The 130,916-nt window shown below is 36.3% G+C and overlaps 2 protein-coding genes across 4 annotated transcripts; one reads left to right on the top strand and one right to left on the bottom strand.

Annotated features, from left to right (window-relative positions):
- Positions 1–6,307: 6,307 nt before the first annotated feature.
- Positions 6,308–80,883, top strand: LOC588762 (serine/threonine-protein kinase 10). Its single transcript, XM_030986422.1, has 18 exons — positions 6,308–6,511; positions 25,957–26,121; positions 27,541–27,739; positions 32,894–32,966; positions 35,939–36,133; positions 55,569–55,678; positions 57,064–57,206; positions 58,114–58,227; positions 60,096–60,848; positions 67,655–67,785; positions 68,516–68,639; positions 69,099–69,227; positions 69,982–70,237; positions 71,018–71,142; positions 72,022–72,213; positions 73,155–73,280; positions 73,637–73,750; positions 75,401–80,883. Exons 1-18 carry the CDS (start codon positions 6,371–6,373, stop codon positions 75,521–75,523), a joined length of 3,213 nt encoding a protein of 1,070 aa, XP_030842282.1. The 5' UTR covers positions 6,308–6,370; the 3' UTR covers positions 75,524–80,883.
- Positions 80,884–84,179: 3,296 nt separating this feature from the next.
- LOC105445360 lies at positions 84,180–113,749 on the bottom strand. Of its 3 annotated transcripts, XM_030985434.1 has the most exons (5): positions 113,581–113,748; positions 99,797–99,894; positions 97,467–98,231; positions 88,025–96,836; positions 84,180–87,318 (listed from the first exon to the last, which is right to left on the bottom strand). In XM_030985434.1, exons 3-5 carry the CDS (start codon positions 98,163–98,165, stop codon positions 87,308–87,310), a joined length of 9,522 nt encoding a protein of 3,173 aa, XP_030841294.1. In that variant the 5' UTR covers positions 98,166–98,231; positions 99,797–99,894; positions 113,581–113,748; the 3' UTR covers positions 84,180–87,307. The 3 variants fall into 3 exon arrangements, with proteins under 3 accessions (XP_030841294.1, XP_030841291.1, XP_030841292.1); XM_030985431.1 differs by having other exon boundaries at positions 84,180–96,836; positions 113,581–113,749; XM_030985432.1 differs by lacking the exon at positions 113,581–113,748 and adding an exon at positions 113,220–113,387 and having other exon boundaries at positions 84,180–96,836.
- Between the last annotated feature and the right edge of the window lie 17,167 nt (positions 113,750–130,916).

Raw genomic sequence — 130,916 nt, forward strand, 5'->3', positions numbered from 1 at the left:
GTTGAAATCAAGTCTAGAGTTATGAAATTGGAAATAATAAACTCTTTATGTTGTATAGCTCCCTCTCAAGGTCAAGATATTAATTAAGCTATAAAACAATGTTTCTTGACTAAAATCGACCGATTAGCTATTCCCTTTGGAAATTATATATCACAACTACATATTCTGAGATTTTCATGGTCGCAGCTGCCATTGTACGGCCGTAGGCGCTATTTGAAATTTATAAAAATTTACCGGGAGCACCGGTAAATTTTTATATTCAATTTTTCTCGAAAGCAGAAGTGTTTTAAGGGCTAAATTTTCTAGTGCTTATAATACATCCACAGGGTCATCCAAATATATCAAAATTGTAAAGAATCCCTATCCACCCAATTTTCAAAATTTCCCAAAACTTTGTATTACCTTTAAGACACACTTCTGCAAATATTCCCCCCCCCCCCCCCCCAAAAAAAAAAAAAAAATGTGTATGAAGACAAATATTGGTAAAAGAATACATAAATTAGGTTTTCTGTAGTTGTATTATGCAGGAAACCTAAATTTGTGTAGTCTTTCATCAATATTCGACTTCAAACACATCTGTTGTGAAAATCCTTGCAGAAATGTGTCTTAAACTAAGAAAAAACAAAAGAAATCAAACATAAATTACGGTACTGGAATGCGTTTTGAGAGAAATCCGAATTGTTAGTTTGGTAGTTTGAGCAGCAAAAATATAAACCAAACCAATGATCATCATAGAAATCGCATTTGCTGAATGAAAAACTGTCACTTTAACATAATGAGCATCTGTTCTGCATTTATAAATATTCTTGTCTGCTTCATTCGAAGTTTGAAGAATTTATTTTCTATCATTTCCAACACTTCACATTACCTTTGATACACCAAGGGTCTGGGGACATAAAAAAACATTATCATTAAAAGGTCATATCTTCGAAATTGAGAAACCCCATTGTTAGGCTAGTGTTAGGCACAGGCCAGTAGCCACGGGGGGGGGGGGGGGGGGGGGGGGGGGCACATGCCCCCAATTTTTTTTCTTCAAGATCGGTTTAACTTTTTTAGCCCCTCTCCAGGACGTCGATCATTTTATGTGCCCCCCCCCCCCCCCAAAAAAAAAAAAAAAAAAAACATCAAACTCTGGCTACGGCCCTGGTTCCTTGCTTTTTGATCTATGAACAGCTGAAACGGGTCACCCCAATCGACAGTCCAAACGCCATTTATTAACATGGCTTTAAATCTGAACTTGAAAAGTATTGGTATCACCATCCTTTCAAATATACCCCTTATCAACCTATATAGTGATGTGATTGTCAAGATGGGCTCATAAGCTGAAGGCTTCAAGCCATAACAACCAAGTAAACCAAGTAAGTAAACTAATTAGTGGGTGGTAGTTCAATCTTCATAAACGTTAAACATGATGATTAATTAGTATAACATTATTCAAGGGGATAATGATAAGAATAATAATACATGAGATGTATACAGCGTCATTATCCATTTTAATTAAATGCTCAAGGCGCTATAATAACATAAATAAGTATTCATACTTTATAGTAATCCCTCCACTTTATTTGATTTTATAACTTTTTACACTTTTATTTCATGTTTTATGGAAATAAATTTAATTCAATTCAATGCTTGTCTCGGGTAAATTTCCGAGAACAGGTTGCTTGGTGAAGAGTGAGGAAAGGAATGGTCCAAATGCACCAATGAAAAGTGATTATTACATTGGATTTGAGGTTCTTCCGACAATTTAAAAACAACGCTGAAATTTTAGATTGCCATTTCCAGAATACGCCATAATGTTTAATTTTAATGCAGGCCTTTCAAGAACGATTTGAACCAATAACCAAAACAGTTTTTCTGATGACATAACAATGCTTGATACATAGTGTCCATTTAGGAAGATGTTTTCAACAAAAATAGATGATTGCATATTGGGATTGTTTGCCACGTGAGGTTCTCAGACAAAAGACGTTTTAATATTAAACGCGATCGCAACTATTTTCGAGAAAAAAAAATCAACTCATGGGCAATTTCAATACATCCAATATATATAAGGCGGTGTCACACACAATTTTCCCGATCCATCTTGAATTATCGAGATAGTAGTACCGTTATCTAAATAATTCCCTTACGTAGGTGACAGACAGCCTACGAATTATCTAGATAACTACTATATAGATAATTGGCCTTTTTCTGACACCGCCATTATGTTCGCGCATTTTAAAAGTTGACACACAATGCTACTGAAATTGCTTTTGGTTGATTTTTTAAAATTAAAGTAGTTAAGAATGCAATCGTGTTACCCCCCCTCGATCCCCCCTCCTTGATTTTACTTTCCTGACTATCTGTATAACTTTGTGTTCACAACTTTAGACATCTTTGATGGCAAATCCAGAATTTCTTTCTTCTCCTCCTGACCTTCTTTCTCTTCCTCTTCTTCTTCTCCTTCTCTCCATCCTCTTCCTTTTTCTTTTTCTTGTTCCTCTTCTTCATCGTGGATATGGGGTAACGTACTATTATCGAGAATAAATTGTCAACAACAACCACACACAATGGAAGGGAATTAAAACGCCCACAACTGTTTCACGATTTTCAACAATCTATTCACAGTAATCATGTTATACCGCTGTAAACATGCATTAAAAAGTTCAAAGCAAGTTCAAGTTCATTTATTTTTCACAACAATGAAAGCACATAAAAAGTACAAATGACCTCATCAGTACGTGAACAAAATTAATAAGAGAAAGTACAAATAAAAAATGCTGTTTAGCAGTACTGAAAGCAAAATAAAGCAGAAATAAATTGAGTAAAATGATTAAAAATATGGCGATATTACTCAATACTTTTGTTAATTACTATGGTGACATTGACTATGAAGGCGAAGAGAAGCAGGCTAGAAATGTTATGAAACAAATTATTAATGTAGATGGACCCAATTAACAAGAAATAAATAATGGAAATCTCTATCATCTTTTTTCGAATTAGATTATAATACAAAATGATAGAATGCTCTCAATAGAAAGTGTTCAACATAAAATCGCTTTCTGATATGTTCTTTATTCATGGTCCGATTTTTCTCTAAATTTCACATATTATTTTGTGAAGACCACCTCTGCAGAGTGAGATAGCGACACACCCGTCTTTTTGGTTTAGAATGAGTGCTAATAATGGGCCTACTAATACAAAGTAAACAATCAGATAGTCTACTATATCGATGCATGATTGAGACAACATGAGTTTTCAAAGCTTTCCAGTCATTTAGATCGGTCAATAGTACAACCAAAATCTCCAAGTAGACCCGGTAATTTCGTAATAAAGGTTACCAAAAAAAACAAAAAAAAACCTATAGATTGACAGACGAGCAGACATGCTGATCATGAAATTAAAATGAAATGTTAGAGCGCCATCTTTTGTCTCGAAACAATAGTTAGATTTTTCGTATATTCTTACTTCAAGTCTGTTGCCACTTTTTGATAAACCCTTAAAAAACAAAACAATTAAGACACAATTAACGACTTGAGACATACTTACAAATGACAATGAAATGACAAAAGCCATTAGATTGAGGATGAGTCGATCACTGTTAACTGATTTCAAAGGCAAATTGACACCTGACCAGCTCCGAAAGACTCTAACAAACTGAGAGGCCAAATGACTTGGCTCTATAATTTTATATTCCCGATTTAGAGGAAGAGATAGAAATTAGATGAGTTTTGGAAGGGGAAAGTTGAGCATCAGAGGAAGAAAACCAAAGTCTGATAAAATGAAGACTGTGTGCCTAATAGTAGGCCTATGTCTACTAATAGAGGATGCCTGAAGAGAGAGCCTCGCAAAAGATTTGGGTGCATGAGGAGAAGCCTAGAAGAACTTGGAGGAAATAGGGAGAGGGAAATGAAGGAAAATAAAACGGAAAAGATTGAAAAAGGGTGGAGCTGAAAATTTTAAATAACAGTTGTGGAATTGGAAATCCCAGATGCAAAAATAGTGGAAATCATGTCACCAAGTTCGATCCACTGAGTCCAAATAATCGTTACATGATTCTGCCAAAACAACTCTCTTCGAATAGGTATGGGTTTAGAGGCTTCAGCCCCCCCCCCACCCTCCCCTCCCGTCCAAACCAAACCTGAGTATCCCACCGAGCGGGTTCTGCCACGCCCCTACCCGACATTTCACTTTCTATGCCTAAATGTGAAAAATAGCCCCACCCCACCCCCGGTGCGCTTGCCCAGACTACGGATTCAAATAAATAAATAAAGTATTAAACTAGGCCAGCTAGGGTAGAAGGGATAGGGAGAGTGTTCTATTTTGGCAGGGGGCAGGGAGTACATGGAAAATTATAGAATTATTTTAACTTTATGCCTACCAAGGTATGACATGATATTTTTCCCGACTTAATGATAAACAATTTTTCCAAAACGTATCGGATGCAGGCTAGACATATTTTTACATTACCCTCAATGGCGTAAAAATTACGGAAGGCATACCAGTACTAGCGGTTTCAAGTGTGGCATCATCATTTACAAATATTGAGTGGATTAATTTGTTTGTCATATGCAGAGAGCGGTCTCATTCATGGATATAAATCGGATGTTATCGTCGCTCCATCTTGGATCTGACTTCCAGAGGATTTTAATCTCGTAAAGATAACATAGTTTGCCGAGTTTGTTTGACCGCTAGATAATCGTCGTCGTCGTACCGGTAGACGTGGCCGAGCTACAGCTGAGCAGCCTGTGGAGTTTGCACCCCCGACGCAGCGGTAGGAAAGTGCCCGCAACATCATCACTCCGTTCCGCTCAGGCGGTGCGGCGCAAGTTGAATTATGATAAAGTGAAAGGCTAACTGTTTCATGTACGATGTTCTACCAGTCATTATTGATATTTAGCCTTATGAAATCGTAAAAGACATTTGGAAGACATTTTCATTGTCATTCAATCCTACCAACTAAAACAATTTGTGCCCCAAAACTGACTCAAAATGTTTAAGAACGTGAGCAAGTTTTTCGCGCGAAAGCGAAAGGAGGACAAGTTTTTGAACATCATACGAGACAGAGACCCCAATGAAACTTGGGAAATATTATCTGAGCTTGGGGATGGAGCATTTGGAAAAGTATACAAGGTGAGTTGGATAATAAAATTGATATGAAAATGAAACAAAACCATGAAAACCAGGATATCGTAATCATGATAATATAATTTTCTTACTTTTGTGTTAATGTTTTACTGTAGGCCTAATGATTAATGTAAACGTTTATGAAGTGAAAGGATTTATCATTGTTGTCATACAGTCTAACTTAGCTCTAGTCTACATTTGGCAAATCGAGTCTGATGTTAGAGCTCTAACTTAGATCTAACTAATTTGATACGTTTTTTTTGCAGTCGGACTCCAGATGAAAAAGTGTTGGTCACCTGACCTTGTGTGCACTTTTTTGTTGTTTATCTCTTTAAAAAAAAACCCACATAATCCTGCCCAGATTTTCAAGAACGAGGAGTAGATTATCTACATGTACACGTAGATCTCATATTTGGTGGCTTTACACTTCATGTACATGTACATGTACATGTACAATCCAACTGGCTGGATTGACATGTAATATGCTCATGAAAATCAAGTTTTCGTACTAGATCTAGGCTACTGTGTAGTCTATTTATATTTTTCAAAGTCTTTCCAAATAAATCTGGATGCATGTCTGCATAGTACAACTTCACCTGGTACGTCACATTTTCAAGAATATGCGCTCATGTCATGCTCTAAAAAGGCATAACATTGTGCCAAGAATATCTTCATTTACACACATGTACATGTACATACATGTACATATATCTCTTGTACATTTCCCAAGGAATATTTTACATCAAAGGGCAGGAATACATGTCATGTACATCTCATTTTCCAGAATACCTGTGACACATATTCTTTAGGGTGAAGCTTCCTTTAAGTTACATGATAGATGAGACACCATGTTTTTGCAATTACCGGTAATGAAATGTAGACCATTATATGAATTTATGTATATTCAAAATTATTCAAATGTTACATGTATGCAAAGTGTGATAAAAAAATAAAAATGACAATGCATGGTTCTTACATGTGCTTTTAAATTGTTCAACCATGATAGACCAATTATTATGTAATATGTCAACATGCCTTTTGGCCTCTGTTTACTGACGCTTCATCTTGGACCATCTCTTTGGTACCTCTTACAGTACTATCTTTTGGCCAGGGTCAATGTCCAAATTTTAAGAGCGACCCACCAGTATTAAACCTCTGCACCTCTGTGCAATAAAAATGCGCTCACACTATAGGACAAGCCTTGGTTGGATACGGAGGGCGATATTGTTTCTGTGTTGGATCTACCCTGTAAGACTTCAGCATGAGCAAGTTTTTCAGGCGAATTAGCCGAAAGACGATAAAGAAGGACAAGTTCTTGTACATTATTCGAGACAGAGACCCCAACGAAACATGGGAATTATTATCGGAGCTTGGGGATGGTTCTTTTGGTAAAGTTTACAAGGTACGTATTAGATGAATTGCCATTGCATAATGATAGCCTGTAACATGTCCGACATCATGTGTGCATGTAGACCTCCATTTGTTTCTTTTGTGCTTCTTTTTTAACACTTTAAATTGTTAGTGACCATTCAAGTTATTTCAAACACTTCTACAAAAATGTGGCTAGTGTCTAGCAAAATGCAATTTAGTGAAATCTCTTAACTGGATAAAATGTCAAATTCAATACAATTTCTATAACATGTAACAGAAGTATCGGGTAACTGTCCATATCTTCATCTCATTAGATGAGTTCATTGTCCAGAGCAAACACCAGCCTTTATCTCACCAAACTTCATGAAACAATACATACAGTGTACCAGTACTGTACACCACAAGATAAGGAGACTAGGAGAATACAATTGATACTTTGAGTACACAGTGCACCAAGCATGGTGTAGGCCTCCTTTGATGCAAGTCTGCAACTGTTGGTTTTATGTTGTACAGTTTTAATATGATTTCCTAAGACATGACCAATGACTTGGAAATAATGAAAATTTGAATAGATCTGTGTCATGTAAAATATGTATTTCTTCATCAAGATTATAAGACTGAACTATTAAAGATAAACTCCAGTTCTGGTAAAAAAAAAAAAAAAAAAAAAAAATCTCACAGAATCAAACGAAGAAGAAAATGTATACTGGCTGAGTAATGAGCATAGAAAGACAAGGAAATCAAGGTAGTACTAGCCCCGACACCATGTGTGTTGTCCCATATATAGCTTTCTGTGTGCAGTGCTTGTTACTTTACCAAGACTCTGCCAAATTTATTATGATTTTGATGACTCCAGAACCTTGCAGTGCACACCAATACTAACATGCTACATGTACATGATCAACTGTTTCTGATCCATTCCACACCTTTTCTTTCACAATGCAATCGCATTACCAGAACTCACCTTTATCTTAAAACCTACAGTAATTCAGTAAATTGGTCCTATACACACATGAACATGTGCTGTTTTACATGTAATACCAATTCCCAATTTTCATCATAAAATCCAGCTGTAGGGCTTCTTATACCGGTAATACAAAGGAGGAAGGGTATTAACACTAGACTAGCATTTAAAGTATTACTAAAAAAACAAAAACTCAAATAAAAAACATGTACATGTAGATACAATAGATCTTCAAATATTATTACTGGTAGTACATGTACTGTACATTCTAATTTCTAAACCCAAATAAATGTACAATGTACATGTACATGTACATGTAGTACTGTACATATCGTCGGTGGGGTGACAAAACCTCGTATCTCAAAAATCATGAATTTTCAGGAGAGCAAAAAAACTTTCCTGTCTCAACAAATTTAGTGCTGTGACACCGTCCTTTCTTCTTAAAACTGGAATATTTATATAATTTTTAATGTCATTGTTGAAATACAGTAAAATAATTGTTTTTATATTAGAAAGTGAGTTACGAGGTTTTTGCGTTTATCTACATTGAGATACGAGTTTTTACTTTTTATTCAAATTGAGATACGAGTTCTTACTTTCAATTCTGAATGAGTTACAAGGATTTGGTTGAATAAGTTACGAGGATTTGAATTCACTAACTTTGGAACTGTTAGGCTGTGTGTGAGTTACGAGGAAAAGGAATTACGTATCTTATGTTACGAGGTTTTGTCAGTGCAGCTTCAAAGGGGGTTAAAGTTACGAGGTTTAGTTTAAGGGTGTTTGTAGAATTTGTGAAAAAATCGAGGAGGCGTTCCATGGATTTATCAGGTGGTATTATGCACAAAAATCAAAATCTCAAAAAATTGAGATACAAGGTTTTGTCACCCCACCGACGATATGTACATGTACAGTATACATGTACACTGTAGACCTACAATTGTACAGTAGGCTATACAGTATGTAGCAAAAGGGCATGGCTAGAATGCTGTCTGAAGAGGGGCGAACATGTACATACAGTCTGTACAGTAGTATGGTAATGAGAAGCGATTAAATAAAAATCATAGAAAAGAAGAATATGGTGTAGTACATGTACTGTAGCTCTAGGTTCAAGGACTACCAACCATTGATGGCTTCCTCTAGTTCATGTACATAAAGTGGCATTTGAGGAATAAGTTTTTACAGCTTACAGGCTAATATACAGCTGTACATACTGTGTATAATTAACGCCCCATTTGACTGCACTGTAGCCTGTAGCCTAGGCCTACTCATGTACAGTATCCATGTACAGTACATGTATACATGTATGTACAGGTGTAGATATCTTTCAGTGTATGGGTACACTACAGCACAGTGAGAAATCCACAGGAGCGGCTAGCGGTACGTGAGCAATTTAGCTCTCGAAAGCTCCAAAAGAGCTCAAGTATACTGAAAGAGAGCTCTGGTAGAAAAACACTAATATACATGTAATTACGGTAAATATCAATATGTTAAAGTCACACTCTTTAAAATTTGTATATTTATGTCGCACTTACAACACCAATTTCTATTTATAGTATACGAGCCCCTATAAACAGAAAGTATTTTTTTTTACACTGGTACAGGGGCTTACATTGTACCTACTGTACATTAAGGCTGTGCACAACAGTGTAATGAGGTACCCGAGTACACTCCCATGCTTACAAGCGAATACTCGAGTATTCGGACGCCATGTTTTGTTTTTTTTTTTTAAATTTTTTTTTAAATTAAAATTTTTTTTTTTTTTTTTTTTTTTTTTGCGTATGTGTAATTTGTACATACCGGTACTGTATGAAAACCTGTCTGGGGGGTGTTTCACAAAGATCCTAAGTAGAACTTAATTCTAAGTTGGACTTAAAAATTATGGACAGCCATTAGCATCTTTGAAAATATTTGGTAAAAATATTTTTGAAAGGCATAAAATGTTTATTCAAATCATTCATATTTTCTATCATTAAGGAGATTTCATATTCTTGTTGTGGAATTTATAAAATGTCTAAAATACTTGAATTTCTGCTTTTGAGTATATTTCATTTTAAGGCTCCAATGGCTGTCCATAATTTTTAAGTCAAACTTAGTGTTAAGTTATACTTAGGATCTTTGTGAAACACCCCCCTGGTCTAAATTACATTGACAATTGAACTTCTTCACTTTTCAGCATCTAAGGTACATGTAGGCCTGTTCCTGTTTGTACATTGAAAGGATACATGTACATGTACTGTATGTCGCATTTACATGTACATGTAGGCCTATCTTTTTTTACCCCTTTTTCCTTAAATTTAAAGTTGACCACACCACATCTATTTTGTTCTTTATTTGGTGGTACAACAAACAAAGTAAGAAGTAGCAACATACTGCAAGCTCCATAAAACAGACAATTGTCTAAAATGTCAACAATATGTGGCCCCTGTTTATGACCCACTATCCTTGTACATTGGACCATCTCTTTCACAGATCTTGGTCAATATAGTCCTGCTCCATAATATAGTCTGCAACTCTGCATGAAGTACTGTACATGTACAATTGTACCTTGTCCAGTTTACACGTACAGGGTCCAATGTGCAAATCGGTAATTGCTCAGAGAACGCCCTGCTAAATATGTAGAGCACTGCTGCCCATTTTGAACAAACTTCCCTAATATCTCAGTGGGGAAAAAGAGAAATATTGTTTCTGTGTACTCAAAGAATCACAGAATGTATGCTCCCAATAGTCCCATTGTGTTGTTTATTTTGTTCGAAGTGCATCTACATGTAGTGATTTATTGGGCTTAATGTACATGTACATGTACACTTACTTAAATTCACATACTTAAATTCACATACTTGTAGTGTACATGTACTTGCTGCGTGTACTTTACATACACTGTAGTAAAATGTACAAATGTCCATTCATAATTCATAATTACATGTACATGTACGTGTATGTACAAGTTGGGCTTGTTGGTTAAACTTGAAATTGAGATTTAGTCTTGCAAGTACAGTTGTACAGTTCTCTAATACCAGCACATTTAGCATACAACCTGCCAACCTGTTTATCAAAATGATCAAATTTCATGCTTTTATACTAGCAAGTACATGTGCGTGTATGTATTACCAAATATGTTTTTCTGGTGGGCTACTGCATAAACTCCTCAGCTGGGATGTAACATGTTTTGTTTCCTTCTGTGATGACATGGAATTTTAACTGCTGAATTTAAGCTAGCATTTACATTCATAAGTCTTGTATGACAACTGTAAAGTAAAAAGCCTACATGTACATTACATACACTGTGACTGTACATGAAAGTTTACTTGTACTGTTTACATTTTAAAACAATTTTTTTTTTACAGTTAGCATGTACAGTGTACTGTACAATTTACATGTACATATACATATGTATACCCACATTAACATTAATAGCAGATACAGTGTATACTCTAAGGGCTGGGCATCATTGTTCATTTACACCCATTAGTCACTGTGGTCCCACATATTGTGTTCAATAAATTTGCGGGTATTCCCGGTTGGTTGTCGGTTATTAATCAATTCTGAGAAGGTCAATTATCCAAGGGTTAGCCTGCATGTGTGTGCAGTTTATTGCTTCTTTCTTTATTCGGTCACTTGTATGAAAAGTAGATTCAAACAAATGCTTGGGATTACCTTTGCTTCAGATGCTTTTACAAATTACCATTGTGTAATTTTTAACATACTTGTATATGCCATTAAGAATTTAAAACGAAGGCTTAAATTCCTTGTCTAAAATCTACATGTATGTGTCATTATTATTCATACTGTAATAATTGTTCCTCTTAATATTAGCCTGCCGGTATACTTTTCCTTTAGTGTGGACAATTTTGAACACCAATTTTGTTTAAGGTAAAGATCAGTTTTTGAAACGCCCCCCTCTCTAAAGATGAATTGGAAGCTCTTATTACCAGTCATGTTTTGACTAATACGTGATGATACAAATGTTGCTGAGAAACCGCCTACTAATTGATATATTTGGTAAATTTAATTAAATTATTATATTTATTTGGACCTGATAGATATCGCACACGTGTCGTGTAGTCCCATATACTGTACATCTTTCTGTGTACAGTGCTTGTAAATTTTACCAAGACTGGGCCAATTTTTTTTTATCATTTTGATGATTCCAGAACCTTGCAGTACACACCAATACTTATATGCTAAATGTAGATCTATGATAAACCTTTTCTGATCGATTCCACAACGTTTCTTTTACAATGCAATCGCATGACCATAACTGGTCTTTATTTTTAATGTATTGTAACTGTACATGTACATGTAAATGGCAAATTGGCTTTTCATCTCTTAACAATAAATTTCAATTGCAGAGGGTAACATCCTCTTTGTTTTATCATGTCCCAAATTGATTTAATTTCCTCTAATGTTGCATTATGAGAGAAGTAAGAGTTTATCAGTTCAAAGTTTGTAAGTCACAGTACAATGATCCTGCACAATGTACTAAAAATGTACATGTACATGTACTGTAGCTGATAAATGTATGAACCCTTATTAAGTTCTATAAATATCAAAATTACATTTAAAGACTAAAAGTTCTTCCAAATAGTCTTTTTATAAGCTTCCAAATTTCCAATGATATACAACAGATGTTTCCCAAGCAGCCCAAAGCCCCAATTTGTTTTCTTCTTTTGCATTCATAAATGTTTATCCCACCATACATGCACATTTACATGTTTGAATTTAAATTTAAATTTATTAACACATCACAATAATGACAGTATTACATGTATGATCAATCATACAATGCAAAAAATAATACATAAGAGTAATGTCGATTGAACAGTAATGGTTTTAAAACAATATTTAGACATACTATTAAATGTACAAAAGATATATATACGTAAATATGTGTATTACTATAGGTAAACATGTACATGTAGATACTGTATATTAATAACACTTGGAATTAAAGCTTGCGTGTATGAATGGCAAACTAAGATGATTATCATCAATATTGATTGATAATTGATATCCTTGTTTCATACCGGTACGCACATTTATACATGTAGCTGGGGATTGATAAAATCATGAAATGTCACAAAAGGGTAAATGCTCATATCTTCCCCGGAAACCTAATTTGTACATGACTACACGTACAACTGTACATCTAGGCAGGCCTGTATTCATTCTTTGCACCACTGCACACTACTGAACAAAGAATTACTTTGGCAAACAAATAGCTTTGCGAGTATTTGCTACGACATAAATGTCTGCCTAAATCTAATGTCACCTCTGTTTACCATTCATAACATCGCTAACAATGATACTACTAATGATAACAAATAAAAAAAAGACCCTGAATAAGTTCATAGAAAATGTGTGGGAGTGGAAGAATAAGTTTTAAATCTATGACGTCAATGGCTCAGTTGCATGCTGATTATAATGTCAAATATATTAAATGCTTTCACAAATTTAAGCAAACACTTTGAAATCCCCAGTTTAGCAGATTTTGCTCAACAAGGAAGTCAAAAGGCCAGAGCAGTTCTTCTGTTGTTGCGCACTGCTTCAATGAAGTGTCTATTGATAGATCTACCGGGTACCTGCCCTTTTGGAGAAAAAAAATAGTACGGATAACTGCAGTACCGTCGGTACTGCAGTTATACACATACAGTATTGCCTATATTTATAAGTTGCACATAATGCATACATAAGAGACAAGAGAGGGAAAATATGACTAAATGTTCTATTAAATGTGAATCATTTATGTCAACAAAATTTGGATCAGTTTAGAAACATGTACATTTGCATTTTGCCATCGCGTAAAATCTACAATTTTGGTTATATACCAGTAATGAATGCAATTGCAAGGCTGCCTCTATTACTTTGCAGGAATTCCTGCACTAACTAGAACTTCGACCCTGGACCCAACGCTGCTATCCCTAACCCTAACCCCTAACCCTAAACCCCTAACCCCTAAACCCCTAACCCCTCACCCCTAAACCCCTAACCCCTAAACCCCTAACCCCTAAACCCCTAACCCCTAAACCTCTAACCCCTAAACCCCTCACCCCTAACCCCCTCACCCCTAACCCCTCACCCCTAACCCCTCACCCCTAACCCCTCACCCCTAAACCCCTAACCCCTCACCCCTAACCCCTCACCCCTAACCCCTAACCCCTAAACCCCTAACCCCTCACCCCTAAACCCCTAACCCCTAAACCCCTAACCCCTAAACCCCTAACCCCTAAACCCTAACCCCTAAACCCCTAACCCCTAAACCCCTCACCCCTAAACCCCTCACCCCTAACCCCTCACCCCTAACCCCTAACCCCTAAACCCCTAACCCCTAACCCCTCACCCCTAACCCCAACCCCTAACCTAAAATCCAATTGCAACCCTTAACCTATTATTTTGAGTTGAAATGCTGCCCAGACACAGGCCAGACATGTTGTTGCTGTAGTAACAAATCTTGGATCAATTTTGTTGAATCTTTAATGTACAGTATACTTGTAGTAATGGGAGTTCCTGTCATTTATATCTTCTTCAAAGTATTCCCACAGGGCTGTACAAGTACATGATAGAAAATTAATTCTCACAGAATCCAACAAAACTTACACTGAATGTTCAAGATTACAAATAAATGATACATGTATGTGCCAACTTCTGTAGAAAATGTATAGGGGCTGAGTAATGCGCATAGAAAGATATTAGGAAATCAAAGTAATTAGGCCCACCACCATAGGCCTGTCTTCATCAACATACAATGCCCATACCAGAGCTCAAGATAAGCTTTTAAGTTAAAGACCAGTTTTGGTCATGCGATTGCATTATGGAAGAAATGTTGTGGAATTGATCAGAAAAGGTTGATCATCTACTAGTGTATTGGTGTGTACTGCAAGGTTCTGGAATCATCAAAATGATAAGAAATTTGGCCCTTACAGTCTTGGTAAGATTACAAGCATTGTACACAGAAAGATGTATATGGGACTACGCGACACGTGCGCGACACATGCTCGATATCTATCAGGTCCAAATAGATAAAATAATTTACCAAATATATCAATTAGTAGGCGGTTTCCTGGCAAAATTTTGTATTATCACGTATTAGTCAAAACATACTCTTTCACATGATTGGTAATGAGAGCTTCCATTTCATTTTTTGAGAGGGTGGCGTTTCCAAAACTGGTCTTTACCTTCAAATGAAACCAAACCACCGCTCCACATCATGAGGCTAACCAATAGAGGAAAAGAAGAAAGCATGACCGGAGCAAGGGTGCTTAAAGACTGAAGATCATCTCTCTCTCGCAGAGTTCAATGAAACCGGTGTGTGAGATTTGCCACTGTTATGTCTAGTAGGAAATCTCATTAGGAAGTAGTTAATCAGACGACCCAGATAGATCCCGGCTGCGGAGCTAAGAAGAACCCAGGAGAGCTGCATCCATGTTTAGAGAACTTTCACATGTATCTATCTGGGTGATAATGAAGTTTGACAGGATAGGGTTCTTAGATTGGTCACTGGTTCATAACCTTTTGCCCTCATCTACATGTACATGTATCGTTAAGATCCCAATATTCTTGGTCAATTTCAAGTGTGACCCCAGAAAAAGATATTGGCTTCAATAATCTTGAATCTTGGAAACATGTATGCTAATGCATTTTGTAAAGTCACTGGGGTGACTGGATTTTCTATCCAGCCAGCATTGCAGGCATAAGAGAAATTTGCTTTTGCTTAATTGTACACACACATGCCTGCCTATAATGTACAGGTATTTACTGTTAAAATAACATTTTCTCTAATATTTATTTGTAAAATCAAAAGTGCATGCATGTAAATACATGTACATGTACATGTATACCTGTACATGTATGTGTAGGCCTTCAGCATACATGTAATAGTGAGCACACGTTTATTACACAACAGACGTTCATTACACTGAAGAAAAAAAATTGAATTTCTCTGGAATCTACAGAGAAAGGAGAGAAAGGAATTCTTTACACAATATGAACAAATTATAATGATCTCAAGGAAATTTCTGTCTGAAAATGGTGAGATCATCAGAGCGTTGCCTCCTCCTGTTGGGTCCAAGCTACTGTAGACTCCACGTCTTGGTTTTTACTTGCACGTCCACCGTTTTATTGTAAATAATAGACATCATTCACTGTTTTGAATTACTTCATGCACTGTCACTATGCCAGCACGTTGCACGGACATCCCAGTTTAGCTGTATGATAGCTGCCATCGGGATTATCTCTACAAGTAACAAGTAACATGTTAGTTTTGAAAAGCAAAGTGCATAAACCATGCCCAGAATACATTTCGCTCTATCTGTGATTAATGGGAATAAATGTAGATATATTAGTCACACCTACAGTAGTACATGTACAGTAGCTGTCACTTCATCTTGTCCACAAATAAGATGAGTTTTTTACCAAGTGCATAGTTTGTGATTGTTTGTTTCCTGCGGTGAGTAGAATGTCCACATAGTGAAACCAATCGTATATCAGGAAGCAACGTTGGGCTACTCCCATACATGTACACATTTAATGTAAATACACATGGTGGGTAATCCAGTTATGTCTATTTGTCATGGATCGCTATTAACTGTCACCAGTACCAAGACATTGCAGCATATGTACTGGTATGTGTGGCCCGACATCTCTGATGAATTCAAGATAGACGTACTGTAGTGACTTACAATAGGCGCATTTTCATCATCTTGAGATTGCCAAATAGCCCGCTATTTCTGATTTGGGAAATAATTCTGAAGTTACAAATCGCGTCTTCATCAGCTCGAGATTCGACCTCAAAACTTGAAACTTGAAACTCGACCTTGAGAAATTAGCTCAAGATATTTTGCTGTGCGTTCGCGCATAGTGCGAGTCTTCGGTCTGGTGAAGACACACCGGACAAATAGCTGGATATTTTGCCAAATAGTGGGATATTTTGCAAACTACTGTATCCCAAGATATCTTGGGATGACAATCCCGACCAAATATCCCGCTAATTGCAACTTTGGGCTGATGAAGATGCAAATTAGCTGGATAGTTTGCGATCGGGATAGTTCAAACTAGCGGGATATATGGCAATCTCGAGCTAGTGAAGACAGGCCTTAAGTAGCTGCTATTGGTCTAAATATTATCAGATTTATTAGTTGTGTATACCGGTATAAGCTAACAATAACATTATGTATTGCAGTGAAACTGACAGTAGGTCACTGGGTACATGTACACTGTACAGTATATATTCTAAATTATTACTGATAATTAATGATACTAGTTTACCTTTTCAAGATCTATTTTTAACTGAACAAGGAGGTCCTACAGTATGTACAGAACATACAGCCACACTGTACTAGACTGTAGGCTGTACACGTGTTCGTACTGTAAAGTGTAAATAACACAATGCATTCCCCAGTTGGGTGGAGAGCTCTCAAGTGCAGAAGAGTAATTGAATCTGGACAGTGACTAGGGTAATGATCCTGCAAGCACTTTAGTCAGTTACTTTTACATGTATATGTATGTACAACTAGTAAGGTTAAGGTATTGTTATCAAAGTAGTAATACCAATACGAAGTCCTAGATAACTTGTGCTGGGGTCTGTAGTATCTGTGTATCTACAGGTACATGTACAGATCTGTGGATGACAAATTTGTCTCGACCACCAAGACCCCCGACCTGTACTTATGCTGCATGCAGATTGCAGAACTCTCTTATACATGTAAGTTCTGGTAATGCCACATCAACCACTCCGGGCTTTATTTCATCAAAGGTTTCTAGGGTTAGGGTTGGGGCTTATGGTTGCAATGTACAGTTTTCGCTTTTTGCTTCAAATGAAATAATCCTGAAATCTGCCGGACCTGATTGCTAAAAAAATCTATAATATATTTGAAATTATTGTTTAGGATTTATTTCGAATTCTAGATTTTATCTACATGCATACACGAGTGTATATACAGTGTACATATTGTACATGTATATGTACTGTACATTGTAGGCGTACCAAAATAACTGTACATCATACATGTACATGTAGGATACAACCTGAAAACTGGAGATTCTTTTCTTGATCGCATACCGGTAGTGTGAAAAGAAAATGTTTACATCAATTTGTATTAATTTGCATAGTTGGGAGGGTTTTGGGTGAAGGTAGGGTAGGCCTATAGAATCCAACAAATACAAATATTACCTGTGGGTCCAGTAATGACAGTGAATCATCGGTAGCTGCCTTATAAAGTTCATTTGTTTAGTGGGCAATACATACTTGGGCAAGAGGGTGTGTGCTCTGAATTGAACTGTGTGTGCAGTCATGCCTGTCACTGCGAAGAACACCTCCGTATTGTTATGAAAAGAGAGATCTACAATGCATATGAATACCTGTGCTGTATGGTGCGTTGAATAAAGTTTGGTAGGTACACAATATACTGAAGGGTCTTCATGTATGATGTGCATGCCTACATGTAGATCTACATTGTACAGTTTGTACTAGCTGGCTGGCCTATTCAGCCTACATGGTGTACATCGTACATGTTAGAAGAACCTGTTTATGTACAGTAGGCCTACAGGTACATGTAATGATAACAACTTTTATACCCCTTGTAAATTAGATGTTTTTGTATTTTTCATATAAACTCAAGAATGAAAGGTGGACTGGTTGACTCAGGGCCTCTGTTGAATACTTCTAGATGTAAGCTTTAATATATCACATTATCAAGACTTCAAGAGACATCGGGATAAATAGATTTTCTTATACTTTAAATATTACTAAACTTGGTAAGGGAATTACTAATGTAGTTGTTAAACCTATATTGGAGGACTGCCATAGAATGAGTTCTGATGATGATGATTATTTGAGAGCCCTTGTTAATACTAATATGCCTGCATACACGTGTGTAAACACTTTTACAAAGTTAAAGGGGAAGTCCACCCTGATAATTAGCTGGTATTAATAAACGGGAGGGGAGGGGGGAATTCCCCCTGAGACTATACATGTATACATGTACAATACAATACATGTGCACATGTATCAGTTTGCTTCCAATACATGTCTACAGTACATTTGTTGCTGTGTTGTTGTTGTTGTTGTTGTTGTTATTTATTTATTTATTTTTTTTTTGGGGGGGGGAGGGGGGTTGGTGGCACAAGTAAATGTATTACATGTCTTTGATCTGAAAATGAATGGGGGGAAAAAAGTGTTCAAATAGATTTTGGTCACCCCCCCCCCCCCCTATCCCAATGCCCCCTGATGCCTCCTGGTTTTAAGACTCCACTCATGAGCTTGTATAAAATAAATTAAGGAAACAGTCTTCATAATTTGTATACTGGATGCCAGCTATGGCTGATGAAATCTGGGCATCGCCCAATAGGACGTGCGTAAAGTTGTAAATATACAATGTATGACTCATACGAGTCTGCCCCTGTGGGGAGATCAATAAGTCAAGAACGGAGCAAAAAAAAGCTGCAGTTCCCATGACGCCTAGTTCCCAGAATGAACCCAAATATATCTAGACAAGACACCCCTGCTGTACCCAATCAAAGACCCATTCAACAATTATTCATTTCCATGCGTGTCTACATGATATTACTGCCGTACTCTAATCTTACATGAGTGGACAATTTATGTGAGACAAATGCCGATGAATCATTGATTATTAAAGTATGTCAGTCATGCACATGTACAATGTACATGTAGGAGCTACAGTACGGATGTGGTTTCCAATCTTCATTACCGGGAATACATCAGAGTACAAATTATTGGATTTGTAATTGTGCTCAGTGCACAATATCTAATGTACCTGATGAGAGAATTGCATCTGAAAATGTGACACCAGTCTCCATGCAAAATGTACACGTAGCTTGTAGGAATTTCATATATAATTCTATTTTATACTCAACTTAAGATATTTACAAAATGTACATGTATGTAAATGAACATCAGACAAATTGATGTATGACCAGAGTTGTGATAAATGTAATTGATACATCATACAGTGTACATATAATATTTAAGAACAATTCTTTGTTCACTTTCATAATTAGCAAAACAGACTTTACAGTATGTACTTGTATTTTCAATTGAGAATTTGAATTAAAGGCTTTGCACAATCTATTGAGGAAATATATACAATTAAAACATAAAAAAAAAATTAGTATGTTAGATAATGATGAGAATGATCAGAGTTCTTTCATACAATTAAACAACAAAAAATTAGTCAAACCCTTAGGTCAAACAGGTCTGCCTGTACTACACATGAGCTGTAGGCATACATGTACATGTACATGTACGTTTACTGTTCAATTTCATAAGCCATGTATCGAGACTAAGCCAGTGTCTGGAGTAGTGGAAGATATATTATTACCAGAATGGCAATAAAGGAATTATTGATCTTCATCGCTGATCTAGCAGCTGAACTTCAGTCAAGACTGATGCAAATTTAATTAGCAGGAGCATACAATATATGCTCTGTAATGAATCATGGGCATTTAATCCATTCAGTGCAGCAGCAGTACGACAGGTGTGTTGAAGTGCGCTGTACTTTTCTTGTAAACTACAGAAATACTAAATTGCTTGCATTGGTAGCAGAAATTAACATTTCTACAAGTACAAGCAAACATGCAGAGTGCATGCAGGATACTGTTATTTATTTGGTTTTATATTTTTTCATATTAATTAAACATGATTGAATATATTTAAAGATATTAAATCAATTATGAAAAAAATTGTCAATGTGCACGTACATACGGTATTTACGTACATGTACAGTACATGAGAATTTTAAAATAAATTGATATCTTATGTGCAGGGGGTGGGTGGGATAGGATGTTGCTTTATTTAAATTTGGTGGGTTTTCTGTATTTTTGTCATCAAGTTGGTCTGGTCGAGTGGCTTGAGCCACACCCCTGCCTGCAGTGTATACAGTTGTATGTACATACATGTACATACCGGTATAGAAAGTAAACATGTACATGTACATGTATTTGTAAGCCAGATAATATATTTTTTGGTGCAGATATTTGTAGTCCTACTGTCCTACATTCTTATTCACTATTGCTGCACATTTATGATTGATACATTATATTGGCACATACATGTACATGTATTACAGTAGGTTATTGATGCTCTTTGAACTGGTGTTAAGAGTAAAACCTGTAGCCCACTAGCCCTATAGAGCAGATACTTTAGAGGACACACTATTATTCATAGGACATTATAAGATCAATAAAAAACCACTACTTGTATATCGACTATTAATTCATTAACACGTGCGGTATAGAATACTGCTTACACTCATATCGCACACAGTCATCCAAATTATTCAGTTGCTGTTCTGAGGTTGCTTAAATACACTAACCATAATTATCCTGTATTACCGAGCTAATTTAAAAGTAATCAATCGCTTGTTGATTACACTTTAAAGGTCCTGCTCAACCTTTTTTTGGCCAAGGCAAAATATCTATTTTGCAAAGTGTTTGTAATATCAAGATATCCAATACTATGAACTTGGTGTGATAGTATCTTAAACTATGATTTTATTATGGAGTGAAATTATTAAATCATCTCAGAATAAATGCATCTTTTGAATTTGCACAATTGTTGATGATTTTAAATTCATTAACTCATCATCTACATGTACTTGAACTAGAAGGGTAGTATGCAACTCTTAGCAGTCTCTTACAAAGATACATTTAACATATTTTTGCATTCACTAGATGACTCTGTTTACTTCATCTGCAAAATATGGTAAATTCATTTGTATGCATGTACAATTGTTGATCAACTATTGTTGAAACATAGCCAAGTATGCATTTCATCTCTTAAATGTACTCATAAGCTTTGTAACTTTTGATATGAGGAAGCATTTTTTTAGCAACAGAGTCATGGTTTTGTCGAACAGTCCAGATTCCTGAATATATTATCACAGTAACTTCTGTAAACTTTTTTAAGAATAGACTAGACGAATACTGGTCTAAAAACCATGGTCTTGTTTATGAGCCTGTAGAGAGCTATTATTTCAAGCTTGCACACATTTTTGTCCTTCCCCACTTACATGTATTTGATTTGTAATTATGACAAGGATAACATATTGAACCACTGAAAGAGACATATCTACGATCAGGCATAGCATCTCTGGGTTAAAGTAAAGTAAAGTAGAGTAAAGTAAAGTAAAGTAAAGTAACTTGGTGTTTTTAGATTGAAACTCATTACCCTCTACCCACCAAGGTTCATTTGAGATCACTGTCTCACCGATCATGCGGTCTTACTATTATGTTAAAATAATGTATTAAAAGTCATACATCCCCTTCCTCATCACAATGTGCCTCTGGCCACAATTTCACAGTCTAATTGTCATTCCTTTTGTCATCTCAAATTTTAATCCATTCCATATCCGTCCGACATTCATCATTACTCTGAAGTTTGTGAAGAAATCTACCATCACACACCCATGATCTAAAGTAAAACATATGCTTGAATGAGCTTTTTGGGTCGTCTTCTTTGCTATAATACGAAGAAATATTGTGCAATCCTTTGTACCTGTTAAAATGCAAATACATGTAGGTGGCCTATTATACCTGTCATGTAGAATTGAATCCAGCTATTTGATATACATACTGTACGTACTGTATGGGTTGTAGAGAACACATTTATGTTCATAAAATACATGTTGTCACATATAGTGGCAAGGGACATCAATTGTACAGGATATCTACAAGTAAACCAACTATCAAAATAATGTTTGGATTAGTAATTTAAGTAATCTTTTTGTGCTGCAAGTTTCCTTCATTTTTGTGATTTAAAAATATTAAAAAATCCACCAGAGCTCATTTGAAGTAAATATTCAGAATTTAATATACCAGTAGAACTTAATATTGCTGACCAGTTCTCAATTTTAACCTACATGTACATGTACAGTGTACCTGTATTTTGGTCCATGAAATCATTGCTGTGATTGTTCCAAATCCTTCAGTTTAAAGGTACTATGTCCCATTTGCAGGCCAAAAAAATGAAAAGGTGAAATTCCAACGGCATTTGAAAGATAATACTAATTTAGAACTTCCCTAAAAAAGTTGGGGCTTGAAAATGTCTTCAAGTGGGAAAATAATGACTGTTGGTTGTCAAAATGAATTAGGAGCTATAGAGCCAATAAGAAATAGTTTCGATTTTCAGACCATCGTACCGAATAGTCATGCGTTTTATGCTGCGCAAAGATTCAATCAGTTTAATTTTGGCCATCACAAGAAGTGGGTTATTGATGTAGACAAATGCTCATGTACCCTCTACAGCTCATTATATTATGTTATTACCAAAGAAGAAAAAAAGCCAGTCAGTCACTCAATAGTGTCTAACAGTGAAGTCTAGCAAGTAAACAGGTTTTCTAGCATAATTTGAATATTAGGACACTGCTACGTTTAAATTTCACAGATAGGACACACATGACATATTCATAATTCCTGCAAAGTTCTACAGAATTTGATGTTGGCTGCAAAAGGGACATAGTACCTTTAAGGAGATGCATTCATGTAATTATAAATCAACTTTTTTTTCTTTCATTTCCAATTGAAATAATAGAGATGTTACATACTACAATACATACATGTACATTGTACATGAATCATATCTTTGAGGAAGGTCTTTCCCCCTATAAACCTATACTGCATGTCTTTTTTTTCCTCCAAGCCAAATAAGAATGACATTGATTCATTCAATATTTCTCTGCTGATTCAGCAACTAGTCATCACTCATATAATACAATTTGGTGATTCTCATCAATTTTCATTTTGGTAAGCACCTATTGTGACATTTATACCATGAAATGCATTCCTTGCATATTGTTGATGTGGACATAATGTGAATATCATTCATACAGTGTATGTATATTACATTTGTATCGCAGCTCATGTTTGTGTAATGCACACAATGAAAAAATTTATGAAATGATTTCAGTCTGTTCCTTCAAATTAACATGTAAAATTGAACTTTGGGTAGTTTAATGGTACAATGTACAAAGTGCATGGGTGTATTACACCAAAAATAATTGAAAGCAAATATTTGCAGACTTTCTTTAATTGCATGTACCTGCATGTACATATACGGTATTAGATGTTATGGATTTTAACAAAAAGACGATTTCATGGCAAGAAACCACCACAAATCACCACAAAATGCAAAAGAGAAGGAAGAAGAAGTAAGAAAAAATCTGGTGACTCATTTGTCTGTTTTTCTGGATATTACAGTCTCAGCAACCCTGGATAGTTTTCAAATGAAGAAGTCCATTCTAAATTTTTAATTTTTTTTTTATTGGGCGCTTTAAAGGAGACCAATCTCCCAAAATTGTATTTGTTTTGTTTGTAGCTGTTATGATTATTATTAATATTTTTTAATATAAGTCACTTTTACTGTCATTTAGAGGGTATTTAAACTTCTTGCACAATTTCTCTGTGCAGTAGAAATATCTGATCTTCAATTACATTTCTTTTATTTTCAAGAGAAAATGAACTTTAGGTCATTGGTCCGGGTGGTCCCCCTTAGACTTTATGGTCAAAAAGCTTGAGGAAGATGTATACAAATAATGTTTGTTGTTTGAAAGGAGGATGAAACGGTCTGTTATATTACTTGGATCTGTTGAGAGACTGCCAAAACCACAACAATCAGAGTCCAAAACAAGGAACTGGATATGATTTTGTAACGACCCATTGAAAGGACTATAGTTGAGGTCAATCATACTGCCATTGGAAGTAGTTGTGGTTAGGAATGAATGTGATACTGTACAGTATGCATACAGACTACATGGAAGTCTTTTAAAAGATTGTATGTTTACATTGTATGCTTCTTGTGCTTACAGTAGGTCTAATCAATGCTTCTTTAACTTCTTTAAATTATATTGATTATTGCTGTTTAGTGTTTATATCTTTTTCATAGTGAGAAAACTGTAGATATGTGTTTAGCCCTTGCAAAATCACTTTTTCATGATGGCAGTCAGTGGAAGCTACATGTAAATTATGTAATACGCAAATTTTGAAGACGCTTACATGTAGTAGTGGTAGTGGGCTATCATGGGGAATTTGACACCATTCAGGTGTTCACCCAATAATAACAGGTGTTGTCAATCACCAGGATTAGCCTTCATTTTTTTGACAGACCTTATGTTCTCTGCATTTTCCATGCATCCCCCCATATGGAAAATGGCACATGGAAAATGGAGACCCTCTCCCTTTAACTTTGAAAAAAGTAGGGGAAAATATCCAAAGTAAACTTTTTTTTAATGTACATGTACATATACATGTAGGTTTCTTTATAGAATACACATTATATTTATAAGCGGTAAACTTTAACATATTTTTGTGTTTCAGCTTTCCGAAGCAAGAGAATACAGGAGTTTTTGTGATCCCTACAAGCAGCTGGTCCCATATCACTGATAATGATAACATTAATGATACCAGTAAAAAATGACAATAACTCTATAAAATCAGTGTGCTGGTGTTCATGTACTGAAGGTTTCTGATCCGTCAGTGCAGAAGGCTCATTATTAAAGAGAGTGACCAACTCTGACATCCAATATACCTTTACCACATTAATATCAAGGAGATTGATAGCCTGCCTGTACAGTCTATAGTGTACATGTAGGGAATGGAACTGGTTTGACGAAATGTTGTATATTCAAAAGAATCTTCATGTAGCGTACATGTAAGGGGCATACAGACTAGAACATCATATAAAGAAACTAGTTTTAAAGCGTATCTGCCATAGTTTACAGGAGGGATTAGACTGCCCTGCAAGGTCACTGGACAGGTGGTTATCTCATCAACTCAGCTCTCAGTTAACATAAGAAAAAGAGGATCATGGGGGACCAATGGTCACCGATTAGGCATGGTTTGTTATATAGAGGGCGCAAGTAGCTACAAGTAGTGTAGTGGGCCTTTAAAGAGGTCAATTGACATACTGTAACACCCGGCCAGTCATCAGTACGCACTCACGATAAGCTCCGCCCAGTTATACAATTTTCATACGACACAATGTTCAGACTACAAAGTTTTTCATTCAAAACAAAGCTCAAACATGCGTTTCACTATTCAATTCAATTAGCTAAATTCAATTCAATTCAAAGTTTATTCAACACTCTTCATAAAAACATTTAAAACATACAAATACAGAATGAAATGATAACAAAAAAAAAGAACAAGAAAGTAACAAAATTACAATGTCAATTTTAGCTATGCACTGTTTTGTTGTGTGATGTTTCTCTGTGTGATGTTTCTTTGTATACGATGAAGTAAGTTTGTCTCAACTCTCAATGCATGATTATTTTGTAGTTATTGTTATTAGTATGTTAATATGGGATCAGCCCTTTTTAAAAAAGATTATGTAATGGCTTTCAAACTTTCAAAAGTGCTGATCATGTTACAAAGTTATTTAAGCATTTTACACAGTTTAAGCAGACAGTATCTCTGCAACACAATTCTTACAGTATACCATGCCAAATTTATTTCAACAAATCATTATAATATTTGTCCTTTTTATCTTCCTATCTCTCGTCCAGGCAAGAAATAAACATAATGGAGTCACAGTAGCAGCAAAGATCATTGAAATCAAAGAACACGATGACCTAAATGATTTCCGGGTGGAGATCGACATCCTGACAGAATGCAAGCATCCAAATATTGTCGGTCTGGAGGAGACGTTTCTCCATCAGTCCAAATTATGGGTAAGTTATTGGTTTTGATGGTCTTTGAGAAAGAATGAAAACAGAAAAAGGGGTTTAAAAACATGGGGAGGGGGAGTGGTGGTTGGGGGGGGGGGGCACTTGACCTCCTCCTACATGTATATACCCTCCCCCAATGATTTGAGACTGGAGATTGACTTTCTGATGGAATTCAAGTATCCAAATATTATCGTTCTGGAGGAGATGTTTCTCCATCAGTTAAAATTATGGATAAAGTGGTTTTGATCTTGGAGAAAAATGAAGGTTCTTTCAGAAGAGGAGCCAACTTGCATCAAGTTGGCTTGACTAGTTTAAATAATGATAGAATTAGAAATAGATAACCAAAAGCTTTGAAACAAATGTGATGTATTAGCGATCAGGGAGTGATAAAGTTTCAAAGTAGCGATTGATCAAACACAAACCTGCGATTATGAGTCGGGTACTATTTTTCTTACCCTGTGTCTCTACACACAACAAATTCACAGTTTTTGGATAGCCATATGATGAAATTGTGTGTGTGTATGGCGCTTAAGAATACTTAACAATGAAGTACCAGATATTCTGTCTACTAAAGTCATTTTGAAAGAAAGTAATTATAACCTTAGAAACAGGGAATGTACTTAATAAACATACCTAAACCTAACACTGATTTTCTAAGAAGCAGTACTCTTTATATCCCATCTCGGCTATTCAATCACCTACCCCATTGCACCAGAAAAGAAACTCAGCTTTCAAACTTTATAAAGGCTATCGTTAGTATTTTTCCCCCTACGTTCTAATTGTTATTGTCTATCTTTTTCTCTGTCTCTCTCCCTCTTTCTCTCTCTCTCTTTCTCTCTCTCTCTCTCTCTCTCTTTCCCTCTCTCCATCTCTTGCTTGCTCGTTTACTCAATCTACCTCTGATGATTTTTTTTATAAGGAGCTTGTGATTTGACTGAATTGTATTTTTTCCTCATAATTTCTGATATTTAAAATACTAAGTGTGATTGTTATCAAGAGTTATTTACACACTTGTATTCTTGTTATCTTAATTTGTATCATGAATCATATTTGTTTTGTTCATATATATTGTGAGTTTATTGTGTGAATATTTTTAAGGGACTTGTTGAAAAAGAAATAAATTGACATCAATAGACTTTTGAATATAAAATAAATGGCAGAAGGCTAACTAGATAAATCACAGAGTTTGGGAAATTGTTCAACTTTCAAATTTCTCATAACTTTTGTTTTCCATTTTCTTCCTGAGTATAAAAAAAACAGTATGATCTGCAAGTGTTCAGGCATATTGAAATCTTTGAGATTAAGAAAATCCACTTCTGGAGGCTGTAACATTGAACTCATTAAGCTAGAGCCTGATGCTGTAGTATACATATATATGATAAAGATTGATGTATGTTGTTGTTGTTGATCTTGCACCTGTAGATGATGCTGGAGTTCTGCGAGGGTGGTGCCCTGGACGATATAGTCCTGGAGGTGGAGAAGCCGTTGACGGAGGCACAGATCAAAGTCGTTTGCAGGCAAACACTGGAAGCTCTTGTATACCTCCATGAACATAACATCATACACAGAGATCTCAAGGCGGGAAACATTCTACTCAAAATGGATGGCAATGTCAGATTAGGTAAGATAGTTAATTTAATTTAATTTAATTTAATTAAGGAACTTTACATAACTATCTTGATCTAAGGAGACACGAACGAACGAGGTAAGATAGTTGCATCAGGGGGGTGTTTCACAAAGATCCTAAGTTGAACTTATCTCAAACTTGGACTTAAACATTATGGAGAGCCATTTGTAGCCCTAAAATAAAGTATATTCAAATGTGAATATTCAAGTATTTTAGACTTTTTATAAATTCCTCATCAAGAACATGAAATCTCCTTGATAAAAGAAAATAAGAATGATTTTAATCAACATTTTATGCCTTTTAAAATAACTTTTATAATATTTTTTCAAAGATGCTAACAGCTCTCCATAACTGTTAAGTCCAACTTAGAGATAAGTTCAACTTACGATCTTTATGAAACACCCCCAGGTGTCTTTGTTCTCGTCATCTGCTTCATGGTTAACCTCCCTGTCCTGTGGTTCTTCATCAATTCTATACTTTCTAATCTTCTGTCATTAGATCGTAAGTATTCTTATCCTCATATTCCCCATCGTTATCATCATCATCATCATCATCATCATCATCAACCTTAAAAGTATAGACCAGTTTTGGAAACGCCCCCCTTTCAAAAAATGAAATGGAAACTCTTATTAACAATCATGTGAAAAAATATATTCATCTGCATCCCTCCCTTTTGCATCACACAATAACCATTCATTTTTCTGTTGATCACTATCATCTTGATCATGATCTTTATAATTACCACCAATACCCTTGTCAATCATTACCATTTTCATCATCATCAACCCCATCATCATCGTTGTCATCACCATCGCCATCATCCCCATCATCATCTTCATCATTGTCATCATTAACATTAGCATCATTAACCTTGATATTGTCATTGACCATATCATTGATAGCTTCATTATCAGTAATAATATTATTAGTATCATCACAAACATCACCATTGGCGTTGTTGTTGTAGCCGTTGTCGTCGTCTTCGTCGTCATCATCATCATCTTCTTCACCATCCCCATTTTTACCACAATATTTCTTAATCATTATTTTCATCTGGAAGAACATGATTACCCAGTATTTTCTTTAGCCCTTTTTACACTTAGGAAAATTTAAGTTTCCCTGCTACAATGTACACTCCATGTCTATCAGTTCAGATCATTTACCCCCATGTTGTCATAAGGACTGAAATATTTGATGGAACATCTTTTTAACATCTTTTCATACATATAGATCTGCTAATCATACGATTAATATCAACTACAGGTTAATCAAGTTCAGCACCCTACGGCTTCCTCTAATGCACTTTTTGTCATGTATTGTACTGTGAATCCAAATATGTACATGCATGCAATTGTCCTGTATGGACTTGATTATTGCTTCCCACCCCATTTTTTAATGAAAATTAGGGCTCGGTCTATTTCCCTGCTATTCCTTTGTGCCCAGTTTTAATAAGGACCAGCATCGATGGGTCTTAATAATGGTCTTTTGATGAAGTGGAGTCTTGGTGTTTGGGTACACACACACAACAGGTGAATGACATACTGGTCCTGCCATTATCATAGCCAAATATGGGTATTTTTATAGCAGATCACCATGGTATGGTACATTGCTTTGGAACATGGACCAAACAAAAGGTCCATGTTTGGAACATGTCGTCATCTCTTTTCCAAACAGAAATTGAATCAGCACTTCATATTGCCTTGATACCCTTAGGTGCAACAACAAATTTGTAGCTAATTAGGACAACCTGCAATGCAATGTGTAAGGAGAGTTTAACGAAGCAAGAAAGAAAGTAAATATGATCAGAGATAATGAAAATGTTCAAGGGGATTTTTCTTGTTGTTGTGGTCCTGGATCATTGTCTGCTTGGAGGAGAAAAAAGGCCTGTCTCCATCAGCTCGAGTTTGCCAAATAACCCGCTATTTTCAGACTAGGGATGTTTTCCCAAAGCTCGAAATTGTGTCTTTACCAGACGCTCATCACAAACTAGCTCAGATGGGCGCAAATCAGCCTGCTATTTCCCAAATAGCGGGATATTTTGGAAACAAGCCCCGGATTTCTCGGGAAATTTTCTCGACCAAATATCCCACTATTTGCATCTGCGCAAATTAACTGGCTGATTTGCGATCGGGATAGTTAAAATAGCGGGTCATTTGGCAAACTTGAGCTGATGAGGACTGGCCTATAGATAATTGCTGTGCCCTAAATGTGTGGTCAGTTTGGGACTTGGTTTTTGTCTCCAATTTATCATAATCATGCTGCTCCACTCTATAGAAAGTGCAATCTATCCCCCCCCCCCCTGCCCCCACACAAGCAATTAAGATAAAAGGAATCACCTGTTTGGGGCCAGAGGGGTGTTAACTCTTATACCCTTCTGGCTCTGAACAAACTAATTATAATGAGCAAATATTTCTTCATGGGTAACGATCACAATGTAAAGAAACAGAATATAACTGATAAAGGTGCTTTCAAAATTCATTACTAAATGGATTGATACCGCATACATGTTTTGATGAAATAATGCAAAAATCTGTTGCAGACAAAGAAATGTTGTGGAAACACGTTTCTGATGTTTGCTTTTGTCTTTAAATTTGCATCATGACTAATTTACTATCTTGGAATTGCTGTTTGAAACTTGAAAATATGAAGTTCTATGAAAGACAAGTAGAGTTTCATGTACCGTATTAATCATGCGCATATACACATATCTTTGATTAATACAGTCCTTGAAATGCTTGTCTCCATAATAGGCAGACAAGCTTAAAGCCCAACTGAACTACTTGTAGCTACTTGCTCCCTCTATATAGAAAACAATGCATAATTTGTGACCATTGGTCCCCCATGATCCTCTTTTTCTTATGTTACTTGAGAGCTGAGTTGATGAGACATGTCAGTGACCACCCTGGGTGGTCTAATACCTCTTAGTCAATCTAGTACAGACAGCCTTTAAAGAAGCCACCAGTACGCTAGTACAAGGCTGTGAGAGTGCTCAAAGGTGCAATATGTCACTTATTGTGTATTAATGTCTTTAGGCTTATTCAGAACTTTTAATTTATATCAGTGATGTGATACTCTTCACCTTGTTGATAGAGATCCTTTCTCAAGTCTCATTCACACTGAGGCTATGTGTTTTTAAAGTACCCCATGACATATATCTGTAATTAATTTGTTATATCTGTCTCGACTCATGACAGAATGTCATCTTTCATGTGCCACTTGTCTTGATTTGTATCTACATGTAGTTGTATATGATACTTCAGAAGAAGAAAGAAAGAAAGAAAAAAATTGCTCTATTGCCTTGACTTGAGCTGCACAAATTTAGAACAATCTGCATGATATGTGCAAGGAGAGTTAAATGAAATGGAGAAAAAAAAGTTACAAGAAAAATAGATGGATTCAGATTTCAGAATGCTCGAATTTATTTCCTCTCTTCAAATGTTGGATAGTGTTAGTTTACGTTTATATTCTACCATTGTATTAAAACAGAGAAATTATGACAAAACAAAAAATGTAATCATTATGCTGCACTTTAAGACAATAAACAAATCACTTCAGCATGCTATTGCATGTACATGATTGATAGTTTCTTTCAAAGATAAATGTAAAGCTTGGAAGTTTCACTTTTGTAGTACTCTGAGAAGGACATGAAGTTTCTATGACGTGCTAAATTGCTTATGGAACCCAGCAAACTGCAATTTGCATTTGCCTACAATATACTGTGCACAAGTTGTGGTATCAAGATCTCAAAGAAGTCTAAAAACTCTAATTTTAATCATTTTAAGAGCCAGGAAGAGGGGAGTTTCGATTCTGCAGCCTCTTTTGTTCTATGGCCTTTGGAAACTACAGTTTTCTCTGTATGGTAATTATAATATACTACACGAGTATGTTCTAAGAGGTTATTCTCAAACTCTAAGCAAACTAGTAATTTGATGTTTTGCTGCTGCTTCAGCTGATGTAATTGATGCGCTTTCTAATTCCCTTTAGATTCAGTTCATGTACATGTTATTTATAAGTTAGATATTCTGAAGTGATGAAACAAGTTCATGAAGCTGATTATTATAAGAATTAAATAAAAATGGAAGAATTCATTGTTGGTTCATGACCTGATAATGATAATAATCATATTCTTTGAAAGCTATTTGTTCAGCAGATGTGACACAGGACATGTAAGATACTCCTATCACATACAACAATACTAAACTTTATCTCTTATAACAGACAAAGGCTATTCTTTACATGAAAAACTCTGTATGGACAGAATTACAGAGTCTGATACTTTCCACCATGAGTGTACATTATGTTTCAATATACACCTTTATTGCAATATCAAATCATTTTGTTGTTATCCATAAGATCTCTTTGTCTAGTTAACTTTATGTACACACACGCTTGTGAAAAGTATGAAGTGTACTTACTGTACTAGGCCTGAGTCGGTACAGTCGGTCACACCAATCCCGACCGTCGCCATCGGGTCCCGGTTTTGTTTTTTGGAAACCGACGCTCCGATAAAAACAATGAAATATTTTTACAACAGAAAACTGTCTTCTCTAGCGAAAAGATCTAAAATAACTTACATGCATGTATGTAGCCTCCTGGAAATGTTCTGCATGTTTTTTATTTCTTTAACATAACTTGATTTATATACAACTGTCATGATGATTTATAGAAATTAACATCTGTTTCCCCTTCTTCTGATCCCGCACTTCATCACTTTATGGAATATGAGGCAAATAAATGATTTTTGGTTGCAGTTTGAATGCATCTAATATCAGTTTTGTTTGTTTGAAGTCTTGAAGATGTCCATGATCAAAACTTGAAATAGCACATCACATGATGTAGACACAAACCCTCACATGCACAAGTGGTTACTTTTAAAGATATTGCACATCCACCAAGTGCATTCACATGTCTTGATATACTGCATCCGATGCTCTTCTGAAAGTTTGAGATACCATACTGGACCCGGCAGTATCTTCATCTCGACTGGGGTGATGGTAATAAGGGAGAAGCAGTCCAATATGATTTTTGATAAGATTTTGTCATTCATTTGTATTTCATCTGTAGTAATCCAATAGTTGTCTAATTATGCTTTTGATGTTCATCTTAATGAAGTAATAAGTTTTATTCTTTTCTTTTCTTATTTTTCAGCTGACTTTGGAGTTTCTGCCAAGAATACATCTCCCCTGCAGAGAAGGGATTCTTTCATCGGTACACCCTATTGGTAAGAGTCTTAAAATTAAGTACAGTCAAACCTGTTTATAGTGACCGCCCACGGGAAACACAAAAAGTGGTCTTTGTAGACAAGTTCCTTTAGTTCACGTTTCAATGAGGAACCATTTTCAAGGGAAACAAAAAATGTGGTCGTTGTAGACAGGTGGTAACTACAGCAGGTTTGACTGTAGTATTGTTTTCATATTGTATGTTGGGGTTATTGAGCAAGTCTGCAGCGAATGCTACTGACTTGGAACTGCACGTTCTGTAAAACTTTTGGGAATTATTAACCCTTTTGAGACGACCATTCCACATTTTGGGTTTGACTGGATACATTTTTATTCTAGGGCACTGAAAATATGCCACAAGCATGGGTAGAAAAGGCAAAAATGTCTGCACTCACTGCATCCATTTTTGTCACATGACTATATTGCATTTGATGTCAGGAATTTTAAAAAGGAAAATAGCTACAAAATCCTTAAGTTGGCAACATGTTGAGAGATTCAAAATTATTGTTTTCAATCAATTTGGCAATTAAAAAAAAAAAATGACCCCATTTTTGCTCATTTATGTTGTTTTCAGAGACATTACATTTTATTTCAACAATGTAGCAAAACTACTAATTAAAGAAAACTTTTTTTGTTGCCAATTTGAAGAACAATATGTGATAAATTCATCTCTAAAATAAATTCTGATCTGAAAGGGTCAAGGATGGCTGTTTTTATATTTCCTCTCAGTTGTGATTCCTGAATCTTAACCACCCGCACAATTATGGAATGTTTTATGCTCGTGGAAGTTGTTGGTTTTGCAGTACAAGAAAGAAAGCGTGTGTATATGACGATCAGTATAGAAATGAAATATATAATTGCATGTCAGCCTTTAATCTTCCGATACTTTATTTCCTTTATAATTTCATAGAAGCTTGAAAAATCTGAACACCATGAAGACTGAAAAAAGAAAAGAAAATCCCCTCTCACTTTCAATTTCAGTGTTTGTGGTTGTGGCCGTTGATTCAGTGAAAAAAAAACTGTTTTTCGCATAGAAATGAATAGGTTATTTAATACTGCACCTCATGTCTAGTCAAACAAAATTAATTGAACAGCAATCCGTAAAAACGTTTATTTATATAGTTATTTAAAAAAAGATTAGTCTGAATGTTGATGAAAAATGCTTGTTTGAGCATTATTTTTTATTATAGGACAATTCTTATTTTCTTTACACATTGTTTCTATCCAGTTTGAATACCTCTTTCACAATACAATGATTCTTTAAAGTTTAAATGTTCTTTATACGATACGTTCGTGTTAGTCTGAACAGGCCATAAAAGACCACAGGATAATATGCATTAGAGCCTTCCTATGGTCTGGCTTACAAACCACTGAGAGAGTTTGATTTATTGGTCAAGGGAATGGGAACCCCATTCTTTTTCGTTTGGGGGGGGGGGGGGCACTAGCTCTTCATATTTTCAACACACAATTTTACTGTGAAGAAGGAGAATTTAGGGATTTGGAGGCAGGTCAAATTTTTTCAGTTTTAATTGGGTTCAACTACTTTGCATGTACCCTTGTTTGAGCAAAGAGAACTTTTTAGTTAAAAAGTTGTAGTTTATAGTTGATGAAAGATTGCAAGAGAAATTCATGGACATTTACATGTATGTTCACTATTCCTAATATCTGTATGACCAAAGAAATTGCAAGGATGTTTAAATTATATGTACCGGTACATGTTTTTCAACATTTCTAATTATGCCAAATTCGTAAAGCTGAATTGGAACTCGGTTTATCAACAGAAAGCGATCTGCTTGTGATGTTTTTGTGGGGAACCATCTGGCATTAGCATCTAGTAAATTAAATGGACCACTGTTTATCACCCAAAAGTGAGAAAGTGAACTGTTTATCAAAGTTTGCAAGCTTTCTATGATGACTAACATGTAGTGTTGGCAATCGGAGGGTTAATCGTAGCACAGTTTATCAACAGAAAGTGATCTGCTCGTAAGTGTCCAACTTATGCAGAGGACCGTAACCCGGGCTCCTGTAATCAGTATAAGCATCATTGTCGCCATAGCAACCCCCTAATTTATGCCCCTCTCGTTGAGGATGGTGTTTCATTGTCTGGATTTAGTGGAATCGGACTCCTCGATCCTCTCTTACTGCAGACTATTTTTCTCTCTTTCCTTTTAAGGAGATGATTAGTTTGGCTAGCGTCGGAGAGGCGTTCACATGATATGATTGGTCAACGGCGTATCAGGATTATTGTGAAAAGGGGAGGGGAGGGGGGAGGGGCACATGTCTTAAGGTCTGATAGTCCCATCCCCGACCATTCTCCCCAAATTTTGTTTTTTCCCTCTTTGTAGTTTAGCTATGCCAAATATAGTTTTGCTAGGGTAAAGGCCCAAAGGGCCCTCCCCCACCTTTCTCCAAGTTGGTTTCGCAAGAGTAAGGAACCCATCCCTGCCCCAAGATAAACATTTGCTTTCTTCTGTAATGTGCTATGCCAAGTTGGGTTTCACTAAGAGATGCTAAGAGATTGGGCTAAATATCTCCCATGACCCCCCTCGCCTAACACTACGCAAGCTTGTATTTTTTTTTTTAAACTGATGGTAGTACCGAGCACTGGGCTCTCAATGCTGAAATAACTTTGAATGTTTGAAAAAATGTGTTTGTATGATAATACTTCTACTTCCACTTCTACTACTGTCATGTATAATGTCACTTCTTTTATTTCTGTTATACATGTTATACATCCACATCCACATCCACTGCTTCTACTTATTTTGCTATTACTTACTTTGATTAAGATAATCACTACTATTCTAATTTTTGCTCCTTTCATACTAATTCTACTTCTCCTGTCTTCTGAAGTCAATATCGATGAGATTCTAAGAGACAACCTGTAAGCCATTTACGAAGATACACCCTGTACATCACCATTTACATGTACATTTTGTTTTATTTGGTCTGCTCTTTTTTACACTTCATACAGGATGGCCCCTGAAGTCGTCATATGCGAGACGCTAAAGGACAACCCCTATGACTACAAGGCAGATATATGGTCCCTGGGTATCACATTAATAGAGCTGGCTGAGATGGAGCCGCCCTACCACGACCTCAACCCTATGAGGGTACTCATCAAGATCCCCAAGGCCCCACCCCCAAGGCTGCAACAAAAGAAAAGATGGTAAGAAATGGAAACAATCATTAAAGGCATCGTTTAACAATGTTAAAGCTGAGATGCATGGCCCTACGTGTTATCAGTGTCTGTGAAATGATGTAATATTGAAGCAAAAAAAAAATGGCGCTTCAAAATGATCCTGAAGTGCCTTAAAAAAGTAAAAAAATCTTTGAGTGACCAGTTTTGCCATACCGTAAATCTCCGTGTATAAGGCGCACTGTTTTGCCGCCAAAAAAAATTGAAATTGAAAAAAATATAGGAACATCTGCTATCATGGCTTCAAAAAGTCATGACACCCAGGTTGCGGGATGTTTTTTAGTTTCGATTTATGGCGCTATGCCTTGCAATGTCTCCCAGCTCAGTAATCGATGTGTTGACTCACCACTCAGAAACTAGAACAACACTCAAATTTGTCTGTCATCTTGGTTTGAAAGTAATCTTTCTAATAGATCTCAAAATGTAGTTTATAATAATAATTCCTCCAATTTTGCTTTGGCGTACCACAAGGTTTTATCCTAGGTACTCTACTGATTTTAATTTACATTAATGATCTTACACATTCCTTCAACTGCACCTAGATGTTAAATGAAAAATAGGGGTGTGCCTCATACACAGGTGCGCCTTATACATGGAGATTTACGGTACTCATTTTCCCCAGTAGACTGTAGTGTTATAAAAACTGTTATCAAAACAAAAAATGAATTTTTCGATTTCCGATCATAAATATCTTGATAATGAGACAGGCGATCGGCTTGTAAAAGTCATGAAATTCCTGACTGACTTGAAGGTTTATAATTATGATAGCATGAGGTAAATCCAGGATTTTGTTTCAGAATCTGAGACAATGTTACCCAATCCCTTTAAGGTTCATTCACATATGAAGCAGGTATCCACCAAAGTTTTACTACAGTGTTTTTTACTAATTTTTTTACTTTTATGAAATGAATGGTAACCGGAGATGCAAGAGAGGTATCTGCGTGCAACAAAGCTCCTTCATTATACTCACAATATATATATGTGTTATAAGATTTTAAAATGTGAAGCATGAAATACTCGTCTCATTTTGAAGAAGAAAACAAAAAAATGCTGCAGTTTATAGAGTCATTTGTGAACAAGCCTTCTAACACTTTTACATAATTTTCTGAAATTTTTAAAATACTGGGAATTTTTGCCAGTACTACCAGCAACTATGGGATCAGCCCTTGAATCTAACTACATCCTTTGTTATAATTACCATTGGTTAATTTCTTATTTCACATTATTTTTTAAACTTATGATTCATTACTCACAAGTTATACAAATTTGTGTTTCATTGGTGAAATTGTAAAAAATTGTATCCGTTCATGGGTGTGTAATAATATGTCTGTTGACATTTATTCATTCTAGATTTAAGAAATCCATTCTCCCACAAATTCCAGAGATTTATGGTGGTTAATATCAAATTAAACGCCCATCATTCAACAATAAATAATGTCTCTTTTGATAACCCGAACAATAAAACCATTCCAGGACATTTGTAGTGTTAGAAAACAGGAAATAGATTTACCCAATAATTCAGACAGCAATTGTCAACCCACTTTTAAAAAGGCTGGCAGTTGTTAACCACAAGGGGGCGCTACACCTGAATCCATAGATAGAACAATACCAAAATGGAGAGAGAATGCTGGCATGATTTCGATCGTACGCGTTGTCAGAGCATGTCCTTCATATTGTGAAGCAGAACTTGTCTGCTGAGAGCCAGAAGGGTATTAAAGGTATAGACTAGTTTTGAAACGCCCCTCTCTCAAAAAATGAAACGGAAGCTCTTATTACCAATCGTGTGAAAGAATATGTTTTGACTAAGAAGAGATGATACACATTTTGCCGGGAAGCTGCCTACTAATTGATATATTTGGTTAATTAATATATCTATCCGGACTGGATAGATATAGGGTAGTCCCATATACATCTTTCTGTGTACAGTGCTTGTAACTTTACCAAGGCTGGGCCAAATTTCTTATCATTTTGATGATTCCAGAACCTTACAGTACACACCAATACTTATATGCTACATGATCAACCTTTTGTGATCAATGTTTCTTTCACAATGCAATCGCATGACCAGAACTGGTCTTTATCTTAAACTCATAAACTCAACCTTTTTTGGTCTAAATATAGAGCCAAATCCCTTCTTTATACTCTCAACAGACAAAACGCTCAAAGGGCTTTGATTCGTACCCAGCCGGGATACCCATTATTGTCCAATTCTTTACTGCATGAGGAATTTCCAGGCACTATTGTCCCTATTAGGGCAAATTTGTGTATTTCTAAAGTCTCTCGTGTGTGTTTTTTCACCCTTATTTTGGATATGTTAACATGATTGAAGAAATACAGGTGAATTTTTCACTTGATGGGGCATGCAAACAAAATAATTTTTGTCAGGAATTTTAGGAATTCATGTTCATTGAAACCAACAAAGATTAATCCTGAATCCCTTTCATAGATCATAGTGAATATGAGTGAAAACAACCTACATGTAGAGGTTTAAAGGTAAAGACCAGTATTGGAAACGCCCCAATTTCAAAAAATGAAATGGAAGCTCTATTACCAATCATGTGAAAGAATATGTTTCGACTAATACATGATAAAAATTTTGCCGGGAAACCGCCTACTAATTGATATATTTGGTAAATTAGTTTAGCTACATGGTCTGTGAGAGATAAACGCACGTGTCGTGCACGTGTGCGTAGTCCCATATACATCTTTCTGTGTACAGTGCTTGTAACTTTACGAAGACTGGGCCAAATTTCTTATCATTTTGATGATTCCAGAACCTTGCAGTTCACACCAATACTTATATGCTAGATGATCAACCGTTTCTTTCACAATGCAATCGCATGACCATAACTGGTCTTTACCTTTAATATGAAATTCGTAAAGTTCATGATTTCCATGTCACAAATGGTTCAGGTCAATTTGAGGTTTGTGATAAACAATTATTTGTGATGTCATCAACATATTTTCTCCCTTCTACATATGTCATCAACTCTCTTTTTTACTCTCAAACATTTACCAGGAGATAGGTATACACTTACAGTAGTTGTAGGTCAAATTTCCTCTTTATCTAAATGAAGTAAAATCTGTACTCCTAGTTTTTCCTACCATGGTCATATCGCTTCAAACAAAATTTCATGATCAACTTCAAAACTGTTACTTGGTACCAGAACTTCCACCTATTTTTTGTTCTTCATTTACAGTATTTTAGAACTCTTTTTTGTCAGGTAACAAAAAACAATGTTTATCTCTTCATACATGTAGGATAATCATCAAATGTTAGAAGTGAGCGTTAGATGTCTGGGACTCTAAGGTCTTTTGCCCCTGGATAGCTGATTAACATATGTCATTGTCTGTTTGAGCCAGAAGGGCATAACTCTGTATTAATGTGTATGAGTTAACACTTTCCTCTCTCCAAACATACAAAATATGAAATTTAGAGGCAGTCTATAGACTTTGTGCAAACTTAATGTATTTAATGCTGTCTTCATTCGATATGGGACGTTGCATGAGCAATACGAGAGAGATAATCTACTAGACCAAAACATATCTTTCGTTTGGAGGGTCCAGTACATGTACGCTTGGAACAACCATTCTTTGACAAATACTGAATTATGCATAGAGAGTACTGTGTGTTTGCGTCTTGCGTTGACTGATCCCAAATGACCTTTATTGCAATGTTTATCCCCAGCTTTCATCCCTGTTTGAATTGACTTGGCAAACTTTGTTTCATGCACCAAGTGCAGCTGATGTCATTCTAGTGCTTCAATCAACACTCTCTCCCTCTCTCATACTCTCCCTCTCTCATACCCTCCCTCTCTCTTACCCTCCCTCTCTCTTCCCCTCTCTCTCTCTCTTCCCTCTCTCTTCTCTCTTCCCTCTCTCCCTCCCACTCTCTCTTTTTGAAAGCCAATCTCTCTCTCTTTCTTTTAAATACTCAGCTGCCATTTATATTTCGCTCTGTTTCTTTCTCTTTCTCTCACCCTATCTCTTTCTCGGTATATCTTGTCCTTACAGTCTGTCTGTCTGTTTGTACGTCTGCCCCCCCCCCCATGTACATGTATATGCTTATTACAATCCCTAAACTCCTTTTCCATGTATCATGGTCCTCTTCTAATTACAGTATGTCGCTGTCTCTACTCGGTTTGCGTTTCTCTCTCTTCTGTTGATTCTGTCACGATCCTTTTCGCCTCTTCCCCCTGTCTCTCCCTCTGGGTGGAACAATGCCACATTTGATTTGTGTGGACACCCCATATTTGTGAGGTAGTGCTCCCTCTCTAGATGACTTATTGCACGAATCGTAGATTAGAATAGTGAGAAAGTTAGACAAGTTTCTTGACAGATTAGTTAAATGAAGAAATGGCAGAGGGGAGAGAGGCAACAGCAGATATAATTCTGTACTTTTAATTATTATTATTGTTTATTTTTTTATTTCTTTTTGTATTTGATGAATAATGTGCTATTCCATATATATATATATATATATATATATATATATATATATAATAATAATAATACATAAGATTTATAAGGCGCCAAATCCACTTGACAGTCAAATGCTCAAGGCGCAGCTTGTGCAAGAGATGAAATACATACCTGATACATTTATTCAAAGTGCGATAGGAAAGGTACAGACATGAAAGGTTATGGTAATTAATTATAAGCTAAATTAAACAGATATTTCTTCAGATTGTTTTTTAACACTTCAGCAGAACTGCTATTTTTAATCCATTGAGGGAGAGTATTCCATAACGAAGGCCCAGCATGAGCGAAGGTTCGCTCCCCCCACTTTTTTTTAACCCTAGGAGTAACAAGTAAGCCAGAGTTTTGAGAACGTAGCTGTCTAGAAGGAAAGTAATGCTTAATCAAGCCGATGTTTTAATTTTAATTATTATTATTGTTTATTTTTTTATTAGGTGGTCTGTTGAAAACAGATCACCTATTGTTTTCGTCAGAATTTTCTTTCTTTATTATTTATTATTTATTTATTTATTTTTATTTCTCCGCACTTTTTTGTTAACAGGATAACTCAAGATCAGTTCAATCAATTTCGTTCAATTTTGGCACAGTCATAGGTCATTGTCATGAGACGTGACAGTAACATTTTCAAGGTCATCAAATCTTCATGACGTCATCCAGGCGCCATTTTGTGTTTTTTTTGGTACTTTCAACTCATGATCATATCTTCATAACGGAAAGGCATTTCTTATTCATATTTATCATGATTTAGGTCAATATCCGTCCGGTCAATTTCCGGTCAAAAAACGCGCGCGCATGCGTACGTCCGCGCGTAAGCGCGCGCAAAAAATTTCAAAATGCTCTAAATCGTCTAAAATTCATTTTGCATACGTTTCAGGCCATTTTAAGCATTTCGCAAAAAAAGCGCACACGCACATGCGTGCGCGTTTCCGCGCGTAATAGCATTTTTCAACATAGAATCGCTTAATTTTTTCTGTCATCATATTTGACATATTTTTCCAAGCATTTTGATACCTTGTTCACCTTTTTCTGACCAGTAATACCGGAATGAGCGTCCGTTTAAGATAATGTCCGTGCGTGCGAGCTCTCGTAATACATAGCATACATGGGCAAAAACATGCCTATACAAAATCCATTGTAGCGCTTTAGGATACAAGGTGACCCCAATTTCGTTTTCATATTTTGATAGAGTATGAATTGGAGATATGATTTCATGTCTCATTTGACCCTCAATTAACTCATGACGTCATGATAATGGCCTCCGAACTCAAAATTTTAATTTGCATATTATGACGTCAGCATATTTTTTGAAAATTGATTGCATCTCTGTAAATATTGATTGATTTTCTTTCAAATTTTGATATGTTCTACCTGAGAATATTTTCTACAAATGCAGTTGACACAATATTTCATTTTGACAATGGCATCATGGCGTATTTTTGCGATTAAAGGAGGCATGTCAATTTGTCACATTTTGCGTGTATTCTCTATGAGACATGACTTTTTCTCAAAACTGGATTCTACATTCTCGTCTTTCGCGAGCAATATCTCCGTCGTTTTATCTTTGTTTACGCTGAGCTTTGAGTATGTTGTAGCTGAGACAATAAGCTATCACAAATGTGCCATTTATTTCTCGATCAGATGCCGGGATCATGCTCATATTTCACTTGCAAAGTGGGATTTGAGAATTCCATTTCCCGTTTACGTGTAATCGCTATGGGAAATGTTTTGGTATATCGGTAACGCACTTGACTTCCGACCTCGAGGTCCCTGGTTCGAGTCCGGGCGTCTCCAACAATTTTTTTTCTTCACTTTTTTTTCTTTTTGACCTTTCACTCTACCATCTCCTTTGAATATTAAAACACGTAGAATCGCAAATAATGTAATAAACAACCATATTTACTTTATTATTACCCTATTATCACTTGATCCATTACTTTTTGCGTGTAATCCTTATGGAAGATGACTTTTTCTCAAATCTGGATTCTACATTCTTGTCTTTTGCGAGCAATATCGCCGTTATTTCCGCTTGTTTTTTGTTGATTTTTGAGTATAATGTAGCTGAAACTATATGCAATCTACATCTCCCTCATTTTTTCAATCAGATGTCAGCATGATCATCATCATCATCAATATCATCATGATCATGATCATGATCATCAACATTATCATCGTCATCATCAACATTATCATTATCATCGTCATCATCGTCATCACCATTACTATCAAGATCATCATCATCATCATTGTTTACATGTCTATATAACTTCTCCCATTCTCAAATCTATCATAAGACTTAGACAGACCACCTTATTCGTCTTCGTGACGAATTCAAGTCTAGTTTTTTTTTGTATTTGATGAATAATGTGCTATTCCATATATACAGTTTTTCCTAGTCGTCATGGTCGTCATGGTCACAATATTGCCTGGCATATTTTTACCCTTAATAATTTAATCTCTTGTTTTTGTTTTGAATGCTTTTCCATATACAGATTTTCATGTGGGATGAAAAAGTGCAATTGGAATATAGTTTTCACGGTCGTCATGGTCAAAATATTGCCTGGCATATTTTTATTCTTAATCATTTCAAAATGATGTCATAATAAACGTAATAACTTTTGTGTTTTTTCTCAACATGTGGTTTTGTAGCTATCTATAGTACATGTAGGCGTAGACTTTGGTTGTCACCACAGCTGTGTAGGAATTGATTAAGCATGACATGACGTTTAAAAGGGTTTTGTTTTTGCCTTTTCGGCATGCTGTTTCACTCCCTTTATGTCAATACATGTTTAAGGTTCAGACATATAAACTCTGGTTTCTAGTTTCTACCATATTATTAATAATAACAAAACAAAACAAAACAATCTTTTCATCTGATTTTTGTTCATTTTAGTGAAATAAATAGCAAGATACTGATACTGTACAGTTTTAACCTATTCAGTTGGAAATTAAAGATGAAGTTGAGTTCTGGTCATACGATTGCATTGTGAAAGAAACGGCGTGGAATCAACCAGAAAAGGTTGATCATCTAGCATATAAGAATTTGTGTGTATTGCGAGGTTCTGGAATCATCAAAATGATAAGAAATTTGGCCAAGTCTTGGTAAAGTTACAAACACTTTACGCAGACAGATGTATATGGGACTACACGAACATGTGGCGATGTTACATGACATATTTAGATGTTACATGACATATTTAGAATATGAAGGCATTTGAAGAGCCATGCTTTTCAGGGAACATGTCTTATCTGATGTTCTTCCACACTAGCATAATAAGAATGATAATGCTCACAAATTATTTTTCACCTCTTCCAAGAACTCAACCTTCTCTTTAAACATATGAGACAAAGATAAGTAATTTGTATCCCAGGCCTGGATTTAAATTCCTATGTGCTACAGGCACGTGTAAAAGAAATGGACAGCTTTTTAAACACCAATTTGCCTAAACCTGTGTGAGAGTGGTGGATGCTGAGATTCCAAGCAGACAGCAATGATGGCTATTTTGAAATCGTTAAGAGAAATGTTTAATACTAAAGCACTTTTTTTCTAATTTTTTCCATTCCCTTTATCCGAAATCATAGACTTACCAACAAAATATTTGTAATTTGTGATGTACACAGTGCATATGAGGACGTATTTAAAGGTAAAGACCAGTTTTGGAAATGCCCCCCTCTCAAAAAATGAAATGGAAGCTCTTATTACCAATCATGTGAATGAATATGTTTTAACGAATTTGACCACTAATTGATATATTTGGTAAATTAGTTTATCTATTGGGACCAAATAGATAATATGCATGTGCCGTGCACGTGTGCGTAGTCCCAAATACATCTTTCTGTTTACAGTGCTTTTAACTTTACCAAGACTGGGCCAAACTTCTTATCATTTTGATGATTCCAGAACCTTACAGTACAAACCAATACTTATATGCTAGATGATCAACCTTTTCTGATCGATTCCACATTTTTTTTTCTTTCACAATGCAATCGTACGACCAGAACTGGTCTATATCTTTAACCATTTTTATTCCATTTCCATGTGCTAAATATTTAGTTCAAGGTAATGATACCATACCTGAAATATTTTATACGTACAATAGGTCGTTCTAGTGAGGTTTTACAGTATGATAGGATTAATTGTATTTACATGAATTTCCCTGGTGATATGTAAACAATACAATCATGGGTAGCCAAGTGAAACGGTGACGTTATTATCACCCCAAAGGGAACCATTAGGCCATATTGATGCGCTTGACAAGCATTGCCATACTCTGATGTCAATTTTAGAAGAGGGAGTTCAGCTAAATGGTTAAAAAATTGAATAGAACGGTAGCACACTTTTTTCAAAATTGAGAGTTTATCTGCATAAATGATGAGTTGCCAAGCATAGTGGTGTAGTGTTATTTCCCACAAGGGAATAATTAAGCCATACTGATGCACTTGACATGAGCTGCTATGCTTTTCCATGTCGTGTTTAGGAAAGGGAATTTTATTATCAAATTGATTGGAACAGTGGGCACATTTTTTTATTAAAGCATTGTATATTGTATAAATTTATTTGAGGAGGAGTCTTCTCTTTGCATGAAACTGCCAATTTTCTCCCAATACATTAATAGATTGTTTCCAAGCAGGGAATGCCCATGACACTACACATGTAGGCAGTCATGGTACCGTAAACCCTATCACAAATTGTAAATGCGAAAGATGTTGTATACATGTATAAATGATCATGCTATAATATCAATCCTAGCAAATGTGCACTTTGCCTTCACCGCAGATGGGATCATGTGGAGTTCATGTTGCATTTAACAAAGCAAATGTTTTTTTCAACCATATTTTAAATGAGCATGTCATAGTCTCGAAGCTTAAAGAGATTGGGGATTTGAGACATACATGTAGACAAGATCATGTTCTTCGTTACTGGCAATCTCAAAGATTCATTTTGGCTTTACTCCGCACAAAACAAAATTAATGAGGAATTGTTGGTGCAATTTAAACAGACAGTGTTTTCTTTGGACCAAGAAAATGCTTTGAAATTTGTAAGATATGACCTCTAGCTTTTGAGCTTTTTTATCATACAGATTCTAAAGATTCACAATATCATACATGCTCTTTGTTACCTCTAGACCTACTTCACAAAGAATAACAATGAGGAGTTTTTGTTACATTTAAAGGAAACCAAAACCTTCATACTAAGTTACTTTTATTGTAAAGTTTAAAAGATTTGAATAAAATCAGTGAAAATTTGAACAAAATCGGGCAAGGAATAAGAAAGTTAGAGCATTTTGAAATGACTAGTCACTAGAGGGTGGTATTCAATTTGATGACATCATCTGTGAACAACTCTCCATGCCTTTTGTACATAAAATTTCACAATTTTTTTGTTTTCTTCGTATTTATTTGTGTTCTTGATCCGACTTCATAACATGTGAAGTAGAATGTCATTTTGCATTCTATATCTTGCTTTCACGGGAGTACATTATCTCAATCACAAGAAAGAAGGAAAAACATGAATTTTGATGTACAAAAGGCATGAAGAGTTGTTCACAGATGATGTCATCAAATTGAATACCGCCCTCTAGTGACTAGTCATTTCAAAAAGCTCTTACTTCCTTATTCCTTGCCCGATTTTGTTCAAATTTTCACTGATATTTTTCAAATATCTTAAACTTTACAATAAAAGTAACTTAGTTTGAAGGTTTTGGTTTCCTTTAACCCAGCCAATGTTGTCCCCCCCCCCCCCGAAAATGTTTTGAAATTAGCATGACATCACCTTTAGAGGGTAAACATTAAAGATTCAAGAACATACTCTTATTAGTGTTACTTCACACAGAGAACAGAACAGAAGGGGCATATCATGGACGCAGGCATTGCGGGAGAGAATGGTGTCAAGAGGGGGGGGGGGCACCTGAAATATCAGGTGGATGAATTGCGAGAGAGCAAGGCAATAGAGTGAGGGGTACTGGGGGAGGGTGGAGGGTGTGGGAACATGTCTTTTTATCCTCTTTACATTTTGACTTTACCATTTTCCCTTTCATGTTCTCTGTTACTCTTTTTTTTGTTGGCCATTGATTGAGATGGCAGGGGCATGTACCCCCTCCCCCCGCCCCCTTTTGCAGCTATGCCTCTAGTGAGGAGTTCACAATGCAATTGACGCCTCTCTTCATTTTTGACAATGATGAACAATATGTAATGTAAACAGGGTATGACCCATCGCTTTCTTCCCCTGACCTTGCGGCCCTGCATTACCTGCCTAGCGGGGGAACTACCTGTATACATGCAACCCTGTCATAAGATGAAAATGGAGCATGATCTTCCCCGAAAGGAATGTGATGAAATGAGGTCTTGTTTGGACCTCAACAAAATTGGCTGAGGTGGAGATTTGAAAGTACGAAGTGATTAGATTTTGTGGATTTTTTGTTATTGTGTTAGTAGTCTGTAGATTCATCACTGTTATTCAGTGAATCATTTTGGAAGGGGCGGGGGAGGAGCGAAGTGACAGTCGAGAAATTGGGTTTATGATTGATATCAAATAGCATATCAATAAATCATGACTTGAATGTCCTTGAGGATAAATGAGGATTAATTAAGAGATATGTAGCAAGTGAAAAGGCTGAGTAAACTTGACAGCTAGGTTTTCTGTCCCACCCACATATTTTTCTGTCTTTTCCACTTGATTTATCATGTGATATTTCCCCCTTTCTTTTTGATCATATACGTTGTATTTGCTATCCAAACTTATACATGTAGGCAGAGCTTTGCTTTGCTTCTGTAGCACTTTGATGATTTCTTGCGAATGTGAAAGTAGAGTGAACTTGAAGATGAGAATAGCAGAGAAGATGCTATCAAAGAAGATAACAAAAGAACATGTTACAAACACATTGGATCTGTTAATATACATTTATAAGATAAGAAAGATAGATTGAGATAGATAGACAGAGAAAGAGAAAGAGAGATAAACAGACAATGAAAGAGACAAACAGACAGTGAGAGAAAGAGAGAGGCAGAGAGACAGACTAGAGACAGTGACAGATGGAGAGAGAGAGAGAGAGATGGACAGTGAGAGAGAGAGAGAGAGAGAGAGAGAGAGAGAGACAAGGAGACAAGAGACAGTGAAAGATGGAAAGAGAGAGAGGGGGACAGACAGAGTTGGAGAGAGAGAAAGAGTGAGAGATAGAGAGAGGGAGGGTGGGAGTGGGAGTGAAAAAAGTGAGGCAAGGAGAGAGAATGATGGAGATGGAGAAAGAAATGCAATAGAGCAAGATCAAGATGAACTAGCTTATACCACTGACTCCCTGTCGTGACCAGAAAGTTTCTCCCATAACAACTCAATTTGAAATCTGATTCCAAATATAGCCGCGGGCGTCATACTGATGTTGATGGACCACTATTTTGTTCCTTGCCTTTCTTTTCTTTCCGTTTTCTTTGAGAAAGTTATTTGTGCATGATTTGTAGGTCTCCGCAGTCGAGATTTGTTCCCACCCATCTCAGCCTCAGCACTATCAGGTGGTGGTGTGTTGGTAGATCCAAGAGTGGTGTACTAGCTGCACTCCTATGTGTCATAAATCACAGCAGTGCCTATAAGTGTGCGTGTTCCAAGGAGGAAATTTGCTTATCAGTCTTCATTATTAGTTGGACGGATCTCAAGGAGAAATCTATATTGTGAATTAATCATTTATCATGTGTGTTTGAATAAAGATATTGGATAAACTATGACTTGTCCATCTTGGATTTGAACAATTTGTGGGAAGCTCATCTTTTGAAGTTTCCTCAACAAGTTAACATAGCCCCGGATGTTGTCGGATGTTGTCGCCATGGAAGCGCTAGCTCCAGTGAGCTCACTGATGCAGTCATGCAGATGATGTTGGATTGGCAAATGCGATAACCACCAGTCATTGGCTAATGTTGCTTCGCTGCTAATGTGCTTTGGTGATGGATGCAAATGAACGCCAGAGGCATCTGGTAACGACGATGATGATGCTCGAACCAAATGGACGAGGGATCGTTAATGCCATGGCCTCGGACCATATTAATTCAATCATGGCGCCGTTTCTAATTTAGTCAATGGATTATCCTGCATAAACCAAAGACATTCATGATGATGATTGCTTTTTTTCAGGCTTCAAAAGAAAATATATTATACAATGTTTACCTGAAGCTAATTATATGATGAACTACGGCCGTTGTATGAAGAAGGATTTAGCTGATTGATAACAGAACCAAAATAATGCTGCTCCTGCATGTGATGTCCTTTTGTACAACAAAATGCAAAGCGTCTTTACTTGCATTATAACCATAGTCTGGATGCATGATTAATACAGCTTTTATGCAAATGGAACAATTTAAATATATAGGAGTACAATACAAAGTAGAAACCCTGCTGTAAGAAGAAAGACATTAATGAAGCAACAACATATTTATCATGGTTTTCAAAACTTTTGAAAAGTGTAATTTTGTCCGACAAACAAAATTTAGATATAAGATACCTCATGTCCAGTGAGTATAGGGCCTAGGCCTACGGCTATTTAAAACGAATGGCTGTTGTAAAAAGCTGGAAGAAGCTGGAAGAACAACAAATCATGTTGGAGGAAGGGAACGACAAAAGACCTGAATGGTCAGAGGAGGAGGAGGATGAAGAAGAGGAGGATGGGGTTTCGAGAGAGATCCAGGGAACGGTCCGCAATTTTGCGTTTCTCGTTCTGGAAATTGTACGGTGAGTAACGTATTCAAATTGGAGGACTGCACATGAGTCATCTCTTCATTTGAACAATCTGTTCAAGTATTATGATGAAGATGTATTTGCTCAATGTCATGTACTTGGAACATGTCAGTCATGTAACTACAGGGCTTTAAATATCTTGTGGCTGATATTTAACCACCCCTCCCCCGAAGAAATTTTTTTTTTTGTAGAGAGTAAAGTGTAGTAGATGAAATAGAGGACTGAAAAGGAGATTAAAAAGGAGGATTTAAAAAGGGGGGATGAGGTGAGAAATAAGGAGACCGAGGAGCAGGGGAAGAGGTGAATGGAAGAGAGAGGGAGAGATGGGGTGGAAGGGGGGGGGGGGCAAGAGAGAGAGCAGTATATATATTTAAAAAATAATATATATACATACATGTATACATATATAGAGAGAGAGGGGGGGGGGGGGGGAGGGAGTAGGAGGGAGTAGGAGGGAAAGGAACAGGCTGTGTATATTGATCTGTTATTTCTGTCTATACCCAAACACTCTACAGAACATTAAGTCTGTTGAGAGCCAGAATTAAATGTGAGTCTGTCTCCAAACAGATGTTTTGACTTTTGAGAATTGACTTAGTATTCAAGCTCATTGTTCAATAGGGATCCTCTCATGTGGTGGTTACACCCAACTTTTCCATTCTACAAATTATTTGACTTATTAATACTATCTGTGAAAATGTTGTGCTAACTTAATGGAAACACCCTTTCTCTTCCCAACTGTTGCTGTCCTTTCTTGTACCCCCACCCTGATCCAGCCAGGCAAGGAGTTGATTAATCGCCCCCCCCCCTCTTGATACTGTCACACCCATGGTAACATCACCATTAGAGTTAAGCCTGTTCAATCCAGCGATGGCATTGGGTGTTGGCCGTGAACCCCTGTTGCTGGTCTGGCTTTTTAAATTGAGTGATTCAATTCTCAACTGTTGGTCATCATAATCATCATCATGATCTAACAGAGAGTATTTTAGTACTCCTGAGTCCTGGTACTGCTGGCAGACTAGAGCATTATGTGTGATTAAAAGCCCACGACAAGATAACTCTTAATTGGTTTTAATGGGCCTATCAGTCTGCGGACAACAGTTGTTAACGGCCTTTGAAAAGTCAAATCGCACACTCTAATTCTTTGTACTGTATTTTTAAAGTGTACCATTAGTTTACCGTTAGAATGTATATAATCAACCTCATGTTTTGAAAATGATTCTTCAAACAATGTATTTATTGACTATGAAAATTTTGAGACAAAAATCAATATAAAAAAATTACACGAGCATAACAAAAAAATCATAACATAAAAGTATTCTGATGTACCTTCAGCACAGTATCCAATAGGTTAAACAACTTAGGATTCAGTAAACAGTTATAATATCTTACTAAAGGTTGACAAATTTTGTCACATTTGGCAATATGAAACAGATTTCAAAATAGTTTTGGGTTGGTACGTGACTTTTCCAGGGAAATCTACTTTTAATGGAAATAGAAAACAAATACATTGACCAAATTGCCAATTTTCATAGATTTAGTGATCTAGTATTTCAAACATTCATAACCTTTCATGGTTCAGTTTCTCTTGTTTTCTACTTATTTCAAAGATTGGATTGCCCTTTAATCTTGCAAAGATGTAATTGACAATTTTAACCATAATATTTTTGAGCAGGTATTTTCCCCTTAAAATTTGTTGAATTACGTACTCTGTTTATACTTAAGTACAACTTGATAGCCCAAAACCCTTCAGAGCATTTTCAAAGTTCTAATAAACCACATGTTTGCCGATTTGATGATCCGTGGAAGTATGATATCGTTGTTGGCTTCCATACATCATCACCAGGGGCACGTTTCAGAAAGCCTTTTTTAATGACAAATTACAAAAATTATGGACAAATCTGCTGATAACCGATCAGAAGTAAGGATTTCAGTAGCTTAAATAACAAAAACTGTCAATTGTCACTGATGACAAGTTTTGTGAAATGCACCCCAGAACATCATCCAGAAGCTTTATGAATAGAGCTGAGGTGTTTAACACCTTCAACAACCCTGATACAACTGCAATGATAACACCTACCCAAACCCTAAGCCTGAGGATAACCCCTGGTATTATTAAACTCCCACCTGTCCCGAAGAGCATCATTACTCACCTGTCCGAAATCTAGGTAGGAAGTAGCTTATTTTGGCTGCTCTGCCTCCCTCTATTGGTCCACACATGACTTAGGCTCGGAGACAGTGTAGATACCACAGGATGACTTTTGATAACCCCCTAGGGAGGTTTTGATTTCCAGAATTTGTTTTCTTGAAGGTCAGTTTTGACAGGTAAAATTGATATGAATGACTAACAAAGGTTGAAGACATTTAGTACTGTGAGTGTTTGGACTATTTATAAGTTGTGAAACAGTTTCCGGGATTTGTTTTCAAGAAAGAAACTTTGTCTTGGTTAATGGACTTTAATATCCACCTACAGGTGGGAGGAAATGAGAAAACTGTATTTGGGACATGATGTTAGTGATTTTTTGACTTATTCTTATTTTACTTAAAATGGTATCAGATGTGTGGTTTCCAACTTTCACAACAGCAATGATGCTCTGTACAAAAGGAAATATTATGAATGAAAGGGAATACTGGTGAGATTGTTGTGCATGGTATCGATAGAATACATGTCTCTTTGAGAAGAATAATAATCAGGATTTATAAAGCGCTTAAATACAAAATACTGTCTCTAAGCGTTTTACAGATATTATCACCCCAGTCATTGGATTCAGTCTTGCACAATCTGCATCATCTCCACTCCCTGGAGAGTAATCCTACCATTTGGTTATCTTGAAGACATGGTAATTACTAACACAAAGTGTTTCGTCATCCTGCCAGGACCCCATTTCTCTCCTGGGTATGGAGTGGCAAATGTAGATGAAATGCCTTACCAAAGGACATTAGTACCTTGTCTGGGATCTAACCCAAGATCTTTGCATTCCAAGTCGAGTGTTTAAACGACTTGACTACGACACCTCTAGTTGTGTCCTACATCCGTTCCTTGATAACATGTAGATAATCCTTGACTTGTAAGTCTCTCGTTTCATCTGATTCCCTGAGATAACCTGAAAGGCATCCGTTCGTGATATCCTCAAAGAGGTACAGGTGATCAATTCTGTATCATTAACTGGCAGTCAGACAAATCTTTATCTTCCCTGATATTGATAATGTAGGTCATACCCAGCTATCACTAAATGTTTAGATTAAGGTTAGAGGTACATTGTAATGATGTCAAGAGATTGATAGCAAGAGGTATGGTGTCTTCTTCTGTGTTGTATTTTCTCTTTTCCTTAGAGCCATAAGGGCATTACTTGATTTAATCATATGTATAAGTATATGAGGTAATGCCCTTATGGTTCTCAGCAGTGTGTCAACTCTGTTTTTGTCTGAGAGGCGTACCGGTACCTAGGTTTTTATGCCTCCGTTACGAAGTAGCCGGAGGCATTATGTTTTCGGGTTGTCCGTCCGTCCGTCTGTACGTACGTCTGTACGTACGTACGTACGTCCCGTTCTCGTGATCGCGTTATCTGAAGAACCGATTGATGGATTCCTGCCAAACTTTGGTCATGTATGTATCTTGCAGAGCCGATGAACTGATTAGATTTTGGGGTTACGATGTCAAAGGTCAAAGGTCACAGGGCTCATTATGTATGCAAAAACAGCTCGTGATCGCGTTATCTGAAGAACCGATTGATGGATTCCTGCCAAACTTTGGTCATGTATGTATCTTGCAGAGTCAAAGAACTGATTAGATTTTGGGGTCATGAGGTTAAAGGTCAAAGGTCACAGGGCTCATTATGTATGCAAAAACAGCTCGTGATCGCGTTATCTCAAGAACCGAGTAATGGATTGCTGCCAAACTTAGGTCATGTATGTTACTTGCAGAACCGATGAAGTGATTAGATTTTGGGGTCACGAGGTCAAAGGTCAAAGGCTACAGCGCACATTATGTATGCAAAAACAGCTCGTGATTGCGTTATCTCAAGAACCGATTGATGGATTGCTGCTAAACTTAGGTCATGTATGTTACTTGCAGAGCAGATGAACTGATTAGATTTTGGGGTCATGAGGTCAAAGGTCAAAGGCCACAACGCACATTATGTATGCAAAAACAGCTCGTGATCGCGTTCTCAAGAACCGATTGATGGATTCCTGCCAAAATTAGGTCATGTATGTTACTTGCAGAGCCAATGAACTGAGTAGATTTTTGGTTCATAAGATCAAAGGTCAAAGGTCATGGGCTCATTATGTATGCAAAAATAGCTTGTGAACACATTCTCATTAGAACTGACAGATGGATTACTATTTAACTCAGGACATCTTGCAGAGCCAATGAACTGAGTAGATTTTAGGGTCATGAGGTCAAAGATCAAAGGGTCATATATGTATATGAGAAATTGCTTGTAATCACGATATTCTGAGAACCTGTTAATGGATTACAATTGAACTTGAATTCGAAAAATGTCTTCTGTTTTGGTTTGTAAAATTGCTCTATGACGGAGGCATCATTTTCGACTGCGCGCAGTCGAATTCCATCTAGTTGTCCATACCTCATGATTGGGAAGAAGGATAATTGACCAAAGATCCTTGTCTAGCAGACCCTGCCCACCTCACCATTGAACATTAATACCAAAGGAGGAAAGGGAAATTGAATCATGATGATGTTCAATAAACTTTCCCTCTCACCTGTCCTGGCTGGGCCATAACACCTCACCAGGGAAGCAGGGAAGATTCCTCCGAAGCGCAAGCCGCGTTGGCACCCCACGCCAATCAAGCGCCCACTTCCTCCTATTCAGGGTAGTCCTGAGTCAATGTTGTCCCCGCCCCGCACGCCCCGCACAGCCCCGCACAGCCCCGCACAGACTCAGGATGATTGTCTCACTTTCGTTGTTGTCGCCATTGACTCTGTGTCGTTGCTCTGAGGTTTGCGAGGGAAGGCTTCACCCTCTCTTCCTGCATCATCTCACTACGCAGGGCTTGTTAATCACCAAGAGATGACAGGACGTTGGATGCTGTAGCTCTGAAAGGGGACTTGTTAACAAGCATAAATTTGTGTAGTTTCCTTTAGGAATACTTCTCATACTTGCTATCTTGGATGTTTAATAGAGGATGAAGCTCTCAAAGTGAACATTTTGTGCTAGCGTCAGAAAGGAAACTTGCTCTTTTGATGCCTAGCCAGATTCAAAATTAAGTTCTTCTTTTCTCTAAGCTGGATTCGAGAACATTTTGTGATTATTCTATCTGGATTAAAGACATTCCTTGGTTGTTTTAAGTGTACCGGTATTTGAAAACATCCTTTGACTCTTCTACCTGGATTAAATCAGTAAAGAACATTGCCTGGATATTTCGTTTGATATGAGTACACATCTTACCCAAGAACAGATTCTAATGGTTGTAATTGGATGGAAGAGCATCTCGTTCTAGATGCATTTTAAAAGATCTTGAGCTTGTACACACTGAAAGGACAGCTTTCCACTTTTAAGGAGGATGCAACAACTATTGTGATCATACATTGTCTGTAGTCTTCTGTGGATGCTGTTGTTCCAAAAAGATAAGATGGAGGATATAATGTTATACTTTCCACCTCCTGCACCAATGCTGTTCAGGTTGGAATCTGTAGATCTAGTTGGATGGTTAGTACCAACAATAAATAAACAAACAAACACACAAACAAACACACAAACAAACAAACAAACTATTGTATCATGTACCAGTGTTGGTTAGATGACTGAGCAATTATCATTTGTTGTATGATCGGGTTTTATAGACAAGAATTATTCATGTTCTAATAATGTGAATTAGGATGGCACTCATTTTCCTCCTTTTTTAAAAAATCTTTCAATACCTTCTGCAACTCCACACATACAGTGCTCTACTCCACTTGGGAGTATAATATATGCCAGCTAAATGCTATTTATAAAAATATAGGCGCAAACATGCTAGTCAGACATTCACATCCTAACAATGCCCCACGTGCACACCTGGGTGGAGAGAAGCAATGTTGGTAAAATACCTTGCTTTAGGATATTGGTGCCATGTCAGGGATCAACTCCCATTTCCAGAGAAGTGCTTAATAAACCTCTTCATTATTTTATGACACCTCTGCAGAAAGCTTAAAATTCTTCTTTCACCTTAATGATGAATTTGTCTTATTTTTTCTGTTGATGTTTTCAGGTCAAGGGAATTCAACGACTTCTTAGAAAAATGCCTTGAGAAGAACCCGGAGAAGAGACCTTCTGCAGTCGACCTACTCAAGGTATGTTACTTAACTCTTTGCTTGCCAGGTACAATACCTACAACAGCCTTTCACAATACTGTCATAAGTACAAGTTCGCTGACAACCCGTTGAAATGCATGTATTGAATTTACCCTGCGTTTCTATAGGATGTTGGTGAACTTGTACGTATGTCAGTTTTGTGAAACGATGCATTAATTTCTATATTGCTAGATGTATACTGTTTCAGAGACACTGTACACTGTATGTGTGACAAAAGTCAACTAAAGCATCCCCTGGTATGTTCTTGATATCAAACAAATTGATTAACATGTTTGATAATGACCTTCTTGTACTAAAAAAAGTGATTTGCATTCATAATACAAAGTAATAATGTGCTTCTCATGTTGAGAAATTAATGGCCTTTGGAGGGTTACCAGTAATTTGGCATTTTAAAATGTAGTTTCATCTTCAATGAAACATTACCAAGAAACTCCATTAAATTTAATGTTTCCTTGAGAGTAGTTTTTATGTGTTGGTCTATGTATTTGTGTCATTACAATTTTTGATAAATGCTGTTCTTTCCTCGTAAGCAGCCACAAGTCAAAGACATTACAGACACAACTCTCATCAAAGTTTCGATTTCAGAAGCAAGCAAGCAATTAAGCCTCCTACTTGAAGATCATCTGTCTACAATGTCAATTCAATTTTTCTCTTGGAGCACTCTTTCTGTGTTGCTCTATGTTAGTGCTGTAGTCAAACGTTTAACCGTCCGGTATCCAACCGCCCATGGCGGATTCCGTTTTCAATTGGACGGTTTCGTTTTCCCGTTTTTTTTTTTTTTTTTTTTTTTTTTAAATATTTTTTTTTTTTTTTAATATATATATTTTTTTTTAAATATTTTTTTTTTTTTTTAAATATTTTTTTTTTAAGTTTCGATTTATGCCCCTCCACCTGGCACTATGCCTGGCAATGTCTCCCAGCTCAGTAATCGGTGTGATGACTTACCACTTGGAAACTAGAACAACACTCCAATTTGTCTGTCATCTTGGTTTGAAAGTAATCTTTGTAATAGATCTCAATATATATTCATCCAAGTTTAACACATGGTGTACCACAAGGTTCTATCCTAGGTCCTCTTCTGTTTTTAATTTACTTTAATGATCTTACACATTATTCTAAAACAACATTGTTACTATTATTTGTGACTAGTTCACAAGCACAAATGGGCGCCTTCAGTTAAATCACCTTCCTGCTTTTTCACACGGCCAAAAAAAAAAAAAAAAAAAAAAAAAAAAACTTTTTTTTTTAAATTTATTTTTTATTTTTTAATTTATTTATTTATTTTTATAAATAAATCGTTTAACCGAAAACCGTCCGGTTTTGACAGGGGGTTAAACGGAATTGGAGATATCCGTGATGTTACAGCACTACTCTATGTATTATTGCCATTAGAACTTAGACTGATAAATATTGTTCTCTTCTCCTCACAGCATCCCTGGGTGTGTGATGTTACAGACACAAAGCCTATCAAGAACTTGCTTGCGGAAGCCAAAGCCGACGTCATTGAAGAACTTCACGACTTGCCTGAAGATAACGTGAGTCTTCGATTTCCTAGAATTCAAATAGAACCGACAGGTTCCTCTCTTTTTTAAAAAATAAATGTAATGCTTCCTGGGAGAAATTCAATAGTTTGAACATATTTGTGGCTTACAAAGCAGGTTCAAATCCCGCCGGTTCCAGGATTTTTTCTGACTTGTTTTTCAATTACAGTTCGATCAATCAATCTTATTTACTGGGTGTAAGCCACACATATGTTCAAACTAGGTTCCTCTCTGTCGTGCAGTAGGGATATTGTTCATTGTAGAAATGCTTTCCTCTTTGTCAATATCAAAGACATCCTAGTAGATCGATTGTCATATGTTGAGAAAAAAAATCATGTGTAGAAATTGGAGAGATAATGATTTGTCCTGAAAAATAACCTGATAGTGGTTTAGCATTGTATGATCAGTGATTTATTTTTGTTTTTATGTTTCTGTGAAGAGATACAAATTCGTTAAAAGGTGGGAGATATAGTGTAGTATTTCAACACTTGTTGGACTAAGGTTTGTTAAAACTAGGCCTGATAATTTCCTGATTTAAACCGGTTTCCCGGTTTTTAATTTTTGTCCTGATTTTTTGTTATTGATTTTTTTTCCTCAAGAAATGGGCAGTCCGTGAGATCAATGTAAAATTGTAAATCCGTTTTAAAATTAGAGGGGTGAGGTGCCGTTTTTGCACTCGGCACCTCGCTTTCCTCAGATTTCTAAAACTCTTTTTTTTAAACTCTCACTAAAATCCTTTTTTTTTAAACTCTCACTATTACCCCTGGTTGCTACATTGAACCCTACCTGTACATTTCAGTTATGATCAACCCAAGCAATGAAATTCATTAATTTTGTATCTGTCTTGCTCATCCTTTTCTGGCATTATTCTAAGAATGTTTTCCCCTTTGTTGGATTGTAGCTTTCCTTCAAGGATACCATTGATACGACCAGTCAAGGAAGCCAGGATACGTCCTACACAGCTCCTTCCACACCCTCCACGCCCCCTACAAGCATCACGACGGAAGCACACAAGGTATTAACTATCTCTTCCATTTAATACAAAATAACTGGATTCTTATTAGAAGAAGGTTGAATTCTGGGAAGAGGTGAAAATAATTTGTGAGCATTATCATTGTTATTATATGCAAGTGTGGAAGAACATCAGATGTAAAATGTTCCCTGAAAAGCATGGCTCTTCAAATGCCTTAATATTCTAAATATGGCATGTAACAGCATAAAAATTGGGACAGATTTTTATGCCACATGTTCGTGTAGTCCCATATACATATTTCTGTGTACAGTGCTTGTAGCTTTACCAAGATTCTGCCAAATTTCTTATCATTTTGATGATTCCAGAACCTTGCAGTACACACTAATACTTATATGCTAGATGATCAACCTTTTCTGATCGATTCCACAATGCTTCTTTCACAATGCAATCGCATGACCAGAACTCAACTTTATCTTGAAACTCGACTTCAGCCTAAACTTAAAACCTAGCACATAGGATGTACATGGTAGAATATGGGCTATAGTTATCATGCTGCTGTGACAAAGAATCACCCATGTACTGGGGCTGGGGTCAAAGGTTGCAATTAAACTGTTACATAATGTCTTGCAAAGAGGCATTATTGCTACAGCATGGATTTGAACCTACGACTTGTCAGTCTATAATCCAATGTCCTGTCTACTAGGTCACATTATCTTTTTGATTAAGAACACTAATCCATGTGTCCATTTTAGATAGATAGATAGATAGATAGATAATGGTTTTATTGAGAATAAAAGAACAACAATGCATCGCGGCCTACAAGGCCGAATTGGGCAATGTTTTACAAATGTAAAGTGCAGTATATAAGAACTTTCATATCAAATAACCTCAAATTAATGAACTAAACTTAAATGAGTAGATTGTTAAAACAATAAAAATAACTTTAAAATGCTTATTATTTGATCTCCCTAACTTATTTTATATATTTAAAGGAGATAAAGAGAAGTGAAGAAGAATATGATGTATCATTTTCAAATACAGCTTTATACAAAACCTCTGGCTTATGCATTCTAACCACTTATTGCATAAATACATGTAGGTGTCATAATGGATAAAAATGGCAGAAATTATATCAATTACAAATTTCATGGATTGCAGAGCGGCTATTGTGCCCTAATGACGAGTGCAGCCCCTAAAATGGAAAACTACTCACCTAGCAATAGATAGCGCATATGATAAGGATATTATTACCATGGCAACGTGGAACGGTATCAGCTTATCATTTAACACAATTTCCACATGTTCTGAACCAAACCAGGCCTCGGAGCAATGTATTTGACATCTGTTAGCAATTTACCAAGTTGTTGTTCTTTCCTATAGGATGTGTTCACCCAAATGTATTTGCAGAAAGAGGGTTATGATTCTACATCATCCATCCAGTTGTGCCAAGCTAGAAATCTTTAGCGTCAAATGTTTAGTTTTGTTTGATGTTTAAAATACATTGTAGTCGATTGGGTATTTCGAAATATTTGTTAATCCAACACAAGCTTCCAATAACGGTATCTGTAAAGCGCCTAGAGACAGTATTTCGTATTAAAAGCTATATAAATCCAGATTATTATTAGTTATCTGTAAAAAATTAAAGGACATGCAATGTGCAGAACGAACAGTGAATTAATACTGGCTAGTTTTTTTTATTAGTTTTTATTCCTACCCCATGACTGTGTTTATAGTTGAAAGCTAAATCTTAGGGCTGGGGGGGGGGGGGGGGGGGGAGATTCATAGTTCCGGCTTGTCTGTGTTGTGTTCTAATATTTATCATCTCCTCTTGAGAAAACAAATTGGCTGGAAGAGTAACTCTGAAACTTGCAAATCTTCTTCACTTTGTTCCCTTTTTTCCCCTCTTGTAGTTGGTCAAGGAGCTTCACGATGTGAATCAGAACGGGGACAAGGATGTAACCGCTAATGGAAGTAGCCTCCAGCAAGACACCAGCAACCACAGTGGTGGTACTCCTAATGGCAGGAGAAACAGCGAGAAACCTGAAATGGTACGTGATGACACTCCCCCTCCTATCCACAACGATGAAGACAACCAAAGAGTGTTTGATAATGATAAAGATAGAGAGATAGAAATACATGTAGAGACAGGGGAAGGGGATGTCAGGAAAGGGGAAGAGAAGGAAATGAACAATGACAAAAGGGAGGAAGAGAAGGAGATGAACGGAGAGGTTAAAGATGGGGAGAAGGAAGAGAGTAGAGAAGAGGGTTATGATTCAAATCATATCGGGGAAGGAGATAATCAGTTAAAGGAGAATGAAACCAAAGAGATTGAAAGGGAAGGGGATCGGGTTGGGAAGATAGAGGAAGGGGGACAAGTTGATGAAGGTGTGTTCGGGGAGACAGAAGAAAGCGAAGCTCCATTGCCTCTGAAAGAAACAATGATGAACGGCGACGTGACCGAGGTAAAAAAGCAGCGCCCGCCCTCTCTTGAGCTCAACAATGGAAAGATCCTCGTTCCATTGGTGACGTCGTCGGGCAAGGATTCGGTGGTCAGCCGAAAAAGCATGGACCGGTGCTCGGACGCGGGCAGCGTGATGACCATCGACAGCGTGGAGAGCGTGGACCCGACCCAGACCCCCACCGAGGGCAAGAAGAACCATGAGGTACCCACCATACCACCACCACCACCACACCCCACACCACTTCCATCTTGCTCACATTTTTCATCAACCTTCCCTTTGATAGTTGCATGGTTACATTGCTTTGCCCACTTGCCTGCCTGCCTGCCTGTCACACATTGCCTTGTTGTGTAGTCTTAGTTTTCAGACAGTTGTTCACTTTGTGTGTTTTACATTGCACTTGGAGTTTTTGGACCTGGGCCAGTCTTACAAAGATTTGCAACGATCCAAAACGATCGCAACTAAACATGAGGGGTATATCAATCGCAGTAAAATGAATAATAGATGAACCCCTTTGAAGACCAGCTTTTAGCTGAAAAGGGTGATCCTTCCCATATGTGGAAAATAAATTATAAAAAAATAGATTATGGTAAGTTTCTGATTGACTTGCAATCAATTAGGATCAGTTGCAACTCTTTATATGACTGTGCCCTGTAGTGCATTGCCATTGCATAGTCTTTGACCAGCGTTTTCTCCTAGGTATCTTTAGCTTGCACATCGAAACTTTAAATTTCTCTTTACAACCAACGATTGCCGTTTTTAGTCGAGATTTTTTGCTGTCTGTTATAATTTTTGTTTTGAGTTTGATGATTTAGTTGAGATTCTGCTGTTATAGACTTTGTTTATAACTTTATATTATTTCAATTAAAAGTGTAATGATTCGTCCCTTGTCCCATTTTTCGCTCTAAATATGGAGTGGATTAGATAGGGTCCCTTATTCACCAGACCAAATATGAAGAAAAAGCCATGGATATTTGTATTATTTTTTTAAAATCGAATAATGCTCTTAAAGGTATTACAAAGTTTTGGTGTGGGGTCATGAATTTGATTCAAATGAACAAAATTGGAAGCATATGCGAACCTTCAATATTCAGTGATCGTTGTCGCGGGTGAAATCGAGTTTAAAGTTATGAAATTGTAAATAATAAACTCTTTATGTTGTATAGCTCCCTCTCAAGGTCAAGATATTAATCAAGCTATAAAACAATGTTTCTTGACTAAAATCGACATTTAGATATATTCGTTTGAAAATTATATATCATAACTACATATTCTAAGATTTTCATGGTCCCAGCTACCATTGTACGGCCGTAGGCGCTATTTGAAATTGATCAACATTTACCGGGAGCACCGGTAAAATTTTATATTCAATTTTGAATTTTATAATACATTCACAGGGGCATCTAAATATAACAAAATTATAAAGAATCACTTTCCACCCATTTTTCAAAATTTCCCAAAACTTTGTATTACATGTACCTTTAATTCACAGAGATTCATGAAGATAATGCTGCTTGCATGTATTATTTTGCTGAAACTGAAAAACAGTTAATTATGCTCATAATCTTTCAGCCAATAGGTCAACCTAGACACAATTCTTGCTCAAATATTGATAATATCTTGTCTCGCGATGTTCGCATTAATTTCAAACTTCAAAGGGGAATTACCATTAGAAATAGTCCCTTTTTGATGATGCAGAAGCAATTTCTTAATTGTTGTAATAAGATATGCATTAAGAATACCAATGGGCAAAGAGTTATATTGTGCCTTGATCATCTAAGTATTTTATGAGCGTCAGTTAATGCCATGACTTTGCCATTTATCATTCCATGATTTGACAAACTTTTCATATTGGTAATGGGAGAATAGAAGTTGAAAAAGAGAAAAGAGTGACAAATTTTAATCCCAAGGAAAGGTAGAGAGAAACATATAAAGATGTAGAAAAATTATTATGGAAAGAAGGTAGACATATATAGAAATACTCTTTTCAATTCCATATATTCTTAATTCTAATTGCAATATTTTCAAGAGGTTAGACCTATGGCATTGACAATGTCCTGCAAAATAAATGTATGCATGCATACATACATGTAGCTCCATTGAGCCTTGTCTGTAATACACGAGCCTACCTAGATGACCTACGAGCCTACCTATGACCTACTTGTAATATCTTTGTTTTTCTGCTTCATCAAAACAAAGCTTATACAGGGTGTATCAACCAAAACCTCTGTAACATCATGCTGTTTATTCAAAACCATAAGCTTATTTTCCTGATGGAAAAATGTAGAAACACCATCAATTCATTCAAAATTTGTCATTTTAATATTGGAGGATCCCTGTAAGGATGGAAATTTGTCATATATTGGATGATTTTGTCAGATGAACATTCACTCACTGTCAAATTAAAATATTGTAAGGAAATAAATTCACTCCAATTTGAAATTTAGTGCACCTTGATTTTAGGAAGTCATCCATAACAAGAAGATAGCAATTCATTTATAATACCAAGAGATGATTAATACTACAGAATTGAAGAATAACTTTTTTATAAAGACATACCAGTACTGCAGCTTCTTTCATTTTTGTTGCTTTCATCAGATGCTTGCCTTTCACTTTTTAATGATGTACAGTTTAATAGACAAAAAGCTTCAGTGTGTCTGAATTCAAAGATATACTTCAATTAAATTAGATGATATAGCTTTTAAATACTCAAGATTGGCTTTACGTCATATACCGGTACATTATTTAACCCTTCCTCCATTCTTACCTCAATTGCAATTTCTCTCACCCACATGAGCCCATGGATGCTTTCATATTCTTACAGTCTTTTGTCGTCTGCTTTTCACAATCCACATGTAAGCATCAGACCCAAACAAATGCGTAAATTTGCGTCAACGGAAGACGCCGTCATGATTGTTGTGATATACAGAGGAAAGCAGATAGTCTGCCAAACATCCTTGCATTTTTATAAAGGTTCCTGCATGTATTTAGTCTTATCAGATAGGGATTATGTGATTTCTGTGTTTTGATAGTTATCCCCCAGTCTTGCATAAGATGCAATGATGTATCAAGGTCTAGGCAGTAGTCCAAAGGGACGTACAAGAGGAAATAATGAACAGCTAGAAGCACAATCAGCTTTTTTAGTCGGTGCCTTGAATTTTTCCTGCTCCTGCGTCGCGTTCATGAAATATATAATGATTCGTAATGCTTGAGGATAAATGAGTTAGATATACAATGAAAAGAAAATACACAGGAACAGAATAAACAGATAATTCTTCTGCTCTGGAAATTTCACAAAGACTTTTAAAAAACTCTTCAAAAAACATTAAAAAAACATTGCCCTAATGAATTATCTCGTTTATGTTATTAGCAGTAAATAAAAACAAAGAAGCAATATCAGATCATCAGTGACAGTATGTGTTCACTTTCCTGATTTTAACCCCAAGGATTTTGAAAATACATGAAATATACATGGGTCATCTATCATATTACAAATTTATTACAAGTTTACATAGACATGTATCATATATTTTTATCAGTGCTAAAATTTCTCCACTTGTTTTGATTTAGGGTTCGATGGGGAAAACACTAATTTGTTTCCACTCTAATAATACCCAATGTCATCAAACAATATTTGATGTCCATGGCAGCTGTTAGAAACTCTACTGGAGGGAGGTTGCGTGATCAAACAACAGATAGGAAGTCCTCCCGGGGGAGAAATTGAGTTGTCCTTGTTGCAAATATCAGAACTGTTTCCCTTAAAGGGATTGGGTATCTTTGCCTCAGATTCTGAAACAAAATCCTGGATTTAGCTCATGCTGCAATCATAATTATAAACCTTTAGGTCAGTCAGGAATCCAATGACGTTTACAAGCCCATGACGTTTACAGGCCGATCAACTGTCTGATTATCAAGATATTTATGATTTGATTTCAAAATTTCAGAAACCGTTTTCTTAACAGTTTTTATAACACTACAGTCTATTGGGGGAAATGAGTATGGTAAAACCGGTCACTCAAAGATTTTTACTTTTTTGAGGCACTTCATGATCATTTTGAAGCGAAATTTTATAGGGCTTTGATATTACACCATATCACAGACACTGATATTAAACACGTAGGGCCATGCATCTCATCTCAGATTTAACATTGTTAAACGATGCCTTTAACCCATACAAATTCAGTTTGGCTGTTTTGTGATATTTTTTAGTTATCTCTTGATCCAGAATGCAATGAATTAGGCATAATGCATGAGCAGATCAAAGATTCAAATTCACAAATAATTTAAAAGTCCATGTCTTGCAGTACAGTGTGCCTTTCATGAGTAAAAAATATTTGATTTAATTAATTGAAAATAAGCATTACTTGAAAGTAAGCTCTACATTTGCATTTTTGAAAGGAATTTATACTCTTTTAATTCTCTTAAGATTTTTTGTTGTTGAATATTTGTTATTTTTCTTACTTTTTTTCTTTTTCAATTTTCATTGACACAAGTTCATTTGACATCACACTGACTTGTCTTGAAGAATATAACAGTGAAATATACAAATAATTGGTGCCAATTTAAAGAGGTAAAGCTGATTCATTTCAATATACACGTACAAATGCCTGACGTGCTATGCCTATGGGTTAAATTCATCCGATTCCAGCCCCCAATGTGTACTTCCTGACATCACTGCCAAGGCTAAAATTCAACAGGAAACAATCACCATCTAGAATTAAATGAATTACCAATTGTTGATATCACTTCCTATGAATTTGCCAGAGATTAGAAGGGATAAACATGGTAAACACCCAGTACTTTGATGCTTTTGTGTTTAAGCCCCAACTATGCCAAGGGCTGCAAAAAGTCAACTTTATTGTTCACATAAATTCTATCGCAAGTATATAGTTTGGTCTACAAAGAGTTATAATTTTGTTTACTATTCAACAATAGTAAATTTAACAAAACAAGAAATTGATATCTTAAATGTTCCCAGTAGCTGAGTGCAGGTAGTGTCTTCCCCATTTCCCATAACTGTTTAATGATACAAAGAAAATGATACAGTTTTAGTTGGTATACATGCACCTGACTGTCCTGACATTAAGTAGATTTGATGATGTGATTTTTTAGTGTTTTTGTGATTTGTAACATCCAAATGACATGATTGATTATAGGTACGGTATGTCAAGCATTGTTCAATTTTACACCACCTGTTGAATAATGTAATGTAAAGATTTACTTTTGTTAGTTCTCTCTTTAATTTGTTGGTAAGTATGTAGTTTTGTTGCTAATTTGTTGGATTTATACGCATTGTTGATATGACTGTGTAAATGCCCCCCCCCCTCATGTTAAAGGATAACCAAGGTTAAATTTGGAAGTTGTTTTGTATACCCTGGTGTTGTATTTGATACAATTATTTGTCCCTTAATTATTTCATCAGGTGTTTGTTGACAGGATATTATTTACGAAATGCTTAAACCAGTGATAAAATTGTGCTCTTGTTACATATGCAAAGAGTCCGACTCATAATGTTGTTGCTATGCTAGACAACACTTTGACGAACCTTAGAATCAGTTGTTAGAAGAAGTTACCACTGCATTATTAGAAAGGATATAATAATGCAAAATGTATAATTTGTTGTGATCACATTTTTTTGTCTTGATCAGTAACTATGTGAAATAAAATTTGTTATACAATGATAAATTTCACCTCAAATACATCTGTAGATTTAAAAAAAAAATCTGTTAGTTACTGGGTTCAAAATAATCATTCATTCATTCATAAATGTAAGGGTTTTGTATACCGGTAATGTGTATGAGATTACATGCAGTGAGGGAATGGTATTTTGTTTTGAGTTCAATTCAAGTGTTTTTTGGTACCCCTTTGACATGCTTGTATGAATCATGTTTTATTTTCATAATTTTTGAGTTTGTTGAACATTTGTTGTTTCATGTCAATGTTTACATCATGTTGTTAAACATGTGTGTTCAATTTCCCCAGTGAACTCATGCTGTTCCTCTTTAATTTTATAGTTTGTTTATTTTGAACTTGTTCTCCTTCAAATTTGAATGATGTAAATCTTGATTTATAAGCTGTTAAGTTTTTAATTTAAAAGTGCTTTATGGAATGAATTTTATTTTTTATTCACAAGGGGCCTTTTGCATATATATTTTGATGAAACAAATATATGAAACATATGAAACATATATATATATATACTTGATTCTTAATGGTTGAAATAAAGTATCGTTTGATATTTGGAGTTAGATTTCATTGCAAATTCGTTTATACAAAAGGCCCCTACAGCATCTTGCACTCAATTTGTTTTTAATTTGAAGAATTATTTTGTAATTTTAAAATGAGTTATTTGAAAAATCATTTAAATGCTCCTATATCATACAATTTAGATCATTCTGAATGTCACAGCTTTAATTGCGCTACACAATACCTGCACATTCTTGCCGATTTAAAAGAATTGCATGCAAAAAAAAAAAATTACAAAATAAATGAAATAGAAAGTACTAATATAATAGTTTTATTTGTTAAAGGAAGTTACAGGGGTAAGTTTTATAGCATCATCACATTTTTAGTTTAGGAGATTTGCATGAACATTTAGACAGAGGAAAGAATGCAATCTCTCTGCAAAAGAATTCTAAATGAATCATCCTGTCTTCTAGTTTCATTCATTGAAAAAAAGGTATATCATTTGAATAAGTCCATGCCCATTTCTGCAGCATAAGAAATTTACAAAAATTTATATTCAACTGTGACATACCACATACATTTTTGCTTTATGTTTTCAACCAATTACATATATGTTTTGGAATTAATGTTCATATATCTTATATGAATATGCAAACGTTCATTGTGATTTATCCTTAAATAATTCACCTTTCAAAATGAAAATAATATGATATTTATGTCAAGTTGAATACGTGTATCTTTGTAGGATTAGATTTTATTTGAAGTCATCCGAATTCTTATTTTGACATGGAATTTATATGACCTCTGAACTTTGACCCTCACAGGCTCAGATCCATTACAAGACCTTGAAGAAAACCAGGAAGTTTGTCCTGGATGGAAAGGTCGTGACCCTGACGACCTCTAAGGTCGTGAAGGAAGGTCAAGAGGACAAGGCTAAGAAACTCCATGCCTTCAGGTAGGATCTTGTTACTTTCGGTATAAACTTTTAAAAAAAAAAGGATCTGTAATTCAAGTTCAAGGGTTGACAACCCTTGTTAAAGTTTAGACCCTACCTATCATCACTGAATTTTCTATTGTTAAAGAGCCTGTCTATTCCACTTACATTATTGTCATTTGATCAATTTTATTTGAATTTCAATGTCGATTGCCTACACTTTTTTAATAGTTATTGTATAATTGCTTTTATCATGTATATACATTGTAAACTGTTGTAACCATTGCAATTCAGTCTTTAGACTGCACGAAAGGATAATTATCAAAAAAATCCTTCAATCAATCAATATCATTGAATGTGCAGTATGACTGCTCATGGGAATATAGGGCCAATTAGAAGTGAAATTTTGCAAGATGAATTTTTTTCGTTTGTTTGGAGGATGAAACATTAATGAAGTGCAATGTTGTTTTCACCTTTGGTGTGGAATATGAAATGTGTTTCAATCGACCGATGGTGAGATTATTATGATTCCAATTTTCAACCCATGCAGAAAGAACGACCTTTGAGAGATCCGTCTTATGAGGAAAGGGCTTGTAATAAGCTTAAGTTTCTGTAAGGGATACATGAATACTAATAGTGCATGAAACATCAATAAAGTCCAATGTTGTTTTCATCTTTTGTTTGGAATATAAAATGTGTTTCAATCGACCGATGGTGAGATTATTATGATTCCAATTTTCGACCCATACAGAAAGAACGAGCTTCGAGAGATCCGTCTCATGAGGAAAGGAGAGCTGAAAGAAGTTAATAATCTAGCTTCCAAGATCCTACAACAGAAGGATCAACTGATCAAGAGACAGGATGCTGAGAAAGCAGTAAGATTATTCACTTTTCTTTGGACGAGTGGATATGTCGCCGTACTGTGGATCACAAGGTCTGCGGCTCAAGTCCCGCCACAGCTGTAATGTCCTTTGGCAAGACATTGATCTAGATTTGCCACTCTCCACCCAGGTGTTAAATGGGTACCCGATAGGATGTGAATGTTAGTGTGGTAATGAGCAAGTGTGCGCTTGTCAAAATGACAAAATGAGAAAACGAACAAACTATTATTATTACCATCAATAGAGAATTTAGAATACAATGAAGCCACTTTCTTCTAAAATGCATTGATTGGAACTCAATATGTGATCGAATGCTAGTCTACACTCCTATCATTTCTGAATTCATCATTGTCAGAATGCAATGATTGATCTTAAAGGCATACCATCTTGACGGCTATACCATTCTTACATTTGTATCAAGATAGCAATGTGTTTCTCTCCTTCATTTTTCAGATGGCGGTAAAGAAGTTTGATTTGGAGATCGAGCATCTAACCGGGCAACAGAAGCAGAATGTAGAGAAGCTAGAGCTAGCCCAGGAAGCAGAACTGAGGACGTTCAAGAAGAAAATCAAATCAGATCAGGTAAGTCTTGAAGCTGTGTGTTCTTCTTCTTCTCTGACATGCACAAGTTCTCTTATCCCTGCAGGGTACGTGTAGGATTATGTCTTCCATATGAATCATATCCCCCCATCTCTCTATCTTGTTTTTATCTTTTCTGTTTGTATTATATCTCTTCATTTTAAAAATATTTTATCTCATTTTATCTGTCTGCATGTCCATTTATGTCTCTTTTCTACTTTTTTGTTATCAAAATTATGTTCCTTTCTCATTCTTTCTCTCTCTTCTTCTCTCCCTCTCTCTCTCTCCTCTCCCTGCTCTCTTTAATTTGACCTCTCTTCCCTTTTTCTGTTTCACTTGCCCGATCACTCCCTGTTCTCTCTTTGTTCTCTCTTTGTTCTCTCTTTGTTCTTTCTCTCTCTATTTAAAAAAAAATAATATTCTCACTTCTGACACTCTCTTTGTCTCTGGTGAAATGTTGAAAATTATCTAAGAGAACAAGAAGGCCTGTAGGAGAAATCGAACACTGTACTTAAAGCCCCCTGCACTACTTATAGCAGGGGGGTTAGACCTTACTGCATGGTGCACTGACAGGTGGTTATCTCATCAAACCAGCTCTCAATAAACATAAGAAAAAGGGGACCTTGGGGGACCAATGGTCACCGATTAGGCATTGTTTGCTATATAGAGGGCGCAAGTAGCTTTAAGTAGTGCAGTTTAGCTTTGAAATAAAAATATGTGATAAATGCAAAATATTTTCTGTGACCGCCCTCTCCAGGACAAAGATATGAAAGTGTTCCGAGACGGGAAGAAGAAGGCGGCCAAGGAGCTCAAGAATGCCAAGGGAGACCGGGACGCGCTGAGGAAACGAAGAGAGGAGTTTGAGGTCAAGCAGAGTGAGGAAGAGAGGGAGTTCCTCTCCCGGCAGAAGAGGACGCTCGAGGCGGACATGGCCAAGATTAATCAAGGTCATAGGCAGCAGGTCGCGACCCTCGAACACAAGTATCTGATGGAGAAGCACAATAAGAAGAGAGGTATACTATGAACATCATCTTTCTACTGCCATTAATATGTGGTACAATAATGATATATGTATTGTATGACTCCACACTTATAAGGTCAGAAGGGACCTGGGCCTGTATTCAATTCAATACTTAAGAACAACATTTAAGCTTTATACTTAGTATTTGGCTTTGAAAATACTTAGCCAATTTAGGTATTCAATTCAAACTTTTGGCAAGTATTTCCCCCTAAATCTAAGACAGCTCCCTACCAGACTTAAGCCAATTATTTGGAAGCCTTGATTGGCAGGCATATGGTTTTCTTACGCAGTATCATGACCTGAGCACAATTATATTAGCGCGCATTTATTGCGACGCGTTGATTGCGCATTACTTTTGATTGACCGTGTGATGTCACAATGCTTATCAGAAAGTATTTTACTTGTACTTTGTCTCGGGTAAGTAAAGTCTAAAATGCGATTTGAATTCAAGATAAGTAAATTTCTTAGCTTAGCCATTTACCTAGTAAATTTCTTACTTAGTCTCCAAAAGTCACAATAACCCCTTTGCTGAAATAGTGGTCTTTATAGACAGGTTTCACTGCATATTGTTATAGGTTGTATGTTCTTTTTGATAACATGCATAACCCTACAGAAGAAAAGTCCTTGGGCTAAGGTAGGCCCCCACATGCTTAAATTTAAAAAAAAAATGAATAAATGAATGAATGAAGATTCTCTTTCCATTTAAAAAGTTGCAGTTAACCCTGAGCTCTCTGTCTCTCTCTCTCTCTCTCTCTCTCTCTTTTAACTATAGCGAGGGAATCGGCAGTTTGGGAGATGGAGGAGAAGCACCTCAAAGAGATGCATCAAATCAAGAAGAATCAACTCAAGGATATGTTCTTCCTGCAGAGACATCATCTGGTCCTCGGACAAGAGAAGGCAAGTTCCGCCCTTCTTCTGTTTTTATTCTTATAATTCTGTCGTTATTCTTGTAATTCTGTCCATATCTGTCCAATCGCATGACTAGTTCTGGTCATGCGATTGCATTGTGAAAGAAACGTTGTGGAATCGATCAGAAAAGGTTGATCATCTAGCATATTAGTATTGGTGTGTACCGCAAGGTTCTGGAATGATCAAAATGATAAGAAATTTAGCCCAGTCTTGATAAAGTTACAAGCACTGTACACAGAATGATGTACATGGGATAACGCGACATGTGCGTTATATCTGTCAGGTCCAAATAGATATAATGATTTACCAAATATATCAATTAGTAGGCAGTTTCTCGGCAAAATTTGTATGATCACGTATTAGTTAAAACATATTCTTTCACATGAGTGGTAATAAGAGCTTCCATCTCATTTCTTGTGAGGGGGGTATTTCCAAAACTGGTCTTTACCTTTAATTTTGTTGTTTTTCTTATAATTCCACTGTGATTGCTTTGTTTTGGAAATTTCTATAATTTGAGGATAAGTAGATTGTGATTTTCCTACACCCATGTAAAACCAACTTCCAAACCTATCTCGGTGGCCCCCAAAGACTGGTGTCGGACACCCTTTTATTTTGGTGTAACCACTCTAAACCTGCTCGAGATCGCTTTCTATCGACTCCATCTTGGACCACCTCCCTATTCTTCGGGCACTAGTTATGGTATTTTCATTCATTAAAGTTTGTTTATTTGATATCAAACATGAAGTTAGATTGCATCTTTTGTGTATGGAAAACTGAGAAGATTGTTGATTTGGGTTGATCCAGTTGGCATTGTCGTAATATGGCAACATAACTAAATGTTTTTGTGTGTACTTAATGGTACAACAGGAGGTGCAGCAGCTCAAGAACTATTTTGATCGCGAAGAGGAGGAGCTGAACCAGAAGCACGTGTTAGATCAGAGGCAGTTACCACGGCGACTACGCAATGAGAAGCAAGCCAGGCTTTCCATGTTTAAGAAGAGTCTGCAGATCCATAAACCAGGCTATACAGCGGAGCAGGAAAGAGAGAAAATCAAAGAGGTACGTCTAGTTATCTGGGATTTTGCGATGGAGTCTCAGAAACATGAGTTGTTCCTTGCTGCGTAACTCAGGCCTGATAATTACCCGATTTAAATCGGTTTCCTGATTTAAAAAAAAAAAAATCCTGATATTTTTATTAATTTTTCATGATTTTTTTTCTCTATATTTTCCTAATGTTCTTACTCAAAAGGGGGAAATGGTGTTTGATGCCATTTTTTTCTTCCCAAATCCTTTTTTTTTTTTTATAGTTCTCACTATCACCCCTGATAACTACAGAGGGCACAACTCAAGAGAACGCACTTGGATAACACTCTTCTTGTGTGGTTTTATAAGTCGATCATCCAGTCAATTCTCTTTTTAATTTAATTTGTATTTATGGCAAAACATCTGACAGTGAGAAAGCGCTCGACAGAGCAAGGAAAATTGCTCAAAGAATGATTGGTATTGCACTGCCCAATGTGGACAAGTTGTATGGTCATGGTTCACTAGCTAAGGACAGTGTATTAGAGAAGAGAAAGGAAGATGGCCATGTTTTTTCTATTTCTTGAAATTTGTTTATGTGTGTTTGGATGCATTTCATCCATTTTAGTCACCTTATGATAAAAGTGCCCCCTTAACTTTAAATGTTGATGTATGACCATGCTCAAGCAGAACAAGCAAAGTTCCAGGTCAACGCAAGTCATTTTGTATATCATTGTGGAGTGGGGCGTTCTTTATAGAAAAGCAAGCCGTAAATCTTCACCATGGCAACACGTAATGCAAGGCAAAATTAGTGTCATACCATACAAGCCACTTCTGCTGCATTATGTAATATAACATTTGTATAAATGCATATTCTCCTGTCAGTTACATGATGGACTTATTTAACAAAATTTCCTGGAAAAACGAATGTCTTCCTGAGTTTATCTTGTTCTCAAATGATCACCACATTTTCTCTGCAGTTCCAAGACAACGAGACTGCTCGCTTCAAAGCTGAGATTGCCCACCAGAAGGCTAAACAAGAGAAAAAACTACATAATGAAAGACAGAACAGCGAAGCCATCATGCAAGAACTTCTCAGTGATCATGTAAGTAGACCGAAGCTAAGTAAGAATGAGGGAGGTGATGATGATTTGATAGTTTGAAGGTTTATTTTACCCAATTGCTATAAACAAAGCATGTGTATGCTTGTAAGTAAGCACCCAAGGGGACCGACGGTTCAAAGTCCTCTCTGAGGGACTTGGTTAATGAGGATTAATGCCTTACCAAAGGGCGCTAGCGAAGCTGGGAAAGGAAATGACTTAATGTGGGAAATAAAAGTAATGTATGAAATACAAAAGGAGTGTATTTGGTGAAGGAATCATACTAGCTGAAGAGGAAGGCTGACGACTGAGACTATTGCGTTTTAACCCATCGACTTTCATTTGTTGTTTCATCTTTCTAGAACGAGAAGCGTAAGGTGCTAATGGAACAAGAGACGGTCAAGGTCAAAAGTATCGAGGAAACTCATGCAGAAGAGGTCAAGAAATGGAGAGAGCAACTCAGACCGCGCAAGAGGGTAAGTACACAAAATAGCTGTCCTCCTAGAGAGTTGCTTTAAAGCCCCACTGCACTACTTATAGCTACTTGCGCACTTTATATAGCAAACAATGCCTAAGCGGTGACCATTGGTCCCCCATGATCCCCTTTTTCTTATGTTAATTGAGAACTGATTTGATGAGTTAACCACATGTATGTGACCATGCAGTAAGGCTGCGACGGGTAGTCGAATGCTCGAGTACCCGCACGGTTGACAACTACTCGGGTACGATTTCTTGTACCCGAATATTCGGCCGCAAAAAAAAAAAAATGTCCAGGCCCACGCTTACCCGTGCCAGGGAGAGCAGCATCCGCTGGCATGGTACCGTCGGTAAAAATGTTTCCAAACTCAAGCACTGTCAAACTCACCATTCAGAAACTGGGACCAAATGTCCAGATTTCTGTTTGGACTTGGAGGAAAATGGATTATTCTGCCATCTTTGGTTTTTAAAACAGCATTGTTTACTGTTATTATTCTTATTAAATCGGCGCCTTCAACTGCAACTCAAAGTAAAGTTGCATGCGTTTTCAGAGAGCTGCGCGAGGGACCTGAGAAACTGCCGAGTGGTATGGTAGTGGCAAAAAATGAAAAAAAAGGGGAAAAATCCAAAAATCCAAAAAATAAAAAAAAATCAAAAAAAATCAAAAAAATTCAAAAAAATTCAAAAAAATAAAAAAAAATTATAAAAAAACATGGCGTCCGAATACTCGAGTATTCGCCTGTGAGCCTGGGAGTGTACTCGGGTACCTCATTACACTGTTGTGCACAGCCCTACCATGCAGGGAGGTCTAATCCCTCCTGGCCAAACTAGTGCAGACAGGTTTTAATGTATTGTGTGTCCAGTACCAATATAATCCTGAAAATATCTGTCTAATAGTAAGAGGTATGTGATAAGTCATGTGGTAATGTCTGCAATAACACTATAAAACACTCTGCATAGAGGTGAAAAGGTAAACTTGTAGTTTTGGGGTGATATCTGGGCTAGCACAAATAACTGTTTATTATGTGGGATTTAAACATTTTATGACAGTTAATAACCCACTCAGTAACATAGAAGGAAACATAGTTTTCAGAGTACTGCCCCTATTGTCATTTGAAATATATAAGAAGCTGATTCAGTCAAACTGATGCATGCGACCAGCCTTGATTTTTTTTTTTTTTTTTTATTAGAATGATAAAAGAAATAATAATGTAGTTGTACATATGTATAAGGTATCAAGCTAAATTTTCTGCAACAGTCTTCAGTAGACAGTTAACCTAATGAATTACATCTCTTTTTCTCTCTCTTTTTCTCTCTCTCTTTTCTTCTTTCACATTTCCCTCTCCTCCTTCTTTCTATTCTGGCTCCATGTCTTTTTCCATTTTCTTTCTCCATCTCTCTCCCCTGCCCCTCTCTTCATCTTCCTTTCTTTTCATCTCTCTCTATCTCTCCTTTCTTCTCATCTCATTTATTCTCATCTTCATCTCTCTCTCTCTCTTTCTGTCTCTTTCTCTCCCTCTCCATCTGTCTCTCTCACTCCCCCTTTTCCTCTCTGACTGTCTTTGTCTCTTCCTCCCCCTCCCCCTTCTCTCTCTCTCTCTCTCTCTCTCTATCCCTCTCTATCTCTTCTCTACTTTCCCCCTCTCCAGGAATTGGAGGAGACATTCCAAAGAGAGCTCGAAAAGCAGGGAGAGTTCTACTCCGACAACAACACAGAAACCCCATCATCAGATTCCATGAAATACAAGAGGAACAGTCTAAGTGTACTCTGAATCACCCCCAGCTTCATCGATTCCCTTCCTCGTGTTATTCAACAACCATAGTTAGTTGATGTAGACATGGTTGCGACAGTGGAAGTCACTTCCGATTTGTCAGCCATTTCATCGGCTCCAGATAGTTCCTTCTCCTAGACATTCCATGTGCAAGGGAGGTATTTGGAGCTCCGTGATCTAACCTATGACAGCACTCGTGCACTCGTATATACGCGTGTCACAACTATCTCTCTCAGTATGCTTCGCTAACAACGTCTCCACACCCTCAATGGTTGGAAGTGATGTAATACTTTTGTTGTCAGAAGTTGTATCCTATAATCATTCACCATAGACCAGACCACTGTATTTGAATTTGTGGATGTCTCTACCCGGAAACCCTATTAACTTCTACTTTACTCATCAGCAAGCTACAACAGTATCCCGTGGATGGATCCACATTGCGTACATTGTTGCCATGTTGAGCTAGCCTTGGGCAAGGATAGTGGTTATGAAGAGCAAATTGTTTTTAGAAAAAAATTGAAATATATATATAACATTTGAATGGGTTGGTAAACTGAGTCATTCTTTCCACATTCTCTAAAATGTGCCCCATTTTGTTTGGAGCAGATGTGTATTATGCGGTTCTTATGCGGCAGCTTCAATTGATTATTTGGCTTAAAAGGCTGGGTTATACTTGACAAAATTTAATTTCAAACATCTTGTGATGTTCCCTAACTTTTAATACGTGTTTTCCCTGAGTCTTTATCATCTTTTCATTCATCGTGAGTGCAGACATATTTAGAATATCCACGAAACAATCTAGTATTCAAATAGTTACCTGGCAGGAACTTTTGATGACTTATAGGGAACATTTTTATATTTCATTATTAATCCTATAGATGCAAGGTTGTGAATATTGATGCTAAGCGTAGGCTGTTGGAATATTCAAAATTGATGTCTTGCTTATCCAAAATGTGAAACATAGTTTATTTGTTCTTGACAGATAAGTGTTTGAATATTGGAATTTTCTATCCCTTTTTTGCCAAGTTTAACTGTAAGGCATGTACTCTATCTGTTCCTGGCATCCCTTATGTTCTCAATGTGTTTTTGTTGTTGACATGTCATCATCAATGTCACTCAGAAAGATGGTTATTTTTTTTTAGTTTTTTAGAAAAACATTGTTATGTTGGCAGGATTTTTCCGTCATTGTAATTGCATGTAGGATCAAATCATGCACAGTGAAAGGTATATAATATTCAAGAAAATTAATGTTGTTTGAGCATATGTGTTCTGGCAGTGTCCCCACAGAACTGTCAACTTTCCCCTGACGGCATCCATATACAAAGCCCAGGATAACTTGGACTGGAGAGCGTGGTAAATATGTTTTCTACCAAAATCGAATCGTATCCATCCGGTTAATATTGTTCATTTCGCCTTGCTGTATTCATTGATTAGGCCATAGACAGTTCATAGGAGTAAACCAAATGTGCGACTTCTTCGCCGAGAAGACATATCGAGGCCTTGTCCTTCTACACATATGTGCCACTTAATAATATCGAGCAACAATTTGCCATCCGTAATGACAAAGGGTACTCGTGTGTGTTGCATCTACTTATTGCCAAACTTTTGTAAAAAAACCTTCCTTTCTAATACCAAAAGCAAACCTCCAAAAATGTGTCTTTGACCAATTTTTGCGAAGATTAACATAAGAGACATCAATGAGTATGCAGAGAGGGGGAAACAAAGAAGTGGAAGATTTATTTCGGATGTTGCTTATGAGGTTTTTGTATTAAAGCACTTTCTATGTATGTTTTTTCGTATTTGGCAACATAATGGCGAGGTTTGTTCTGTGTTATTGTCTTCCTGGTTTGAATAAAAGTGCAAGAAGTAGGAGAGATGGAGAACAGAAGTGTACTGGTTTCATTTTTTTTAAATGTTTAGTGCTTTCTCCCATAGCAGCACTTCATAATGCCTCAGGTCTCTTGTTTTTCATATTAGTTTTTAAAGTATTTGTATTGCTATGCGTTCTTGTATCGGTTTATATTCGTCTGTATCCGACTAATATTTTTAATCATGATATTCCTGTATCCCCGTTTACTGGATATGAAAAATCATGCCAATTTTCCTGCAGATTTCCCTTGTACCATAAATGTAAATTGCTTTGCAAAACCGACATTGTTGTACTGGTAAATCACAATTCTGTGCAAATCTTTTAAAGTAAATTTCAATTAAATACCGGTAAGTCAGGATTTTGAAAGTAAGTGTAAGAAAAAAAGTGTGTATCAAATTCAGTCTGAAGTAAAAGAATGTGCAGTTTGTCTCAATTTTCTGACATTAAATTTCACTTCAATAGTCAGAAGTCTTTACCTACCAAAAGAATGCCTATTGGCTTAAAAATAATGAATGAGAGTCTGAAAACAAGCCTCTGTATAGCTTGTATGTTGTACCTTTTGAATATCTATTCTTGCATATTATATGAATAAGTTATGTTTAACATGGCTTTGTCTAAATCGACTTATTGTCAAAAAGAAAAACATAAATTACAGGGTTTTTTCTTTTTAGTGAGTAACAGGAATGAAAATTATAGAAAAGAAAATTTAGGGATGTATTTTGAAGAGTTTTTCTGATTCCCTGATAGTAAGAAGGATATGATCAGGAATTACACTAACATTTACACGGCTGTATACATTATATCCTCAGTTTATTATTTTCAACTGTTTCATCAATGGCTATGAGAAGGGATTGGTTTATGACTTGAAAATTGTATTTCCCTGTTTAATCAAGAATATTTTATAGTGAGAGTTATCATATAGACAAAGAAGTAATTTATACATATACAATGTACTTGCGGGCTGTATATTACTCATTTTATATTTGGATGCGGGCGGGATGATATTCCATTCTGATCATCCGAGAGACAGAAGGACGTTCACTAACAAAGTTTACAAGTTAAATCCCTTCTGGTTTCCATCACACACGATATGATTTACATTATGTTCAAGAGAAGACGGATTTTTTTAACTTGGCTATTTTTTTTTCAGAATTAAAAGGGGAATGAAACCTCCTGACTTCACTAGTTTAATCAAAATGGCAGCTCCCATGGGAAATAGCTTGAAAGAAAATTGTAAACTTTGCTAAGTTATTGCATTGTAGATTTTCAAGATATTCTGAACTAGCTTACAATTTTTTTACTAGGGCTGTCAGCTAAAGTTTGTTGAGTTTCATTTTCCTTTAATGACATCAAACGTCATTTACATTGACATTTACATTGCTAGTCATATTTCATTTCATGATGGGATGCTATTATTTGTATTTTTATGTTTATTCCTCTTTAATGTTAGTGTAGTGGAAACCTTAGGGTATTCATCAGTATATTGACAATAGGCTATGAATTAGTACAGGAGTACCAGTTTTGTTTATCTTGTCTTGTTTAAAATAAGGACGATTACTTTCAGTTTCATTCAAGAGAAGATAGGAAAGATGGGAGGGTTGAAAATATGAAATAAGATTCATTAAAAATAAAAATCAAAGCTTGTCTTCAAGCGATCAAATGTAAATATACATGCATTACCAAGTAAGAAATGGACCCCATTATATGGTATGTAACTTCAGCCAAGAATACAACACTTCATTGCTGGAGTGGGACATCTATAGATTTATATTTTTATCCTTCGTTTTTATGCCCTTCCCAAATAATAATTTGGGTATTTTATCATACTTCACTTATCATTTTCTATCACCGGTAGTGATCTTGAATAATTTTATCCATTTCTCGTTCTCTACATGTACTTCTCTTTTTTTTAATATAATTTAATTGGCATTGTGAGAAAAAATTGTTGTTTCTTAATATACTGAACCAATTACATTCAAATTCTGAGGATTTGTATTTGTTTACATTTTTGACATTTAACTCATGAAATACACTTTACACATTCTCTTATTAAACATGAAAAGAACCCACATTTTACAAGATTCTTATGGCATGTAGTCACACAATTCTTCTTTTTTGAGTTATTTTACAAGTTTAAACCAAAATACTGATTTCTCTGAGGTATCGTACCTGAACACGAACGAAGTTGTATAATGATAGAACTTGCATTTTTACAAGTAGTAAATAAGAGCACATTCATAACGTAATGTGTATTTGTTACTCAAACCATTTTTGTTTTAACGTAAAGAAAAAAGAAGTACCGGTAGGAGGAAAGAAAAAAAAACTTTTTCTGGAAAAGGGAAAGGTAGAAGTGCTGCATATTTGGTATTAGGAGAGATCTGATGTGACCCAGTAATGTTTATGCTATAGACGTGTAGTCTGTTTTGGAATATAAATAATCCAACTTAATATATAACCAAGCTTCACAAACAGTACTACTGTGTATGGATACTGGAAAAAAAAACTATATTTGTTTATATAATCATTTTTCAGGTTATGAAACATAATTTATATTTCTGACTTTTTGTTGCCCTTTTTTCTCTTGGATGCGGTCCAATCTATCTAATGTTTAACCTAACTCATGTTACTCATAGTTTTATTATTATTTTGATATCGCGTTATTAATTGATCAGATAAATGGTGAAGCGTTCGTATTTTCTGTACGCACTGTTTTTTATTTTATCTAAAGACGGAATCAGACACAAATTTGTGTTGATATTTATATGAAATAAAGTTAGTTACTCAGTATTTATAAGAAATGAGAATGTACTTAATAATTTACCAAGATTAAAAAAGATTTATATTTGTATAACTTCCTGGAATTAAGGTTATATTGTTATATACATTTCTCATGTTACTGTTAATAAAGTGTAAAGTTTATCTCGATAATAAAAATGTTATGAAGGATGCTGAACTGTTGTAATACAGGAGTCAATGTTATAGCATTTTTCTTCAACGAATATGCCCTTTTCTGCTAAAAAAATAATGAATGTGATTTTGTAAATTTCTAAACAATGAATATGTGAATATCAACATTTATGTAACAGTACCATTTTTTAAAAGAGTGAGCATAATGCAAACATGTCGTGTTCTGTCGTTTCCATATTACATGTACATGTATGTATGCTGTATGGTGGTATGTGTAATACAATAATCATGTGGTAGATTTGTTTTCTAAAATATGTCTATTGATTTGCAACGAGAAATGTCTTTGTACCCTGAAATTTATTATATCCATCTATTTAGTGTTTAGAGGACAAAGCACTTTGTACCTTTGTAAATAGTAATAAAAACATGTGGGAATTCCTTTTTTTTAAAGATGATTTAAATTTTACGAAGAAAAATGTGAAAATTTTGTTTCTCGAAGGAACCGATACTGTACCATTTGTGCCATGTTATATGCTTTGCGATAGTTCCATTTGGTAATAAATCGGTCATCTTATGTATCATATGCAAGCCGTTTCAAGTGTTTTTTGTTTTATTTTGATATATTGCACATCCTCCTCACTCTTCTTCCTGTCAATATATTCTTGGTTTTTTTAATGTCACTACTTCTGTCACCCCTCCCCCCTCCCCCAACTAAGCATTCACCTTTCTTTATATACACACACATGTACAGGGGGGTGTTTCACAAAGATCCTAAGTTGAACTTAACAATTATGGAAAGCCGTTAGCATCTACATGTATGAAAATATTTTGTTAAAGTTATTTTAAAAGGCATAAAAATGTTGATTCAAATCTTTCATATTTGTTATTATCAAGGAGAGTTCATGTTCTTGATGCAGAATTTATAAAGTCTAAAATACTTGATATTTCACTTTTGAACATAATTGTTAAGTCCAACTTAGAATCTTTGTGAAACAACCCCAGGTCTCTTTCCGTCTCTCTCTAATCTCTCTTTTTCCTCACCCTTCTTTATTTCCTCTCCGAATTAGTATTCACATCATTCTATCCCCCTCTTTCCTTCCCCTCATTTCTCACACAAATTATTTTTTTATCATTGGAGTCACTGTTTCTGCTTGTTCTCTACCCCCCCCCTTTTCTCTCTCTCTCTCTCTCTCTCTCTCTCTCTCTCTCTCTCCCTCTGTACCTTTATCTCTTTGATATCACATGTTTAGGTCTACTGATGCAGAATATAATTTGTATTTTTCATTTTGTTTATACTATATTTCTTTTGTTCACACTATATATTGTATTATTCAGCTCTTGCTGCTGCTCAGTTTTTATACACCAATAAATAAAATAAATGACAAAAAAATCTGTTACAGAAGACCACAAAACAAATATATATTTTATAAGTCTTTACATCTTTTTTTTTTATTGGAACACTTTTGAAAATATAACAAGTAAGGCAAAGGTGTACTTCATGTTGGAAGATTATACATGTATCATTATGATAATGGAAGAACAAGTTACAAAGTACAATAATCTTGAAATACATGCTTGATTGATTAAGAAAAATAATCTCGGAGTTTTAAAAAAAGCATGATAAATGATGTAATACCTGCATAGGATTTTCATGTTTTTAAAGATTCTACAAATGTGCATAGTTTACAATTAACAGAAATATTAATGCCCTTTAGAATATAATGCTAACATTATAACATAAAAAGGCTGGAAGACCTATTTGGTTTGTTAACATTTAGGACAAATCTCATATGCAAGTAAAATCGAGGAAAATAAATGCTTGTACATGTAGTGTCAGACTGGAGAGCATTTCAAACAATTTGCTTTGATACAAAAGCGTTGAAATAATTGATTTAGCCAATACTTCAGGTGGGCCATTGAACAACAATAATACGCACACGCATAGCGCCGATACAGATTGTCTAAGACACGAACAGGGAAGAAAAATGCTAGATAACTTCAAAGGAGGCACATGCATCCCGATGAATTCAAACAGGATATCCCTGAATGTTGCTAAAGATTGTATTGAATACTTCTATACTTCATTGCATTTAGCTAAATGTTTGTGTATTCTGTAAATCCGTTTGGATACAGTAAAACCTGTTTATAAAGACCACTCACTGGAGTCAAAAGCATGGTCCTTATAAGCAGGTGGACTTTAAGTACAAGTTCCAATGAGAACTAATTTTCAAGAGATACATAAATATGGTCTTTATAATATATATCGACAGATGGTCTTTCTAAGCAGGTGGTGGCTAAAGCAGATTTGACTGTCTTAGGAAAAACTCGAAAAAGGCGCTTTCATGTTCGGGGATTTACTTAACAATACCGTCAGATCATTTACTATATCCAACACAATCACAAAGGCTTTTGAAAAATCAACCAATTGTAATTTTGACCGTGCCTTGTTCACGACTCACTGAAATGTGCAAGCATTATAATGACGTATAATGTAACCCAAACACGATTTCTATTGGACTTATAAAAGGGTGTTGAAATTGCCTTCAAATTAATTTTTCAAAAGTCTTTGCGATTATAATACTTGTACTTTAAAAGGTGTACAAACATGAAAACATACTCCTACATAAATATCTACATGTACGTTAATTAGCACCTAAGGTAAAAATCATTAAATGATGTATGAGAGCAATAATTATTGAATAATCAATGAAGGGTTCAAAACTTCAATGGGAAAAATGCCAACACTTTAGGATTTCTACTTGCTCACATAAACACATCATATACAGGCCATCCACTCATATCTTTGGATAAAAAAGTTTTGTATTATTTGCACTTTTGAAAAACATATATTCAACCCACATTTTAAACGGGTTCACCAGCTTTTTAAAATCTTGAACAAAAACCTTAAGGCATACAAACTAGCCCAGTAAATGCTATTCGGTGGATTCAAATTATATGTTCACACTTACATGTACATGATGTACGAATCATTTTGACAGAAAGTAAGGCTAACTTTGGTCTCTTATGATGAATCTAATTACTGTTTGTAAAATAGTGATGCATAACAAATATCCACTTCATATAATACAAATTTACATGTACATTCTTGAAGTGTAAAACACTGAAATATAAGCGTTAAGTATACTCATTGCCATCTAATTTAGAAAAAACTTGTGTAGCAGAATTATTACCTGTTTCAGCATAATGCTGAATATGATAATGGCACTTTACAAAATTAAATTTGGTAAAGTTGCAAGTAGTGCTGAAATAAATTAAGGTTATCTCTTGACCTTTATTATATAGAAGATTAAAAATGATATATCTTTTTTTCCCTTTCATTTACCAATTCAATTATATATATGGAGCTGTGAAATGTCATTCAGGCACCTTTTTTTTATTCTTTAAAAATACTTGAAATCCTAAAAAAACATTCTATTTGAAAATACCCTTGGCTATAAGTAGCAGTAGATATAACTGATGATTAAATGCTTCAATTGGATTTCTGCATTTATTTCGGGGTTTGGGAATCAGCAAATCAATAAATTCAACCAAAACTATGCGGGCCCTACGTTAACTATAATCAATGTGCAGAGTATATGTACATGATCATGGATAGAAGTCTTTTGTGATAAACACACTATATATATGTATAGCCCTATGGCACTTCATAGCACAATTATGGAAGATTGAATCACAATAAACAGATTTCAATGACAGTGATCCTTTGCATGTTCTGCAAAGCATTGTATACTAAACAAATATAGCCAGCCTTTGATCCATGAGGCAAAATTTGAAGAACAGGGAAAACCCTCAACTTTAAATTAAAGGCACAGTCTTTAAAAATAAGGCACTGTTTTGATGAAGTTGTTCAATAGTTTCTGCTGATTCTTTTCAAATCTAAATCAAACATTCTAGAACACAGAGATAGTAAGCTGCACAAGAGCAGATACCGTATTTCTTCATATCAATTTCATCAAATAACATTCTTTCACCATCTTAAGTTGGAGAATATATTTGTATTTCAAGAGCTTTGGCTGTTCTTTTCATCTCAAAAGGAATATAATAATGAACACACTACTCTTTAAACTACCGGTAATACAACTTTGGAAGAATCTTCAGGAAGCTTCATGGTTGTTACTTTAGATCTGTACATGCAAGGACATAATTTGTTGTTGTCCAATATGTTACAATGTATTGTGGAGCTCTGTACATAGACTGGCTTCAGATGCAGACCGGAAGATCAGTCTATTTCCTTTGGGATATGTTCCACTTTACAGACGTCTGGCTCCACTGAATGGTATTTGGCAATTTGGTGTCCCATTATGTTACAAAGTATTGCAGAGTTCTGTACAGAAATTGACTTAAAATGTAGACCCGAAATCAGACTACCGGTACATGTGTTTCAATAGGGGATCAGTGGTATGCTCTGCTGATGTATTTTACAGGAACATAATTGACACACTAAAATTGCATGTCACATGCATACATGTTTATTATATACTTTTTACCAAATTGATACAATTACATTTACATGCAGACATTTGGAAGCCAATGCATACGGTATGCAGGTAATGAACTCCAAATATCAGAGTCGCACCACCTAATTAACTCCACTTCGACACCAAACCAACCAATTCATGGCCATTGGGGGCAATATAAATTGTTGTTCTGATGCTTTATTATGTAGTACTCAAATACTTTTACTGGTATGTAAATATATGCATATTTAATTACAGTGGAAGTAAATTATTCAGTGGATCATGTAATAAAAATTGTTCCCCTCTTGAATGACTGATTTGGGAAAATGGGTAATGGTTGGCTTAAAGTAGAAAAGCAATACCCATTCTAATGATGTGATATCTAGCATACAAAATTTCTCACACAATAATATCGACAAAAATAAAGCTTTGGTTGCAGATGAATTGTCTCATACAGAACAAAATTTAAAAAAGTTATGGCAAGACTGAAAATTACCCATTTTATTTAACAATGAAAATAATATCACCCAAACCCTTTATCTTTCTATCTCAATCTGAGTTTCAAGGCACAATTTCTTGGATAATTAAACACAAAATCAGATCATTTTATGTACATATTTACAATACATTTACAGATTTTATCATGAAATAAAAAAACAGAGACATCAATTTAAAAAAAACTTAAGTACTTTCAAAGCTTGAAAATATGGGGAGGGGTATTGATTGAACCAATCAAAGCACAGGTATATCTTGGCAAGCACATGAAGCAAAGAAACAGTAAAAAGCGATTGCAAATAAGTGTACGGCCATAACTGTTACTGAAGCCATTACAAACATCAGATAAACATGTTTTTTATTGTAGGGTAAAATGTCCCAAAGTTAACATGCAGCAGTCAGAATGGAATGATAAGGAGGTGTTATTTACATTTTTCAAACATGACGTGATACATGCATTGATGGAAGATGGCACCCATGAAAAATTACTGGGTGAAGAAAAGAGGACATGAAAATGACTGAAAACATCAACATGGAAGTTCTATTACGGTAAATAAATATATACATGTACTTTATATCTTATCCTATCTTAACTCACAGGTTGTACATTCATAACATTTTGAATGGTTTCACTCATCGGAAGCCATTTTGCTTTCATACAACATTACTTGAATTTCCTTGTAACAGCAAAGTGTTCGAAAGAGAAAAATAATGTATTCCTATCATCAAATTAACAATATCTGTCCAAATCAGAGGATAATAATATGGAAGTTTAAAAATGAAAAATTAAGCACAGGAAAGATTTCTTTCCCACACGTGCCTAACTTCAGTTCACTTATTAACTAAATGAATGGTCATTTTTTTAAAGCAGAGTGGCAGTAACAACTATACACAAGAATGGTTAGTGAAATGCAATGAAATGTATGGAAGCCATGTGAATCACACTGAATGTCCAATGAAGCTGAGGGTACAAAACAAGAATTAAGAATGATGAAATGACAAAAACTGTCTGCTAAAGGCATAGGCACAAGGAAGATCCATTATAACAAGGACTTCCTTTGAGAAGAATATGGTGGAAAAAATGCAGTGAAACAACTTGTTTAGGATGGTTAACTGTGAATATGACAGAAAGCTATACAACGAAAGGAGGACTTCTTTTGTCAAGGATATGGACAAAAAGATCTAGCGGTGACACAAACACAAAGAAAGAAGAACAGTGTCTATGAAACAGAGCTGTACAACGAAAGGAAGCACATATTTTACAAGACATGCCACTACAGACAATGAAGGATGCATACCCCATCCCAGTCCCGTTCATCTTCACATATTTACAGTATATTTTCTGTTTCGGAGCCAGAACGGCTTTAAATTGATGTCAAATGAGATGGACCAATGCCCTTCTGGCTCCAAGCAGGTGATAAGTACAACCTTGTGCAAGTCTGTCAATATACATGTAGTTCCATTCAACATGAAAAACTGGTAGGTACGGTGTAGGCCCAACTGTACAATAATCTTTCGACAAAAGATTAATTATACTTGAAATGCTATTTCATTTCATAGATTCTCCATTGAAAATAAGAGAAATGGAATGTAGGCCTTGCTTACAAGGTTTAATAGAGAGGTGTCTTCGAAATCCTCTTGAATTCCCCTGTGCATATTAAAATAGAGGAACAAAAATAATTGTAACTAAACTCCTGCTAAGCCAGTATTTGTAACGTGAATGGAAGAATCTTAACAGAATCACAGAGAGGTTGTCCAATTTCTACTTGATTATTCAATATCAAAGACCCATGGAGTCCCGAGAAAAACTCTTAGCAAATAAAACAATTACAGTCTTTTGGTTTTCTCTCAGGCATCATGCATCCATGGGATTTCACCATTCTTTGTTTCATATCTATGCTACAACAACACAAGACGTTTTGCAACAAATATGTGTATGGCTAGGATACCCCCTTATCAGCATCAGCCAGGTCCAACATTACAGACTGGATGTATTCATATAAATCTCCTTCCGCTGATCAATTTAAAGCTACTTTAACATGTAGCTGTAGAGGGAGATATAAAAAAGGAAGAGAAGGAAAAAAGGGGATGGGGTAGATAGAATGAAAAACTGTTATAGAATGAAAGTGAAAAAATACATGTATGTTGCACCTCGAAATATGAGCAGTGTAAAGTGACACTATTAGATAACCATGACATGGAAACATAATAACATATGAACATAAACCCCAAGCTTGAGTTTTGTACAAAAACACAATTATTATAGTATTTTTTTAATATAAATATAATTAGATGCTGAATGATATTAAATTCTCTAGTCCCTCTAAATAATATTTTATTATTAAATATATATATATATATATATATATACATCTCTCTGAAAGACAAATTTGAAGTTAATTACCGCCTTCTTGCAAGCAACCCATATGATTTAAAGCAGAATAAGTATACCCATTCAGTGATAAGAAACATATGGCAAATAAAAGACTGCTGAGAATAAACATTTATAATGTAAATACATGTGTACATAAGAAATAAGACAAAATATAAAAATATCTATCTGAAATAATGCCCTTTAAAAATTAAGAAAAAATGTATGAGAATAAGATGAATTAACTTATTCAGGCCAAATCATGCGATGTCTTCTTTCATGACGTTGCCATTCTTCAGCTACCCTAAAACTATGACTACAAAACTGACACTGGTAAATGGGCAAGCGATTAGCTACAGGACCAAAGGTGGAGGACTTACTGCTCTGACTCTTCCTCTGGCTCTTCTGGACATCGCTCTCACTGCCAGAGCTTCCGCTAGCACCCACAGAGTGACTCTTCCGACCGTTCTTTCGGATGGCTGTCAGGGATTTGGGTTTGCCGGCGTGGCGATGGATGGAGAGGTGGCGTTGAATGGACGCCTTGGTGAAGCAGGAAAAGACACAGTGACGACACTTGAAGGGGTAGCGATCCGTGTGGAGCTGGAGGTGCCTCAAGGCATCGCGTCGATTCATCAGCTTCAAAGGACACATGTTGCAAAGGAATGGATTCTTGACAGAGATGGTTGTATCCTTGAGATGCATCTCCGTGTGCTGCTTCAAATCTTCTGCATTCCAGAAGCGCATGTTGCACATCTTGCATATCTGGGTGGGGGCCAGTTTGACCTTGTGCTTCTGCTGCACATGCTCATCCACTTCCCCCTGGCTGCCAGCTTTGAAGAGGCATTGGTCGCAGTTGAAGAACTCCCCACTGTCGTGTATCTGCATGTGAGCTTTCATCTGCTCTTTCCCAGTCAGGTAGCCACACTGCGGACACTGCGCTGTGGAGCAAACATCCCCCAAGACCTCCTTGATCTGACTGCTAAAATGTATTTTCCTAAGATGTATGGTCAGTTCATTCTGATCATCCGTCTGATACTTGCACAGGTTACAAGGATGCTTCAGGACAACTGGCTCTGAAGGCTCTTCTGAACTGGCAAGACTTTCAATTTCTTTTCCTTCCGTCATCGACTCAGATGATTCAATGACACTAGATGAAGAATGGCTTTTGTCACGGCTGGATTTCTTGCTTTTCTTCTTCTTGTGGTGAACAATCTGCTTGTGAGCTTTAAAGAGCTTACTGCTGTTGAACACCATAGGACAAAGCTTACACTGATAGACTTTAGGTTCTGGGTGTGAAACGCTGTGACTCTTCAGCTTTGAGGCTTCATCAGTGGTAAACTCACAAAGGTTACAGGTCAAAAGAGGTCGTTGGTGACGTTTGGTGTGATGGCGCTTCAGGTGATGCTTATAAGCAGAAGAATAGTTGCACAGCTTGCATTTGTATGGCTTCTGCTTTTCGTGAATGGTGAGTACATGCCTTAACATGAGTCTCTTTTCTGGTGTCCTGTAACTGCAGGCATGACAAGCCAAGGTGCGGAACTTGCGATGCTTCGTTTCATGCCGTTCCATAGAGTCTTTGAAGTCAGTGGCATACTGGCACATCGAACACTTGTAATTTCTTGCCTTCTTGGGTGATTTACCACCGAGCTCACCTTCTCCTTCCCCACTCCTCGCCGGAGATTCTTGACCAGCTGATGTAGGAACATCTGGTGAAATATCACTGTCAGTATCCATCAAATCTGTGACAACACTGTATTTGTTTTCCAAGCTAGCCACATCAACATCAATGGCTCCTACTAGTCTGATGCTGTTCTTGGGCTTTCTGACATGTGTAAGCTTTCCCGATATTAGTGGGATGGGGGATGAAGTAGGTTCTTCTGGGACATCAAGCTGCTGCACGACTTGGCACACATCTGGCAAACTTACAGCCTGACTTTCCTCTGGATCGCTCTTAACTGTCATATCAAGTGAACTTTCTACATCTGGACTCTCTGCTCTGTCTGTAAAACTCCTTGAACCCATGCTCAAGTCAAGCACCTCATCAACAGAAGTATCAACAACTGGTTTAACAGTTAGATCAAGGGCTTCGGTCTGCTCTCCAGTAGGCTTCACAAGAGAAAGAGGCTCAGGGGTCACCTCACTAAAGCATGTTACAGGAACAAGAATACTTCTTGGTATCTTCCTGGACTCATTTCTCCTCTCTGAAATGCTGTTGTAGTTAGCAGAATGAAGGACCATGTGTGCCTTTAGACCCTTCATGTTTACAAAGGACCGCTGACAGATGTGACAGGTTGCAACAGCTCTAGGTGCCGCTCCTTTGTCTGAGTTAGAAGAATATCCCGGTGGCTTTGGTCTTACCCTTCTGATTTTCTTGGAGATCTGACCGTCATGAAGCTGACAGTGCAACTGGTAATCTTTCTCTGAGTAAGTTGCATATCCACACTGCAAGCAGGTGTAGGCCAGGTGGTTATGCTCCGCAAGATGGCTCATGAGGAAATTGTAGTGTAGGAATGTTGACTTACAAGTATTACACACATAACGCGTTTGCCCCTCCAACATCTCCGCTCGGTAGAGCATCTCATTGAATGGTGTTTGACTGATTGTTTTTGCTGTTGGTGTCGAGGTTGGAGCTACTTTTGGCCTAGGTCCTGCGTAGGGGAGCCCTGGGGGTTGACCAGTACTAGCTGGGAATCTAGTTGGTGGTACATTTACTCTATCAAAGCCAGGGGGGTTAACGTTGGGCACTGGTTGTGGCGTGGGTGATCTAACCCTTGTTGTTATCTGGCTTGCCATAGGAGGTGGGCAATGCATATGCTGTGGTACTGGTGGTCCAAGGCTTGGAGTCACCTGAGGCCTTACAGAGCAAACGGCAGGTGGGTGTTGAGCAGAATGTGGTCTTACTTCAGGAGCTGCACGACTCATTTGATAATTGTGACCTAGGGGATGGGCTGGAGTTTGGCCTGCATCAACAAAAGAAGTTCTGGGCTTCTTTTTGAAGTGAACTTCCTTACAGTGGAGTACTGCACTTTCCTGGGAGCTGAAGTAGGAATGGCAAAGAAGACATCTGTGTAGCATCTGCTGCAGGACTGGTTCCATTTGGATTGTAATGAATTTGCTGGGTTCTGGTGGTGGAGGTGCTCCAGGTATTTTCAGATCAAGAGCTGGGGGTGTCATTGGCAGCTCAGGACTTGACATGGGCATTCTATATTGATCAGTGTGCTCTGCAAGTCCTGGAATGATCTTCTTTGAGCCAAACATAGTACTCGCCCCTGGCTTGGCTCCATACATCGGAGCATTATACATGCTTGCATCAGGAGAACCCTTCATCTTGTTTGACTGTTCCACCATACCTTGCCTTGGCGGTAACTGCTGAAGGGCCATGGAATTTTCAAATGCCATTCGCTCATCATCCATATCTAGTATCCACTCATCACTAAGCCTGAAGTCTGGTTTCCTACTCTTCCTGAGAGTATATTTTCCTTTCATTGCAAGTGGGGTTATCTTGATTGGGGAATGACCAACTCGACCATGTGTCTTCATGTGGCCACACAACTGCACCTTCATCCTGAAGCTTTTGCCACACAGCTCGCATGTAAATGGGAGATCTGCAGGATCCACTCCAGTGGCTCCAGGAACAGTTTGTCCATTTGTTCCAGGTGTCTTTTGTACAGCAGTGTGAGGGGGTCGAGGTCGGCTCCTGACATTCATCATGCACAATCTCTGTTTCCATCCTTTGTGCAATTTATTCAGATGAAATATGAGCAGAGCCAATCTCTTGAACCTTCTTCCGCAGACATCACACTTGTGGGGATGAGTCTTGTTGATGGTGTCAGGCTCCTTGAGAAAAGCACCTGCTTTGGCAGCCTCCTTCTGCTGGAGCATCAGGCGGTACTGGTACTTGCCACCATGAGTTTGACTGATGTGAACCCTGAACTGCCTGAAGGAGGAGAAGGAAAAGCCACAGAGCTCACAAGGATACACCTTGGGGCGTGCAAATGTGTGCTTGGCGCTTTCCATGAACGATCCCTCTTTGTCAACATTGTCGTCTGATGGGGGTGCTCCACTGATGTCTGGTGTTGCTAGTGACTCACTAAAGCTTGGCTTCTTCACAACATGCATTTTCAAATGCTGACAAAGCTGATGGTAGCTGTCGTACTTTAGATTGCAGACCCTGCAAGTGAACTGCTGCTTTCCTACATCTTTGTCCTCTAGTTCTTCCCCATAGTTATTCATGACAGTCATGCTAGCACCAAATTCTGCGTCTCCTGCTGTTTCTACCATGTCAACTGCAGCAATGCCATGAACCGCTCCTTTCAATGAATTTCCAAGGGTAGAATCTGCATTCCTGGATACTGAGCGATACAGATCTACTCCTGAAATTATTTCTCTCTCCCTAAATCTCTTGCCCATAGCAGAATCACGATACTGCCTCTTGTCAATGGCACTGCCATTTCCAGAACCAGTAAATTTTCTGGACAGCAATTCCTTTGTGTGTGACTTCATGTGGCCACCCAACTGGGACTTCTTCATAACCTTGTCACATATTTTGCAGGGAACATTCTTTTCAGGTGGACGTACTTCATTACTCTGCTTGGCATGAACAGATGTATTCTCCACATTCACAGTGTTATGGCTTGGCTCGTGATTAACATTGTCAACAGATGACTGATCACTATCTTGAAGGCAGAGTTCGGTAGAGGCAGTTTTTTCTTTGGACTCAAAGGAATGTGGTACAAACTCAGAGTGGTCCGGCTGGCAGTGCTCATTTTCTGAAGAGAGTGTTGTACAAGAGTCTGATTGAGCACATGGTGATTTTTCTTCAGCATGAATTCTTTGATGTTGAGCTAAGTGACGCCGACTCTTGAATGATTTGGAACATTCTGGGCAGTTATAGAAGCGCTGTAAGGTGGCTGGGTTGATTTTCAGAAGCAGACGAGGCCTACCAGTACTGATCTTTTCACTTTCTGTATGAATTTTCTCTCCATCTTCGTTCACATCTTGCTCTATAGGTACATCCTTGACAGTGTCCACTGGCTTTGAGATATCATCAGAGGAAGTTGGTACTGTTAAGTTACATGCATTCCCATCACTTCTAACTTCTTTAACGGCTGGTAACTCACTTTCGGATGGAGGAGACATCTCTTTCTTGGGCAATTTTGTGCTATAATTTGTAGGTTCTGTTGGATTTGCAGGAACATCTGGCTTGTTTATGTCAGGATTTTGCTCTGCCTTTGAGTCTTGTGGTTTGCATGCTAGACTGGTGTCATGTTTGGGACTTCTACTCATTGTGCTCTTCAAATGCATCTTAAGATGGGTCGCAAGTTTCAGGTTTGATGTAAACTGCTTGGGGCACTCTGTACAAGTGTATAAAAGATGCATTGGAGACACAGGTTCTTGAACAGTATTACCCAGAGAGTCATTCACCACTTGATTTTGAAGAGACTGTTGTTGATCTCCTCCACTAGGCAGTGTACTGATACCAGACCCACTCCTCTGAGTTGCAATCTCTATATGATCCATGACAGTGACTACTTTCCGTCTGTGAATCATAGCATGAACACTTAGCTTCTGTTTTTTGTCAAAGATCTTGTTGCAAATGTTGCAAGTGAACACCAGCTTATCAGATCCTTTGCGTGACCTTTTACCAGGTTTGCTAGACTCAGAAGAATCTGAAGATGTGTTGCTTGGAATGTCATCACTTGGTTTTGATGATTGGGTGAGCCTGTTAATGACTGCATTCAAAACTGATCCTTTCTTTGGAGAAACATTGTTGGCAAGTCCTGCATCACTCTGGGTTGAGATAGGAGGTGACTGTTCAGTTTCTAATCTTTCTGCATTCTCAAGGCTTCGTGAACAACTGTTTGCACGCTTCTCTCTTTGCAACACATTTTCGATCTTGTCATTGACTTTTTGTTGAAGGTTACTGAAGATACCAGAACCTTGACAAGTTTCCATGTTGATCTTGTCAATGACATACAGGTTACCATTGTTTTGTTCATCTTTGGAATCCACTGGATCGTGTTCATCTACCACGTCTTGTTCTGGAGCATCCTGTACTTTATTTCCATTGCCAAACCCAAAGGTATGCTTCATCCACTCTTGTCTGCATTTCTTGTTGTAACGCCCAAGCAGATGCTGGTGGAACATGTTATCACTGTCAAATTCCTTTTTGCAAACTCTACATGTTCCTCCCACACCATTTTCTCCAGTTGTACTCTCTAGATCAGGTTCAGTAGGAGTTGTTGCAGTAAAACCTTCTGAAAGTTTGGTGCTCATATTACTTTCAGGAGTGTCCAAATCTTGTCCATCATCAGATTTAGTGTCCATATCTTCACTGGACATGAAGGCATTTCCTCGTTGATCTGCAGGTAGTTGTGAGAGGTCAAAAATGTGAATACCATGGGATCTCATGTGACTACAGAGTTGCCTTTCACTTCTGTAAGACATCTTGCAGAGATGACACTTGTAAGGTCGGCCAATGAACCGTTGTCGCTTTGGATCCCATCCACTCTTAAGTTGTCTGCCCAAAAGAGAAATTTCCTTTCCCATTCTCCGTCTCCTGATTGCAGAAAAAGCACGTGTTCTACCTCGACAAGATTTATTTCCTCCGACAGAGAATACTATCTTGCGAGCATTCTGCAGATTATGTGCTGGTTTCAGGCGATCCTTGGGTGGCCTTCCTCTTTTCTTTACTGACAGAAAATCTGGCACCTTCAAGTCTTCAGAGTTTTGCACTTCATCTGTTGAGTTGTCTTGGATATCCCTCCTCTCTCTAGCAGCATTTACATCCTTTGGACTCAACTTGACAGAGCACTTCTGTGGCACTATATCTCCAGGGGTAAGAGCGTCTTTTTCCTCAGTTTTCACTGTCTTTGGGGTACCTCTGATTTTTCTGCTCAGTCGTAGAGAATTCAACGGTAAGTTGTATCCCACTACAACTTTTCCATGTGGACATTGGACAAGAGAATTTTCACCTCGCTTTGGTCTTCCCCTTTTCCTCTTCTTGAAAACTTCACAGAACTTGCAACCATCAACTTTTTCTTCTGTGAATGAATCTGACGCAGGAGGCATGATAGAGTGTACTTTGAAGAGGTGCTTTCTCACCCTGTGCCTTGAGGCAAAGACAAGATGGCAATGGATGCATTGGAAGTATAAATTACGCACCCTGTGCTTGAGAGCACTTTGGTTCTCTGTAGTTGAACCATCTGCCTCATTTGGATCCACATTCTCATCTCTCTTGGTTGAATCTGTTTGGTCACTATGTCTGGTAAATGTTTCACTGGATGATAGTCCTTCAAGAGGTGGTATTTGTTCAGTTGCTTCTTCTTTGATTCTGCCAGGATTTCCAGCATGGTGAAGAGAATTTGCAAGTTTCCATTTTGAGGAGTGGATACCCTTATGGCCATTCCGAGCTCTCAAGGTAGGGAATGTTTTGAAGCAAATGTCACATTTGAATGGTCCTTTCCTTTTTTCCATGACTGCTTTCTGTCGTATGTCTGTAATTCCAGAAAGGCCACTATCAAGTGATGAGCCTTCACCATTACTGGTAGCCAGACTCCCAAGTCTTCTCACACCTTTGCTTCTTAGATGAAATTCTTTGGCATGGGTTGACTTATGGGCACTGAGCTTCAATTGAGACTCGTACTTCCCCGAGCAAATGTCACATTGGAATTTTCCGCCACGTCCATGAGAACCAGGGCTTTTACTGGTCTTATTCCTCCAGTAAAGCGTTTTCTTCTTTGATTGTTTCCTTTTATGTACCATCATATGGCCTCGCAACTTGAGAGAGGTCCGGAACACTTTGGTGCAAAGAGTGCATGGAAAACCATCTTGTGTCACTCCAGAAATATGTGAAAGTTGTGTCTGTTGTTCAGCATCTAAGCGGACTTTTGATATTTTCTTCTTTTTTCCAGATTTATTTAGGATATTTCCAGAGCTCTTACCAGTAGCGAGGCCATTTTCATGAGTACTAGACCGATCTTTTGGCCATCTTCCAGAAAGTAGGTTGATTGGATCATTGATGTGCCAGCGAAGGTGCCCTCTCAATTGATTTCTGTTCTTGAAGGTTCTATGACATCTTGGGCAAGGAACAACTTCTGACACACTTGAAAAGTTCTTTGCCTTTGCTCCATTTTTGTCATGGTCTTCCTGATTCTTGCTAGGAATTGAGTAGAAAGCTTCACCCAGTTTTGTTCCCTGAGAAAGGGTGTGATCTTGACTGGGAATATCCGGCTCAACACGTTCTGCAAGTCGATGGCAAAGACTGTCCAATGTATGTGACGATGCATACCCTAAGACTCCATGCTGCTTTCTGTTGAAAGCAGTCTTAGCATCTTGACCTGGTGGGTGCAATTGAGGGAAACTGTTCAGTAGATCCCCCTTACCAATCGCTGAATTCATCCTTGGAGTCATGTCCATCATTCTTGCCTCCATTGCATCATAGTCATGGTGAGGTGGGGAAGAACCAACGACAGGAGTCTCTGCCAGAAGAGGAGGCTCTGGAGAGTGGCTACCAGTGCTGCATACTTCAAAAGGTGATGTGTTGTAGGAGATCTGGCCTTTTTCATAAGAGTTCATCGGGTCTAGGCCAGGCATTAGGCTAAAGGAATCCATGTATGAAACACTCAACCTCTGTCTTGCTGACAATACATCCCCTCCAGGATCTTTGCTGGATTTACCTCCTTCCTGCACAGGCTGTAATCCTAGGTATTTCATTAGCATTGAACGATTCTGGATGCTTTCACCAGTCTCCTCAGTTTCATTAACATTCAGAGAAGGTTTATCTGTTTCCTTCTCTGCATTTATCATAGCACAATCTGACTGGTCTACATTAGTAGGATTCTGTGGAGGGGCTATAACTTCACTCACAGCCACTTCCTTTGGTTCTTGGCAAGATGTGGTGCATTTTTGAACATTATTGTTGACTGTATCTTCAACTTTTAGAGAGCATTTGCTATCATTTTGCATAGTTTCTGATGATGGAAGACTTAGGTTGGAAGAAGTAGGCACGGACGGGGTTAACTCCTGCTTGCTGCATTGTCCTTGTGAGGTAACCTCCGGTGTAGGACAGGTTTTGGCACTTTGACTGGAAGATCTGATGGAAGACAGGTCGGACTTTAGCAGTTCCAATGCATCTAGCGGACTGTCGGATTGGTCTCTTGTGCACTGAATGGTTGGATTGATCTGATTGGTCTGAAATGACAAAAAGCACAAGATTTATATTTAAAAAAAATCAATATAGAAGTATTTATTGCTTTCATATAGCAAACTCTTATAACACAATTACCATGGTTCAAAGTGTTTGGCCACAGTACAAATACCATGGTAGTACCATGGTAGTATCATTACGATTATTACGGTACACTACATATAAAGAGCCATGGTAGTACTGTCTGCATCATGTTAGTACTGTGGTAGTAATGTACCATGGTTTTTTCAGTAAGGGAAAAACTGATTTTTATTTTACACCAACTTATAGGATAGGGGTAGTGGCATATGTATTTTCAGTATCAGAAGAATATCAATCTTGACAGATCAGTGTTCATTTGGTATATATGTTCCCGTCTTTTTCAATCAGCAAAATCATTACTAAAGCCAACTTCCCAATTCCTTCAATATTCATATGATATTGCTTACTCGCTTAGATTCATTCTGTTAACACTATAAAGATAATTTGTATGTCGACTAAAATGTGCCTACATGTATATCAGATAATTCCGTTCATCTACTTGTATTTACAAACATGCTATCTAATAATTATTATCATCTGGCTCTTTAATTTTTGCCTTTGGTACCTCACTGATTCAGCCAAAATGTACTTACATCAGATGATTCATTTTTCGATGGGGCAGCACTGACTTTGGTGGTAATCTCTTCTGAAGAGGTTTGGTTCATGCCTTCAAGCGTAGTTACACTCTCTTCCAATGGCTTGGTAGGAACTCCTACTTCAGCTTTGGTCTGGGCCTGATCCTTGAGACTCTGTCGGTTGTCAGTCGATTGACAGCTCTTCTGGTCCTTCGGAGCCTGAGAAGAAGTCTCACTCCCTTCTTCTGTGTCTCCTAGAGGATGGAGCTTTGCATTGGTTCCTTCCTCGGTGGAATCCACCTCCTGGCCTGGTTGCTGACAATCCCTAACTGTTTCTGGGATATCCACGGCTGTCTCAGAATGCTCCACTCCAAGTCCACCGCTGGCTCTGTCCTTGGTGCATGTTTCCTCAGAGGATGATGTGGTGCCCTCAAGAACGGTCTTGGCTCCATCAGCAGGCAGTCCACAGCTGGCTTTGTCCGACAACAGGATGTCTTTGGATTCCTTTGTCAGACCATCCTTCACAGCTTCTTGGCTTTTGCTATCCTCTATGATCTCCTGCGCAGGATCTTTGTCCTCTCTGTCCTTGGTGCATGTTTCCTCAGAGGATGATGTGGTGCCCTCAGGAACGGCCTTGGCTCCATCAACAGGCAGTTCGGGTTTCCCTTCTGCGGTTCTTTCCGCGCAGCCTACACTAGTTTCACTGCTGCCATCCATGCTGGTGAGACTCTAGTAGACTACCCCTTTCTGCACATAGCTAGCTCCTTGGTTTAGAAAAACCACCTGTTTAAAAGTACAAAAAGTTTTATGTTTGGTTAATGATTTCAAAAACACAAAAAGGCATCTTTAAGAGTTCACAAATATTTATGAAATGAAGAAGTAAAGGTATGCAAATTTATTGTTGTGAATGGAATAAGTTAAGTTTGTCTTGCAAGTAAAATCAAATTGTTGACCATCAGTTTCTTTGCTCATTTGGCTTCAACTTTTACCCACCAACAACAAATTTTCTACCTTTTGTTGTTTGACCTAAGGTGAGTCATCAAATCATTTATTGGCAACATGTAAAGATTAAAAATCATATAATTTCCAACTGAATTATCAAATTGTGTATTTTTTTTGCACATTCAATATTAAGCTTTGATGTCCCTTTCATTTACCATTTCATTTTAGTCATGTAGCATATAAGGCTATGATTTGTATGCCATTTCAGTTCTTAACTGTATTATTATCTCTCAAAGCCTTTTCATGTTCATTTTGCTATCAATACCTACATTGTACATGTATAAGCTACATTGTACCTATAATACCATTTTCAATGATAACTTTTAATCTTCGAGTATCAATCCAATCATCCATGCATCATATTGTGCACAAAACATGTACTGTAATTGAACTGGTCATCATTTGAATATAATGTACAGCAGAAGACATGTGCTCTAATGCTTTTAGAAAGACAACAGGAAGTTGTGCTGTTCATTTCACAGTCTAATAATTCCTGCTTTATTATATGATAATGCATTGTTAGGATGCTATAATGTATGTAGGCTAATGAGTGTACAATGTAAAGGTATGCATAATGGATATTCAATGGAGATAAAGAGCAGGACGAAGATTCAACCCATCTGGCATGAATATAAAATAAGTTCCTTTACAAACACTAAATTAATAAATCAGACTTTTCCTATTTCCTTTTTACAATATTCTTTACCATAGATCTATATAGAAGTCAATGATTTAGACAGCATTTCTGTTTGATGATATGAACAGTCCCATGTACATGTAAGTAATGTAGGGGCTACAGTCCTCAAATGTAAGGAGATGTTTTTATGATTTTGCCACTACAATTTCCTGTACTGTACATGCATACTGTACAGGAATGAAAAGTCCCTGCATTGCTTGAAATATACAAGGATGGCAAGAACAATGCATAGCATCTCCGGTAATGAAAAAAGTAAAGCTCAAATTACTCATTTTTCTTGGGGAATACCATTAACCCCAAGCAAAAGAGCTTAGACGATATTAGACAATCTTTAGATTACTCTGTACCACTACGCCGCCCACCCACCCCCTCCCCCTGCAAGGAAGGGGAGGGGGGGGGGGGGAGTAAGGAAGACCCTTTTAACTCTAGTTGGGCCGGTGTGACAAAAATGTGTGACTTGTTGTCACATGTGGCTTAACCAAAGCTAGTGTAGATAGTGAGCAATTTACATCAATGTTAAGACATTGATTGCAAGTTCAAATTTCAACTAAATGTACGTAGTGGGTTGGTAAACTTGAACTATGGCATGTAAATAGAGACCCATCCGTATGTCTCTCTCGACCCACCCTCGGTCTGTCCCGCTACTTACATCTGTTCACTGTTCATTGGTATGCAGTGAAGCAAGAACCACCTTGAGGCTTGAAGATATGGCTTGATTACTCCATCACGAGGCACTTCATCTCGTATCTGATATGGAGAAGAATAAAAAAATTAAAAAAAAAAAATCATGAGAGACAATTGAACTGTATTTATGTTTCTTTGCACATTTTCCTCCAAGAAAATATGAATGACTGAAATTGAACATATATTCAACAACATTTTACAACATAAATTATACTGGTTTTTAAAAGTTCAAGGCAGCATTTCACGAAACTTTCATAGGTCATAAGTAAAAGTTTGCCAACATCCCATTGAAACATGTACATGTGTATTGTAATTAACACACACTTCAAAGAGATGATGGTGAACTTTGTAAAACAATGCCATGTTGTTTACTGTACATGTATGTCCTGGATCGGTAGAGTGATATGATGCATTTACATGTACATGTAATACAGTCAAGGATATCCCTAAGGTACAGTGTATACTTTTATGTTAAGTTTATCTTTAGATAACTGTTCTTAAATTCAATAACAATCTTATCATATGATGTTGAAAGCTTTGCTCTTTTCCCCTTTTAAACTAAAATCATTCCAATGCAAATGTTATGCTGTGTGATTGAAAATGAGTCTAAAAAGTAGCAAACTATCATTTTGAAATTTCTGCAAATTTTCAGCAGATCATCAAACATTAAAATTGGCAATGCATACTCCTTATTCCAATGCCATGACGGAATGAATATTACATGCCCCACTAATTCTGCACTCATCTTTTTGACCAACAGACAAAAAAGAATGATTAGTCGCACTGGCAGTAAATTGATCCTTGATGCAAAGAGATCTGGAAACAATTATGAATCATCTCTTTCCTATAGTTTCACACCCAAAAGATAGCTACATGTACATGCATGCACACACAAAACGGCACACAGACATAAGTATTACTATGTAGGCCTTACATTGTAGGCCTACATGTACATGTACATTAGTGTAAATTAACATTATACATAGTTTTATAATTTGTTACATATACTTGTAGCTACGTTTAATGAAAAACACTTTAAAACTGCATTGTCATTCAACAAATACATGTGTAGATTAATCTGTATATTGGGGGGGGGGGGGGTAATATAAGTTTGATGAATGACACTTACTTAAGCATATATACTTTGATGAATTACACAACTGTAATTACATCCAAAAGATAAGGCAAAGAGAGAGAGAGAGAGAAAATGTGAGGGGGAGAAAGGGAGAAAGGGAGAAAGGGAGAAAGGGAGTGAGAGAGAGAGAGAGAGAGAGAGAGAGTGAGAGAGAGAGAGAGAGAGAGAGAGAAGGGGAGAAAAGGGGGGGGGGGGGGAGAGAGAGAGATACATTGTAGAAGGGGAAAGAGGATTGTTTGTATAGTGCTACATGTATTTAGGGAGCAATCTCTCTTCTTTAAATGCTTATTTCTTCTCTTTTATACTATGTATGAATCGCACTGTTAATTAATAACTTACTAAGTGTTTTCATTTTCTGACTGAGAGGGGGCATACAATACATGTACTTTGGAGAAAAGACTAGTTTCATAATGCAATGAAACCATTTGGAAGAATCTAAAGTAGTAATACTGAATCCTTTTCATAGTCATTTATGTCTTGTGGCCCTACGATGTACAGTAAGAACTGTTTTTAGAAACTCTCTTTTTTGGTGTTATAACATTCAGACTCTAAATAGTGTTTATTTATAATCTTGTTAATCAGTAACACATGTTACTCTTCAAATTTTCCAAAAGCAAAAACAAACTAGATGGAATTTTGACTGCGCGCAGTCGAAAATGATGCCTCCGCCATAGAGCAATTTAAACAAGTTTGGATTTTAAATCCCCAGTAGTTATTGAGATATCATGATAACAATCTCAATGTATGGAATTTCATAAGTTGACCTCTGTGACCCTTGACCTTTGACCTACGTGCTCCAAAATCTAATCAGATTGTCTTCCTATGGTGATACACACTATCATTAAGTTTGAAGTTTAAATCTCCAGTGGTTCTTGAGATATTATGATATGGTGATACATACTATCATTAAGTTTGAAGTGAAAATTCTCCAGTGGTTCTTGAGATATCGCGATAACAATCTCAATGTATGGAATTTCAGAAGTTGACCTCGGTGACCCTTGACCTTTAACCTACGTGCTCCAAAATCTAATCAGATTGTCTTCCTATGGTGATACACACTATCATTAAGTTTGAAGTTTAAATCTCCAGTGGTTCTTGAGATATTATGATAACAATCTCAATGTATGGAATTTCATAAGTTGACCTCTGTGACCCTTGACCTTTGACCTTCGTGCTCCAAAATCTAATCAGATCGTCTTCCTATGGTGATACATACTATCCTTAAGTTTGAAGTTTTTACATCTCCAGTGGTTCTTGAGATATCATGATAACAATCTCAATGTATGGAATTTCATAAGTTGACCTCTACGACCCTTGACCTTTGACCTACGTGCTCCAAAATGTAATCAGATTGTTTTCCTATAGTGATACACACTATCACTAAGTTTGAAGTTTAAATCTCCAGTGGTTCTTGAGATATCATGATAACAATCTCAATGTATGGAATTTCATAAGTTGACCTCGGTGACCCTTGACCTTTGACATACGTGCTCCAAAATATAATCAGATCGTCTTCCTATGGTGATACATACTATCCTTAAGTTTGAAGTTTAAATCTCAAATGGTTCTTGAGATATCGCGCTAACAAACTCAATACAAGGAATTTCATAAGTTGACCTCTGTGACCTGTGACCTTTGACCTACGTACTCCAAAATCTAATCAGATCGTCTTCCTATGGTGATAAATACTATTCCCGAGTCTTAAGTTTAAATCTTAAATGGTTCTTGAGATATTGTGATAACGGTCAAACGGGACGGACGTACGGACGTACGGACGGACGTACGGACGTACGGACGTACGGACGTACGGACGGACAACCCGAAAACATGATGCCTCCGGCACCACCTTCGGTGGCGGAGGCATAAAAAGTATTAATATCTAAATACTATGATTTTACTTGTAAATGTGTTTCTATATTGCAGGACAGGTACATGTACATGCACAAGAATTTCTTTTTTTCTTCTTCTTTGACACTGCATGTAAGAAGACCTGTATGCATGTAGAAAACAAGCAAAGTTGAGGGGAAAAAACAAAGGAGGGAAGATTGATGGCAGAGACATGGTATTTTGAGGCAACGACAGATAAGAAAGCCCCGATCTGCACCAGTGACATGCAAGCCACTCCATGAAATCTGAACCTGGTGACCTTTACTCAGATTATGAAGTCGGCATGTGACTAAAAATGCATTGTATGCATATCAGAAAGCTACAGTTATGGGCGGGGCCAGGGTCCCTTGATATCAGAGGGGAACAGGAGAGATTTGATACCAAACAGTTATGCATCGATCCTCCTGTATTGTCTCACAGAAGCCAAACAATGGAATTGTTTTTGCTCTAGCTGTGCATAAATGCAGAGTCAAGTTGTGAATTTTTTTACATTGGACTGCCTGTGTGTGTAGAACAACAATGTGGAGCATGCCTATTAAAATTTATGGACAACAAATAAGCTATATAATATAAATGTAAGCATGCACCCTTGTGTTAGTTAGCACTATAGGGAACAGGGTACATGTTTAATGACCGATGATTGAGAGACAGAACTTTGTTTTCTTCATTGAAAGAGAAAAAGAGAAAGAAAAAAAAATCTTCATAATTGGACAAAGTATATATTAATTACGTTTTTAACAGTCTTTCTGAAAAAATATGTACAATAATTGTAAGAGGCAGTCTTCACTTTTTTACAAAGCTTATATTCATATTAATTCTTTTCTAAATTCTTATTTTAAAAGATAGCTAATAAAATTATAAAAAACAAAAGCATAAACATTTTGCTGTGTATAACTGATTTTCCAATGAATTGTTTTTAAAAAAGTGGTTTTTACTTTTACTAGAATTTTTCTTGTCTAAAAAATTCTCTGTGGCATGATTTCTTTTTCCTTATATCAGATAGAACATCAGAAAAATAAACTTGCACTCGATTGACTTTCTTCAACTGTACTGTACGTGGAATAAAGTAGCAGGCTTCTGGTTTTCAATTATTGCTGTCATTCATTAAATGCATTCATCCATTCATTCATTCATTCATCCATTTATTTATTTGTTCATTCATTCACCTACTGCATTCATCATTCATTCATTCAACTACTGCATTCATCACTCATTCATTCAACTACGGCATTCATCATTCATTCATTCATTCATGGCATCAATTTATTCATTCATTACATTGCATTTGTTTATTCATTGATGTGTTCTCATTCATTTGTTGCCTTTATTGATACATTCACTTGTTCATTCATCCATTCATTTATTTGTTCAACTATTAAACTGTTGCATTCATCATTCATTCATCCAATGCATCCATTCATTAATTCTTTCAATGCATCCATTGATTTATCCGTTCATTACTTACTACATTGCATTCATTCATGCGTTCAGTCATTCATTTATTCATTCATCGATCCATTCATTGTATTCATTCAGTTTAATAGGCAGTTAAATGTTTAATTCACACGTTCATTTATCCATTCATTTAATTGTTCAATTATTAAACTATTGCATTCATCATTCATTCATTCAATGCATCCATTCCATTCATTCACTCATTCACTTACCAGTATTCATTCATAACATTGCATAAATGTCTTTTTTCTTGTTTGGTAATAATACAATCAATTCCCTTCATTAATTATGGGTTCATTCTATGGAAGTGAATGCCTAGAACTTGGAAGTGCACAAAGATGAATTAGAATATCAAACAAGTGTTGAATGGAAGGAAAATCCTATGGTACTACATGTATACTGTCAAAAGCCCTACTGTGCAGAAAAGGAAACTTTTGTTTCCATGTTTTCATTTGTTTCCAGAATGCAACAAGAACTGTCTGCAAAAAAGGAAACATCCACACAACTTGTCACTTGAATTAACATCATATTTCCTGCAGTTTGTGTGCAATAAGGGAAAGTTCACTTCCCCAATACCCACACATACATGCAACATTGTGCTATGTGCGCCTGCATGGAGAAAGCTACCCAAAAGCTTGCAATGGGATGTCTGTGTTATACCATAGAGCGAGAGACAGAGAAGGCAGGACAGCGGTAATAGAGCTTAATGTCCTCTCCGTGGGTAATAACACAGTTTAGGGGAACTCTGCAACAGGAAACCAGCAATTTAGATGGAGCAATAACAAGCCTCGGATTTTCAGAACTCAGAAATGCCTGCCGCATGACAAAAAAGCAACCCCACAAGCCTGAATGACTGTTTAATTTTCACAACAAATAGCCTAAAGTTTTCTAGAATTACAGAAGTCCCCTACTCAAGTGGGTTTATTTCTTTGGAAAGTTTTGTACAAACATCGTACAGATATTATGGTCCATGTACATGTACATGTACATGTAGAAGTACATGTATACAGTGTATGTACCAAATTTTCACAAGCAATTAATTTGCATTTACAGAGTCTGACAAACATGTAGCTTACATTTAAACAATAGGACTGATATAATCTAGTCTAAAATACATAATAATAAAAAACAGTTTAACATGTGTCATATATTTTTTTTAAAGGAAGATTTATCAGATTTAAGAAAAAGTCTAAACCTCTGAATCATAAGCATTGTTTTGAAACATTGTGGTCTTTTGTGGATAGTTCTAAAGATCATTTAAAAAAACAATTGTATATTTACACGTACAGTACATCAGTTGTTTATGCCTTGAGTTGAATACATATATATCTAATCAAAATGCATTCAGACAGTGTACATTGTACACAAATACGTTTTATCATTAATGACAGATATGTACACAGTCACAGTGTTATCTATTACAATGAGCTGATGATATCTCAGCTCATTGTAAACGTGTACATGTAGCCTATATGTGTATTCAGTTGATTTAATAGCTTCCACAACACAAAAGTGAGTGCATATCATGTACATGTATCAATCTCAAGTTGATTTACAAGGAATATTGATCAGCAAGTTCCAGTGAAAAAGTATGTCCTTAATTTAAATGCAGTAAATAAGGAATTCTACTCTATCAACATTCTTTGTTTTTCTGAGCCCATTTTTTAATTGCAGTTGGGTACATAGCAAACATCATTAAATTGGATGATAACTTCCCCTTAGTGTCTATTTTCATTGGCTTTCTCAATGTTCAATCAAAATACTTTGCATTGAAAATATCAACAAAAATGTTTAGAGTACATTTTGAAAGACTCATGCCTTCTCCAATTGTAAACAGATAAAATATGAAAGTTCCTAGCAACATCATAATTGTTTAAGAGTTGTAAAATAGAAATCTTTCAAAAGTTGCCAAATCAATTGTAGAAAAGATAATACATACATGTACATGTACTAAATTGCTTTTTCAAGTACGAAATTTCAGCTTTTTAAAGAATATAACATTTAATTTCTGGGTAATCTTTTCTTGATTTCATTGCCGTTTTGCTGAACCTATGCTGACTAAATTAAAATCTATTTTGCTTTTGCCTGGATCATGTAGATAGGCCTTTACATGTTTTACACATACATACAGTACATACATGTACAGTACCTTCAAAACCATCCCATATATAGCCAAGTACATCCTTCCCCAAATACCGGTACATCTTACACCTGTTTAAAGCACCATTTAATTTAATTGTTATCTACAGTGTAAAGGCCTTATGACGTAAACATCTGATGATTGTGTACTTTATGAAATGTACATAATTACCAATAACACCCCCCCCCCCCCCCCCAAAAAAAAAAAAAAAAAAAAAAAAAAATTATATATAAATACATGTATATATATATATATATATATAATATACACTGTATATATATATATACCGTATATGTATATATATACCCTTCATTATTACTTGTATTGGCATGAAAAATGGTGAACTTCAAATCTTTGCATCTTCCGTTTGTTTTAGCAATGCTGTGAGTCATTTTTCTATCAATAGGTATAGCAATTGGTGGTATCTCACTGTGTTTAAATGTCACGGTTGGAAAGGGTATCCTACTGTAAGGAGATGAGAAAGACAGATGAGAGGAAGGGGAGGGTGCAGAGAGGCTGGAAATAGGGAGAAAGAGAGGGGAAGAGAGAGAGAGAGAATGGGAAAGGGAAAGGGAGAGAGAGAGAGAGAAAGGGAAAGAGAGAGATACACAAAGAAAGACAGAAAGAGAGAAAGAGAGAGTTACATGTATATAAAGAGAGCGCATGTATAGCAAATTTGGCTCATAATTGCCTACGACTTTTAGAGTAAAATAGACTACTAAATCTTGTTGTATGGAAAACTGAATCCAAAGTAAAGCTTTGAAATGAATTGAATTAAACTTGTTGGTAGGCCTTCAGTGACAGTCATTCTTTTCATGCTCTGGTAGGCCAAAATGTACATGTACGCCATACATGTACATGTACATGTCCAGTGCAATTATTGATTTACAGTATACATGTACATGTACATGTATAACATTGTTTCAAAGTTTCAAAAGCACTACTGATGTCCACATTCATGTACCCCTTTATTCAATAGATTTCTGAACCTGTCATTTGTTTATGAGGCAATATCGCCTTAGAGCCCACAGCATGATGCATGCAAAATGTAATTCCCTGGGTAGCCCAGCCCAGGAGGAATGAGAGGAGTGGAGAGGAGCAGGAGCCGGTGTATCTATGGGGGCAGGAATGACCTCACCCATCCAGGGAGGCGAGGCGAGAGAGAGAGAGAGAGACCTCAGCTCATCCTACCGCTCTCCCAGAGACAATCAACCAATGAGATTGCACAGATCACAAGCACACTGGTTGATGCAGCGCCAAGCCAAGCTGAGGTCAAAAGATCACTCAATGCCTCACTTTTTTTCTCTCTCCCTCTCTCGCTCTCTTCCCTTTTTCGGTGGAAGGCATGGAGGAAACAAAACTGCAATGAAATGAGTTAGGGCTTTCTCCCCGCTCCAAAATTGTCTACTACTCATATAATAATACTGTGCATGAAAGTGATGCATCCAGCTTGAGGCTTCAAGTTCTATTCTTCGACACTTGTTGAAGCAGAAAGGGGGTTACTTTTTGTATATGCACAATTCTTTCAACCTCCGGCTGTGGACTGGAAGGAAAACAAAAATAGAATTTCAAGCAGGAAAGGACTGATTGTATTAAAAAAAATAACTTGGAACCTGTGCAACTACATGCACACTGTACAGAAATTCCCCTTAAATGTACATGTACAATGACAACAATCTTCATGTTGTAATTCTGTATTACAGGATATCCTTGATAATATTCATAGCTCCTTGATGACTTGATGTCACAATTCATTGAAAACTCCAAATAGAAAATACAAAATTTCTTCATAATATAAGGATGTCATAACTCATTAGGATAGTTCAATGTAGAGTGTAGTTTTAACATTTCCCTTTTATGCCAGTGGAAGACACTTGGACTCTTGGAGTGATATTTTAATTTTCAATTTTTCTTATATTATGACCCTAAATGACCATTCTTTTAACCTGTAAATCAAATTACACATTTTAGGGTAAAATGTGGTAAATAACACTGGATTTGCCAAATGATAAAACCACACACACTAACAAAAAATGCCCCAGGATAGAATTTATGGAGAAAAAACAAAGCTACAGTTAAATAGCAAATACATTTTAAAAATCAGATTGATGTGACTGATTGAAACTGTAAAAATCAGTTTTATTGAATCTCATTCTATACACCCTGTAGTTTGAACCTAAATAAATATTGGTTTGGACTACCTATAGGTTTCAGGTATAAACGAATGAATGCACAGCTGCCTTCAAATGATGTTATTCAAAGGACAACCATATCGCCTGAAGACATAAAGGATGTTAGGAAATAATAATAATTTTTCATATTGAAATGGCACCGATTTGGACGGTGCAGTGGCGTGATATCAACTCTCTGAGGAGAATGCATACAACAAAAAAGCTACAGAACCACTCATCCATGGATTGTGTGCTATCTGACTGAGCAAAAAGACTCTTTAGAAAATGCATAAATGCATCGAGGCAGTTAAAGCTTATCTGCCGTAGTTTATAGGAGGGAGTAGACTGCCCAGCAAGGTCACTGGACATGTGGTTATCTCATCAACTCAGCTCTCAGTTAACATAAGAAAAAGAGGATCATGGGGGACCAATGGTCACGATTAGTCATTGTTTGTTATATAGAGGGCGCAAATAGCTACAAGTAGTGCAGTGGGCCTTTAAATGGAGAGAAAATAACTCATCCCCTACCAAAAGTGAGACTTCCTTGCAAGTAATTGTCTTTCTTTTCAATTTTTCAATGTTTCTTTTTCAAATTTCTCAATTTTGTTTGTCTGTTCTTCAGTTATTGTATTTTTGGTGACATTTTTTCCTTCATCAGTGCATTACTTTTCTACTAGTAATATCTACGATGGAATGAGAGATGCTGATTGGAATCAAATCTTAAAATTTTAAAACATATGTTATCAATTCAGTCTATCAAAAGAGACATTTTATTTTGTTTTTGTTGTTATTGTTGTTTTCGAAATGAAGTTTTCAAATATAGAGAAACATGGCCATATAACTCTGTGTAAATTTCTCTCTTCTGACAACTTTCACTCAGTCATCACTACATTTCTATATTTTGTAATGTTACATTTCTAACACTTCAGCTATATTTAGCATTTTCATTTCTTCACAAAAAGAAAATAAGTGAAACGGTACATTCAAACAATGAACAAATTTCCCTTATACATGTACTTTCTATTCAGGATATTACTAATAAAACACCCAATCTGGATATGACCAATTCGACGAGGGAGAGTACATGCTGAATACTTCTAGTGTAACACAACATCCTGAAATGAACATACCATAAAGCCAGAAATATTCACACCCACACACACACACACACACACACACAAGAAATGTTCTTGAAAATATTTAACATTTTGTGGGTGACAAGTATCATGCAATAAAATGAGGGAATCACTACTGATGCAACTTTTTTTTTGGTCAACTTGCCATAGAAACTGTCACAGAAGTTTCTGGTTTCACAATAACTTTCGGTGGAAGGCCTACACCAGCAAATATGTTCTCTGTAATTTTAAGCTGTACATTACAAAACGAAACAATTTCACTTTTTCCTTAGAAAGGCACAACCCTGGACCCTAAAGTTTGGGGTCCAGAGATGATGTGATTTCAAGAAAGTTCTCTACAAAACAAAAGCTTTGTGAGAATGTTCAGACCTTCATTGTATAGACCATCTTTAAAAATGATGTATTGTTCAGATTTTGGATTGCATTAACACTATGAACATGACTGACAAAGAAAGCGGACAAAATATACAGTTCCTCAGGTAGACAAAGGAACATCCCTTCACTGCTATTATGTAAAAATGTGTAGAACAGGTGTCACATGCATATTCACCTTTTTACATAATAGCAGTGAAGGGATGTTCGTTTGTCTACCTGAGGAACTGTATTTTGTCCGCTTTCTTTGTCTGTCATGTTCATAGTGTAATGACCTGTAAATGTATGTGTAGTTAGCAAATAGAAGTGACCCCAAATATCCATGAATCTTAATAAATGTCACACAGGTGCGTTCAGAAACGCTTGTTTCCCTTTTGAATATTAATTTCCCACCTGTGCATCATAAAATGCACCAATGATGCATAAATGAATAATGAATGCACAAGTTTCATGATAATCAAGTAATGTACATGTATCATGCACAGGTGATATAAAACAATAAATAACCCTCGTCTTTGTATGTGTATACAGGTGTATCTACAATCTAAACGTCTTAATTCTTAAACTGCATTTACTGTATTCAATTCAAACTTAGAAGTACTACAGAAAAGGTCATTTATTTTTTAAACAGTTATCACATGTAGTTGCCATTTTCACCCCTCAATTGAGTAATGTTCCAAATAACCACTGTCCTGCATTATTATAAACAAAAAACATGAACAAAACAAAGCACCGCAAAATATTCTACTGACATTTCAAATTGAGGGTACCTCTTACAACTTTCCATAAACTAATAGGGTAAATTTGATAAAGTGCACCGATCGGTATTCTAACAGTGATTACAAGCCTTCAACTGGTACAGAAAGTGATTTTTGTTTTGTTTTGAAGAATCACCTTGCCAGCACTACAAAACTTAGTAGTGAAATGAGTTTCATGATAATATTATTTATGTATAGTATGCCTGCAAGTGCATGCAATTATCTAGAGGAATCGAAAGACAGGAAGTGCCTTATAAAAGCTATGAATGCATGACATGTGTATTGGTTTACATGACAGATTGGAATGCCCTACCCATTTACAGTATAATATATTGAAGTCTTGAATAAAGCTGCACATTTTATTCCCTTACAATTGTTGGTTTAGGAGAATTGTAACTATTCATAACCTTTACAAATCAACAGACAAATAATAGATTGATTGATCATCAACTTCAATTCAAATTTTTTAATTTTTGTCATTTTCACTTGACACACTATTTCCTTTTACAGTTTACACAATAATTAAAAATGGATTTGATATTTCATTCTATGAAAGTCAGTTTAAGAGTGGTGTTATTGGCGACTAAAGGAACTATTAAGGAGAAATGTATAGAATAGTCTTGGCTTATTTATATGCCAGATAAAATGTGAATGTCTACAAGTGTCTAATAAAGAGTTCAAACTTTTAACAATTTCATTTTTCATTAATGAATTTTTGTACATTTTGTAGAGTGTTGTGTTGACTTTCTTCTCAATTTTCTGCATATTTTTAGTCAGGTAATTCAATGTTTACACAGACATTCCATGATCAGTACAGTATCTACTTTCGAGCAAAGATATATTCAAATCATTCCTGATATCCTATATACATTTACATCTACCTAAAAAAGAACTGTTCTTTTATGGGGGGGGGGGGGCTCATCAAATGTCGGGGAAAATAAATAACTGTAGAATGATATTTTATACTTTTAAGATGGACTCTAGATGAATATATATATTTTCATTTATTTCAACATCTACAAGTATCTTGCCATTAAATTTGCCCTACACCAATGGAGTCAAAATATGACATATTTGCTAAGTGTTAAAATGGTCAAAGTTTTCCTATTTTCTAGGATTCTAGACAAAAAAAAGAGAGAGTAGAGAAGGAGAAAACAATTATAAAAATATATATGAATAAATAAAAATTTGCAATACATGTGGAGAAGGCAAGTTTTGTTACATGACAAATAAAGTCAATCATATTATGTAACTGACTGAAGAAATGAGTCCAACTGATGTAAAAATACATGTAACATAATTAGTGGGTATTTATTTTTAAGAATAAAATTACTAAACTTTAAAACCAATCAATAACTTATTTGTATGCCAATATTTTCAGACAATTACAAACAAGTTATAGACACACTGAAATTCACCAGCAAAGCAATCAAGAAAGTAATTACAATTCATTAGCCTCTTTAGAAGTAAAAGAGGACTAGTATAATTCCTCATGCATACTGTATACCAGGCAAAATTACTAATGGGCCTGCATTGGTCTTATGGCATTCGATCACCTCAAATACCTACACACTGTAACCCAATGATCATCATCCTCTACACAACTCACATAAACCATATGACCCCAAAATTATGGCACCCCTGCAAACTCCTAAACCCCGAGCCTCATGGCGTCATTGCCTGATGATGACACACACACATAAACCGCATACGCACAACACACACAGAAACACACACACACGAGTAAGGTTCTACAAGTTTCGCAGACGACACCACACCACGCAAAGTTTTCTCAAAAGTTCCTACATGTTATCTCATTGAGCTTAGACACACTCGCTCGATAATGCGTAGAGCAGGCATCTAAAAGTCACACACAGCATCCGAAGCAAGTGCATACACAATGTGCTAATACACACAACACACACACATTGCAACTAACTGCAAGTGTCCCGAGGCCAAAGAGTAGGCCGCCTAAGATCCGATTCCGTATCAATTTAACCCACTCTGCCTCGCTAAAAATCGCGAGCGACAATCTAATAATTGACGAAAGACATATGCTGTCTCTGAAACAGAATACTTGTTTCACAGCTCACAAACCAGTTTCATTTTAATGGCAAACATATATAATTCAGCTAACAAAAACAGTAAGATTCTGAAAGATCAAACAACCAAAAGTTGGATCCGCCAATTATTAACCCAAGGTCACGGTTCAAAAAACACAATCAGCAATTACCACCATGCATCGCCTCCATCATCACCATCACATAAAATACAATTCTCTGGACATATATTGCAAATGGCATACAAGCAAATTATCAGTAAATGTATACGTACAAAAGCAAAGTCCTCTATAATCTCAGCGGAAATGCGAGAAGTGGCCGATAATAGCAGAGTCAGTTACAGGACAAGCCCGGCCGTCACGCCATGCAGCAAACTAAATCGACGTTTAAATGCCTATTCAGCACACTGCAACCCTGCACATATACTGCGAGTACAATGAATAGGGAGCCGCCGCGCCGCACTAAGCTTACACAGAACCGCGTTTATGATCGCACGATGGAGAAAAAAAAGACCCTCCTCTCTAAAATCGCCGAAGTGCGTCGCATAGAGAGAATCAGAGTTATCTCTTTACACTGAACATAAAAATCCATCTAATGCTCTTTTGAAATAAACATTCTGAACAGACGTTACATACCTGACTTGAAAATGGTCAAAATGAATTCGTGTGAGTAAAAAGAGAAGTTATGCAGAGTTGGGAGCTATGCTCAATGGCGGATCAGCAGCGGCCCCAAGCACGAACGAGACAGGAAATGCGTGCAGTGTAAAGCAATTTACGCTCTCACCACTGTCTCTCCCGTGCATGCAGAGCAGGCTAGCTCGCCAATGAAAAAAGTTTGGGAACTGAGTGCCAGTACTGTGGGTAGAAAGTATTAGATTGGATTTTCGGTGGGGTTCGTATGGCGGCCAGGCACATCTGGAAACTCGTGCTCTGCCGCCGGGGAGTCAAAACTTAAAGGTCCTCATCCGCCCACGTAGGGGTTCATAATTATTGATATCGCATATAATGACATTAATGTTATTATAGTTTTATGATCATTTTAAATCAACTATGTTTATTTGTTATCATCAGTGACTCTCATTTGAGGCATTTCAAACTGTGGGAGTATTCACTGTCCATACTGAAACGTAATTTGTTTCTTTATTCAATCAATTTTGTTTGTGTCTATTTGTTTGTAGATTTCAATACTGCAAAATGGAAAGGCCCGTAAAATCTAAATGAAATACTTCAGACATAACACCATAAAGGAACAGTTTGTATCAAAGTTGTCTATATGCAAACACATTTCCTATCTTGGGATATATTGTAGGATGTAATGATTTACTCTTTCCCTGAAACATTGTCGTATTTTCTTACGTATCAACAACAAAGTGTACTGATAATCTGATACATTCTACTGACCATTCTGTCATTTTGATGTTTCGTAGACCCTCTAAACTTCATATATTTTGTAACACCAGCCCCCCACTTTAAATCATCTCATTTTATTGCTCGCAAAACTACTGTGGAACCAAAGTTATTACGATAGTACGTACGTTTACATGAAACTGAAATTTAAAAAAATGTCGTTTTCTTACTGACGACATACTTATAAACTTGTATCCCAATCGTTTTATCCGTGAAAAATGACCAAAACATTTCCTTTGTGTGCAGTTTTGTAGAAATATGGGTTGGATGAAATCTTCTCACAGTGAGAATAGGGTATAATGTTTAATGACCGTGAGGCGCAGTGGTAATGAATATGGAGATAACTTTTCCGCATTCTTGGTCATGACAGCTCTCATCGTTTTTGCTAAATGTATTTATAAAAATTGTCATTTAATGGATGACGTACAGTCCCTATAATTATGTAAATGTATGTGGATGTGTTATTTGTGTGTGTGCGTGTGTGTTTGTGTGTATATGTATATATAATGTATGCATGTGTGTATAGGCCTAGATGTAGGCCTAATATGAAAATGACAAAATGAATGCGAAGTATAGCAGTTTTTATTGTCTTTCAATTAATGACCGATTTTCGATGGGCAATAACACGTTAGAAGACAAAAAGAGGAAAAAGGAAATCTATAATTAGGAAATGTCTCTGTTTAATTGTTATATCGCTGATTGAGAGTAAGTATAAAGGTATCTATCGCCATAAATTGTAATGGAAGAATCGTGAAAAAGAAAAGAATTACAAAATGGGGAATGGTGGGCTCCCTCATTATATTGCAATGATGAATATTGTTTATTGTCATAATTTCTATAAATCTGTATACTTTTCTAAGTATTAATCTAATGTCCCGTTCTCATCGGATGGGCATGCAGAACAAACGAAATTTAATATGACGTGTACCAAAATGTATTTGAAATCTATGCGATAGTGGAAAATAGGAAACACTGAAACATTCAGAAATAGTTTTAATACTACAGAATATGTCAAATATTTTGAGTAGCATTATCTCAGGTTTTTATTTGTATTAAAATCATTGCCTATAAATTTGCAATTATCACTACCATCATCATCATCATCGGTCGTATAGTTTTGAAACATCAAACATATAAAAACATATCAAGAACACTAACTATGATGCCATTTTCAAATAATTATTGAAACTTCAAAATATTCTTCTTCATAAACTATGCTCAAATAGTGAGTATAATAGGAGGAGAGGAAAAGCATAAGGAGAGAAGAGACCGAGAGAGAGAAAGAGAGGGAGAGAGAGAGAGAGAGAGAGAAAGAGAGAGAGAGAGAGAGAGAGAGAGAGAAGGCTGCTAGAGAGAAGGCTGCTAGAGAGAGAGAGAGAGAGAGAGAAGAGAGGGGATGATATTATGCAGATAGATGATACACATAAGGGGGAGAGGGCAGATCATCTAGATGGTTGTTTTGGATAGGATTTACAAAATCAGTAGATTCAGGATGGGTAGGGGTCTAACAAATATCTCACAATTGCGTAAGGGAACAGGATACCATTTTCCAAGACATTCAACAGGTTACTTATTTTGGTAGACACAAGTTTATATGAAACTATGGTTTATTCTTCTATATGCCTTTTTTTATTGCCTTCTTGGTTTTCTTTCAGATATTATGACAACTTATATAATATCATAGAGATGCTTTCTCTACAACTCCACTAAAACAAGTCTTGTTTATGATCGTTTTGGTATTTTATGAATGATTATACATTGCATTCAGTATAGGTCTGAGGTTATTTGAGGGAGAAAAAAAAACTTGCTTGCATCACAGGCTTGTGTAGTCAGACTTGATTTCATTTCCTCGCGTGCGTAGCTGGAATTATTCCCACTTGTTGGCGAACCCCGAAAAAAATGGCGACCTTCCTCATTTGACCCTGGCCTGACCGAGCTCGTTATATCAACGAAACAGACGTGCTTTTTTAGCGCTCTGCACTGCTTCCGCATTCGTGGTAAGTAAACCACTCTGTATATACTCCACACTGAACTATAGGAATTTTGATGTGTGCTGAAAATGGGAGCATAAGAAAACGCGGGAGGAGGAGGAGGGAGAGGGGGAGGAGTGGGTTGGTGGTGCAGGAAATATCTGTACCCCCTCACAGAGGAGCGGCAAACATGTATCTGAACCTGACTGAAACGTAAACTGAATTTATTGGAAGTTGGAGTAATTATTTAGTTGATTCTTAAACTATGCTCCAAATTGTGATGCTGCCGTGATTTATATTTCAACATGATCCAAGTTCCCCAATTTACTAAGTAGCAACTGCCGACTTACCTTTTCTTCTTTTTCCCCTTTCTCGCCTGTAGCCAGCTTTTCTAATTTTATTTTTTTCCCCTTCTTTTCTTCTTTTCTAAAACATCTAAAACAGAGGGGAGAGAAAGTGGAGGGTCTCCTCGTCTTTCTATGTCACTAAAATGCATGATATGAACTTGTTCCTTATAATAATTGTTCCTTTTATGTACTCTGTCACATGTTATAAATGTGTTTAATTGTATTACATTCATGTAGGTAGAAAGACAAACTTGAAACTTGAAACTTAAACTTGAATAGACGAACACTGCAGGGCAATATGTTTATGATAATATATAGCGACTACGTTAATCACGGCGGTGGAATGAGGACGGTGAAAGCGCGTGCTTTCATATAACTTTCACCGAAGTTTTGAAAGCACACATAGCTCGCTGCACGTCTATTGCGATTGAATTCGCATGGCGGGTTATATGGCGGAGTAGTCTAGTTCCGAGAAGGGTGCATGCTGTGCCATGCGGTTTCGGCATGATGGCAAGTTTCGAGAAAACAAGGAGAAGATCAGCTTGATGGCGCGTTTTCCCTTCAAGCATTATCCGCACCGCAGTCAAAATGTCACGCACATAGGATTTTATTATAATCACATCATAAAACAAAAAGTAGACTATTATTTTACTGATATCTGTACACAAGCTTATTATGATTCAGAGTTAGGTTAGTGATAAGTTGGCCTGTGCAGAACTTTCTGAGAGAAAGATGCGGGAATTCAAGTCATTTATCTGCATAAACCGACACGTACCAAGATTATTTCACGTCTTTCTTTAAATTATAATTGGCAAACTAATGGTAGAGTGGGAAGTCGAGTATAGTCCAGACATACAATTTCGGCACTGAATGAGCAAACAATTATAATCTGTGACCTGTGTGTGATGTGTGAAGTCAAGGGGAATCCGCCATTTCCCTTTTCATTTCCCCCCTTCTTTCCTACTCCATACATAATTTGAAATAGTTTGAGCAAAAGATGAGATATTGAACAAACATTACTATTCCCATTATCGAATCCAAATAAGTAAAGGAAGACATAAGTGCGTACATACCGACATCATACCGTTTTTTAAAACTATTAATTTCGGTCTTTAAATTTATGACTTTCTGTTTTTTAACTATTTTAATGATTTTCTCTCTTTGTTTGATCTTTAACAAATATGATTTGTATTCTCCTATCACTTCACTAGGCAATTATTTCGTCGATATCTCTATCTAAGGTTGTTGCATTGTTACATTTTATACATAATATGCGATGCTATAGCAGACCATTTATATAGTATACCGTCTAGTATTATAATTATAGTATACACAAACACCGAAGTACATAAACCATGCGCAAAATATAATTTTTCTGACTTCTATGCTTACTGGTATAACGTAAATGTCAACACACACACACACACACATCAAAGGGGATATTGACTTAGTCATTAATGACGACATGACTAAATTACAGCGGACATTTTTATCTCTTAACAAAAATCAGATTAGAACGTGATATAATACAAAGTATTATCTGACTCATGCAAGCGTGGAAAGTTTCAGGGTATCCATTCGCCTCCATATGACTGTGTGTATAAGAGCATGCATTATTGTATGCCTCATTAAGAAGACATTGATAGAAAATAACGTTATGCTTTATACTTTATAAATCTCTGCCTTGTATATAACAGGTATCATGCACTCTTTAAATAAACTTTGTGATTTTATAATTTCTTTTAATCATGTACATGCCATTTTGTCCTCTTTTAAATGTTGTAGGCTTGCAAACATACTCATATGAAATGTTTAAAAAATGATTTTATTCGTAAACTTTGTATTGTTTTGGCTGTCCTAACTAAAATAGTGACTTTACGATCATAAATTGAATAATGAAACCGTTTTCTTTTTAAAATTTCTTCGTAACAAACAATTTCGGAATAATATGTATTTATTTTCAAAAGAGTAAACAAACAACTGATTTTGATACAAAATATAGCAATATTGAAAATAATATCGCTAGTGATATTCGTTTGTCTCGCAATGTATGGACAACAGGGGATCTAAAAGATCACGACGTTTCGTGCGCCGCTGCAACACTTCGTAAGGTGATCTTTTAGATCCCTTGTTGACCATATATTGCGAGACAAACGAATATCACTAGCGATATTATTTTCGATACTACATCCGCAATGAGTTTTATATTTAGCATTATAGTAATATTGTTTACGGTTCTACCCGAAAATAAAAACCGCATGTATTTTTCTAAATCTTTCCGTCATTGAAATGTTACTTGATCTCCTTTTTTTCTTCAAGTCAACTGTGCCGCCATTAAACTGATAACAATTATAGTATATAGTTTTTAACTATATTGAATAGTAATGAATTGCTATAAAAGTAACGTAACAAAAATGTAAACATGCATATTATGTATATATAAAAACAATTAACATTTACATTAATCTTTTGGTAACTTTTCCTTTAACTGAGACCAGTTTAACAATTACATTAGTAAATGTCGTTTGAATATGGTTATCATCTAGGCTGAGAACACTAAGCACACATTTAAATCGTTAAGAGATAGAAATTTAAAAGATGTCATTTGTGCTTCCTAAAATATGTTGTTTTATTCTTTTAATGATATCATAAAATATTATTTTCCTATTAAATCACAATTTTCTTCTATTTGTCTGTCTGAGGGGTTCATTTTGCCTGAACTGATCTATAAAGCCCAAAAATACACTATCTGACTACGATCCGATTTTTGAATAATTTGCAATAGCATTGGATATGACCTTTTTTTAAAATTCTAAATTCTTAATGATCGATGATTTGTATAGTCGTATGATTAATACAATTTAAATTTCAATGGATTTCACACTTCATTGGAAGAGGAATAGCTCAATCGGCTCACAATCGTAGTGACGTGATACCAGTTTGAAGGCCTACGTTTTGAAGCCGATTCTGCTTTTATTCCGACTAGAAAACTTAAATGCACTAGAATACCGGCTGTTAGCATTCTTATGAATATTTAGAACCTTCATTGAGGCAGATGATGTTGGTTTAAAAATTAGTGACATTTCTTTGAAAATCGGATAGCAGGAAGATCGTATGGTGTGCGTTGGGCTTCAATATTTCGCACATTGAGGTAAAATAGATTAGTAAAAGGGAATGTCCTTATAACTACAAACTGACTTTATAATATCTCTGGAGACAGCAATTAATAAAAAGTAATTTAGTTGTCATAGTTTTAATACAAATTTATTGCACAATTTAAAAAAGACAACAGTACATTTCATACCATGATCTTAGTAATTACTCATTGAATATGAAGGTAAAATAACACGCGACATTTTACAGGTCTGTAAGATGTTGTTTATTTTGTTAATGATGTAAATTTGACCAAGCACACCTTCATTTGTTTTGAAAAGTATTTTGAATTAATCATGAACAAGCAAATAAATGATCTAATCGTCTAATCTACAAAAAAAAATTCATACGCAGTATGGACATCAAAGTGCACGTATTATATTACATTTTACAGTTTAAACACAAACAATGGTAGTGTGTGTGTGTTCTGGCGGATATATATATAAATACAGTGCGTCCCAGAAAAAAACGAAACCCAAAGGCAAATGGTTATTGTGTACAAAATATGAGCTTTTCAAATATAATTCCTTGCTTCTTATAAACTAGAAGTAATATGATTTTAAAGTTTTCAAGTTTAAGGTTTATTTTGTTTCACATTTAACAAAATATAATTCACATAATTGACAAAATTAGAACAAACTATGAAGTATACTAAAAGTTTCACATTATATAATCAATTTCACAAAACAGAATTCACATAAATGACAAAATTAGAACATACTATGAAATATACTAAAAGTATCACATTATATAATCAATTCTTAGTAAAGACGTCGAAATTAATTGCATTGAATAGTAGGTTATACCGGGTGAAATGTGAGGAACCTATTAAAAAGCTCAGCTTGTAGATTATAGGTTCCCCTAAATAAAACAAGCATTTGATTGAAGTGGATACAATGGTGAAGGACGTAACGTGGACAAGAAGGACTTAGCATAAGATGATAAATTATACAAAGTGAAACAAGCAAAACTAGCAAAAACAGCAACAAATTAATTTGTTACCAAACAAATGTCACGTTAGTCACTTTAAAATATTGGAGTCATTATTCGAGGTCACTCGAGCGAGGCAGTACACAAGAACAATCGTGATAATATAAAATAATTATGTAGGCCGTAACCCAGAGACAATCTACAGTTTCCAACATGCATTCAAATCCATGCACGTCTGCTCCCAGAGAGCCCCAAGGCAAGCAAACACATTCACCTGTGCCACGCCCTACGCCTCCCCCGCAATATCACCTCGTATAAATTAGTTTCCAGAAGCCGTTGCCAGCCCGGACAAGCTACATGGCTTGTCCGACCTAGCAACAACCGATTTATGCAAACGGCTCCAGCAAGAAATACAAGGACCTGGCACATCTATGCGAGCACGTTCGCTTGCCCGAATGCCCTCCGAGAACAGGCGCGCATATATCAGCACATAAATTTATCAGAGAAGGCCCACTGTGTAGGTCATACCGAGGCGACAGTATTCATGGAATGTTCAATGTAGAATATCATAAGTACTTTTAAATGATGCACCAATCCCATTAATCCATGGACACTTCACTGAGCCACATTGTTTTGAAAATTGCATATCATTTTTTTTTTGTAAAACCGTGAAAAAGGTTTATACTATCACATGCGAACATGACGTAGAGGAAATACAAGCTTTAACGGATGATAAGGTAGGACTTCCATTGTTGGATGAAATGCTTTAAACATTTACAAAGAATAGAGGCAAATATGCATTTCCGAGATGACAGGGGTGTTCACCCTCATATATTCTCTAAACAGTATACCCTTAAGCAGCGTGGTTGAAATCGGTGCCCGTCCTGAGAGGAAAAATTACCTATTCTGATGATTTATTTTCGGCCTTATGTGCCCATAAGACCACATCGTTTTCTATTTATTATAATGTACGGTGCCAGGTAAAAAATGTCAGAGGTAAAAATAGAAACATATCCATCGAATTTGATTCCTTTTCCTTTGGCATTTTTAACCTCTGAAATCATACCTACTGACATTTAGAATTTTAGTGTTTTTCCCTTTTTATATTTTTACCTCTGAAATTTGTCCCTGTTTAACACCGAAACGCCCCTTACTGCGATTTCTGTGGAAATATCATCCGGCTGTCCGCTTCGCTCTTTTAAAAATTGCGTTTCTGAAAAATGAGAATGTATCAATGTATCATTTGAAAGCATATTATTTCTACTTTATGACAAGCAAGGGATAATGTTTATACAACGTATACTTTGTTCACAATATTCGTTTTTTCGGGTTTCATTTATTTTTCTGGGACGCACTTAACATACACTCAACTATAAAGTAAGTTCCCTCTGACATTTCTGTTGATATAACTCGAGAAATAATTTATTAATTTGGTCATTAAATAAATAATGCACGCATTGTACACGCAGGACATTATCGTTGTGCACTTGCATCTCAAAAGGGTGTAAGCAAAATATTGCAAATATGTAGGCATATTAGCTATTAAACACAAACACACACACGCACACCCACACACATATATGACCAGTATGCATTGTTTTAGGTTCATTTTAACAACATATTTGTACACCATGTTTTTACAGGAGTCATGTGCATACAAACTAAAAATGATTGGTGTGTCCACCATCTGCAGCAATGGCCTCTTTACACCTTCTGCGCATACTGTTGATTAAAGTTCGTAAGCGATCCTGATCCGTGTTGGCTCTGGCCCGCTGCAAGAAGCGCTGGAAATCCTTCAAGGTAGTGCTGTCATTGAATCTATTCTGGACTGCTCGCTTGATGTGGTCCCGAGGATGCTCGATGGGATTACAGTCAGGGGATCTTGCCTGCCACTCCATGCGCTTGACCGTGACTCCTTTATCTTCCAAGAACTGGTTTGTTATTTAGGCACGGTGTGGTCCTGGTCTAGCATATTATCGTCCATGAAGACGAAATCCTCGCCAATGGAATGGGAACAAGGTCCATCTTGTCATTGGTGCTGATTCCTACCCACATCATGATACTTCTATCTCGGTAGGGGTTCAACATCTTGTAGACAGTCTCAGTTGAGTTTTTTCCCACTCTCCTCCAAACTCCCACTCTTAATTCTATCAGGGAAAACCTGCATTTGACAGTGAAGAGGACGTTTGCCCAACGACGTCCGCTCTCAGATCGATAATGCCGACTTGCAAATTGACTACGTTGTTAACGATGTCGATCTGTTAGTTTCATGAATTTCAGTAGAAATTCTGCATCTGTACTTGAACAAAAGAATTAAACAGTATAAACACATGCACACCCTCTAATCTATTACATCATGAACGCAAAGTCTTCTTTTTCCGAGCACCGACTGCAAGTAAAAACACCATATTATTTTCATATGAAACAATAACCTATCAATAAGTTACCACTCGAAATGTTGGTAAGAAAATCCTGCTTATATATTACTTTTTGCATGGTCAAAGTTATGAGTGTTTATATACACACAGACTCTCCCCCCCCCCCCCAAGGGAGAAAATGTAATTACAATAATTAGAACGCTTGGAATAAAGATCACTGAGACTTTCAATTCACTATTCCCAGTTTTAATTGAAACTTGGTCAAATTTACATCATTAACAAATTGAAGGTTGTAATGGTAAAATGAAACTCTGAAGGATCTTAATTCCAATTACTACATATCACACACACACACACACACACACATACACATATATATATTTGTAACATGTCACTGTAAAATTTAACTGTAACAAATAAAAAATTCCTATTACTGTCGCAACCCAACTTATACAGATATTCTTGATATTTAATTGGCCAATTGATAACGGTTTCAGAATTAACACTCCAATATTTTGGACATGAAAGAAAGAAAAGAGATAGGTCATGCTTTTAAGACTTCTTGCAACATTTGTAATTTCTGCCCCAAAATACGCTATCAAGCTATTTTTAATTAAATCATGACTTGTGGAACAGACTAGCGTTCATAATTATCTGCTCCATGCCCAGGGGATGGGAAGGAAATGAGAAACAAAGATCACTGGTCCAGGAGTGGAATTGCCTGGGAATAGATTTATAGATCTACATAAACTGAATGTTATTTCCCAGTGTAATCGTTTTGATGTTAGATACATACATGACAGAATCGTTGTTAGCTATTTAAATATTTATGGAGACTAACAATAACATATAACTTCATAAATTATGTAGACACTTTACGAAATATTCAATGATGCAAAGAAGGAAGAAGAGTGTATAAAAGAGAGGGGGAAAGAAAGAAAGACAAAGTTTAAAAAGGGAGAGTGAGAGAGGGTGGAGGTGATTAAAGAGAACAATTATTGTTTATAGAAGGAGAGGTACTCTATATAATCGTTTGGTAAATAATTATATACAAATTCAAGCATCCTGACGTTGGCAATTACATTCTTTAACCTCGCGGTATGAAAAGGGTTAATGAATTATCCTCGACATGATAATCAAAGACGAAGTCATAATTAAAAAAGGAATGAAAGAATGGCCAAGAGAGAGAGAGAGAGAGAGAGAGGGTGAAACAGGAAAATCAATGAGAGTAGAAAGGGTACTCTTGATCGTTAGGTAAAGATATAGAAAGTCAAGAATTCTGACAATTGCAATTACATTCTATTACCTTACAAAATGAGAAGGGTTAATGAAGTATCGTCGGCATGATTATCAGAGACGAAGTCATGTCATCAGAAACGAAGTCATGTCATCAGAAACGAAGTCATGTCATCAGAAAAGAATATGGAGAATGTGGAGAATAGAGAGAGAGAGAGAGAGAGAGAGAGAGAGAGGTGGGAGAAAGAGAGATAGAGAGAAGGTTGAAAATGAAAGAGGATCATTTATTTAAGAAGTATGTTTTGTAAAGATATACGGATTCAAGCACCATGAATCCTAGCAATGGCAATTACATTCTTTTTGCCTCGCGATATGAGAAGGGTTAATGAAGTATCCTCTACGTGATAATCAGAGACGAAGTCATATCAGTTGGCACGCCTGACGCACATCCGCCGTACGTTATTTCTAGCTTCCTCCATGTACATGCCCTGCCTGCCTGCCTTCGATCTCATGTTGACATTATAAACTACACCGTATCACAATCTTTGGACTGCACTTCCTTCTATCCCGATTATGTTTGGCTTGTTCAACGCCGCCCCGCTTCCTCCCAGCTTTGTGTCTGGTTTGAGGGTTAATAATTATAGAATAAATAAACTATACCGGGTTCCGATCTGTATCATAGTGCCATTGTTTCTTGAATGCATGAAGGCTATTAGCAGTCTCGTCACGTAGAGTTCAATACGTGCATTCATGATAGCAAACATTAACGATTAATGGTAAATAGTTTTTCTCTCAGTTTCTAGTCTTCCAACTTTTGTTCTTTGATATTAATCATTCCAATTGCACCATATATCAATCATGTCAGAATTATTTAATATTCTTTCTTTATAGATGAAAATAATACGTCTTATTCTTTTTTTTTGTTGATAAACAGTCTATTTGGAGTATTCCTCTTCCACTAAATAAAAGAATTGAACTTGAACTTGTGCAATTTTTTTAAAATGTTATATAATTGATTTCATTTTCTGGTGTTATTTTTTTATAATAATCTTGTCTTGTTGTTGATTGCATTAATGTCAAAGTACAGCCTTTTTGTTGGTGTCATTATTTTATTTATTCATGTTCTCTATCTTTCAAGAAATTTCTATTCTATTCGTCTTTTATTTTCTAAAGTAAGATAGATAGTTTCCTTCTTTCAGATACCTGTACTTTGATATCGCTTTCCACAACTCTTCAGGAAGCTTTTGATATGTTGGTGAGCGCTTTTTTGTGCAAATTATTATATACACAATATGTATAAACCCTTCTAAGTGTGATCTTTATTATACTTTCGAAAACTGCCAACAGTTTTAAGTGGATGCATCAACGTGTTTAAACCCATACAAAATATATACACGCTTCATACACTATCCAACGACCAAAGAAATACACATGTATGCAAAAATATTTGCTTTCTTAATTTCACATGAAGGCTATGAGTGCAAACGTCGTAACCGAGTATTGAAACTTGGATTAATCAACTGAATGGTCTATTGAATTCTTTATTTCTGTGTTGATTGGAAGGCCATGGTTTATGGGTTACTGATAACGCCATGATAGGGAGTGAGAAGATCGATAAACATTAGGGTCTATACTCCACCTTACCCGCACGATATTGTATTACCATGCGTATCGAAACTTCCGAGTGAATGGCGACTGGTACAATGCTCAATCGTAAATGCGAATACCGCACGAAGCATGCAAAATAGTTTCGATGTGCTATGGACTTTGGGACTCTTTCTTTGCATTTTAGACCATTGTTATCTTCTTGTAGTCGGCGCGAACCTATCTATGACCGGGCTGTATGTACATAAATGCGGGGGCACTTAAGCATGCAATGTTTATGAATACAGTACAACTTTGTACGCCACGCGGCGCAATTATATACTGTACAAAATAGTGCAATGTATAAAGAACGATAAAATATCAATGTTTGTGTATAAATATCTGAGCAATGTGATCACTAATGCAGATGCATATGCACCATAGCCAGTATAACTACCAACATAATGTGTGAAAGCTTTGCTTTCCGATGAAACTCGAGTAATGTGTGCAGTAACAAATTATGGACTAAACATTGTCCGCCATTTTGTCTCTGAAGGGAAGGTTTTAATGCTTGAGCTAGGCGGTCAGATTCATAAACTGAATATATAATACCACAATTAATAATAGCCAATAATAGATTGCAACAACAAATCTATCCAGAACGCACTCGAATGGTAGTTGTAAGTTTTCCGTTCTTGGTGACCAAATCAAAGTGGCTACAAAAGACTCATGTCTGCCTACTATAAAGATCAAACGTGAATAATATATGTAAATATTTATAATTTGTAAGACAATGACCTTGTATTTAAATAGATGGCTTTTTAAAATTTCTATTTATTTATTTTCATTTATTTATTTCGTTTTATTTCAACAGGGCAGCTCCATCAGTAGTTAAAATACTGTTATACTTGGGGGGGGGGGGGGCCTGCATGACATAAAAATACATATACAGACACACATATACATGAAAACATCATTACATGGTGAAAAGTAAACGTGATATACCAGAAAGAAAACAGATAAAATTTAAAATGTAAATGAAAAAAAGCAAGTCATCAAGAAAATCACACATAAACACATTTGGAAAACAAATCCTTATATCGTATTAACAGAGTGTCTAAACACTACAAGTATACATAATTTGTAGTTTGTAGGATAATTCTCTAGATCAAATGTCTAGTGCAAAGAACGTGGCGACATGAAATTACACTTGAAATGAAGTACTCATAGAGTAAACATTAAAGGGAAAAACGATAGTTCAGCTCTGTACACTTTTGTCCTTCGGAATACTGATATCCATGAAATTAAATAACAGTTATACTGATATAAATATACGCGCTTGACAAGCTCATGTTAATACCGCCTACATGTCTAAATAGAATAGAATTGTGTAGGGCCTTCTGTAGTCATGTCATACCTTACTTGAAATAAGGGATTGATATTCAATATAAAGGATATTTTGGGCCCACTTTATTATTATATTTTTTGTGTAGATCCATACATCTGATTTTTCTGAAATAAAACCGTATGAAGTATTTAGTCACTGCTGCTATACATTTTAACGCATGCAAATCATCTGAAAGTTGTAAATGATATACAATACAATACAACTGACTTCTGATATCATCTAACATATTGTATGCACGACAAAAGATATGATTCATAAATAAAAATAACACTTCACATTTTTGCACTTTGATTACTATTAGAACGATGTTTTTAGAAAAAATAAACAACATATTATATGTTATATGATATAAAATTTTATATCATATAACATATAATATGTTGTTTTTATTTTGTATCAATGATGATATTGTGCTTAAAAAGTTTGGCTGTATCATATCTTAATGTACATCTGAAATGAACGTGCTCTTACACATTAACAGAAAAATGTTTGTCGGAAAAATTTGCAAGATGAGTACAACAAATTAAATGCCTGAATGGTTACAGGAAAGCTTTTGAAATATTTTGCTTCCAAATGAAATGACTGAAATTACACGAGACAAATACATAAGAGCTCTCCGGTAATATCTGTATATTCATTATTTATATGTGTGTGTGTGTGTGTGTCTGTGTCTGTGCGTGCATGTGCGTGTGTGTAATTGAGTGGGTCCATAGACACATACTACACATATACATATATATATATATATATATATATACATATGAATGTGTATGAGTATCACGTAACCTGAACAATAAGAGGAAGAAGGAAGAATTTGTGTAGCCTATTTGAATAAACAGTTGGCTAATATTAGCATGAAACTCGCAAAGACATTCTCTTCATTTCACACACCTTCCAACACCTGGATCTTTATTTACATCACAATCATATACATGCATATATATGTATATAATATATTTACATAATTGAATATACGTATAATATAAGTAAAAATATACGTGTAATGATTGAATATATATTAAACGATTTTTTTTTTTTAACGGAGTGCGTCGTCGTTTTTAGCACCATTTTAAAATGTTTTATTGGCTACAATGCATTACCCTAGCTCCCAGTAAACTTCCATTTTGTCGTTGTCTCTTTTTAAAAATCAACAACTGTATGAATAGTTTGTTGTAAAGGCTATGTTGAATCATTTAGAGGATTTGATAGATGATTAATAACTTTTGAACATCTGCAACCTAGGTGCAATTTGTTGGTAAAATTGTTTGTCTATATGGCGTTGGTTTCACTTTCGTCTTCATCTGCATTAGCCTTTGTGAATAGTCTCTTCTAAGATTTGTTTCAGAAATCAAATATTAAAGGTCAATCAAACCCATTTGTATGAAAGCAGAAAAAGAAGAAAAACAGATTGTCGAAACTTTGAAATAAATGGGACAATGATAATAGTAGCGTTATGAATGTTTAAAATTATATGAGATCACTCAAATCTACGCGAATCTCAAATTGTAAATTTGGTTAGTTGATAGTCACGGACAACACTACCGTTTGTCGTGTACAAAAATATAATTATTGTGTTATGTTTCCACTAAGTGCGTCATCCCTTAGCCTAAGGCACTACTCAAAATGAATTATGTATAGCATATTGTTGTAGGTCCTCTAAAGAGAATAAACCCACCCGAGTAGTACATTTAGAAAAAAATTATATTTTAGTCATTTTGTTCGTTGAAATACATGGGGAAGTTGTTCGGCTCTCGGCCACAGTGACATTACCTATTCAGCCAATTTGAATAGTGATCACAACATGAAATATCCATAACTTTCTTATTTTGTCCGCTTTCATTCAAACTGTCATCACTCCGTTTCTCTGAGTTTTGAGCTTTCTATATATTAAAATGCTTGTCTATAAAGGTTGGATTTTCATTCAATATAGGATTGGTAGGATGAAAACTGTTTTAGTTACATTTCTAACATGGAATATGCCTCAGGGATTCTCGATCAACATATGTTTTAATGATTCTTTTACATCATAACTTTGCCTCACCCTTTGGAAACGAAAAATAAAGAAGAAAAAAAAATGGAGTAATTGTAAAGACACACTTGATCCAAATTTACCCTTCAACTCGATAAAAAATTATACCAAGAAATGATAACGGTCTTTTCAAAACGCTAATCTGCTTAAAAATTTTCCTTTTTGTTTGCTGAGGTCTTTTCGATTTTTCGACGCTCCGTTCCCATACAAAATGAAAACAATTATATTATTTTGTATTCTTAAAAAGATTATTTGTTAAGAACATTTATAGGCGATTTGCCTAAATGTGTTGAGTAATATCTCATGTTTTTTTTTAAAGATTTGTAATCATAACACGATAGCCACTACTTTCGAAAAATCAACCTACGGAATTTCAATAGGCCATTTTCGTAATGTCACCAAATGTAATGCATAAGTCTTTGTGAAGTACCTCAATACATATTATTTCATTCACCTGATAAGAATAATAGTATTTCAATAGACAGAATCCGTACTGCATATATTAGTTGTTGCCAGGTAGGACATAAATTATGTCTTTAACCTACCTAACAACGCAGTTGGCATTCTGACTATTGGAATACTATTATTCTTATCAGATGAATGAAATTATTAGTATTGAGGCACTTCACAAAGACTTATGTATTACATTTGGTGACATTACGAAAATGGCCTATTACATTGTGTGTCACCTATTGAATGTGCGAACATGGCAATGACGTAATCCGAACATGATTTCTGTGGGAACTAAAAATTAGGCATTGAAATTGCCCCTGATTTTATTTTCGAAAATAGCTGCGGTCGCGTTTCATGAAAATAACAATAATATAAATCATCGTTATCATCATCATCATCTTTGTAAATAATTCTTTTTGGTTAAAAAATACAAACCATTTTTACTTCTTTAACTGCTGATATTAGTTTCGGGGGGGGGGGGGGGGGGGGGCGAAAATGCGTTTTGCCCCCCCCTAATTTGTTATTTAGGGGCGACCCCCCCCCCCACCAATTTCGGCGCCTATGCTTCATTTGATATATTTGTTTAGTTTTTTTAAAGTTTTTTTTATTGCTTTGTTTTGTTCTATATTTGTTTAGTTCTTTTGTTTTGTTTTATTTTGTTTTTATTATTAAGACTATTGCAAGAATGTATTCGTAAACGAAGTGAGCCAGTGGAAGAAAAAAAAATTAACATGTGAAAAGGGACAGATAGATAAAGCCTTCACGGCATTTCAAAACTCACGATGCAATTTGAAATCGATGGATAATTGTTATTGTGATAATTTTGTTTCCTGGATGCATTTGAAAAGCTACTTTTCTTCCTTACCTGAACAGTGCCCTCTGTAGGGTCTGACTGGTTATTTTTCCATCAGTGCAAATGGTTCATATATTGAAGTCATTATTTTTTGTTTACATGAATTGTCGACAAAATCTGCCTTATTCTTGCTGTTATTTATGCATGTTTTAATGCCCAAGCTCTATTATTCTCTTATTATTTTCTTACCACTAACATCAGACTTGACATATTATTATATTGTG

This window comes from Strongylocentrotus purpuratus, unplaced genomic scaffold, assembly GCF_000002235.5.
Source record: "Strongylocentrotus purpuratus isolate Spur 01 unplaced genomic scaffold, Spur_5.0 spur5_scaffold_15, whole genome shotgun sequence".
Classification (NCBI taxonomy): Eukaryota; Metazoa; Echinodermata; class Echinoidea; order Camarodonta; family Strongylocentrotidae; genus Strongylocentrotus; species Strongylocentrotus purpuratus.

Bases quoted from the DNA above. Each gene is read 5' to 3' on its own strand.
- LOC105445360 (XM_030985431.1), bottom strand. From the start codon at position 98,165: ATGGATGGCAGCAGTGAAACTAGTGTAGGCTGCGCGGAAAGAACCGCA. The intron at 96,837-97,466 runs GTAAGTACATTT...TTGTCATTTCAG, and splicing joins CGAAAAATGAATCATCTGAT to ACCAATCAGATCAATCCAAC.
- LOC588762 (XM_030986422.1), top strand. From the start codon at position 6,371: ATGAGCAAGTTTTTCAGGCGAATTAGCCGAAAGACGATAAAGAAGGAC. The intron at 36,134-55,568 runs GTAAGAAATGGA...TGATGTTTTCAG, and splicing joins CTGCAACAAAAGAAAAGATG to GTCAAGGGAATTCAACGACT. The intron at 69,228-69,981 runs GTAAGTCTTGAA...CGCCCTCTCCAG, and splicing joins AGAAAATCAAATCAGATCAG to GACAAAGATATGAAAGTGTT.